Source organism: Scyliorhinus torazame, chromosome 19 (assembly GCF_047496885.1).
Source record: "Scyliorhinus torazame isolate Kashiwa2021f chromosome 19, sScyTor2.1, whole genome shotgun sequence".
NCBI lineage: Eukaryota > Metazoa > Chordata > Chondrichthyes > Carcharhiniformes > Scyliorhinidae > Scyliorhinus > Scyliorhinus torazame.
This window is the reverse complement of record NC_092725.1, coordinates 109,668,564-109,812,742: the sequence shown is the minus strand read 5'-3', so window position 1 is coordinate 109,812,742 and position 144,179 is coordinate 109,668,564.

Here is a 144,179-nt window from a genome sequence, read left to right as displayed (position 1 = left end):
TCTGCGGGCGGGCCTGTGCAGTGGGGGAACTCTTCCCCTCCGTGCCGGCCTCTGTAAGGCTCCGCCATGGCCGGCGCGGCGAAGAACTCCCCAGGCATGCGCAGGAAACACGGCAGCAGTTCCACGCATGTGCCACAACATGGCGGTAGTCCTGCGCAAGCGTCAACTCGCGCCAGCCGGCGGCGATCCTTCGGCGCCGGTTTGCGCGGCACCAACCCCTCCTGCGCCAGCCTAGCCCCAGGAAGTGCGGAGGATTCCGCAACTTCCTGGTGGCCAGACGCCGGAGTGGTTCGCGCCGCTCTTGGCGCCGGTACGGGCCGCCCTGCCAATTGCGGGAGAATCCCGCCCAAGATTCATATTGTATTGCAGAGATAGTTCAGATATAATAGTTATAATTAGTAGAAAGAGATAGTGTTAGTGAGTGTAGTTTAATTCCTCCATGTACTTTAGCTATTCAGAATAAGTGCCAAACTCAAATTTAGTAATGTTAATAAAATTAGTTTAGTTCTTCAAGAGAGCTTTGTGTATCTTTGTGATCATTACGCCTTCCATCCTGGAAACTCCTCACAAAGATCACCACCAGGATGGCAGGTTTTCTTCCCTATAAGGCATTCAGGAATCAGATGGGTTTTTACAGCAATGGTTTCATGGACATCATTAGACTTTTAATTCCAGATTTTTATTGGTTTTCAAATTTTACCATCTGCTTTGACAGAATTCGAACCCAGGTTGCTGGAGTATTACATGGGAGTCTCTGGCTTACTAATCCCTTGACAATACCATTACGCCACCGCCTCCTCAACTACTCCCTGTGGTAGGACACAGTACTTTGCCTGAGTAATGAAGTTTCTCCTGAATTTTTTATTGGATTTATTGGACTTGCTGACAAGTTGAAACATCTTTTCTGTGTCAATGCTGTCAAATCCCTTTTTAAAGGCCTCTCAAGTCATCCCCCTCACCATCTCTTTTCAAGAGAAAAGAGTCCTAGAGTTGAAGATAATGAGGCTGGCTGGTTAAAGTTGTCAACACCTCTTTCTGTAAAGAGGTAGAGCAATATTTAAGTGAGTTCCCAGTGAAAATGCACAACAGGTTAAAATGCAGAGTTGGAACTGATCTGGTTAATTGGTTCAATTATCCCCATGGTTCTATCTCTGGCTCTTTAAAAAAAAGCTCATGCTTGGCATCTTGATCAATATGAAGCTAATTGTATCCCTGCCTGCAACATGTGTAAAATCACTAGTAAAGTAGCTCAGTGCAAGTTAGGAGTGTCGTTTTGCTCCCACCACCCACCCCAAATCCAACAGCTGCTCTTTTCAAGCCCTGGTCAAGTTGTCTTTTGTAACTTTTGTGAATTTTCACTTCCTCTTTTTACATTTTGAGATCTTTGCCTGTGTGGCAGTCCGGTGATTTGGGAATTAATTGTTACTTTATGTCTTTGCTATGAGGTTAAATTTGGCTCAAAGGGGTCCACACCCAGAGAAACGTAAGTTATCCAGGATGTTGATGAAGTCTATTAGCTGGGATATCAGACCGAGTAATTAATTGTACGATATACTCTGGCAATGTCAGTTTGAGACATTGGAGGGAGGGGTCATTACTACATCCAACAAGATTGCAGCTATAACCTTAGATTGGTGCAGCTCGTCTAGTTAAATGAGTAATCAATTGGTGCAAGTGTCTCATTCAAAAGGTTGACTTTGATTGGCTGTTCAGTGGCACAGTCCATAAGACAGTGTTTTGGGAAGGGTCACAGGTCAGTTTGTCTGACCATCTCCCTGGGAGCTAATGCAACTGTGTTTCCTAAGCCCTTTCTCAAATCCTGAGAATGGGTTATATCCATGATCATAGGGGGGCAGTATGCCATAAAAATGTATTGATGGTTGCACTATTGTCTCTGGCCTCAATTAAGACTCGGACATCTCTTCCATTGCTGAGGCATTCTCGATGGAACTCTGTTTCTCTTTCTAGGGAACATTTAAAAAAGTTTATCTTCCCTTCAATAGCTCCCACCTATCCATCAGCCCCGATATTGGGCCGGTGGAGTTTACATCAGGTCATTATGATGAAAGTTGATGAGTTCTGCAATGGTTGGGTGGTCTGCTTGGAAAATTGCTGCCCAAACAATGAAGATAAAAATTATCCCCTTATTCTTTTCCTCTCACAATCATGAGGCTTTTAAAAAAAAATCGAACTTAGTTTCTAGCTCAGTCATACCCTCAACAACAGACCTTCAATGTGATATCTTGATTAACCTCTTTTTTTTTTTCCTAAACTGTGCACATACTTATCTACGTCGGAAAGTTTTTTTCGTTGTTGTGTTGTCTGGATTGGAAGTAGTTAAGTACTAATATTTGAAGACTGCCTCTGTGGGTATGGATTTGGGGAGGTGTCAGTCAGCACTGATGCTAATGTTCCCCATTCTAAGCCTTCGTTCTATACATAGGGTCTACTCCGCTGTGTAAGTGGCACTTTCTGCCATGTAGCTTGATCTGCACTGTTGGGCTACGCATAACACTTAGCAGGGGTTATATACCAGGTGAGATCCTGCAGCTGAGCACAAAGCTGTTGCAGTTTTGAAGTTGACGCCATGTGAAAATTCTCAACATTTTCCTTTTTATTAAAAAAAATCAATATTGCTCACCGGTTTACTTGCTGCAAGTCATAGCTGTTTATAGTTTCTTTCTTGAGCAAATATGCTTTGCATTTTTAGTTATTTAATAAATAACAAATAAAAATCTGTCCCGACCATACTTGGAAGCAAATCTGTGATTTCTTTTTACTTTAATTGGAGTTTTAAATTGCTGTGTTGTTTGAATATGACCTTCACCCACAGCTCTGATGGGTTGTAAATTAGCTTGAGGTTATTTTAGACTATTCAAACTGTCCAGTTCGAGCCATAAGGAGTGATCTCCTGGCCATGTCCCACCGGAATCGGAGCAGGACCCATTTTGTAAATGCTGGAAGCGGCCTTCCCCGAGGTTTCCGGTGACCTTTTACACCTTGTGAGATCTAACCAGATCTCGCGAGACAGCGGAACCCAACCCACATGGTTAAGTGGGTTTAGGAGCCCACTTAACCGTGCTGACGCTGGATCTAACCGGCTTCCGGCATCTATTGGCCTCCCCAAGGAGACCCCAGCTGGGTGCCGTTTAGTACTGGTCCACACAAATATGGACCAGGTGAAACGGCACCGGGAGGGTGGGGGGGTCTCCCAGGCCATTGGAGGCCCTGAGGTGATCAGGGACAGGACAGGGCGGCCTCCTGTCTCTCCCCTGTCACCCGGCCCCTTAGGCACTGCCACGCTAGCAGCCGTGCCTGCCTGAAATGGCACTGAGAAACTTTTCTGTTAAATTGCGCCCTTGGAGTCATAGAGCTTTGCAGCCTGGAAAAAGTCCTAAGGCCCATCATGCCCGTGCTGAGCATCGAGCACCTAACTATTCTCATCCCATTTTCCAGCACTAGGTCCGTAGCTTTGTATGCAATGGCATTTCAAGTGCTCATCTAAACACTTCTTAAAAGTTGCAAAGGTTCACCACCCTTTCAGGCAGTGAGTCCCAGGGTCCAGCCACCCTCTGGATGACAGTTTTTCCTCACATCTCCTCCAAAATTCCTGCCAATTATCTTACATCAACGCCCCATGGTTATTTTACTCTCCACTAAGAAGAAAAGTACTTTCCTGTCCACCCTACCCTGTGTCCCTCATAATTATATACACCTCAATCACGTGCCCCCATCCGCCTCTTTGCTCCCGGGAAAACAACCACAGCCTTTCCAGTCTCTCTTGATAGCTGAAATGCTCCATCCCAGGCAACATCCTGGTGAATCTCCTCAGCACCCTCTCCAGTACAATCACTTCCTTTCTATAGTGTGGTGACCAGAGTTGCACACAGTACTCCAGCTGGGGCCTAACCTTCAGCAAAACCTCCCTGCTCTTGTATTCAGTGCCTTCGTTAATAAAGGCAAGGATCCAATAGGCATTCCTTTTTTTTTAAATAATATTTTATTGAAAATTTTTGGTCAACCAACACAGTACATTGTGCATCCTTTACACAACATTATAACAATACAGATAATAATGACCTTTTTTATTTAAACAAGAACAAAAGAAAACAACAACAAATAAATAAATATTAAATAACAAAAATAAAAACTAGCCCTAATTGGCAACTGCCTTGTCTCAGGCCACACCCCCCCCCCCCCCCCACCCCCCACACCCCAAGTTCTGGGCTGCTGCTGCTGCCTTCTTTGTTCTCCCCTATCTATCTTTCCGCAAGATATTCGACGAACGGTTGCCACCGCCTTGTAAACCCTTGAGCCGACCCCCTTAGGACGAACTTAATCCGCTCTAACTTTATGAACCCCGCCATATCATTTATCCAGGTCTCCACCCCCGGGGGCTTGGCTTCTTTCCACATTAGCAATATTCTGCGCCGGGCTACTAGGGACGCAAAGGCCAAAACATCGGCCTCTTTCGCCTCCTGCACTCCCGGCTCTTGTGCAACCCCAAATATAGCCAACCCCCAGCTTGGTTCGACCCGGACTCCTACTACTTTCGAAAGCACCTTTGTCACCCCCATCCAAAACCCCTGTAGTGCCGGGCATGACCAAAACATATGGGTATGATTCGCTGGGCTTCTCGAGCACCTCGCACACCTATCCTCCACCCCAAAAAATTTACTGAGCCGTGTTCCAGTCATATGTGCCCTGTGTAATACCTTAAACTGAATCAGGCTTAGCCTGGCGCACGAGGACGACGAGTTTACCCTGTTTAGGGCATCTGCCCACATCCCCTCCTCAATCTCCTCCCCTAGCTCTTCTTCCCATTTCCCTTTTAGTTCGTCCATCATAGTCTCCCCTTCGTCTCTCAATTCCCTATATATATCCGACACCTTACCGTCCCCCACCCATTTCTTTGAGATGACTCTGTCCTGCACCTCTTGTGTCGGGAGCTGCGGGAATTCCCTCACCTGCTGCCTCGCAAAAGCCCTCAATTGCATGTACCTGAATGCATTCCCTTGGGGCAACCCATATTTCTCGGTCAGCGCTCCCAGACTCGCAAACTTCCCATCCACAAATAGATCTTTCAATTGCGTTATACCTGCTCTTTGCCACATTCCATATCCCCCATCCATTCCCCCCGGGGCAAACCTATGGTTGTTTCTTATCGGGGACCCCCCCAGTGCTCCGGTCTTTCCCCTATGTCGTCTCCACTGTCCCCAAATCTTCAGTGTAGCTACCACCACCGGACTCGTGGTATAGTTCCTTGGTGAGAACGGCAATGGGGCTGTCACCATAGCCTGCAGGCTGGTCCCCCTACAGGACGCCCTCTCTAATCTCTTCCACGCCGCTCCTTCCTCCTCTCCCATCCACTTACTCACCATTGAAATATTAGCGGCCCAATAATACTCACTTAGGCTCGGTAGTGCCAGCCCCCCCCTATCCCTACTACGCTGTAAGAATCCCTTCCTCACTCTCGGAGTCTTCCCGGCCCAAACAAAACCCATAATACTCTTTTCTATCCTTTTGAAAAAAGCCTTCGTGATCACCACCGGGAGACACTGAAACACAAAAAGGAATCTCGGGAGGACCACCATCTTAACTGCCTGCACCCTCCCTGCCATTGACAATGCTACCATGTCCCATCTCTTGAAATCTTCCTCCATCTGTTCCACCAACCGCGTCAAATTTAGCCTGTGCAATGTGCCCCAATTCTTAGCTATCTGGATCCCCAGGTAACGAAAGTCTCTTGTTACCTTCCTCAACGGTAGGTCTTCTATTTCTCTACTCTGCTCCCCTGGATGCACCACAAACAGCTCACTCTTTCCCATGTTCAATTTATACCCTGAAAAATCCCCAAACTCCCCAAGTATCCGCATTATTTCTGGCATCCCCTCCGCTGGATCCGCCACATATAGTAGCAGATCATCCGCATATAAAGATACCCGGTGTTCTTCTCCTCCCCTAAGTATTCCCCTCCATCCCTTGGAACCTCTCAGCGCTATCGCCAGGGGCTCAATCGCCAGTGCAAACAGTAATGGGGACAGAGGACATCCCTGCCTTGTCCCTCTGTGGAGCCGAAAATATGCCGATCCCCGTCCATTCGTGACCACACTCGCCACTGGGGCCCTATACAACAGCTGCACCCATCTAACATACCCCTCTCCGAACCCAAATCTCCTCAACACCTCCCACAGATAATCCCACTCCACTCTATCAAATGCTTTCTCGGCATCCATCGCCACTACTATCTCCGTTTCACCCTCTGGTGGGGCCATCATCATTACGCCTAACAACCTCCGTATGTTCGTGTTCAGCTGTCTCCCCTTCACAAACCCAGTTTGGTCTTCATGAACCACCCCCGGGACACATTCCTCTATTCTCATTGCCATTACCTTGGCCAAGACCTTGGCATCTACATTGAGGAGGGAGATTGGTCTGTAGGACCCGCATTGTAGCGGATCCTTTTCCTTCTTTAAAAGAAGCGATATCGTTGCTTCTGACATAGTCGGGGGCAGTTGTCCCCTTTCCTTTGCCTCGTTGAAGGTCCTCGTCAGTAGCGGGGCGAGCAAGTCCAAATATTTTCTGTAAAATTCAACTGGGAATCCGTCCGGTCCCGGGGCCTTTCCCGTCTGCATGTTCCTAATTCCTTTCACCACTTCTTCTACCGTGATCTGTGCTCCCAATCCCATCCTTTCCTGCTCTTCCACCTTGGGAATTTCCAGCCGATCCAAAAACTCCATCATTCTCTCCCTCCCATCCGGGGGTTGAGCTTCATACAATTTTTTATAAAATGTCTTGAACACTTCATTCACTCTCTCCGCTCCCCGCTCCGTCTCTCCATCTTCGTCTCTCACCCCCCCTATTTCCCTCGCTGCTCCCCTTTTCCTCAATTAGTGTGCCAGCAATCTGCTCGCCTTCTCTCCATATTCATACTGTACACCCTGCGCCTTCCTCCATTGTGCCTCTGCAGTGCCTGTGGTCAGCAAGTCAAATTCCACATGCAGCCTTTGCCTTTCCCTATACAGTCCCTCCTCCGGTGCTTCCGCATACTGTCTGTCCACCCTCAAAAGTTCTTGCAACAACCGCTCCCGTTCCTTACTCTCCTGCTTCCCTTTATGTGTCCTTATTGATATCAGCTCCCCCCTAACCACCGCCTTCAACGCCTCCCAGACCACTCCCACCTGAACCTCCCCATTGTCATTGAGTTCCAAGTACTTTTCAATGCATCCCCTCACCCTTAAGCACACCCCCTCATCCGCCATTAGTCCCATATCCATTCTCCAGGGTGGACGCCCTCTTGTTTCCTCCCCTATCTCCAAGTCTACCCAGTGTGGGGCATGATCCGAAATGGCTATAGCCGTATATTCCGTTCCCCTCACCCTCGGGATCAATGCCCTACCCAACACAAAAAAGTCTATGCGTGAATAGACTTTATGGACATAGGAGAAAAACGAGAACTCCTTACTCCTAGGTCTACTGAATCTCCACGGGTCCACCCCTCCCATCTGCTCCATAAAATCCTTAAGCACCTTGGCTGCTGCCGGCCTCCTACCAGTCCTGGACTTCGACCTATCCAGCCTTGGTTCCAACACCGTGTTAAAGTCTCCCCCCATTATCAGCTTTCCGGTCTCTAGGTCTGGGATGCGTCCTAGCATTCGCCTCATAAAATTGGCATCGTCCCAATTCGGGGCATACACGTTTACCAACACCACCATCTCTCCCTGTAATTTGCCACTCACCATCACGTATCTGCCCCCGTTATCCGCCACTATAGTCTTTGCCTCGAACATTACCCGCTTCCCCACTAATATAGCCACCCCCCTGTTTTTCGCATCCAGCCCCGAATGGAACACCTGCCCTACCCATCCTTTGCGCAACCTAACCTGATCTATCAGTTTCAGGTGCGTTTCCTGTAACATGACCACATCTGCTTTAAGTTTCTTAAGGTGTGCGAGTACTCGTGCCCTCTTTATCGGCCCGTTAAGCCCCCTCACGTTCCACGTGATCAGCCGAGTTGGGGGGCTTCCCCCCCCCCCCTTGCCGGTTAGCCATCATCTTTTTCCAGCTTCTCGCCCAGTTCCCACGCGGCTGTATTTCTCCCAGACGGTGCCCCCCCGCCCATCCTTTCCCGCACCCACTCCCCCCTTTCCCCAGCAGCAGCAACCCAGTAATTCCCCCCTCCCCCCCCCCCGCTAGACCCCCCGCTAGCGTAATTACTCCCCCCATGTTGCTCCCAGAAGTCAGCAAACTCTGGCTGACCTCGGCTTCCCCCCGTGATCACGGCTCGCCCCGTGCGGTGCCCCCTCCTTCCTGCTTCTCTATTCCCGCCATAATTATCATAGCGCGGGAACCAAGCCCGCGCCTCTCCCTCGGCCCCGCCTCCCATGGCCAACGCCCCATCTCCTCTCCCTCCCCACCTCCCCCCATCACCACCTGTGGGAGAAAGAAAAGTTACCATACCGCAGGATTAATCATACAATACAATCCCTCTTCGCCCCCCCCCCCCCCCCCACTCGTCCCACCACTTTGTCCAAACGTTCATTTTCGTAGTCCAATCATTCCAATTTTTCTTCTACAATAAAAGTCCACGCTTCATCCGCCGTCTCAAAGTAGTGGTGCCTCCCTTGATATGTGACCCACAGTCTTGCCGGTTGCAGCATTCCAAACTTTATCTTTTTTTTGTGAAGTACCGCTTTGGCCCGATTAAAGCTCGCCCTCCTTCTCGCCACCTCCGCACTCCAATCTTGATAGACGCGGATCACCGCGTTCTCCCATTTACTACACCGAGTTTTCTTCGCCCATCTAAGGACCATTTCTCTATCCTTAAAACGGAGAAATCTCACCACTATGGCTCTGGGAGCTTCTCCTGCTCTCGGTCCTCGCACCATAACTCGGTATGCTCCCTCCACCTCCAACGGACCCGTCGGGGCCTCCACTCCCATTAACGAGTGCAGCATCGTGCTCACATATGCCCCGACGTCCGCCCCCTCCACACCTTCAGGAAGGCCAAGAATCCTCAAGTTGTTCCTCCTTGCGTTATTTTCCAGTGCCTCCAACCTCTCCACAGATCGTTTCTGGTGTGCCTCCTGTATCTCCGACTTCACCACCAGGCCCTGTATATCGTTTTCATTCTCAGCTGCTTTCGCCTTCACGACCCGAAGCTCCTGCTCCTGGGTCTTTTGTTCCTCTTTCAGCCCTTCAATCGCCTGTAATATCGGGGCCAACAACTCTTTCTTCATTTCCTTTTTTATCTCCTCCACGCAGCGTTTCAAAAACTCTTGTTGTTCAGGGCCCCATATGAAACTGCCACCTTCCGACACCATCTTGGTTTCTGCTTGCCTTCCTTGCCGTTGTTCCAAAGGATCCGCTGCAATCCGGCCACTTTCCTCTCCTTTTTCCATCCGTGTCCAGGGGGAACACCCTTCTGGTTTACCGCACGGTGTTTTCAGCCGTTAAAATTGCCGTTGGGGCTCCTATCAAGAGCCCAAAAGTCCGTTTCACAGGGAGCTGCCGAAACGTGCGACTCAGCTGGTCATCGCCGCACCCGGAAGTCCCCCAATAGGCATTCCTAACTACCTTATCTACTTGTCCTGCTGCCTTCAAAGATCTCTGAAGCTGCACACCAAGGTCCCTCTGGTCCTCTGTACTTCCTGGGGTCCGTCCATTCAATGCATATTCCTTTGCCTTGTTAGTCCTCCAAAAATGCATTATGTCACACAATTTGCCACTCTTTTGCCCGCCTATATCGTCATGTAATCTAAGGCCTTACTCCTCACAATTACACCATCAATTTTTGTATCATCTGCGAACTTACTTTTCTTAAAATTTAAGTTTTTTTCCAATTAAGGAGCAATTTAGCGTGGCCAATTCACCTACCTTTCACATCTTTGGGTTGTGGGGGTGAGACCCACACAGACACGGGAAAAATGTGCAAACTCCATGCGGACAATGCCCCGGGCCGAGACTGAACCCGGGTCCCCGGTGCTGTGAGGCAGCAGTGCTAACCACTGCACCGCCGTGCTGCCCTGAGGGTGATTCCCCAACACTCACTCCCAGTCTACGCACAAGAGTGAAAGTACGCAGACCTGCTGCTCCCTTTCGGGATACCGACCTGGTCAGGCTTTGCGATGGTGTTGATGAAAGGTAGGCCACCTTGTTCCCCCGAGGTGATCTGAGGGCCAGCAGCAGCTTCAGCAATCCGCCTCGGGGGCAGTGGCAGTGACTGTCAGTGGGGGGGGGGCAACATGATATGAAGGACCACCGTCTAACCTAGGAAAACACAAATTACCTCCACCCGGCTGCAAGGGTAAGTTACCACCTCTGTCCTCTCATCAGTTCCGTCTGCCACCCATCAAATTCCCAAACCCCCCCCAATCCTCTGGCTGTCACCTCGCACTCTACCCATATCCGACCTTTGTGCATTGCTCCTCAGAACCCCTAGCACCCACCAGCACAACGCCTTCATATTCAGGTGCTGTGCCCACGTATGCCACATACTAGAGACCCCCTGACCCATCAAGCCTGTAGCTCACAATGCCCTCACTTTGTCCCCGCAGGAGGAGATAGCCCATAATAAAGAGGAAAGGACAAAATGGGGGAGGAATCTCAGAGATTCGAATCCTCACCCCCTGTGAGGAACGGGCCCTGGAGATCATGGGGTTCCCCGAGGGGACAGCAGTAACCAACTGCAAGATTAGCCTGTGCCAGAGACGTGAGGATCCACTGTCCTTTCACCCAGATGACCTGTCTCAAGTGTCATTCATGTGAGACAAAATGATCTTTCCCACTCATTGACCACATGTCCATTGTCTCGAAGGACCTCTATCTGATGCGGATGGGTCATTGGGATTCGTTCCCCTTCCATCACCCAAGAGACCACCACTGAGGAGAGGTCCGCGGAGACACCATTGAGGTGTCACAGCTTTCACCCGCACCTTACAACGACGCAGAGACACACATCTCGGTGGGTGACATTAGTGGACAGGCTTCGGGGACACGATCGGGTGACCACCACACAGTTGCTGATGCACATCAGGTGGAGCCAGGAACATCCAAAGGAGACAGCAGTCAGAGGTCTGCTGGATCCCAGGACTCAGCTGGGTCCCAGTCAGATGCAAAGCCTCTGGACAAGGTTCTCCCAGAGCTGATGCAGATGATAGGACACAGCCGTGACATTCAGGAGGTGGTGTCAGCACCATTCCGCTGACTGCAAGGCCGATTAGAGGAGTCCCAAAGCCTACAGGTGCAGGAAATGTTGACGACAATCGTGGCATGGAGGCCAACACTGCTAAAGTGGTGACCGCGTCTTGAGTGGTGGTGACCAAGGCATGGCTCAGCCCGTGACGACCTTGGCTGAGGGCCTCAACATCATGTCCCAGTTGCTGAAGGACATGTCCCAGACTCGGGTGGACATTGCCGAGGCAGTCCAGAGCATGGCGCACTCACTGAGGACCATCACTGAGAGCGTAAAGACCATGGTGCAAACAATGGAGAACCTCCAGGACTGGCAGCGCCAGGTGACTCAAGCCCCTGGGGCTCATTCCAGCTGCCCTTTTGTCCTATGGAGTCCCCCAGGGCTCTTCAGGCAGAAGAAAGCGCTGGAGGCCGACCTGGGACCTGCCACCAAAGAGACAACAGTGCTCTCCAGTTCTTCCAAATCCCCTCTCCAGACATTCGTACCCCCAAGCTCCAGGTCCTTCGAAGGACATCGAAGGATACAGAGCCTGGAAAGCAGCAGGCTGCCTCCATCTCTGATGTGCATACAGGGAACACACCAAGACTTAGCAATAGACTATGAAAGTTCAAGAAGAGTGAGGAACACTTAGTGGGCACTGAGTGGGGAGTGGAGGGGGGGTTGTGGTCACTATCTGTAGCTAGGGGAAATGGAAATCTGTCACAGTAACATATTAAAACAGGTCACGATTGATACATGTGAAGCTTCTGTCACGTTGATCTTCACAGCGGGCCAGCCTGCACTCCGACCCCCTGTTGCCCTCCGCTCCCCCACTTCCCCGTCCCCAGGGCACTGTGGTCCAAGATCGCAAGCTCCTGATGCAGACCCTGCTGGATGGGTGTGAGTGTGCTATCAGTAGAAAGACAGGAGTCAAACTTTTGCAGAAACTGAGGAGCACCAGAGCTGTCCTCACAGCGAGTTATCAACACTCTCCTGTCTTGTATGGTGATCCGCTAACAGTGCCTGTAGTGGTGTTGCACAGACCATCGGAGGGGGAAACAGGGTGGTCGGGGAGGGGAGCAGTGTGATGGGGAGGTGGGCAACAGGGGGGAGGGGGGATTGAAAGGGAGGGGGGATTGGGGGTGGGGGAGGGGGAATTGGGGGAAGGAGGGAAATGGGGGAGGGGGGGTTAGGGAGGAAGAGAAATGGGGGAGGAGGGGATTGGTGGGTTTGGAAGGGCATGGGGGTGAGCTGACAGACACATATCTCATCCTGGAAGAATCTTGAGACAATGTGGCCTCCCTGGTCCTTCTCGCATGTCAGATCCTTGCTACCACCTGTCCTCCATCGTCAGGCTCCTGTTCAGGCGGATTCTCCAGCACCTTTTGGACTGCCTCCTCCTCAGATGAGACCACATGTCCCTCCTCCTCCTCCTCATCCTCCTCCAGCACATCACTCCCTGCTGTGCCAGATTGTAGAGGGCACAGCAGACCATCAAAATGCGGGAGTACCCTCTCAGGGGTGTCTGCAAGCACCACCAGAGCTGTCCAAGCATAAGAACCATATTTTCAGCAGGCCGATGCACTGCTCAATGAGAATATGAATGGCAACGTGGGCCTCATTATAACGAGTCTCCACCTCGGTCTCAGGCCTCCACACCAGTGTCATCAACTATGTTCTCAGCATGTATCCCTTGTCCCCCAAGAGCCAACCCGTCATCCTGGGATGGTCCTCAAGGACACCGAGGATCTCTGGGTGCCCCAGGATGTAGCTGTCACACATGCTGCCTGGATAGCGGGCAAACACCTGCATGATTCTGAGGCGGTGGTCACGCACGGCTGAACATTCAGGGAGTTGAACCCCTTCCTGTTAAGGTGGGGCACTCCCTGGTGCCCCGGTGCTCGCAGGGCAACATGCGTGGCATTGATTGCTCCTTGGACCTGCCGCACCCTGGCAATGGCAGCTAATCCTGTAACCTGAGCATCTTGGTGAGGCTCAAAGGTGATGTAGTTGGATGCCAGGGCATACAGAACATCTGTCATCTCCTGGATGCACCTGTGGGCAGATGACTGATATGCCACACAAGTCCCCGATTGACCCAATGGCATTAAGGTTAAGGGCTGCAGTGATCCTCACAGGCACTGGGAGCGGGTGCCCTACTCCTCCACGGGATGCCAAGTCCATGAGACCATGGTACAGGTGCTGCACTGTCTCTCTGCTGAGACACAGTCTTCTGCAGCACATGGTGACCGGCAGCTCATTGAATGACCAACGATACCAGTCCACCTTGGGCATCACTGGCCTCCCCTTCCGGTTCCCTCCTCAATCTGACGGGCGGCCGGATCTGCACACGGGGTGCTGCCTCCAACCTGTGTTGGCATTGCTTCTATCTCCAGCGTCTCCACCTTGGCTGCCACAAGTAATGCGAAGGCAGTTGCCACAGGACCGATTCCTGCAGACATCATTATATCTATAAGGAATTGGAGAAGGGGATAGACCGACAATAAGTTAGGACTTATGCCCTGGGACCGTCAAATCCCCCAAGCTCTCCCAAGATCCCCCACCCTTCCGTGTCCGGCCTACTCTCAGTGCCATCTAGTGAGCCAGTCGTGTTGGCAAATCTTGCTCTGCACACCACTCCTGGCCAAATCAGGAGCCCCTAGACCCCTGACACCAAAAGTCTGCCGGGAACTTTAGGGAGAACATGCTCAGCTGTCCTCTGCTCATCCACGCACTTACCCTTTGGTCGCGGGAAATCCACGTGCTAAAGCCCTGCTCGTTAGAGTTCGATTGTTGCAGCTGCTTCTATGGTGCTGACGCTCCTAGAGTTCAAGCACACTGTTCAGGCAACAAAGTTTGCTGGACATGCCATGCACTAATCATCCTCTGAGACATGGCGCGTGATCTCTCTTGATCACTTGAGAGTTGAGGAGAGTGAAGTGCTATCACAACTAACAAGGCTAATTCCTCTTTTCAAATAGCCTTTAGCTGTCAAACTAGAGGCTGCTCACAGTCAAAGGGAGTGAAATTAAATTTCAGGTCAGAAGCTGCAGCAGGGCTCTGTTCTGGAAGAGTCTGGTAGGACAGGCAGGCTACAGTTGTGGTTACCCTGTTATGGGTCTCCATAATATTTAAAGAATGCTTGAAGGCCTCAAAGATGCACTCACCCTTCAGCCCAGGGTGACCCCAGATGTGGAATGCTCCAGCCCCCGACCAAGCCCAACCACCGTGAGGGCTCCCCCCTGCACTCGGGCTCCGTTCCCCCCCCCCCCCCCCCCCCCCACACCCGCCGCCAACCCTGTGCACTGGGGCAGCAGTTTTGGTGCTGTTGAGCTGCATACCGACAAATGGAAATGGCTACTCACCCCCTCACTTCCCCTCCGCAGCCATTGCGTCGGCTTCCTGTTTTTGAAAAGGAGTACAAAACGACGCCCGCGTGAGTTCCCGCTGGGGAGTCTGGTAATTCCTGGGAGGTCGCTGCACTCGACTTCAATCTCATTAATTAGATTGAAATGAATGCAACTGAGGGTTGATTATATTCTCATCATTTTGGGGCGTGATCTGGAACTCGCCATTGGGAGCGAGTCAGGTGAATCGCAAAATGGTTTTCCCCGGCGCAAATCTCGATGTTGGTCTTTCCCGCTATTCACCCAGCATGCAGGGACGGGCGCCAGGCACAACGCGGTAGTTGAATTGCGCACATAGAGAGCTGGCACAGACACAGTCGACCAATTAGCGCCCAATTGTGCGGCATCCATTCAATGATTCAACAAATATTGATTGGTCAGTATTTGCAAATGGACATTTGAATATTCATTTATTAGTTTTAATGTAGGGCCTGAACCCAAAAGAGCAAACGTTCCTTTCCCTTTTCAGATGCTGATGTGCTTGATCTACACTCCATTTTCTGCTTTTAATGTCGGCGCCGCAGGATTTGCAGATTTTCTTTCCCACAGCCTTTGTTGCTAAAGCCATTTATTTTTCCAGTCCTGTGCTGCTTTCAGTGCCTGTGGGGGGCTAAACAGGAGCAGAGAACTTTCAATTGCTGCTGATATTCCAAAGGGGGTGTTTGGTTGCCCACTCTGTCATCTGCTGGAATGTCTTGTGAGGTTATTTTCAATTGAGCTTCAGTGTCCTCAATCTGACTTGAAGGTTTTTGCATTCAACCGATTGAGACACTGAATACACCATCCAGTATAGAGGGAACATTTGGATCAAACCTGGCTGAGACAGCTCTTAAACTGAAGAAAATGGATTGCCAGTTTTATTTGGTTGCTCAGCCTAGTTATTGCTGAAAGATTTCCTTTGTGGAGATTTGTGTTCCACGTCCAGCTGACACAGGGTGTCAAACTCAACTGGTTCGAGCTGGGCTGACCTTGTTGCATTTCTTGAATTGAGCTTCATTGAGGAAGCGTGAAAAGAAGCAGCCCTGGTTCAAGCTCACCAGATAAATCTCCCAATCAGCACGGGAGGGGGGGGGGGGGGGGGGGGGGGGGAGGGTAGGGCATGGCTCCGGTTGGCAACAAGGTCATTCTGACTTTGTAGACAAGTGTAAAATGCACCCTAGCTAATCAGCAGCCCATTTTACACCTCACAACATTTTTATTTCCATTGTCAAGAGACAGGCATAAAATAGTCTGCCGACTTGCATTTGACTGTTTCTGTAGGTAGGTGGATGGACCTGTACCTGCCCTCTTCTACTCTGAAACTCAAACGTCTGACCCAGGGAGAGAAAATGGTCAAGGCTCCCATCTCAGCACACTTAGGTGTTCTTTTAACAGTTTGTTGTGCCAGCATTTACTTACAAACATCGACACAAATGCTGCTCCTTTGATTCCTGAACTGCATCCACCCATTCAATCCTTCAGATGCATAATGTTCTCAATTTGTACGGATGATCAATTCCACCAATGGCTCTCTTGCAAGTCGCTGGCCTTGTCCCTAAACACTCCAGCTTGAAGTAGTAGCAGGTGGGAGGATGTTTCTCCTGACTGGGGAGTCGGGGGCTACAATCTCAGAATAAGGCATCAGTCATTTAGGACACAGATGAGAAAAATAAATCTTCACTCTAAAGGATATGAACCTTTGGAACTCTCTATCCCAGTGGGATGCGGAGTCTTAGCCTTTGAGTTTACTGAGGAAATCAATGGATATAGAGGGATAGTGCATGATGGTGCAACTGAGGTTAAAGATCAGTGTTGACTTCATTGATTGGTGGAGCAGGCTTGAGCAGCCAAATGACCAGCTCTGTCTTTATGCTCTTATGTTCCAGAAGTGAGGCACAATTATAAAGTCACAAAAATAAGGAGGTGTGTTTTCTCTCATAAACGTTCAGAGGATCTGCTACTCAGTTGCACCTCTTCATATGGCTGAGGCCCAGAAAACACAAGGCTGTGGACCAAGTGCTGGAAAGTGCTGGAAAATGGGATCAGAATTGATTGATGCTTGTGGGCTGGTGCAGACACGATGGGCTGAAGGGCCTCTTTTTTGTGCTGTAAAACTCTAAATATACCAGCTTCATAAGTGAACATCTCCATAGCAACCGGAGTGTGCAGATGTATCAATAATGCACCCTGTCCCACTGTTACTCTGCATGTGACTAATTAAATTCTCATGAGGTAAAGTAATGGGTTAGTGTTTCATCAATAAGAGTTTCCCTTATCTTGTTAATTCCATCACTTTTCAATTACTAACTACTAATCCAGTGTATTCCACTTAACTGAATGGCTGATGGCTCAATATCTTTATTAAATGAAAGTGTAAGATCCTGCACCATGTCAATCTGTAGCTGTGGGATTCATTTGTGTTTAGCTGGAGATTATTCACAGCAGATTCTGGTGAATAACTCTCTGGGTAGATTATACAACAGCCACAATTACACCCCAAATTAAAGGCACTAACCAGCTGTCTGTGAATGTAATGCACAAATCTGATCATTGTGGCACCACACAACATGAAATGCACTGAAAATGACCCCACTACTTAAAGAATACCTCTTCTTTTGAAAACAGTAATTTTCAAACTCAGGGTCGCGAACTACAGGTGGGTTGTGGACGGTTGTCGGGAAGGTCGCCGAGCCATAGATCGCAGCGTTCCCGATTGCGGGAAGAAGTGCCCAAGGGCCGTGACTAGCTTTTACAAATGTTGGCCGTGACCGGCTTTCAGAATGCTGGCTGTCCCATGCATGCGTGCCCCTGTTTGCACTGTTGCTTCAGAGCGCCAGGGTCCCAGGTTCGATTCCCGCTTGGGTCACTGTCTGTGCGGATTCTGCACGTTCTCCCCGTGTCTGCATGGGTTCCCTCCGGGTGCCCCGGTTTCTTCCCATAAGTCCAGAAAGACATGCTTGTTAGGTGAATTGGACATTCTGAATTCTCCCTCTGTGTACCCGAACAGACGACTTGGGGGATTTTCACAGTAACTTCATTGCAGTGTTAATATAAGCCTACTTGTGACAATAATAAAGATTATTATTATCCTCCAGAGGTACTGCGTTAACATGGCAGCGAGAATCTTTGACCCGATTGAGGAAATAGCAGAACATTGTAAATTCGGCCCATCCCTGACCGAAATGTTGCAAGACAGATTGGTGTGCGGAATAAACAATATGATAACTCAAAAAAAGTTACTGCCAGTGCCCAATCTGGATCTAAAAAAAGCCACAGAGATAGCCCCATGCCTGGAGAATGCAGAAAAAGAGACTCAGGAGCGACAATGGGCACCAGGCAGCAATGCCCTCCAGTTAGCCTTGTGCAAAAGTGAACATTCCTCAACTGAAGGTGCCTGTGTAAATAGTCCATCACCAAATCAGAGCTCAGCTCGCATTACCCGGCACACAAGGAAATATTGTGACTGCCCTAAGCATGCGAAGGAACCCACTCCAGAAGGTTGCAGATGTCAGGCGAGAGACTATTGTAAGCACTGCCAATGGGCACAGCCAAGGCAAAGCTATAGGAATAGACAATATGTGTGCTACTTAGGGAAGAAGCCAAGGCCAACACAGGACTGTAATATGCAGTATAAACACTCCTAGAAGCAGAGACAATGCAACTAAATTGTATCATCATGACCAAGGGCACCCCAATAATGCGAGAACTTCTGGTAAATGGTCACTCATTGGAAATGGGGGTATACATGGGGGATGCCCCCTTTGTCATTGGAGAGCAGACATTTGATCACCTCCAAACTGCTATCCAACCCTTGAGTCTAGAAGACACCAGGGCCAAACTAGCCAAATCCATGGGGGAGCCTTTGTGGATCAAGGGTACCACAGCAGCTCCGGTGACCTACAGGTAGCAATCAGTCTGACTCCCATTCATCATTGTGCGGGAACAGGGACCAACTCTTATGGGGAGAGATTGGCTTCAGCGGATCAGCCTGAACTGACTAGAGATTTTCAGGCTGGACATGAGAGGACTACATGAAGTCACCAGCAAATACCTTGAAGTCTTCCAGAAGAGCCTTTGAAAAATAGAATTAATGTCGACCATGATGCTATGCCCAAATATTTTAAAGCAAGACTAGTTACATATTCACTGTTGGAAGGTAAAGGCCGGGATTGGGTGCCTGGAAAATTTAGGCTTAAAATAGACCTGTGCAATTTGCAAAGTGGGAAGCACCTATCGTCCCCGTCCTCAAGCCAGACAAATCGGTTCACCTCTGTGGGGATTATAAGATTATGATCAATCAGAATTTCCAAACTGGATAGATACCTCATGTCACAAATAGAAGACCTATATACCAAGCTAGCAGGCAGCTATGAGCCTACTGGCTCATTTAAATATGTGCACCTGGATCTCGCTCTCTCTGGGCGAGATCATAACTCCTCACAAGACGTTTCGAGTGTCATGAAACTCTTGCGAGATTCAATGGCCTCGACCTGACACCAAGACTGCTGAATTGCGCCCCTAATCTCTTCAACCTTTCCTCATAAAATAATCTGCTCATTCCTGGTATTAGTCTCATAAACCTTCTCCGAGCTGTTTTTAACACATTTACATCTTTTCTTAGACAAGGAGACCAAAACTGTACACAGTATTCTAGATGTGATCTCGCCAATATCCTGTACCTCTGAAGCATAACCTCCCTACTTTTGTAATCAATTCCTCTCATAATAAATGATAACATTATATTTGCACTGCCACGCCCTATCCACGCAATCCCAGCTGGGACAATTTAGCTGCCAATCTACCTAATCTGCACATCTTTGGACTGTGGGAGGAAACCGGAGCACCCGGAGGAAACTCACGCAGGCACGAGAAGAATGTACAAACTCCACATGGACAGCCACCTGAGGTCGGAATCGAACCCGAGTTCCTGGTGCTGTGAGGCAGCAGTGCTAACCACAGTGCCACCGTGCTGCTCCCATGTCCTCTACTGCTTTTATTTTGTATGGCCATATGTTCTTATGGATGGATCAGGTCAAAAAGCTTTTAATCCTCTTGAATCAAGCCTGACTCTGCAATAAAGAAACCAGGAAGCCCAAAGAAAGTTTGCCTGAGGTTGTGCATAATCTATGTACATGTAGTTGTGATATTTTTGTGGAGAACTTATGAATATTTTTGCACCACCTGCTGTTGCATTTTAGAACAATTAGAAATACATTTTACAATACAGATCTCAAGTATACTGCATTTTGCAGCTGAATTTGATTTGTAGCTACACTTGTTTCAGTAAAACTGCTAAAATTATTTCAGCTGCATCTCAAATTGTATTTATCCCCATTGCACCACCACGAACTGATTAGGAGCCAACCTGTGCAATGCTAACTCTTCCTCTGGGATCTGAGTTCAAGCACCGACTCAGACTGATGTGATAAAAGCTTCCTCTGTCTGCTGGCTCGTATTGATCTGAAATGAAATGAGCTTGTGTTGGCTCTACCCCGTTATTAGGGGAAGTGAGTGCACAGCACTAATTGGCAATCTCAATCACAGAAACTCAGCAATGGGTGATTGGTGGAAAGAATAAAAATGTCACACTGGAGCAGTCAGATGTTGTCTTAGGCAGCAGGACTGGCAACATCTATGGAGACAGAGAAACAGAGTGAAGCCAGAGCTTTCTCAACAAAGTAGCAGTTTCACTGTCAGGACCGTGTGGACACATAGGTCCCAAGGCAAACTGACCAGTGGTGGGCAGTTAAGAAGCCAGCACAGGCCTCCAATCTAAGTGAAGATGATAGCCTTCCTCCAAAAGCTCAATCGGATCAGGCCGACGCAGCCTCAGCAATGCCATCAGTAGAGGTGACTGCTGCTCACACGGGGGGTAGAAGACAAGGTAACCTTTTTATTCCCCCGCCTGATTAGGCCAGGCAGGCAAACCACAGCAATTGTGGGGGGGGAGGGGGCTGCGGGGATATGTGGGGTGCACCCTCCACCGTGCCATCATAGCCTTGAGGGTAGACATTGCTGGCAGAGGTGCCTCTCTGTAGGTCTTGGCGTCTCGCCAAGAACATGTTAGCAGGCCACCTTAGTTCACCAGAGAGATGTTGTCTGTTACGGTGGTCACAAAGGACATGGGGGAATCAGCAATAGATCTCCCTGTATGCTTTATGCACTATGTACTTCCCGATTGAGTAGGCGGAAGCTCGGCCAATGGGAAGCAAGCAGGGTAAGTTTAAAACCCGCAACTTCAACCCACGCCGGTATTCTATAGGTCCCCAGGCTTGGACTTGTGCACTGTAAGCTGCGGCTGCAGCCTTTTCCGTTTCGTAAAGAAAAGGGTATGGTGTCGGAAGACTGGCCTTGGCGAGATTGTTACGTTGGCGATGAGGGGTAAACAAGTTTTTTTCTCCAAGCAACATTCATTGTAGAGGACAAGCGGCTTCTCCAGTAAGAAAAAAAATAATGCCTCTCTTCAGTAATCTTGAACTCTATGATGTAAGTGGAGGAGGTCCAATACACAGAGCACATGCATTACATCTTTCATAGAAATTACAGTGCAGAAGGAGGCCATTCGGCCCATCGAGTCTGCACCGGCTCTTGGAAAGAGCACCCTACCAAGGTCCACACCTCCATCCTATCCCCATAACCCAGTAACCCCACCCAACACTAAGGGAAATTTTGGACACTAAGGGCAATTTAGCATGGCCAATCCACCTACCCTGCACATCTTTGGACTGTGGGAGGAAACCGGAGCACCCGGAGGAAACCCACGCAGACACGGGGAGAATGTGCAGACTCCACACAGACAGTGACCCAAGCCGGGAATCGAACCTGGGACCCTGGAGCTGTGAAGCAATTGTGCTATCCACAATGCTACCGTGCTGCCCCAAAGGTGCTAGTAATATTGAAAGACGGAAAATGATTTTTCTGACAGCATACGGGGCCCCGACATTTATCATGATAAAAAGTCAGACCTATCCGGATGCCCCTGACTCGAATACTTTTAAAGTGATCCAAAGCCCTCTGTTTTACTCTAGAAATAGCATTTTTATAGTAGAGAGAATCTGCCACCGAATCTTTAGCAACATTACGAAAATTGGCAAAAAATTGTTAATTCGGGCCATCCCTGAATGAAATGCTGCGAGACAGATTGGTATGCGGAATAAACAACTTGTCAACCCAAAAATAATTATTGGTAGAACTCAACTTGGATTTTAAAAAAGAAATTGAAATAGCTTAACACTGGAAATGCAGAAAAAAGAGCTCAGGAGCTACAAGGGACATCAGACAGCATGTCTCCCAGTTAAGGGGAGGGGCCTTGTGCACTACAGTAACCATTGCTTTCCTGAGGACACTATGTAATGTCAGATAGTTCATTACAATATTAGATCTCAACTCGCATCACATGGCAGTCAAAGAAATGTAATGATAGCCCCGCGAATTCGAGGGAACCTGCTCCGGAAATGTTCAGGTGCCAGACAATGGATTATTGCAAGCACTTCCAAAGGGCATAGCCAAGACAAAATAGTAAGAATAGGCAAAATGCGTGCTGTTCCGAGAAGAAGTCATGTCCATTACTGACCCGCACAATACAGGTATACCCAGCACCAGAAACAGGGACAATGCAACTAAACCATATCACCTCAATAATAGTGGAAGTGCTGGTAAATGGGTTTCCATTGAAAATGGAGGTGGTCATGGGTGCTGTAGTCTCCATCGTCGGGGAGCTGACATATGATCACCTCCAAACTGGTATTCAACTCTTGAGCTTAGAGGACACAAAGGCCAGACTAGCCTTGACTAGCCAGATTAGCCTTTACAATACATGCGATGTATGTCTAGCCATTTGGATAGGGTGGGGGCATGGGCCTAGGTATGGTGCTCTTTTGGATGGTCGGTGCAGACTCGAAGAGCTGAATGGCCTCCTTTTGCACTGTAGGGATTCCATGATTCTATGATTCTAGTCCTAGTATTCCCAAACCTGGCAGGTAGTCTGGAGTCCCAACAAGGGAACCTGAAACAAAATTATGGCTCTGCAAGAACAGAAAGAATATTCAAACCAGGCAATCAGATTTATGTGAGGAACTTTGGAGATGGTCTCAGATGGATCCATGGGATCATAATGGAGAAAACGGGACCAGTGTCATACAAAGTAAAGGCCCAGAGTAGGTAGTAAAGAAACAGCTGGACCACCTCAGGAGCAGGGAGCCCACCGCCGAGCAAGCCTCCTTACCGGCCATGGAGGTGTACCGAGGTACTGCCACCAGTACCGGGCAACAGCTCAAAGCCGGCCCAGCACTCATCCCTCCGGATAACGGGGACAAGGACACTGTGATGGAAGCAGAGGACATTGGTGCCTCCTGAAACGAAGGTCCCCAAATTGGTTCACACCACCAGACCCGGTCCCACCCTCAACTGACCTCAGACTGATCGCCATGTGGCGAAAGGACTTTCCCGCAGTGAGGGTACGGGGGAGAAATGGGCTTATGGGAGGGAGGGATGTTACGGTGGCCACAAAGGGCACGGTGAATCATCAATAAATCTTCTTGCGGGATTTGTGGAGTATGAACGTACCTATTGAGCGGACAGGAGCTCATCCAATGGAAAATTAGCAGCGGAGGTTAGAACCCACTGCTTTAACCTGTAGGTCCCCGGGTTGGACATGTGCGCTGTAAGTCACAGCTGCGGCCTTTTTCATTATGTAAATAAACTAATATGGTGTCGGCAGACTGGCCTTGGCAGGATTATTACAATGATGTAGTAGTAATATCACTGGATTAGTAAACCAGAGGCCCAGACTAATGCTCTGGGGACATTAGCTCAAATCCCACCACGACAGCTGATGGAATTTAAATGCAGTTAATAAATCTGAAATAGAAAAATTGTTTCCGTAATGTTGACTGGAGAAGTGCTGGGTTCCCAAAGGCAGGCGACCAAGGACTTTCAATAAACAATATTTTATTTACGAGCAGCTTGTACCCTTGAACCCAAAGAGAAAATGCTGGAAAATCTCAGCAGGTCTGGCAGCATCTGTAGGCAGAGAAAAGCTAACGTTTCGAGTCCAGATGACCCTTTGTCCCTTAGAAACATCCTTTATGAGGATAGATTGTGGAGAGGTTGGGACTGTACTCCCTGCAGAGAAGGCTGAGAGGAAATTTGACAGAGAAGTTTAAAATCATAAGGGGGCTGGAGAGAATAAATAGATAAAAGGATCAAGAACGAGAGGGCACAGATTTAAGGTGATTTGCAAAAGAAGCAAATGTGATGTGAGCAAAACATTTTCACACTGATTGGTTAGGGTCTAGAATGCTCTGCCTAGAAGTGTGGTGGAAGCAGGTTCAATCGAGGCATTCAAGAGGGAATGAGATGATCATTTGAATGGAAACAATGTGCAGGAGTAGAGGGAAAAGGCAGGGGAATGACACAAAGTCACAATGCTTATTTGGAGAGCCTGTACAGACATGATGGGCCTTATGGCCTCCTTCTGCACCATAACAATTCTGAGATTCTGTCAGTTCTCAACTTTTAAGCTTGTCCTTAAATATCTTGTTAAGGGGGCAGCACGTTGGCCCAGTGATTAGCACTGCTGCCTCATGACGCCGAGATCCCAGGTTCGATCCCGGCTCTGGGTCACTCTCCGTGTGGGGTTTGCACATTCTCCCCGTGGTTGTGTGTTTTTCGCCCCCACAACCCAAAGATTTGCAGGCTAGGTGGATTGGCCATGCTAAATTGCCCCTTACTCGGAAAAAATGAATTGGGTACTCTAAATTTATATTTTAAAAATTGGTAGAAAGTAGCAATTTCTAAAACAAAAGAGAAGAATTTGCATATATCTAACACTCAACCGGTTTTAAATGGACAACCACTTACTCTGAGATTATGCCCTCTGGTCCTAGACTCTCCCACAAGAGGAAACATCTACCCTGTTGAGCCCGCTAAGAATCCTATATGTCTCAATAAGGTTGCTTCCCATTCCGCTAAACTCCAATGAGTACAGGTCCAACTTACTCAACCTCTCCTTATAAGAAAATCCCTCCATATCCAAGATCAACCTCATGAATCTTCCCTGGACTGCCTCCAATGCCAGCACATCTTTACTTAGATAAGGGGACCAAAACTGATCACGGTGTTCCAGATGTGGTCTAGTTAATGCCTTGCATAGTATTAGGAAGACGTCCCTATTTTTATGCTCCATTCCCTTCGAAATAAATCGCATTTTAAAAAATTCTACAGAATGTTCTTAAGTGTTTTTTCTGTGCAATTCTCCAAAGTGCTCATTTTGGATGACTGTGTGCAAATTATGGTGAGTGACTAAGCCACCGACAGGAGAGCATTCATATAGAGTTATACAACCTTTAATAAAATACTTTTTCTTCATGTCACAGACTATTCCCCTTGAAGCTTGGTAGGCAGAAGTACACCATCTGGTAAATTCAATTTCCATTGTCAGAAGAAATTTGGCTAGCTTGGCAGCAAGAGTGAACATATCTCCCTTTCGGGTGTGCAATGGATGTATGTGCTTTCTTGTGGAAGGAGAATATCAGATTCACCGGCAAGAAATGCAGGTGCGTTCTGCTCTTACAGCTTTCTGCTGCTTGGTACCAAACAGCATAACTGAGATTGACATGTACATCTTCCGATTGGCTTCTTGTGTTATGGGTCCGGGTTTACAGAACCCCAAAGAGTTTCATGGAGTTCAACCGATCCACAGCTTTTAATAGATTGTGGTGTGGGAAGCACACGGCGTACTCTCCAGGTGTGATACAGCAGAAATGGACAAGTGGTTTTTAAAACAAAACAATGTTTTTTCTATGAACTCAAGTTAACCTTTTTAAAACAAACATTGAATATCTTAACACCCATTACTTCAAAGATAACCCCAAAAGACTACAACACTAAATAATCCTTCAAACTGTTACTTTAAACATCCAAAAGGCTTCAAACTTGCAAAAACAGACATGAGGGGCGGGATTCTCCCCTACCCAGCGGGGCGGGGGGTCCCGGCGTGATGGAGTGGCACAAACCACTCCGGCGCGGGCCGCCCCAAAGGTGCGGCAGTCACCGCACCTTTAGGGGCCAAGCCCTCACCTTGAGGGGCTAGGCCCGCGCCGGAGCGGTTTCCGCTCCATCGGCTGGCGGGAAAGGCCTTTGGCACCACGCCAGCCGGGGCCGAAAGGTCTTCGCCGGGCGACGCGGGTCCGCGCATGCGCGGGAGCACCAGCGGCCACTGACATCATCCCCGCGCATGCTCAGGGGAGGTGGTCTCTTCCACCTCTGCCATAGTGAAGACCATGGTGAAGGCGGAAGAAAAAGTGTGCCCCCACGGCGCAGGCCTGCCCGCCGATCGGTGGGCCCCGATCGCGGGCCAGGCCACTGTGGGGGCACCCCCCCCGGGGCCAGATCGCCCCACGCCGTCCCCAGGTCCCCGGAACCCGCCCGCGCCGCCTTGTCCCGCCATTCAAAGGGTGGTTTAATCCACGCTGGCGGGACAGGCATTCTAGCAGCGGGACTTCGGTCCATCGCGGGCCGGAGAATCGGCGGGGGTGGGCCCGCCAACCGGCGCGGCGCGATTCCCGCCCCCGCTGACCCACGCGGTGCGATTGCCGCCCCCGCTGAATCTCTGGTGGCAGAGACTTCGGGACACGGCAGGGGCGGGATTCACGCCAGCTCCCAGCGATTCTCCGACCTGGCGGGGGGTCGGAGAATCCTGCCCTGGGGTGGGATTTTCCCCTACCCGATGGGACGGGGGGTCCCGGCAGGATGGAGTGGCGTGAACCACTCTGGCGTCGGGCCGCCCCAAAGGTGCAGATTTCTCCGCATCTTTAAGGGCCAAGCCCTCACCCCGTGCCAGAGTGGTTGGCGCGCCGCCAGCGGCGGGAAAGGCCTTTGGCGCTATGCCAGTCAGGGCCGAAAGGTCTTCGTTGGCCGGCGGAATTTGGCGCCTGCACGGGAGCGTCAGTGGCTGCTGACATCATCCTCGCGCATGCGCACGGGGGGGGGATCTCTTCTGCATCGGCCATGGTGAAAACTGTGGCCGAGGTGGAGGGAGAAGAGTGCCCCCATGGCACAGTCCCGCCCGCGGATCGATGGGCCCCGATCGCGGGCCAGGCCACCGTGGGGGCACCCCCCGGGATCAGAGCACCCCGTGCCCGCCCCAGGACCCCGGAGCCCCCTCCCACTGCCTTGTCCCGCCAGTAAAAAAGGTGGTTTAATCCACGCTGGTGGGACAGGCATTCCAGCAGCGGGACTTCGGCCCATCACAGGCCGGAGAATCGCGGGGAGGGGGCCCGCCGACTGGCGCGGCGCGATTTCCGCCCCCGCCGAATATCCGGTGCCGGAGAATTTGGCTACCAGCGGGGGCGGGATTCACGCCAGCCCCCGGTGATTCTCCGACCTGGCGGGGGGTGGGAGAATCCCGTCTGAGGTTACATTCAATATATTTATAGTCTTTGGATTTGCAGACAGCAACAGACCGGCTATGTGTTTTAATCCTGCAGCTCTCAGCAAAACACACAGACACTCCCAGCTTTCTCCTCAAACTGAAACCAAAAGCAGAAATGAGCTCAGCTCCACCCACCCTCTGACATCACTTCAGTAATATAATCAGCTCCATTTCTTAAAGGTACATTGCTTAAACATCCATTTCTTAAAGGTACTCTGACATGACACTTGAAATGGTTACGGAAGATTCAAGCATGCTTCAGGTGGCATGTACGATGCAGGGAACTCCTCAACCTCAAAAAGACTGCATTTCAACAGATGTTATCGATATGAACACTGCACAAAGCAAGATTTAACATCTGGTTCTCATTGATACGGGTTAACTCAGAACAAAAAGTTGAAAGCTTTCATTATTTATATAACTTTTAATTTCTGTAATGAATATTCCATTTGGAAAACTGTTAAACATATTATTGCTTATTTATATGTTTATATATATATAGTGTTGTTATGATACCCTGGGCAAGTGCACAGTCACTTCCAGCCCCACTCGTCCGGGAGATACAAAACAACTTAATTAAGCAATAATTCTTATAAAAATTCCCAAAGTCTTTGGCCGTTAGCCGCCCAATGATTACGCTCACCAGGATTGTAAGTTGAAAACTCAATTACTGTTTAATTATAACAAGAATGATGATTAAATATGCAGTCGGTATAACAGAAAACAACAAGCTAACCTACTCCCTCTTTCACTGTTCCACCCACTACCCACACACACACGACAGACAAACACAGAGGAGGGTAGGTGTAAAAATTAAAAGGGTAAAGGTCTAAAGAAAAGAGTCCTTGCTTCAAATGGTGGTTGATTAGCATGCTTTCCCCACAGCATGCTGGTTGATTAAAGTCCTTGGTTTACAGCTGGTAATGGTGGTCTTTTCAGAGTCATTCATTCAGGATCCCAGCAGGTTAGAAAATGTCATACTTGCTGGCAGTGGCATTCTGGGGAGGCGCTTTATTCCTTTTCATCAGAGCATAATACCATAAGACATAGGAGCAGAATTAGGCCATTCGACCCATCGAGTCTGCTCCGTCATTCAATCATGGCTGATGTGTTTCTTATCCCCATTCTCCTGCCTTCTCCCCATAACCCTATCCCCTTATTAATCAAGAACCTAACTATCTCGGTCTTGAAGACACTCAGTGATTTGACCTCCACAGCCTTCTGAGGCACAGATTTCCACAGATTCACCACCCTCTCGCTGAAGTAATTCCTCCTCATCTCAGTTTTAAAGGATCGTCCCTTTAGTCTGAGGCTGAGCCCTCAGGTTCTAGTTTTTCCTACTTGTGGAAACATCCTCTCCATGCCCACTCTATCCAGGCCTTGCAGTATCTTGTAAGTTTCAATAAGATCCCCCCTCATCCTTCTAAACTCCAATGAGTACAGACCCAGAGTCCTCAAGCACTCCTCATACGACAAGTTCTTCATTCCAGGGATCGTTCTTGTGAACCTCCTCTGCACCCTTTCCATGGCCAGCACATCCTTCCTTAGATAGGGGGCCCAAAACTGCTCACAATACTCCAAATGGGGTCTGACCAGAGCCTTATACAGCCTCAGAAGTACATCCCTGGTCCTGTATTCTAGCCCTCTCGACATGAATACTAACATTCATGAATGCTAAGAGAATCTTGAACAAGGACTCCTCAGTCCCTTTGTGCTTCTGCTTTTTGAAGTCTTTTCCATTTAGGAAATAGTCTATGCCTCCATTCTTCCTAATAAACTGCATCACCTCACACTTTTCCACATTGTATTCCATCTGCCACTTATTTGCCTTTTCTCCTAGCCTGTACAAGTCCTTCTGCAGCCCCCCTGCTTCCTCAAAACTACCTGTTAATTTGCATATATTTGTAACATCTGCAAACTTAGCAACAGTGCCCTCAGTTCCTTCTTTCAGATCATTAATGTATATTACGAAAAGTTGTGGACCTAAAACCGACCCCTGAGGCACACCAGTAGTCATCAGCTGCCATCCTAAAAAGACCCCTTTGTCCCCACTCTCTGCCTTCTGCCAGTCAGCCAATCCTCTATACATGCCATTATCTTACCCTGAACACCATGGGATCTTAACTTAACTTATTTAACAGCCTCCTCGACAGCACCTTGTCAAAGGCCTTCAGGAAATCTAAATAGATCATGTCCACTGGTTCTCCTTTGTAAGGCATGACCTCCCCTTGACGAAGCTGTGCTGACTCAGTCCTTTTTTATCATGCACTTCCAAGTACTCCGCAATCTCACCTTTAATAATGGACTCTAAAATTTTACCAATGACCAAAGTCAGGCTAACCAGCCTATAATATCCTGTCTTCTGCCTCCCTCCCTTCTTAAACAGGGGTGTTACATTAGCCATTTTCTTGTCCTCTGAGACCCTTCCTGCCTCCAGTGATTCCTGAAAAATCACTACAAATCACCACAATCTCCTCAGCTATCTCCTTTAGAATTATGGGGTGTAGTCCATCTGGTCCAGGTGATTTATCCGCCTTCAGACCTTTCAGTTTCTCCAGAACCTTCTCCTTAGTGATGGCGACTACACTCACCTCTGCCTCCTGATTCTCCTGAAGTTCTGGCATCCCACTGGTGTCTTCCACTGTAAAGACTAATATTGCCTTTCTTGTATGTCTTTTCTATCACTTGATTTATTTTCTGCCCTGTATCCTGACTATGACTAGGGGCTGGATATAATAAATAATAATAATCTTTATTATTGTCACAAATAGGCTTTTATTAACACTGCAATGAAGTTACTGTGAAAAACCCCTGGTTGCCGCACTCCGGCGCCTGTTTGGGTGCATTGAGGGAGAATTCAGAATTTCCAATTCACCTAACAAGCGCATCTTTTGGGACTTGTGGGAGGAAACTGGAGCACCCGGAGGAAACCCACGCAGACATGGGGAGAACGTGCAGACTCCGCACAGACTGACCCAAGGTGGAATCAAAACTGGGACCCTGGACCCACACAGATTCTATGCCTTCCGATCCTATGTCGCTTCTTGCTATCGATTTAATTTCATTCTTTACTAACAATGCAACCTTGCCCCATCTGACTGTCCTTTCGATAGGACACATAACCATGGGTATTTGGATCCCAGCCTTGCTCGCCTTGCAGCCACATCTCTCAAGCGATATAGGATCGGAAGGCATACATTCAGTGTGCGTAGAGTTGAAGAATCGCAAAGAAAAAATGCCCATGATGGGAGTTAGGATGGCATGGTCGCACACTGGTTAGAACTGTTGCTTCACAGCACCAGGGTCCCAGGTTCGAGGCGCCAGGTCTGTGCGGAGTTTGCATGTTCTCCCCGGGTCTGCGTGGGTTTCCTCCAGGTGCTCCGGTTTCCTCCCACAAGTCCCAAAAGTCATGCTTGTTTGGGGAATTGGACATTTGAATACTCCCTCTGTATTCAAACAACGAACAGGCACTGAGTGTGGGACTAGGGGCTTTTCACAGTAACTTCATTGCAGTGTTAATGTAAGCCTACTTGTGTGACAATAATAAAGATTATTATTATGTATTATGTACAGCCCCTTGTAGTAGTCAGGATGCTATCTTCTGTGAGGACACATATTTCAGCCCAATTTTCATTGAGCCAGACCTGGTGATGCTGATGCTCAAACACAACGCTTTGGACATAGGAGCCGAGTACAGCTGACTTTATTTGATACCAATATTCTAGAATTAAGTTGGATGTGTGAAGAATTTCCTGATTAGTTGTAAGTTGCCCTTGGAATTCCTCTCTTGGGCAGGCTGCTTTTTGGCTGGAACATTGATCTTCTTCCTCCTCGACCTTTGGATCTTGTGATGTCTTGGTGCGAGGTGGATGTTCGCCACCAATCGAACAAGTCGATTATCTGACCAGCAGGCAACAGTCTTCCATATGGATCCATTAAAACAGACACCACTTAGTTCTTTGACTTGAAGAATTGAACAATCCAGGAGGTCCAGTGTTTTTGTTCAGGATGTCTCCATGTGGGTTTGGATTCGTCCTTCTGGTGGAAGAGGGTGCTTCTTAGAATGAGGCCATGCTGAGCAGTTTATCAGCAGGTGCATACCATTTTCATTTACTTTCTCCACCCTATTTTTCCCAATTGTTTCTCTCCAGACACCTCCAGTCATGGGCAACCTGGCATAAAACTTCCCCACGAGGAAGGTCTACTCTTCTTCATCAAGAACAACAAGGCCAGAATATAACTTTTCATTAACACCTTTATCAGAGTAAAGAGTGGGGGCATAAACATTGATGATGGCAGCATAATGATTACGGCTGAAAGGTGATGCTCATTGATGCTTGTACTTCAAAGTTGGGTTTCCCCCCAATGTGCTTCTAGGCCAGAGGATCCAGAAGGGAAGAGTGGAAACCAGGGTTTGTACTGAACAAAATATCACAATGAAACAGTTGTGAATCATCAGTATGTCCTCCTGCCTAATTTGATCAATGGATATTCGCCTATGGAACATTCCGGATGGTAAAACCAAATCCATGGATGCAGACGTCACTGTCAGCCTTTCCGTTAATCAGTAGAAGGTGTATCTCCTGCTTGTTCCTTTTGGCTTTCCCTCCCTAGAAAGGCGGGTTTCATTGAGGGCAATGATATTCATTTGGAGCCTTGCTAGCTCAGGTGATACGATTACAGTTCTTCTTTCCGGACAGTTACTCTTGAGCTTGTCCATGATTGTTCTAACATTCTAAATTGCAAAGTTTAAAGTTTTATTTCTTTGACCACAAGAATGGTGTTCCTGCAGAGGGTGGCTCCCCAACAGGGAGAAGGTGGGCCAGATTTTTAGGGCATTCTTTCTAGCCCCCATCCCCACTTGGGGTGAGCAGAGGGGATCCTGATGTGCTCAAAGTGGGAGTTCAGGGACGCTGCCGATGCCCCTGACTCCTTCATGTGCGGGAAGTGTGTCCAGCTGCAGCTCCTGTTAGACCGCATGACGGCTCTGGAGCTGCGGATGGACTCACTTTAGAGCATCCGCGATGCTGAGGAGGTCGTGGATAGCATGTTCAGTGAGTTGGTCACACCGCAGATTAGGATTGGTGAGGGAGGCAGGGAATGGGTGACCAAAAGGCAAGAGAAAGAGCAGGAAGGCAGTGCAGGTGTCCCCTGCGGTCATCTCCCTCCAAAACAGGTATACCGTTTTGGATACTGTTGAGGGAGATGACTCACCAGGGGAAGGCAGTAGTAGCCAGGCTCATGGCACCGTGGCTGGCTCTGCTGCACAGAAGGGCGGGAAAAAGACTGGCAGGGCTATAGTCATTGGGGATTCAATCGTAAGGGGAGTAGACAGGCGTTTCTGTGGTCGGAAACGAGACTCCCGAATGGTATGTTGCCACCCGGGTGCACGGGTCAGGGATGTCTCACATCGGCTGCAGGACATTCTGAAGGGGAGGGTGAACAGCCAGTTGTTGTGGTGCATATAGGCACCAACGATATAGGTAAAAAATGGGATGAGGTCCTACAATCAGAATTTAGGGAGTTAGGAGATAAGTTAAAAAGTAGGACCTCAAAGGTAGTAATCTCAGGATTGCGACCAGTGCCACAAGACAGTCAGAGTAGAAATTCAAGAATAGTCAGAATGAATACGTGGCTTGAGAGATGGTGCAGGAGGGAGGGGTTCAGATTTGTGGGACATTGGAACCGGTTCTGGGGGCGGTGGGACAATCGGATGGTCTGCACCTGGGCAGGACTGGAACCAATGTCCTAGGGGGTGCTTTTGCTCACACTGTTGGGGAGGTTTTAAACTAATGTGGCAGGGGGATGGGAACCAGATTAGGAAGTTAGAGGTCAGTAAAGAGGCAGCAACTAAAGCCAGTAAGGTACTAGATAATAAACTCAATGTGACTAAGGGGAAGAGTAGACAGGGAAGAGATGATGAACGCCAAGGGACAGGTGGTCTGAGGTGCATTTGTTTTAATGCGAGAAGTGTAGCAGGTAAGGCAGATGAACTTAGGGCTTGCATTAGTACCTGGAAATATGATGTCCTTAGTATTACTGAGACTTGGTTGAGGGAAGGGCAAGACAGGCAACTAAATATCTCAGGGTATAGATGCTTCAGGAGGAGTAGAGAGGGAGGTAAAAGGGGTGGAGGAGTTGCGTCACTGGTCAGAGATGATATCACAGCTGTGATTAAGGAGGGCACGATGGAGGATTCGAGCACTGAGGCAATATGGGTAGAGCTAAGAAATAGGAAGGGTAGGGCAGCACGGTGGTGCAGTGGGTTAGCCCTGCTGCCTCATGGCGCCGAGGTCCCAGGTTCGATCCCGGCTCTGGGTCACTGTCTGTGTGGAGTTTGCACATTCTCCCCATGTTTGCGTGGGTTTTGCCCCCACAACCCAAAGATGTGCAAAGTAGGTGGATTGAACACGCTAAATTGCCCCTTAATTGGAGAAAAAACAAATTGGGTACACTAAATTTATTTTTAAAAAAGAAATAGGAAGGGTGCAGTAACATTGTTGGGACTTTACTACAGGCCTCCTAAAAGCAAGCGTGAAGTAGAGGTACAAATATGTAGACAGATTATAGAAAAATGTAGGAGCAATAGGGTGGTCGTGATGGGAGATTTTAACTTCCCCAACATTGAATGGGACTCATGTGTGTTGGAGGCATAGATGGAGCAGAATTTGTAACGAGCATCCAGGAGAGTTTTTTAGAGCAGTATGTAAATAGTCCAACTCGGGAAGGGGCCTTACTGGACCTGGTATTGGGGAATGATCCTGGCCAGGTGGTTGAAGTTTCAGTTGGTGATTACTTTGGGAATAGTAATCACAATTCCGTAAGTTTTAGAATACTCATGGACAAAGACGAGAGTGGTCCTAAAGGAAGAGTGCTAAATTGGGGAAAGGCCAAGTATAACAAAATTCGTCAGGAGCGAGGGAATGTGGATGGGGAGCAGCTGTTTGAGGGTAAATCCACATTTGAAATGTGGGAGTCTTTTAAGGAAAGATTGATTAGCAGGACAGACATGTCCCTGTGAAAATGAGGGATAGAAATGGCAAGATTAGAGAACCATGGATGACGGGTGGAATTGTGAGACTAGCTAAGATGAAGAAGGAAGCATACATAAGATCTAGGTGACTTAAAACTGATGAAGCTTTGTCGGAATATCGGGAAAGTAGGACAAATCTCAAACGCGCAATAAAGAGGGCTCAAAGGGGTCATGAAATATCTTTGGCTAACAGGGTTAAGGAAAATCCCAAAGCCTTTTATTCGTATATAAGGGGCAAGAGGGTAACTAGAGAAAGGATTGGCCCACTCAAAGACAAAAGAGGGAATTTATGTGTGGAGTCAGAGGAAACGGGTGAGATTCTTAATGAGTACTTTGCATCGGTACATGAGTACATTCACCAAGGAGAGGGACATGACGGATGTTGAGGCTAGGGATGGATGTTTAAATACTCTAGATCAAGGCAGCATAAGGAAGGGGGAGGTTTTGGGTACTCTAAAAGGCATTAAGGTGGTCAAGTCCCCAGGTCCGGATGGCATCTATCCCAGGTTACTGAGGGAAGCGAGGGACAAAATAGCTGGGGCCTTAACAGATATCTTTGCAGCATCCTTGCGCACGGGTGAGGTCCCGGAGGACTGGAGAATTGCTAATGCTGTCCCTTTGTTTAAGAAGGGTAGCAGGGATAATCCAGGGAATTATAGACCTGTGAGCTGGACGTCAGTGGTAGGCAAACTGTTGGAGAAGATACTGAGGGATAGGATCTATTCACATTTGGAAGAAAATAGACTTATCAGTGTTAGGCAGCATGGTTTTGTGCAGGGAAGGTCATGTCTTACAAAGCTAATAGAATTCTTTGAGGAAGTGACAAAGGTAATTGATGAGGGAAGGGCTGTAGATGTCATATACATGGACTTCAGTAAGGTGTTTGATAAAGTTTCCCATGGCAGGTATGGGGTTCAGGGTGTACTAGCTAGGTGGATAAAGAACTGGCTGGGCAACAGGAGACAGAGAGTAGAGGTGGAAGGGAGTGTCTCAAAATGGAGAAAGGTGACTAGTGGTGTTCCACAGGGATCCGTGCTCGGACCACTGTTGTTTGTGATATACATCAATGATCTGGACGAAGGTATAGGTGGTCTGATTAGCAAGTTTGCAGATGATACTAAGATTGGTGGAGTGGCAGATAGCGAGTAGGACTGTCAGAGAATACAGCAAAATATAGATAGATTGGAGAGTTGGGCAGAGAAATGGCAGATGGAGTTCAATCCAGGCAAATGCGAGGTGATGCATTTTGGAAGATCTAATTCAAGAGCGGACTATACGGTCAATGGAAGGGTCCTGGGGAAATTTGATGTACAGAGAGATCTGGGAGTTCAGGTCCATTGTACCCTGAAGGTGGCAACGCAGGTCGATAGAGTGGTCAAGAAGGCATACAGCATGCTTGCCTTCATCGGATGGGGTATTGAGTACAAGAGTCAGCAGGTCATGTTACAGTTGTATAGGACTTTGGTTGGGCCATATTCGGAATACTGCATGTAGTTCTGGTCGCCACATTACCAGAAGGATGTGGATGCTTTCGAGAGGGTGCAGAGGAGGTTCACCAGGATGTTGCCTGGTATGGAGGGTGCTAGCTATGAAGAAAGGTTAAGTAGATTAGGATTGTTTTCGTTGGAAAGACGGAGATTGAGGGGGGAGCTGATTGAGGTCTACAAAATTATGAGAAGTATGGACAGGGTGGATAGCAACAAGCTTTTTCCAAGAGTGGGGGTGTCAGTTACAAGGGGTCACAATTTCAAGGTGAGAGGGGTAAAGTTTAAGGGAGATGTGCGTGGAAAGTTTTTTACGCAGAGGGTGGTGGGTGCCTGGAACGCTTTGCCAGCGGAGGTGGTCGAGGAGGGCACGATAGCATCATTTAAGATGCATCTAGACAGATCTATGAACGGGCAGGGAACAGAGGGAAGTAGATCCTTGGAAAATAGAAGACAGGTTTAGATAAAGGATCTGGATCGGCGCAGGCTGGGAGGGCCGAAGGGCCTGTTTCTGTGCTGTAATTTTCTTTGTTCTTTGTTCTTGTTCTGAAGAGGATATTGCTGCCCAATGACACCTCTATCCCAACACAGGTGTCCACTGACCTTCATGCATCTGTTGCCTGTGTGCAGGTACTTGATTAGAGACTCTGAGGTTCACAGCTTTGTCCAGGTAACTACATATTCATTGCCACAGGACTTGGCAAATGGGCCCTCGCAGAAGCCTACATGTGACTTTGTTTAATGTGGGGGCCTTGGGACGCAGTCATTGGCCATACAATTTGATGGTTGGAGTTTAGTGACACCTTGAGCCGCAATGACCACGACCAACTTGCCGCTACAATCTTCTTCTACCTTTGCAGCCGGAGAAACGCATGGTCTTCCTTTGTTGTTCTGCTGTTGAGGACTTAGTTTTGGACTGCGCTTTGTCTGTTACTTCCCCCTGACCTTGATGCCATGGGTGGCCTAATCAGGAGCAAACAAGGAATTGTAGGAGTGCACAAAAGCCCTCCACTGCATCAAGATGGCAATCCAAGGAGGTGGAAGGGAAACATCAGGAGAATATCACAAGTCCAACAGTTTCTGTGTGTCACTGACTTGACCACAGAGGCTTTAGATCAATGTTGAGGATACTTCAAGCTCTGAACTTTCAATAATTTTTTTCTTCAGTAGCACAACTTTCTGAATACCCCGTTAACTGACCTTTGCCATCCATCACTTTCGATCTCTCTTCCCCCATTTTGAAAACAAAAAACTGCTACAGTCAGAACTGTTCGGGGAGAAACTTAGCATCAACAGCCGTTTGCTAATCAGGAGAGCTTTTCTCGCTGCATCTTTAATCACTAACAGGTCTGACTCTGAATAGCCTAGCAGCAATTTACACTACATCAAAACAGTTTAACAGGGAACATACTCGCATTGTCTATTTTCCACAAAATGGTAAACATTACATTCTACACAGGGTGTCCTTAAAGGAGAATTCTATTGGAGAGCTGGAGCAAAAAGATATACATTTATATAGCACCTTTCGTAACCTCAGGTCGTCCCTGAGTGTTTTACAACTAATTAATTGCTTTTGATCTATAGGCACTATTGTAATGTAGAAATTGTGACAACCAATATCTTACAAACAGCGATGTGAAATAACCAGACATTCTAATGTTTAACTGATGTTAGTTCAGGGATAAATGTTGGTCAGGACAAGAGGGATAATTCTCCTGTCCTTCATCAAAATCGTGGCATGGTGCCTATGGTATTGGAGGTAGTATATTGATATGGATAGAGAATTGGCTAATGGGCAGGAAACAGCGAGTGGGATAAGGGGGTCTTTTTCAGGTGGGCGAACTATAATCACTCGCATTCCATGGGGATCAGTGCGGGGATCGCAACTGTTTACAATATATATTCGTGACTTGGAGGAAGGAAGCGAATGTACTGTAGCCAAATTTGCAGACGACGCAAAAATAGGTGGAAAGGTAAGTTGCGAGAGAGACACAAATAGTTTACAAAGACATATTGATAAGTTAAGTAAGTGGGCAAAAAGTTGGCAAATGGAGGATAATGTGGGAAAATGTGAATTTATTCATTTTGGAAGGGAGAACAAAAGAGCAGAGTATTATTTAAATGGATAAAAACTGCAGAAAGCTGGAATACAACGAGATTTGGAGGTACTTGTGCACGGTACACAGAAAACTAGCATACAGGTGCATCATGTAATCAGGACGTCTAATGGAATGTTGGCCCTTATTTCAAGGGGGTTGGTGTGTAAGAGGAGGGAAGTCTTGCTGCAACTGTACAAGGTACTGGTGAGACCACATCTGGAGTACTGTGAGCAGCTTTGAGACCTTTGTTTTAGGAAAGATTGGAGGTGGTTCAGAGAAGGTTCACTAGGACGATCCCAGTATGGAGGGATTTTCTTATGAGCAAAGGTTAAATAGGTTGGGGCTCTACTCATTGGAATTTAGAAGAGTGAGAGGTGATCTCATTGAAACATAAAGGATTCTTAAGGGTCTTGACACGGTAAATGCTGAGAGGATGTTTCCCCTCAAGGGAGCGTCTCGGACCAGACAGCATAGTCTCAGAATAAACGCATGCCCATTAAAGACTGAGATGAGGAGGAATTTCTTCTCTCAGAGGGTTGTGAGTCTTTGGAACTCCTGGCCACAGAGACTTTTGGCGGCAGATACTTGTGTATATTTAAGGCTGAGATGGATAGATTCTTGATCTGTAAGGGAACCAAGGGTTACGAGGATAGGACATAGATTAACATAGAATTTACAGTGCAGAAGGAGACCATTCGGTCCATCGAGTCTGCACCGGCTCTTGGAAAGAGCACCCTACCCAAGGTCAACACCTCCACCCGATCCCCATAACCCAGTAACCCCACCCAACACTAAGGGCAATTTTGGACACTAAGGGCAATTTATCATGGCCAATCCACCTAACCTGCACATCTTTGGACTGTGGGAGGAAACCGGAGCACCCGGAGGAAACCCACGCACACACGGGGAGGATGTGCAGACTCCGCACAGACAGTGACCCAAGCCGGAATCGAACTTGGGACCCTGGAGCTGTGAAGCAATTGTGCTATCCACAATGCTACGTGCTGCCCTCAAGAGGATAGGAAAGTGGAGGGGAGGAATTTTGGATTAGCCATGACCGTAGTGAATGGTGGGGCAGGCTGGAGGGGCCGAATGGCCTACTCCTGTTCTTATTTCTTCCGGTCTTATGGAATCTTTTATGTTCACATGAGAGGCCGGTCAGGGCTTCTGTTAAATGTTTCATCTAAAAGGTGGCATCTCCAACAGTGCAGCACTCCCTCAGTCCTGCACTGGGCCTGGGTTTTGTGCTCAAGTTTCTGGAATTGGCCCTGAATTCTCAACCTTCTGACTCAAGAGGCAAGAGTTCAGCTGATGACCAAAATAAAGTTTCAACAGCTTCGCTAAAAGTTAGATCCCTAACGTATGATCCAAACACATACTGATGAGAAATATATTGTGCCCATATATAGTTTATTGTTGGCTCCAAACAGGATTGGTAGTTGTGATTTAATCCCTGCCTCTCCCAATAGTTCAATTTGCTTCTTTTGCAATTCATTTCAGGTATACGGGCTACAGGCCAACATTTATTGCCCTTGAGAAGGTGGTAATGAGCTGCCTTCTTGAACCGCTGTAGGTACACTAACAAGTTCTGTGAGGGAGGGAGTTCAGGAATTTAACTCCGTGACAGTGAAGGAATGGCAATATATTTCCAAGCCAAGATGGTGAGTGACTTGGAGGATAACTTTCAGCTGGTGGTGTTCCCAGGTGATTGCTGCCCTTGTCGTTCTAGATGGTAATGGCCGTGAGTTTGGAAGGTGCTGCTGAAGGAGCTTTGATGAGTTCCTGCAGTGCATCTTGTAGATGGCATACACTGCCACTACTGTCCGTCGATGGTGGAGGGAGTGAATGTTTGTGGAAAGGGTGCAAATCAAGTAGTCTGCCCTGTCCTGGATGGTTTCAAGCCTCTTGAGTGTTGTTCGAGCTGCACTCATCCAGACAAGGGGAGAGTATTCCATCACACTCCTAACTTGTGCCTTGCAGATGGTGGACAAGCTTTGGGAAGTCAGGAGGTGAGTTAGTCACCACAGGATTCCAGGCATTTAACCTGCTCATGTAGCCACGGAATTTATATGGCTAGTCCAGTTCAGTTTCTGGTCAATGTTAATGTTGCTTTGGGGCAGTAATTACTATCACTCGCCAACTTTTGCAAAATCTAACTTAAGCAACTAGCCCAAGTACTATATAATAACTGAGCACAGTATTTCAGGAACAAAAGTCACTTATCCTGACCTCTGGGGCGGGATTCTCCGCGAACCTGCGGGGCGGGCAACTCCGGCGCGAAGGAATGGCGTGAACCACTCCGGCATCAGGCCGCCCCGAAGGTGCGGAATCCTTCAGGGGCGAGGCTGGCGCCGGAGTGGTTTGCGCCCCGCCAGCCGGCGCAGAAGGGGCTTAGCGCCACGCCAACCGGCACTGAAGGGCCTCCACCGGCCAGCGCGAGTTGGCGCATGCGCGGGAGCGCCAGCCTGTGCTGGCGTCATTCCAGCGATTGCGCAGGGGGGATCATCTCCGATTCGGCCATCGCAGAGAACAACAGCAGCTGACGCGGAGGAATAGAGTGCCCCCACGGCACAGGCCCGCCCGCGGATCGGTGGGCCCTGATCGCGGGCCAGGCCACCGTGGGGGTACCAGATCCCCCCGCACCCCCCCAAGGACCCCGGATACCGCACGCGCAGCCAGGTCCCGCCAGCAAGTACCTACTCTAATTTATGCAGGCAGGACCAGCCGAAAACGGGCGGCCACTTGGCCCATCGCGGGCCGGACAATTGCCAGGGGAGGCCGCTGCTAGCGGCCGCCGACCGGCGCTGCGCGATTCCAGCCCCCGCCAAATCCCCGGCGCCGGAGAATTCGGCAGCCGGCGGGGGTGGGATTCACGCCGCCCCACGGCAATTCTCCGACCCGGCGGGGGGGGGGGGGGGGTCAGAGAATCTAGCCCATTATATCTAACATTCTAGAGTAATTTAGCAATTTAGGATGTTCAAAGGAAAATATCCACATTTAGCTCATGAAATTCAATTTTTAACATTCAATTTTCTAGTAACCAATCCTTTTTCAATGCACTTAAAAAAGTGAGCTTGCATTACCAATAACAAGCCAGTTTGGGATTCTTTAAAGAGGAGATAGTCAGTAAATTGCCGCATCTATGGCAATTATTGAAGGGACTTTTGATTGAATCCATTTAGATAAATAGCTAACCTTCTTGGCTGGAGCCGTTCTGTCTGCAGGCGTTAAGACAACCATGCATACTGAATGCTGAATTATTAGTGAGGCATTATTTTTGCATGGCAATGTACTGCCACCAGTGAGTTAAGTCATTCAATGGAACATAGCACGTAATAATGTCAATTAAATAACTGTTTAATCAGAAACTAGCAACTTGATCTTTGCTAGCGAGTGTGATTTAGGTTCCGCTAAGGGAGTACAGCATGCAAAACAACACTAATGACTGAAGTATGTTTCAGGGATCAGCCATTCTCATTTTGAATAAACAGTTCATTAAAAAAGGACATGGTGCTGTCTAATGATAATAGGAGCTTTTGCACAGGCTCAAATATTCCCAGAAATTGGTACCGATTGCAACGTTTCAAGAACCACCACCTTCTGAGTTCAACGAGGGTGGCAAACTTCACTCATATCCTATGAACAAATTAAAATAAATGGCCATTGAACATTGAAGTTGAAAGTGATTCCTCACATTCTCTTAGAGAGACAAAATGGGTGTTATCAGTCCCGCAAACAATTGGACCATCTTGAAGGCTATAGGTTACAGGATGGAAGAGAGTGGTAAGAATTTAAAATGGGATTGGATTGTGTTGTAACACAATGGCAGCTGAAAAACAGCAAGGCCTCGGGCCTTCGAATCCCCACAGAAGCATTAAAATGTGGCGGAGAGGCACTCTAGACACAAATCCACAATCACATCAGCCTTGTCTGGAAAGGAGAGAGCATGCCTGGTGATCTCAGAGACGCCTTAATTGTGACCATCTTCAAGAAAGGAGTCAGGTCCGACTGCAGAAATTACAGAGGAATATCCCAACTCTCGGCCACAGGAAAGGTCATTGTGAAAATCTTCCTCAACTGCCTCCTCCCAGTGGCTGAAGAGCTCCTCCCTGAGTCTCAGTGCGACTTCCGCCCATCAAGAGGCTCAATGGACATGATCTTCAGTGCGTGACAAATCCAGGAAAAGTGCAAGAAGCAGCATCACCCTCTGTACTTGGCCTTCTTCGACCTTGCAAAGGCCTTTGACTCTGTCGACCATGAGGGATTGTGGAACATCCTCCTCAAATTCATCACCATTCTCTGTCTGCACCATAATGACATGCAAGCCATGATCATCACCAACGGAACTATCACAGACCCAATATGTGTGCAAACTAGGGTCAAACAGGGCTGTGTCATCGATCTATAAGTTTGCAGATGATACGACTGTGGGGGTTGTATCTCAAACAACGACGAATCAGACTACAGAAGGGAGACAGATCACTTGGCTGCATGGTGTACCGAAAACAACCTCTCTCTAAATGCTGGAAAGATCAAGGAACTGATCATCGACTTCAGGAAGCGTAGCGCGACATACACCCCCATCTACATCAATGGCTCTGAAGTGGAGATGATTGATAGCTTTAAGTTCCTGGAGGTCACCATCACCAACAGTCTGTCCTGGCCCACTTACTTTGATGCAACAGTCAAGGAAGCCCAACAACGTCTCTACTTCCTACGGAAGCTAAAGAAATTCGGCATGTCTGCATCGACTCTCACAAATGTCTACAGATGTGCCACAGAGAGCATCATATCTGGCTGCATCACTTCTTAGTATGGCAACTGCTCGGCCCAAGATCGCAAGAAACTGCAGAGTGTGGTGAACTTAGCCCAACGCATCACACAAACACACCATTGATTCTGTCTACACCTCCCGCTGCCTCAGAAAGGCAGACAGCATTGTCAGAGACCCCTCACCCCCAGAATTTGACCTCTTCTAGACCCTTCCATCAGGCAGAAGATACAGACGTCTGAAGACCCGCACATCCAGACATAAGAACAACCCAGGCCAATATCCCCAGTTTAGAGGTCATGCTCAACCAGCTGCGATGAGTGGGCTCCATTTTTTGCATGCCTGACACAAGACTCCTGAAACAAGTGCTTTACTCCTAGCACCTCAATGGCAAGTGATCTCTAGGCAGGCAGAGGAAATGCTACAAAGACAATCCGAAAGCCTTCTTAAAGAAATGCAACATCCCCATCGACACGTGGGGATCGCTTGCCTTAGAATGCACAAACTGGAGAAGAAGCATCCGCGAAGATGACGATCGCATCGAGTGTCGCAGGGTGGAGACTATGGAGACCAAGCGTAATCAGCGGAGAGGTAGCACAGAATCTAGAGCATCCCACCTACCCACCTCATCAAACACCACCTGCCAAAGCTGTGACAGTGTATATAGCTCCAGGATCGGACTCTTCAGCCATCACAGATCCCACCTCCCCAGAGTGGAAGCAAGACATCCTTGACCCCAAGAACAAGTTTTAGGTAAGAGGGAAAATCTATAATACAATAAAATTTCAAACCTGTGTATTGTGGGCAACTAGGAGGCTAGTATCAGTTGTTTGTATTTTAAGAAGTTGACTCCTGGGCAGGATGATGGCGCAGTGAGGAGAGTTCTAGGTAATTCTGTTTTACTTTGTGCTTACGATGGTTGTGTTTTGGTATGGAATCTCAGAACAATTGATATAATCAGCCACTTTACCCCTTCTTCTGGACCATAGCATGAGCCATATTGATGGAAGTCCTGTGAGAGCCTCATATCTCGATAAGAGTTTCAACTCAATTCTGGGATCCCTACAAGTTAGCTAGACATTAAATATGTCAAAAGTGAAGCTCACAGAGGATGCGAGAGGAAAGTATCGAGATAGGCAGCACGGTGGTACAGTGGTTAGCATTGCTGCATCACAGTGCCAGGGACCTGGGTTGAATTCCTGCTATGTTATTCTCTAAGTCTGAATAAAGATTGTAGACTTCCAGTTAACACAAATAATTTATTCAGTAGGTTTGTTCTGTTTCCAGAGCTTAACTAGATATATTGTCAAGAGGTATGACCAGTGAAGCTAAGGTAAGCTGTCTATGCTGAGCTGTCTCTGTGTGCTGCTGCTCCCTAGCCCTGTGCTTCAGAAAGAGGCGGATTCTACCTTGGACTGGACCCTTTATACCCGTCTCTGATTCTGCCCTCTAGTGATGCTGTGGCTGTTACATCTGTCTGCAGTCCCTCGTGTATGTGCAGATGTATGTACAGATGTAGAGATCACTATATCCCCCCCCCCCCTTTTATTGGACATGTTTTCTAGACTGGCCTCAAGAAAACTGTACATAACAAGTGGTGAGAATATGCAAATCTGCACACTGTGAAAATGATAAAAGTAATACAGAAACAATTGACTGTGTTGTGAGTCCATCGTGAGAAATGTCCATATTTGTCTTGTGCGTGTGTTGAAGTGTCATTACATATCTACCAGTCGGGTGCCTTACGGCTTCTGCTGGAGCATCTTAACGGTGGAAGTAGGGATGATGGTTTGATGTCATCAAGATTACTGTCTGGCGTTGTGTGGCGAGGAACGTCCTGTGGACAAATGAACTCGGTCAAGTCAAGTGTGGGAAATACTTGCGTTGTAGGTCGAATCTCTAATAGATCCCAGCGGTTACGCCGAAAAAGTACTCCCGCAGACGATTTGACAATGTAGGACCGCGGTGCATCCTGCCTGATCACCGTGGTTGACTCAGACCATCCGCCTTCTGGGTCCCTGATTCTGATGGTGTCACCTATTGTCAGTGGCTTGAGTGGGATTGCATGTTGATCGGAGTATAGTTTTTGTTTGGAGCATAGTGCCCGCATGTCATCGAGAACCGGTGCGTTGCCGGGGTCTCGGAATTGCTTTGCCGGTAGGGTTGTCCTGATGTCTCTGCCGAAGAGCATTTGCGCTGGCGACAGTCCTGAGCTCAATGGGGTTGCTCGGTACGATATCAGAGCTAGGTTGATGTCGGAACGTGACTCGGCTGCTTTGCTGATGAGTCGTTTAATTATGTGGACACATTTTTCCTCTGTTTCATTTGATTGCGGGTAGCGATTCTGTGTCGCACCGTTGTCTGACCTCGACTGTTTCCTGTGTTTGTGGTATTGATTCTGTATGTCATCGTTCGTGAAAGCTGTTTTGTTTGTTTGTTCTGGAGCAGATGTGAATTTGTGAGATTCTTTATCATGCCATGGCATGTTTGTAGTCTTGTCATTGTTTTGCAGTGTGCTGTGGCAGACTCTTCACGTGCAGAGTCGTACGATGTTGTACAGGTCGTTGTTTCGTTGTTGTTGTTTCTGTCGTTTCTGTCTTTGTTGTTTTCGTTGTCGTTCTTGTTGTTGTTTTTGTCGTTTCTGTCTTAGTTGTTTTCGTTGGCGTTCTTGTTGTTGTCATTCTTGTTGTTCTTTTTCTCGTGCTTGTTGATTCTGTTTTTGTTGTTTTTGCTTTTATTCTTGTTCTTTTTCTTGTCATGCTTATTGTTTCTGGGATGCTTCTTGTTGCTTTTGTCATTCTTGTTGCGCTGCATGTTGTTTTTGTTGTTGTTCTTGTTTCTGCTGTGCTTCCTGCGGTTTTTGTTGTTCCTGTTGCGCTCAATGAGTGTGCCATGTGGATGATTTGAGTCATTGTCACAGTTATTGGTGTCAGTGTCCTTTGTGGTATCTGCTACATTGAGCTTCTTGAGAATTGTGAGAATGATCTGATGTTGCATTGATGTTGGTGACATCAGTCATTTGTGGTGGATTTGATTCCTCTTCTTTGCTTACTTGGTACGCCTCTTCTAGAGTAATTTCTGTTTCACTTGAATCATCATTGATTTCTTGGTGCTCCTCTTTTGGAGTCATTTCAGGTTCACTTGAATCATCATTGATTTCTTGGTGCTCCTTTTTTGCAGTCATTTCAGGCTCACTTGAATTATCATTGAGTTCTTGGTGCTCCTCTTTTGGAGTCATTTCAGGTTCACTTGAATCATCATTGATTTCTTGGTGCTTCTTTTTTGCAGTCATTTCAGGTTCACTTGAATTATCATTGAGTTCTTTGTGCTCCGCTTTTGGAGTCATTTCAGGTTCATTTGAATCATCTGTGAACTCTTTGTGCTCCTTTTCTGGAGTCAAAATCATCACAATTTCATTTTGTTGTGGGTTGTGGTGCTCCTTATCTGGAATCAAAATCTTCAGGATTTCTATTGACGTGGTCTCTCTGGATTCATGAGTGGCCGTCCTCTGATTATTGAGTGCTTCTGTGCAGATGAGCTGCGATATGTCAGTCTCGCTGTGATCCTGCACATCCTGTATGGGAACTGTGATTTCTTCATTACTTGTCTCACATACAGTGGGTAGCATTGAGTGTCTTCTTCTGGTGGCTCAAATAAGCTTGATAGATCTTCATGGTCTTGTACATGCATGGCGTTCGCTATGGAGTATTTGCTTGCTTCCATTTTTGAGTCTGTCACCGAGCTGTCTGTGGAGGCTTGCGTCACTCTCTTTGTGGAGGCTTGCGTCGCTCTCTTTGTGGACTCCTTCATCGCGCTCTCATTGGAGTCCTTCATCGCTCTCTCTGTGGAGTCCTTCATTGCTCTCTCTGTGGAGTTTGTCATCGCTCTCTCTGTGGAGTCTATCATCGCTCTCTTTGTGGAGTCGTGCAGTATTCTCACTGTAGAGTCGATCTGTGCTCTCTCAACGGAGTCGTTCTGTGCTCTCTGTGTGGCGTCGCCTTCGTCTTGGGTATTGCTGTCATCCCATGCATTGACGATCTGCCATGGCACCATGGTATTGGATTCATCTACCATGAGAAGAGTCGTATTGAGCTTTTCAACCATGTTGCTGATGCTGTGATCAGGATCTCCAAATAACTCAGCTATGTCTGAGCAGTATTGTGTGTATTGTTCGATAGACAAATCATCGCTTTCTGTTTCGGAGTTGTGATCGTTCTCTTCATGTTCAATGAACAAATCATCTTCTTGCGTGTAGGCTGGGACCCTTTGTGGTGCGTGGACCACTCTCGGTTTCTTGGCATCAGACCGCAGCATAATCCTGCACTCACGAGTCGGGATGTCATATATGCTGGGCTGAAGATTCCCCAATCCGAAGAACTCATCGTCGGGGTCTTCATGGTACAACACCTCTAGTTGCGGTTCGGATTTGGTACTGGGGTAGCCATCTCCCAAGATGAAATCTCCGTCTGAGTCGTAGTCTACAAGGATCATATCATCTTCTAGGGCGGTGCTAATTGCTTGTTCCAGGGTGTTGTGAAAGTTATTTTCAACTGCTGGTGTAAGTTTGGGCATTGTTCTGTCTTTTGAGGCAAGAAACTTGGGTTTTGCAGCTTTAAATTTATTTTTGTTCATTTTCGTGCATTTCCCTTTTAAGTGGCCGTGGTCCTGGTCCTCTGATGTCATGACGCTCGTGACATCATGCGTAGGACTCGATTGCCCATGCGCACTCCGCGTTTCCTGTACTGTGCGCTCTTTTCGCAACTGTGCATGTGCGGCTCCCTTCTCAAGATGGCTGCTGCTCAGAACCTCCGTCTTCCTCCGATTCAACCCTGCCTCCGCATCGTGGTGAGTGTTCGCGCCATTTTTACCGATTTTGTTTTCTAACTGATGATTCTGTGTTTGTACAGACTCAAAGTATTGATTTTGTTTTTGTTCATAAGCAAAGCATTTTTGTATAGCGATTTCTAGAGTTAGATACTTATTTTGTGAAAGTTCTTCCCTCAATTTTTTATCAGCTAGTCCAGAAATTAATTGATGCATTATCAGTGTTTCTGAAATCAGCATAATCACAGCATTGTGGTATTAACTTGAGATTTGTAATAAAATCCAGAGATGGGCCCTCCGTTTCTCTGACAAGAGTTAAATCTTTCCAGCATCTCACCAGACGGACTGTTACAGCGTTCATCAAACTTTTTGAGTATAACTTCTACTTTGGTGTTGTCCTCACCTTCTAAGTAATTAAAGCAATTATAGATTTCTCTCGCTTCATGCCCTCCTGTTGAGAGTAGTAGGGCTATTTTCATTGCGTCTGAGTCAGTGCTTAAATCATTAGCTGTAATAAATATTTGGAACAGCTGTTCAAACATTTTTCAGTTATAACTTAAATTACCGGCTGTTTCCAGCTGCCATGGAGTTCCAACAAGTTCCATTGAATCAGTTAGTCATCGAGGATCCATTTGCTGCAAAGTCTTCCACAGTCGAATATCTGGTTTAACTTTTTCTTCTCTTGCTGGTGTCTAGCTAGCTTTCCGAAATCACTCCTGGTGTCATATGTTATTCTCTAAGTCTGAATAAAGATTGTAGACTTCCAGTTAACACAAATACTGTATTCAGTAGGTTCGTTCTGTTTCCAGAGCTTAACTAGATATAATACAGTCAAGAGGTATGACCAGTGAAGCTAAGGTAAGCTGCCTATGCTGAGCTGTCTCTGTGTGCTGCTGCTCACTAGCCCTGTGCTTCTGAAAGAGGTGGGTCCTACCTTGGATCCATACACGTCTCTGATGCCCTCGGGTGATGCTGTGGCTGTTACATCTGTCTGCAGTCCCTGGTGTATGTGCAGATGTATGTACAGATGTACAGATCACTACACCTGCCTTGGGTGGCTGTGAGGAATTTGTATGTTCTCCCCTTGTCTGTGTGGGTTTCCTCCACGTACTTCGGTTTCCTTCCAACAGTCCAAAGATGTGCACGTTAGGTGGATTGCCATGCTAAATTGCCCCTTAGTGTCCAAAGATGTGCAGGTTCGGTGGGGTTACGGGAATAGAGTTGGTGAGTGGGAGTGTGCTCTTTCAGGGGGCTGTGCAGACCCGATAGGTTGAATGGCATCCTTCTGCACTGCAGGCATTCTATGAAAAGTGCAAAATGTAGCATTGAAAGTACATTATGAGGTCAAAGAAAGAATAATGAATAAGGGGGGTGCGAATTGAAATGGACAAAAGTCCTGAAAAACTTTGACAAAAAGCCATCCAGACTCAAAACGTCAGCTCCATTCTCTCCACAGATACTGTCAGACCTGCTGAGATTGTCCAGGATGTCCTGTTTTCGTTTCAGATTCCAGCATCCACACTAGTTTGCTTTTATCATGAAAAACTTGTTTACTTTTCAAAAAGTAACAAAAAAGGCTACCCAGACATTGTGCTGTGTGACAATAAAAAGTCATTTCAAATATCAAGGTTAAAAAGCTGTCAGTAGTCACACAGATCACTGATCATTTGGAACACTATGGTCACTTCACCTTGGGAAAGGTACACTGCCTGATGTTTTGAGCTGTGAAGTACTGTGAAGTAAATAGGACTTGGTACATTGAAATCTGACTGTACTCCATCATTTGAGAATGCCCATCATTGCAATGTACCATTTTTATAGTGTAGGATATTTGGGACGTTCATGAATTTCCCTTATCTTATGCTGTCTGTGATATGCAAGTGTCCATAAGTCCGCATTTCACTGTAGGTGGGATGTAAGCTTGTGCACTCAGTGGTGTGTCGCTACACTGTTTTTCTCCTTAACCATGGATACGCTTCCATGACCAACTTCTGAATAGTGATCAGTTCACAGTTGAATAAACACATCATTTGAGTAGAAATAAAGTTGATGGACCCTGAAATTATTAGTCACAATTGTAGAAATAATTAAGCACCATAAGGCAGTGTAATTATTACAATTACCACAAAAGTACCCAATTAACACCTCTTTGAATAATATGCTGATCATTGCTTCTATTTCTGGCTAGTTATCTCCATTATAATTGTACCTACGTTTCCTCTGTGGTTTGTATGTGGTCTGAGATGTTGCCCAACTGGTTTGAACAAGGATGAGCAACATGAATAATTTCACAAGTCATGTGCGGAGGAGTGACATATATTGTAACAACCTACTTCTTCTGTTGCATGTCAAAATATGGAAAAAGAAGCTGCCAATTCTTAACCAGATTGCTTAAGATTTGGAGCACTGGTTAGAGGTGGCAGAAATTAATGTAGTTTCATCTGTTAACTGGGCGTAAACCTAGTGCAAGGTTTACCACTTTGACATGAGAATGCTTGATATTTCTGCAAAGAAGGGCCCAGTTCCTGTGGCATGTCCCTTTGGCCATATTGGGCACTCAGGATTAAAGCTATTAACAGGGAAAGACGGAGTAGATAAAAATAAACCATTTCCACCGATTGGAGATTCTAAAATGAGGGGGCATAGCCTACAAATTAGGGCTAGACCGTTCAGGAGAGATGCGAGGAGAAATTCTTCACTCAAAGGGTTTATATGTCTGGAACTCTCTCCCACAAACAGCAGTTGAAGCTAGATCAGTTGTTCATTTTAAATCTGAGATAAATAGATTTTTGCTGAGCAAAGATATCAAGGGCTTTGGGCCAAAGACAGGTATATGGAGTTAGGTCACAGATCAGCCATGATCTCATTGAATAGTGTGACAGGCTCGAGGTGCTGAAAGGTCGACTCCTGTTTCTATGTTAGTTCTTTCATTCTTCAGATGGTGCAACAACAGTTCTTAAAAGCCGTGGAAGAAACGCAAAGGTTAATTTGTAAAAGCTATCAGGATGAAAACCGCGGGCTTTTTCCGGTTGCACCACTCTCTCCTCACCACCCTCCCGATCACCTTCCCCACCCTCTAACTCACTCAGCTTGCTTACCCACTGCCTGACTCACTCATCCAGTCAGTCTTACCCCATCCATTGACCAGTGAGCTGACCCTTGGAGTAAGGCCAGTGGCCACAGAATGTCGATCACATCCTGACGATGTGAGATGATGAAAATAGTTTAAAGATGGTTGGAGATTCTAAAACTAGGGGGCTGTTGCTGTTTGGTTGGTGTATGAAAACAGATGAAAACAAATTCCTAGGCACAGAAGTTGGTTATTAAATTTTTTTTTTTTTTTAAATGTTTTTAATAATCTTTGTCACAAGTAGGTTTACATTAACATTGCAATGAAGTTACTGTGAAAAGTCCCTGGTTGCCACGTTCCGGCGCCTGTTCGGGTACACATTGGAGAATTCAGAATGTCCAATTGACCTAACAGCACGTCTTTCGGGACTTGTGGGAGGAAACCGGAGCACCCGGAGGAAACCCACGCAGACACGGGGAGAGCGTGCAGACTCCACACAGACAGTGACCCAAGCTGGGAATCGAACCTGGGACCCTGGCGCTGTGAAGCAACAATGTTAACCACTGTGCTACCGTGCCGCCCAAAATAAATCTTTTGGTAGGAACAATTCTATTACAGTTTAGTGCAATATTTATTCCTAGTTTTTCGTCTCTCCCCGCAGATGGTATCATTTTGAATGGGGGGAGGATATCCACCTCATGGGCGGGATTCTCAATTTCTCCCAGCCACGTGTTTCTCGGCGACGCACCGTACGCTGGCGATGGGATTCTATGCTCCCGCCTATTATCAATGGGATTTGCCATTGAAACCACCCCCACGCCACTGGGAAACCCATGTAAGGGGATGCGCTTCCGGGAGGAACAGAAAATCTCAACGGCTGGAGAATTCTGGTCAATAGATATTATGCTGTACAATGTATCATAGTTGTGTGAGGCAGGCTGAATGGAGCACAGTGTCTTTTCCTGTCCATCATTATTTTTGCTCTTATGTTTGCAAAATTAAAGATGGGAGCCTTGATGATTCCATGATGAAACAGAGGGCCATTTCCAAACCTCAGGCCTTTTATTCTTTAGTTGCTCCGATTACTGCACCAATCTTCTTGCTATTGTTTGGACCCTACTGATCATATTATTGCCCCGCAGACTGCATCCATTTCCATTAGCATTGCTGCCGTTCCCAGTGTTGCTCATGCGCTGTCTGAACTGAACATCATCCCAAGAGAAATAAAAGATTCAAGTTGCAAAACTCTCTGCCACAAACGTTCAGCACAGAGATGAATCATTAGTTGCGATTCATGTATATTCCTGTTGGCTGGGCTAGCCATACATTACCTAATTAACTGAGTTGATGTATACAACATTTTCTTTGATCTACAGCATGAGTGATTTTTTTTCCTCCCTCGCCCTGTCCCCCTCCCCGCTCCAGTCCCACAACCCCACAGGTCCACAGTTATCTAACTCGAATTGCAGTGACATTTGTGGAGTAAATACAAAGAGGTGACATCTCTTAGAGGATTTGCTACAAGTAATAAAGGTCTCTCAGCACCAGTCTATTTAACTGGACTAATTGTTTGGGGAGGGATTAGATGAATAAATGCTCAACAAACCACCCGAACAAAGGGACATCTCGATTACTCTGGTGGCAGAATGGATTTGGATTTGTGATTAATTTCCCCCCCCCCGGTGCCTCTGTGTTGTTTGTGTGTGTTCGAGTCTTCCTGAGACTATCTGCAATAACAAATCAACGCACAAACAATCTAATTGAACCAGTTCCTCCAATTCTGACATGGATGGTGTCTTTCTCCTGTAATTTACTTCTACAATACTGGACATTACTCACTTATGATTCCATTGCTGATTATTTAATATATAAGGTTGTCTCACATGTGCGTGTGAGGGCGGGTGTTGTTAATCTTCCTGCTTTCTCAAAGTCATGTTGAGTCAATTATGTGAAATGTAATCTGAGCACAGTTTTTCTCTGTTTTTGTTATATGTCTTATAATTGTGGAAATGGTAGGAGTGTTTTGTTTATGTCACCCCCTACCTTGTTTACAAGGAGGATGAGGGGAGGTGGAACGGGGTGAAGATGGTTGACTGGGGGTGGGAGGGTTATTTCAGTTCTCGCTGAGATTGAGGATAACCCCCCCAGTTAGAAGTAATCCACATCCGTCTGTTTTTGGATTCATCTAGTACTTTTTGTTTCTCAGGTGTGGGTATTTAAATTTTAAAATTCCAGCCTTTATCCTGTCATGTGAGAGTACCTTTAAGAAATGGGTGGTTATAAATGGGTGTGTATATAAATATCTGTAGTGAGAGTATCTTTAAGAAATGGGTGTTTATTACTGCAGTGATGTCAGAGAGTGGGTGGAGCTGTGCTGTCTGTCAGCTTTTTACTTTCGTTTTTGAGCAGGCTGCAGGGTGTGTTTTAGTTTTGTTTTCAGTGTTCACTGAAGCCAGACCAAGCAGATGTACTGCTGCTCTCTCTGCCATCAAAAGACTATCTCTTAATCATTTGGTGAATTCAGAATTATAAATGTTCTCAGTAGTGAATGTCAACCTAATGTGCTTCTGTTGAAAGGTGTTTTAAGTCTTATGGATGTGAAAAGGAAAGTTTAAAGGATTACAAGTGTTTTATTCTTTGGGGGTTGTATTTGAATTAATGGTTGCTAAGATGTTCACTGTATGTTTTAAAAAGGTTAACTTGAGTTCATAGAATAAACATTGTTTTGCTTTTTCAAAATACTTTTCCATTTCTGCTGTACCACACCTGTAGAGTGGGCCGTGTGCTCCCCAAACCACAATCTATTAAAAGTTGTGGGTCAGGGGAACTCCATGATACACTTTGGGGTTCTCTAAACCCTGGCCCCTAACAATCCTTTGATGGCGTGGGCAAATATTGGGGGGGATTGGGTGTTCCTTCTGACTCCTGAGATTGAGCCTTCCTTCATATGGGTGTTTCTCTGTGGTCCTCTTTTTATCTATTAGAACAAGAATATTAAATATTGGGGCACACAGAGGTGCGACTGGTGAATCATGGTTGGGTTGTTGAGGAGAGTGATCACTCTTGGTATCCTTTTTGTGATGAAGTGATTCTGAATTATTTTGGGTGTCTCTTCCCTGGGGGGCTTCTTTCCTTCTCTCATCTGGCTGAGCAGGGTGCTGTTCTTAATTCTGGCCTGGTCTGTTGGTCTGGGGGAGGTTCCCCTGGTTGTACCGGGGTGGAGAGAATTGGCACTCCCTCCCAGGATGCCCAATTATTGGGGGTCCTGATGGTTCTTATTCTTCTCGGGTTGTGGTTCCCCCCAACTGGGGCAGGAATGATCATCCTTCTCTTTTGAGTATTGGGGGGCCGTTGCTTTGCTCTGGATGAGGTGGGAGGTGTATGGATTCCGATGGGAGGCACGTTTTGGGATGCGCTGGAGGCTCTGGGAGCACAGTATCTGGTGTGTCAGTATGTGCTGGGCCAGACCAGGTTCTGCACAATGGCTAGTATGCTGTTGCCTCTGGGGAGTTTAGGATGTCCCTTTTCTAGGGTGCCTGTTTGGGGAATCCTGGGAATTTAGGTTTTGCTTCCCCAGTGCATGGGGCCTGGGGATAAGCTGAGTTCTATGCTGGATAAATATCTTGGTGTTCCCAGTTAGGAAAGAGTTCATAGATCATAGAATTTACAGTGCAGAAGGAAGCCATTTGGCCCATCGAGCCTGCACAGGCCTTTACAAAGAGCACCCTACTCAAGCCCACGTATCTACCCTATCCCCGTAACCCAGTAACCCCCACTTAACGTTTTTGGACACGAAGGGCAATTTAGCATGGCCTAACCCGCACATCTTTGGACTGTGGGAGGAAGCCGGAGCACCCGGAGGAAACCCACACAGACACGAGGAGAACGTGCAAACTCCACATGGACAGTGACCCAGAGCCGGGATCGAACCTGGGACCTCAAAACCCTGAGGCAGCAGTGCTAATCACTGCGCCACCGTGCTGCCAGTTTTTTTGCTAGGTTAAAGTTTTATTTTATTCATGATTCAGTGTTTATAAATATGTTTAAAATGAAAGGTTAATATATATTTTTTTAAAGTTTGGTTTGACATGAAGCTGTTAATTCCATTAAAAGGATACTTTACTGCACAAAGTGAGTTTGAAGTCACAAAAGGTGAAAGAATTATTTTTTGAAAACGTTGGTTTGTCATGAGAATGTTAATTCCATTAAAGGAACTATAATGGATAGAATATGGTGATCACTCGCTATAGGGTATGATGGTCCACCGAAACATTCTCCCCGTGTCTGTGTGGGTCTCACCCCACAACCCAAAAATGTGTAGGGTAGGTGGATTGGCCACACTAAATTGCCCCTTAATTGGAAAAAAGTAATCGGGTACTCTAAATTACAAAAAAAACGATTGTTCACAGCTACTGGACAGGGGTTCTGTGGGTCCTGATGAGCCCGATCCTGGAGCCTTATCTTCAATCACTCACTTGGCAGGAGTTTCCAAAAGGTGGGATCTGTCCTTGGCTGCTGCGTCACAGGCATTCCTTTCTCAGGCTCCTTTTCTGGGCCTCCTCTTGTCGTCAGGTGTTTTCGAAGAATTGTGATCCTTCAATCAGGAGGGTCCTCCAAGGAGGTCTCTTCTGAGCAAAGGTTTCCCGGGCATTCGCGTCTCTGTTCCATTTCTTGAGGTAAGTCTGCAAGGTGACTTTGAAGAGCTTCCTTTGTCCTCTTCTTATTCTGGATCCAGCCTTGAGCTGGGTGAAGAAGACGTGCTTTGGCAGTCGGGACTTTGACGTCTTAAGCATATGGGCAGCTCAGCGGAGTTAGTTTTGGATGATCATGGCCACCATAGTGGTGTTATTGGCTACTTAAAGGATACTAATGTTAGGATGCCTATCCTCACAGCTGATTCAGAGGTAAAGTACATTTGCATTTTGCAATTTATTTTATGCTGAGTTGTTTACGAGTCTGCCTGATGTAATGTTCATCCTTAGAAGCCTCCGTGATTACTTCAAATGGTTTAATAAAGTTTAATGCCTTTGTTAATGTATGCAAACCTCCTGAACTATCTGTCTGACAGGTATTGCAGCGAATCAATCGCCCAGCTCTAAGAGTGTACGGCCAAAGGACATCCCAAAATGATGTCAGAGGAGATGTGCGCCAGGACAATGGCTGTGATTCAGCGGCCTCATCGCGCCTAATTTGGTGTCAAGACGACGTTGCGAGATTCAATAGAATCTTGCGAGGTGTAGTGATCTGGATCAGCAGATTTAACAGAGCCATAAATATACATCTGCCGGATTCAGCCAGAGCCCAGGATTCACCAGCCGCGCTTGGGAGACCTCGCCAAGGCGCCGTTTAGTACTGCTCCACACAAACGTGGACCAGTCATAATAGCACCTGGGTGGATCTCCCAGGCCATTAGAGAGCCCGGGATGGTTGGGAACAGGGAAGAGTGACACATTTGCGCTCCCACTGGAACCTGGGCAACTTGGCACTGCCAGCCTGGCACCCTGGCAGTCAAAATGGCCCCCTGATCTTCGAGGAGCCCTTGCTGATGGTGAACTTCAGCTCTGCAGCTGGAAGTCCCCCAAAGTGCAGCCTCAGCGGAGAGAATTTCTCCGAGGTAAAAAAAAGCAGGCTCTTTTTGGTACCACAGGCACTGAGCAACACCCTGTTAAATGTGCCGTTCAGCAGACTTTAATGCAAGTCTACTAAATCGCACCCGATAGATTGCTTTGGGAGAATGCCAACGCTACAAAATGCATCAATGACAAGAGACTATGAATTGACATAGCAAGCCTCATACACATGCTAGAGATCCAAGACATTCATGAGATCAAGTGGGTAGATAGCAGTTACCAATTGTCTGATAGTTTGGCAAAAGAGGGTCTAGTTCGAGGGTCTAGTTCGAAGAAGTTATCAGAAATTATTGAAGAGGGGTGTTTTCCGATAAGGAAGAGATATGTGAATGAAAAAAAACACAGGGTTAGAAGAAAATATAAATGTACATTTGCATTATGGTATATTGTGACTCATCTGCTCTAAACGTTAGCTCTTTTCTCTCCCTACAGCCACTGCCAGACCTGCTGAGATTTTCCAGCATTTTCTCTTTGGAATATAGAAAGATGATACAGGTTGCAGTGTTTTGTTGTTGGAGAAATGATTACTGAACACAATAAATTTGGAGTTGAAGAAGTCAAGACTTCTTATTATAGAGTTACCATTGGAACTTAACATTCCCCTAGGGACACCCTTTTGGTTGATAGGGCAACCTATTCTCTTCATTGGTAATTGATTGGCATGCGCCGGAGTAGTGTGGAGCCTGGATTGGGTCCTGGTCCCTTTATATGCTGTGGGTTAGTTCTGGTAGTTCCAGCCTTTCATTTCTTTTTCTTCTTCTTCCTTCTTGGGAGGCTCTGATGGTTTGATCATAATCCGAGCATGCTGTTGCTGGTCCTCTCTGGATAATCGTGTGGAATGATGTTGGTTTGGTGCTGAACCTTAGTTTAGGATTAGGTTGCATTGTGTGGTATATGTAACTCCCTTGGAGCTGGGCTTTTCATGTGATTTTTTTATTTTTGTGACGGTGGGTGTGAAGGATCTGTGCATGGCTCTCTCATGAGTGCTGATGGGTCTGGTGTCCGAGGTTAAGAAGCTTTAGAGGAACGCTGGTGCCTTTGACCCTTCTGGAGATGAAGGGAGGGGGTTTGTGTTGGTGCGTACCTGAGCATGGCGCAGAAGGTTTCTGCTGATTTCTCGTGGTGGTTGGGGGCTGGTTCAGCGTGGGTTTTTGTTCCCATGATTTTCATCGACTTAACCTGTTTCTCCCTTGGTTTCAAAAAACAAAGAAAAGTTCCGCACAGGAACAGACCCTTCAGCCCTCCAAGCCTGTGCCGATAATGCAGGCCTAACTAGAAACAAAACCTTCTGCCCTTACTTGGTAAAGAACTCTGGTGGAGTTGTACAGGTACCCATTTGTATTTGCCGATTATGTCGAGCCAGTTAAGAAGTTGTTCTCCAGTCTCCCTTTCTGTACTCATGTGTGCTGAGCCATTTTGTTTTCCTTGGTCCTTGTTGATGGGATGTATTACTTGAGATTTTGTTGCATTGTTCTTTGAAACGTAGAGCCTTGATAAATACACTTTAAAGAAGAAAATTTTCTCTCATCCTTCTCCATGGAAAACCATCCCAACTTCTTCAAACTATTCACTTGACTGAAATTCCCCGTCCTTGGAACCATTTTCTGAAAATCTTCTGCGCTCTCTGCAATGACTTCACATCTTTCCTCGAATGTTGTGCCCAGAACTAGATGCAAAACTCCAGTTGAGGCTGAACCAGTGTTTTACACAAGTTTAACAGAGCCTCCTTGCTCTTGTACTCTATCTCCCTATTAATAAAGCCGAGTATATTGTACGTTGTATTAACTGCTTTCTCAACCTGTCCTACCTTCAATGACTTGTGCATCTAGATCTCTCTAGTCCTGCACCTCCTTTAGAATTTTGCCCTTTACTTTATATTGTTTCTCTGGGTTCTTCCTATCAAACTGATATTTGACAGAATAGTCCGCATGAAGTAGTCTCTTACTGCTTAAAAGTTGGGAGAGAAATTGCGTTCTTTGACTCTTGAATCAGATTTGCTTCCAATGCTAGGTAAGAGTTACAGTGGTGTTTAATTTTGAAGTTTTCGAGAAGTTTACTCTGCTTCCTCAAAGTGGAAGCAGAGTAAATTCACTTGGACTCCTATTTAGGGCATTAAGCAAGTGCATGAGGGAGAAACGAAATAGAAGGGGAGGCTGATAGCTGCTGGGTGGAGGAGGTGGGGAGGAAGGCGTGGAGCGTAAATGCTGTCACAGACCAAATGGGCCGAATGGCTTGTTTCTGTAGTGCAGATTTTATATAATTCGATGCAACATAGTTAATCATGGAATTCAGATTTGATTAGGTATTTAAGTTCAAGGCCATGCGGTATTAACATAAAATGGGCCATGTTGGTGCTTCATTATCACAATGAAGATTTGCAGCAGATTTGCCAGACCAATACCATTAAACAGGAAAACCGAGAACTATAAAAATAGCATTTCTTGTACATTAATAGGAAGAGAAATATTGTTTTCCATTGTTGATCTCCATTATCTCCTCAAGATACACTTACAGATTTACCATGGAAGACGTAGTAGCCACTTATCCTTCACATCTTGTATCAACACAGTGTTGCCTTGCTTCTGGATCGACATCAATTTGTATCTTATATTTCAGAAGCAAGGCCACTCAAACATACTTTGCCAAATAGAGGGGGCTGAACATCGTGACCCGATGTTCAAAAGCACCATCAGGGCGTCATCTCTCTCTGCTGCTGTAGAGCAACAGGTGAACAGCAATGCTTAAAACACTCCCAAGATGAAACATATTTGAACAATAAAGCTTTACATTAATAGAGTGCCTTTCACAACTTTTGGACATCCCCAAAATGCTTTCCAGCCAACTAAGTGCTTTTCAAGCATTGTCACTGTTCTAATGTAAGGAAATTGGCAGCCAATATGTGCACAGGAAGGTCCCACAATCAACAATCAGACAATGGTCAGATAATCTTATTTTCGGTGTTGGTTGAAGGATAAACATTGGCCAGGCTGCAAGGGCTTTTCTTTGAGAAAGAACTGGGTGTGCTGTCAGCATTTTATTGACATTGTAACGTGGCCAGCATTGCGACTGAGTGGAACTCAATATTCCCTTACCTTGGAGCAACGTGGAAACAGCTTGAGATGTTACAGGTTTTATGGCCTTGCATAAGTTCAAGCAAGTACCATCTCAAATTGATCCTCACAATAATACAATGTCATTGGAGAATAGTTCCATAAATTTCCAAACAGCAATATTGCAAATTTGAATTGTTGGAACAGATGGAAACATCCCTTTGCCATATCAGAAACCTGTTACATTTTACATTTAGCAAACTTTTTGTAAGGCTTATTTATATGATTAGCAGGTGTATGATTTGGCGTGTGAATGTGTGTGGGAAGACCAGTTCTTGTTAACATAGTATTGGGAAACCAGATGGCCTGGAAATTTAGAATGTTAAACAGATATGGTGAGATGTTGATATGCTCAGTTTTGTGCCATTGGAATTTTTTTCTAGATGGGAAAAGCAGAGCTCCCGGCAGGAGTTGGCATTGCACAAGTGAGGTTCCATAAATGTCCATCATAAACTTTGTACGTTCTCTGGTGGTGGTTTGCAAGCCACATCGGGAAGTGTGAGTGAGAAGGTAATTGCCATCAAATTTCAGAAACCTTAGCTGCGTCGCTCCCAGGTGAGTTTGTGTCATACAGTGTTATGCAGGTAAATCCAGGAAAGTCATGTAAGCTAGTCTTTGGCACAGGAAAGGTTGCTGTATAAATGAGCAGCAGACGTTTTTCAGAAGTGGCACGCGCGATGATTGAAATTCACACGTCGGAATGTCTCAGAGTAAAGCAGGGATTCCCCTCAGCAAAACAGCAATACGATTCGACTTGTGTCAATTACACTGAAACCTTCCAGGAAATTCTGGGACCATATTCTTTCCAATTTGAGAGCTGCTTACTCCCACCTCCTTGATATTTTTCACCTTTGAAACATATTTTACCACCCTTAGCATCCAAAATGCTCCCAGCTTGCCATTCATTGTCCTCCATCCATTCTTCATAATGACTCAGGTTGGGGCTAGGTTTACATGCTTCATTGTCCTCCAGCACATCTCGTTCCATGCACATTTTGCCAATGCCATACGCCATCCTCCAAACTCTCATCTGATTCTAAACTTTTGCGTACTCCCCTTCTCCACAATTGGCAGCAGAACCTTCAGTTGGCTGGAACGTGCCCTGGAATCTTCCAACCCACTCCATTCATGGCACCATCTGCTTTAGAAGTTTCTTCAAAATCCATCTCCTTGATGGTCACTTTTGGCTGCTCCATCCATTGGCTTTCCGTGCAATCACCAGGGAAGCACCTTGAGAAGCTCTTTATATGAAAGGCCCTATATAAATAAGAATTGTTATTGATGACAGATTCTTTATGTTTAATTCAAAAATATGCCAACTACTCCAGCGCTTGTTAACATAGAATGCCACATTAGGTTACCTTATCAGTCGAAAGAAAACTCATGTAAACTCTAATGCCGAGTGAACATATTCATAGCACATTCTTTTCAAAAGCATTAATTATTCATATATGATTAGTCTATGTAGACATAGCAGCCTTTGTTAAATCACAGAAATATTCAACTAATTAGCATCTTTATTCATGTCCATTTCTGCTTATTTCATTTTCATAACATAACCTAACCACAGGCTTCTAGACAGAAGACTAAACATATTGTAGGAAGCTGCAGGAACGTTAGTCAGTCATCATACAGCAAGTAAAAGCCTTAACAATCACAAACCCATTCGTATATTAAAAAAACTCCTTTTAACCAGACAAAAGAAAATTGCTGTCTAATGAACAAAGGCTCTTACTCAAAAGATGCCCATTCAGCTGTCTATTGTTACTAAGATTTATTGAAGAATGTAAAACTCTCACACGTTCACATGAACCAGCTATTTAATTGATACCTTCTTTGAAAGTCATGTTAATAATACAATATCATTTAGTCACTTCAGTGGTGAAATTCATTCATGAATCATTCCACCACATACCCAGGTGTTTACATGGCATCAATCTGGTGGGGCAACACCTGATTTTCTTGGGCAGGTTCCACAAAGGGGGGGTGATCCACACTGCCAGGCAACTTGTGCGTTTAAGCTGAAAATTGCCCCGCCGCCATTAATTGCACCAGCAATGCTGGAACAGAGCTGTTTGCACTGGCACACTTGCAACACAACATCTTGCAGTTCATCAGTGGCCTCCTCGCACATTATGCTGCCTCTGCACGAAAAACAGAGAGAAAGGACAGAAAGGCAGAAGAAGGACGAAAAAAGGAAAAGCAGTCAGCCTGAAGCCTGGATTAATAGGACAAGTCAGGAGGCTATTGAAAGCAGGGAGAGAGAGCTGCCAGGGTTGTCAGGTTTGAGGAGAGAGTTCCGAGGGACAGGCAGGGGAATCGCACAAGGTGCGTCGCTTATTCAGAGAGCTGACACTCTCTGGGCCAAATGGCCTCCTTCTATGATGTAACAATTCTCAGATTCTGAGTTGTGGTAAATTGGGGGAAAGAGTTTGGCTGCAATAAAATACGTTGAAGGACTTTGGAGGTGGAAGGGTGATTAGAGATTGTTGCATATTTTTTAAGCAGGGAATGTGTTGATTTTTAGAGGGAGGGGGCAGTACCATACAGGGACCATTGGCCAAGAAAAGAAATTGGGTGAACAACAGTTTAGTAGGACTGGGCCAAAGGAGCAGGAGATGGATCTTATCATGAGATCAGCTTGGGGAAGTCATGAGGGGAGATGGAAGGAAAACTGCAATGGTTTGTCGGGTCAGTGAAACCCTGACGCTGGCTTTGTGGGACCCATGGTGGTTCCTGCAGGGCAGAATCTATGATTCGATGATTCGAATATTCGATGATTCGATGATTGGATGATTCGCGAGGACTAGAATACAAGAGAAGGGATGTACATTTGAGGCTGAATAAGGCTCTGGTCAGACCCCATTTGTAGTACTGTGAGCAGTTTTGGGCCCCGTACCTAAGGAAGGATGTACTGACCTTGGAAAGGGTCCAGAGGAGGTCACAAGAATGATCCCTGAAATGAAGAGCTTGTCATATGAGGGACAGTTGAGGACTCTGGGCCTGTACTCTTTGGAGTTTAGAAGGATAAGGGGGATCTTATTTAAACTTACAGGATATTGCGAGGCTTGGATAGAGTGGACATGGATAGGATGTTTCCACTTGTAGGAAAAACCAGAGGACACAATCTGAAAGTAAAGGGACAATCCTTTGAAACAGCCAGAGGGTGGTGAATCTGTGGAATTATTTGCCGCAGAACGTTGTGGAGGTCAAATCACTGAGTGTCTTTAAGACAGAGATAGATAGGTTCTTGATTAATAACGGGATCATAGTAAGACATCTTACAACACCAGGTTAAAGTCCAACAGGTTTGTTTCAAACACTAGCTTTCGGAGCACTGCTCCTTCCTCAGGTGAATGAAGAGGTATGTTCCAGAAACATATATGTAGACAAATTCAAAGATGCAAGACAATGCTTAGAATGTGAGCATTTGCAGGTAATTAAGTCTTTACAGATCCAGAGATAGGGGTAATCCCAGGTTAAAAAAGTGTGAATTGTCTCAAGCCAGGACAGTTGGTAGGATTCCGCAAGCCCATAGTCAATTTATAGCCAAGTTCCGCATACATGAGTGCGGCCTCAACCGGGACCTGGGATTCATGTTGCATTACATTCACCCCCCCACCATCTGGCCTGGGCTTGCGAAATCCTACCAACTGTCCTGGCTTGAGACAATTCAGACCTCTTTAACCTGGGTTTACCCCTATCTCTGGAGCTGTAAAGACTTAATTAACTGCAAATGCTCACATTCTAAGCATTGTCTTGCATCTTTGAATCTGTCTATATATATGTTTCTGGAACCTACCTCTTCATTCACCTGAGGAAGGAGCAGTGCTCCGAAAGCTAGTGTTTGAAACAAACCTGTTGGACTTTAACCTGGTGTTGCAAGACTTCTTACTGTGCTCACCCGAGTCCAACGCCGGCATCTCCAGAATAAGGGGATCAGGAGTTATAGGAGGAAGGCAGGAGAATGGGGATGAGAAAAATATCCGCCATGATTGAATGGCGGAGCAGACTCGATGGGCCGAGTGGCCTAATTCTGCTCTATGTCATATGGTCTTATTCTATGATTCTGCAGGTTCAATATTAGCCCTGACACATCCCACTAATTCATGAAGACTTGCTACAACGACATGATGCTTGCATTTCACTGACATTTTTTTTCTTCAATGCAACCAAACATGGAATATAAAGTTCTGGAAGGCGAGGAATAATAAAGCTCTGACACTTCAAATCTAGTGTAGATTGACAGATTAGTTTTCAATAATAGCATTTTCCTGTCAAGCCGTCAGTGAATGCTCCGCCTAATGATGCGCCTGGATGCTGCTTCTCGGCTTCGATATCTCGGTTCTGAGGTACCAAGGAGCTGGAGGTTTAAGTGCTTGATTTTTTAACAATGTCAAGAAGATTTTCATCACCACTTAACAAGCCAATATCACAATAAAATGTGGACCAGCTGTTAAATTATTTCAAAATTGCACAACAACAGAAAAGTTACAATGTACTTTTTGACATGCCACTCGAAAGGATGGTTTGGGATTTACAGACCAGAGAGTCATAAAAGCGACAGCAAAGGAGGAGGCCAGCTTTTAAGTGAAGCTTGCTTCTCTAATCTGATTCCCCTACCCATTCTCCAAAACAACCTTACAATCGATCATGGAAGGCCTGGGGCTCCTAAAAGATAGACCCCAAAAATTTAGCAGTGGGGCCGAGATGTAGGGGAGACTATGCTTTCGATTTAGGTTCCCCCGGGAGCACAAATCAGGCAGCCAATTTATGCATGGCGAGCAATAGGAGGAATTCTCGAGGGAATCACGCTATCAGGCCACCATTTTGAGTGGGTGGCCCGATAGCTAAGTGTTCCCCTCCCCACCCACCGCACCGCAAATCAGCTTCACACCCCTATCCCCCGCATCACAAATCAGCCCCTGACCTACCCCCACCGCACCGCAAATCAGCCTCATACCCCTTATCCCCCGGCATCGCAAAAGAGCCCCAACCCCCAGAATTTCTGGCTGCCCCCCTTTCCGAGAAGTACAGGGGATGACCTGACCCGCCCCACTCTCAGGGACTCACTAACTAAGGAGGCACCCCCACAGGGACCCCCTAACTATAATAATAATGATGTGGAGATGCCGGCATTGGATTGGGGTGAGCACAGTAAGAAGTCTTACATCACCAGGTTAAAGTCCAACAGGTTTGTTTCGAATCACTAGCATTCAGAGCACTGCTCCTTCCTCAGGTGAATCCTGAGGAACATTCCTAAGTGACATTCACAAGTAGGCTGACATTGACACTGCAATAAAGTTACTGTGAAAATTCCCTCGTCGCCACATTCCGGCACCTTTTCGAGTGCACAGAGGGAGAATTCAGAATGTCCAATTCACTAACAAGCACGTCTTTCAGGACTTGTGGGAGGAAACTGGAGGAAACCCACGCAGACACAAAGAGAACGTGCAGATTCAGGCACCCCTAAATAGAGAATGCCCCAAGGGACCCCAGTAATAGGGAGATCCTTCCCAGGGACTCCCTTAATAGGGAGTTTCCCCCCAGGGACTCCCTTAATAGGGAGAATCCCTCAGGGTACCCTAACTAAAGGAATCCCACAGAGACCCCCTAAGTAGAGAGCCCTCTCCCCCTATAACAGACCTTCCAGAAAAATAGACCCCTGTCTGGAAGCTGGAGAGCAGTGCAGGGGCATGGCAGAAATTACAGTTGTAACATGTACCTGGAAGCTCCATGTGTCCATTTTTGGAATGAAAACAGCTGTGACCTGTGTTTAAATCCCTCAAATCCTGCAGCTGCAAGCCATTCATTAATTTCTAGTAGTGAGCTGGGACTGACAGCTTCTACAAAACAGTTGCAGCCTTGATTCATTCATCTCCCTTCATCTGTGAGCGACTCTAAGTGCTGAAACCCCAATGTTTACAAACATGAACTACATCGAAGAGAGGTATGTGCATGCCAATTACTAAGTGCACTCCAATCACTCAAGCGAGTGCCCCTATTTAGGGGGTCCATCTGGAGGTTCTTGAGGTTTTGGGGGTTTCCAGAGGGGTGGGGAATGACGGACCTGTTTGGGGGGGGGGGGCAGGTAGTGCATTGTAAGTGGAGGGATGGCTCTAGGATGGACTTTGGGAGAAACCCCCTTAAGGAGTAACCCCCTTGGCCCATTGTCCAGCATGTCAGGTACATGTTTGGTGATACATATAGTGATCCGCACCGACGTGATTCCAGGTCCAGAGGACCGGAGAATTGTGGGGGCCCAGATAATCTGGCTCCGCTAAGTGGATGTAAATGGGTCATTAGCTCACACTATTATCATCCACCCGTTGGTGTGTGGGCGCAAACCCCAAACCCACTGCCAACAAGGGCCAGAGCATAGAGGTCAGTTCGGCGCCTGGCGCCAACCTCGATTTTGGTCGGAATCCAATTCTCCACCAGATTGTGATCTACTTTGCTGGCGTCGTTGCGAGGCAGCAAGTCTCTGATGTATCACCTTGTCAAACGCTGACTACAAACCCATGTAAATAACATCCAACATATCCTTTATCCATGCATTCTGAGATTCCCTTGCGAAAAATCAATCAAACTAAATCAATATAATTTTAAAATTGCAAGCATTCAGCTGCAATGGAGCCTTTAAGGTGGTGTCTAATTTTGGCTGTTGGTCCAACAGCAAGATTTATACCCCTGATTTGTTGCTTGACCATTTAAAAGTATTCTTTGTTTCCAACTTTAACACTATCTGTGATGGATGGCTGTGTTGGTGAGATCGCAGCCCATATTTAACGCCATTTCGTGCTGAAAATTAGCCTCCATTTGCTTCTTGCCATTGCTGGCTGTTTTGCCATCTGAGTCCTCGACTCGTGCCTCAGCCTACCTGCACCGACCCTCCGAAAGGGCACCCTAACTTGACCCATGCCCCCAACCTATCCCAGTAACCCCACTTAACCATTTGGGCACTAGGGGACAATTTAGCATGGGCAAAATGAAAATCGCTTATTGTCACAAGTAGGCTTCAAATGAAGTTACTGTGAAAAGCCCCTAGTCGCCACATTCTGGCGCCTGTTCGGGGAGGCTGGTACGGGAATCAAACCGTGCTGCTGGTCTGCCTTTGTCTGCTTTCAAAGCCAGCAATTTATCCCTGTGCTAAACAGGTGATCCACCTAACCAGCACATCTTTGGACTGTGGGAGAAAACCGGAACACCTGGAGGAAGACATGGGGAGAACATGCAAACTCCGCACAGACAGTCTCTCAAAGCCAGAATTGAACCCGGGTCCCTGGCACTGTCAGGCAGTAGTGCAAACGATCTCTTTCCTCACATAATACCAAATTGGCCAACTTGTCAATATCCCTCAGCATTATCCTTACAATTCACCATTCTCCCTAGCTCAGTATCATCTGCAAATTTAAAGATTTTGCCTTCAACACCCACCTCTAAATCATTTATATAAATCAGAAAAAGCAAGGATCCCAACACTGAGCCCTGGAGAACACCACTTTCAATTCGTCTCCAGTCTGAGAAATGACCATCTATACCTACCCTCTGTTTCCTATGTCTTAGCCAACTTTTAATCCATGCAGCCAAGGACCCATCAATCACAAACATTTTTAATTTGCTAACCAACCTGCCATGTGGCATTCTATCAAATGCTTTCTCCTGGTTTGAGAAAGTCTTAGTGTTGAACTACAGCCTTCAGATTCCTTCCTCTCTTAGCTGTGTCCCTTGAATCCCGTTCTCAGGTGGTTCATTGTTGCTGCCAACATTCACCATGAGCACCAGCTCTGTAGTTATTCCAAAACATATCATTCAGAATGTTAACTGAACTGGCTATTGCTGACCCTGACATACTTCTTGACTCCCAATTTTAGACTATTGACTTAATTACTCACAATGCCTTTCTCTCCAGCCTGATGTTTTAAAAATTTGTTTTGGAATGTGGGCATCGCTGGCTGTGGCATTTATTGCCCATTTGTTATTGCCTATGAGGGTGCAGTTAAGAGTTAACCACATTGCTGTGGATCTGGGGTCACATGGAAGCCAGACCAGGCAAGGATGACAGATTTCCTTCCTTAAAGGACATGAGTGAACCAGATGTTTTTTTTAACATCAATCGACGATGGTTTCATGGTCATTGTCATGTGAGAGTACTTTTAAGAAATGGGTGTTTATAAATGGGTGTGTATATAAATATCTGCAGTGAGAGTACCTTTAAGAAATGGGTGTTTATTACTGCAGTGATGTCAGAGAGTGGGTGGAGCTGGGCAGTCTGTCAGCTTTTACTTTTGTTTTTGAACAGGCTGTAGGGTGTGTTTTAGTTTCGTTTTCAGTGTTGGAGCTGAAGCCAGACCAAGCAGGTGTACTGCTGTTCTCTCTGCCATCAAAAGACTATCTCTTGATCATTTGATGAATTCGGAATTATAAATGTTCTGAGTAGTGAATGTAAACCTAATGTGCTTCTGTTGAAAGGTGTTTCTGCTGTCTTCTGGATGTTGTTTGGGAAGTTATTAAGGATTACTTAGCGTTGTATTCTTTGAGGGTTGTATTTGAATTGATGGTTGCTAAGATATTCACTGTATGTTTTAAAAAGGTTAACCTGAGTTCATAGAATAAAAATTGTTTTGCTTTTAAAAATACTTTTCCCATTCTGCTGTACCACACCTGTAGAGTGGGCCGTGTGCTCCCCACGCCACAATCAATTACAAGTTGTGGGTCAGGTGAACTCCATGATACACTTTGTGGTTCTCTAAACCCTGGCCCATAACATCATCCTTAATATTTTTATTGAATTGAAATTTCACCATTTGCCATGGTGGTATTCGAACCTGGTGCCCACACCAATACCCTTGGTCTCTAGATTATGAGACCAGTGACAATACCACTAGGCCACTGCCTCAGCTGTCTCCCAGATTTTGATCAAAGCAAATTACTGCAGATGCTGGAATCTGAAACAAAATCAGAAAATATTGGATCAGACTCCATTCAGCGGCCACGTCGCATCTGACTTGGCGATGTGACAAGGCCATTGAATCCATGACGCTCAAAGCTCCTCGCAAGATTTACAAGATCTCGTGAGATCATGAACATATTTAAATGAGCCGTTAGTGAACCATGTGTAATGGCACCTGGGGGAGGGAAGTCCCCCAGGCCATTAGAGACTCGTGGGTGGTCGGGTCCTGGGCAGGGTGGTAGCAAGGCACTTCTGCTGGCATCCAGGCACCTTGGCACTGCCAGCCTGGGGACTCTGTTTTTATCCCGTTGAATCATGCCCAAAGTTTTGCTCCGCTTTAAGTTGGGATATATCAGCAAATGGTACAGAACACTTTGTAAATGGTATTTACATCCCGTGTTCTTACTCCCTATTGTTTAGTTTCCATAGTTACTCCATCGTCATGACAGTCATTAGTGGTTTGGGTACATTACCACCACTCCTCCTCCCGTTTGTTCAGATTCCAGTCTGTTATATGTTCAGCATGTATCACTGTTTAATCAAACCAATTATTTTTTAGTTGGACTATGAGAATCTTGGAGGAGGTATTGTTACGGTCCTGTTAAGGACCATTAACGTTAAAGAGAAATGCAAATAGCTGACAGAATCACATCACGTTTTTAACTGAAAACAAATATTATTGTATACATTTTAAAAACTAGGCAAAGTGCGCGCTATTAATTTAACTCTTTAGAAAGAGTTCTGCTGAAAATTCAGTTCTACTTTGGCCTCCCTGCCCCTCCAAAGGGTTCCCTTATCTTACAGAATCTTGACGTTTTGTTCATTCTTTCTTGGACCAACACAAAAGTATGCCACAGCCCTACAAAATAGCGTTTTATTTAAATGGAATCTATCATTTAATGTCCATCCCTAATTGCCCCTGATTTTGGCTAGGCCATTTTAGAGGGCATTTAAGAGTCAACCAGTTTGCTGTGGATCTAGAGTCAAGCCTGACCTCCTTCTCTAAAGGACATGAGTAAACCAGATGTTTTTTTTTAATGACAATCGTCGATAGTTTCATGGTCACCCTGAGATTTTTATTGAATTTAAATTTCACCATCTGCCGTGGTGGGATTTGAACCCGGGTCCCCAGAGCATTACGCTAGGTCTGTGGATAATTACTGTGACATTATTACTTTGCTGCCACCGCCTTCCCTATGCTAAATATGATACATAAGGTAACTCTGGAGAATTAAGCAATGTTAACCCGCAACTGTAAGGCAATGGGCCATTAATACAAACCAAAAAAGTGCTTTAGTGATCAATACTCGGAATGGTTACTAGTGGAAGCTGCTGCCCTTGAATCATCCCAAGAGCCAGTTGGATACCGAGGAGGTGAAACTATTGTGTTTCCTGAGAAGGAAGAGCTTGATGGGAATAATGGTTACCCTAACATTGTGATATCTGTAATGTATGGCATCAAAAGCATTTTAACAGGGTCAGGAACTGAATAATCCTATCTATTGATGCTGGACAGACTGCACTAACCTGAAGATAAATCACATTGATTTTCTTGTGTCATTTATAATTTAAAGTGACTTTAATAGTCAGCACTGTTTCAATGCTTTGTCACTTGTGCTTAATTTTATTTTTTTGTTAAGTAACTGGAGAAACATTATGAGAAAAAGTCTTGTTAAACTGGACTCACACTGCAATCTTTCATAATTTGCACTCTTTTGCAGACAAATGTATTATTTTTCTGACCCAATTAAACTGAATGGAGGAATATCAAATCTGACACATTTTTCTTTCACCTATCAGCTATGATAACGAGATGAAACAGCTAGACGTGGCTGTAATTTGAACAGAATCTCACAAATGGCCGCAGAATTTGGGGTATAAATTCATCTGGCTGAGACAATGCCTCCATTTTAATAGTCTCATCCATGTTTTCAGGCCCCTTCATGGCTTCACCCTTTCCTGTCTGTGAAATCTCATCCAGGCCGGCAATCCTCCAAGATATCTGTGCTCCTGTAATTCTGGCCCTTTAAACAAGTCTCACTTTAAATACTCTACTATTGGTTGCCAGGCCTTCAGCGCCAAAACCCTCAGCTCTAGTATTCCCTCCCTAAACCTCGCTGCCTCTCTACCCTCCTCTAAGATGCAGCTTAAAACCTACCTATTTGACCAAACCTTTGGCCATCTACTCTAATGTCTCCTTATGTGGATTTGTGTCAAATATTATTTGATAATATGAAGCACCTTGGATGTTTAATTGCATTAAAAGTGCTATTTAAATGCAAGCTGTTGTTGACACTGCAACATAGATGACAGTGAATGGGTAGCGTTCCACCTTCTTCTCTTATCTACTTACTTCAAAGGGAGAGAAAGGTATCAAAGACACTGCTGATTTGCTATTCCTCACTTTGCACTGCCAGACAAGACAGTTATATTCCTTTCTGTCAAGTCTGGAGCCACCATGAAGTAGTGTGTAAGGATCCAGTGGTGTTCTGCATGGGCACATATGCTGGGTCAGCATTTATTGCCCATCCCTAATTGCTCTTGCTAAGCCAGGCCATTTCAGAGTCAACCATATTGCTGTAGATCTGGAGTCACATGTAGATCGGGCCAGATAAGGACTAATCCCTAAAGGGGATTAGCGAATTGAGCATTAACTTCTAAATCTTTCCAACATATGGCGATGGCAAGTGGTGAGACTGGGAGAGTTCCCGAGTCGTCATGTGATGAAAAGAATATTGGAGCCTCTACCATCACTATCCATAGCTCTAAGCTATAGCAGGCATGTAAATGTATCGCAGCAATGCAAATTCCTTGGGAGGTGGGTTGCAGGGTTGGTTGGTTGGCTCAGTTGCCAGGATGGTCAATGTGAACCTGATTGGTGCTAATAATATGGAGTTCGATTCTTGCTCTGGCTGGAGCGGATTCAGGACTTGCCTCTTTGTGCTACCTATGGTGGAGGTCATGGTGGAAGCAGCTAATATTTGTACGGTGCGGGCGGGAGAACCTCTGATACTTGTGCAGTGGGCGGGGGTGATCTCCTGATGGTGGGGGGCTACTAAGGGGAGATTTACCCCTGCTGATCTGGGCACCTTTTAAAGATGGCGCCCCGATCACTGTAGAGCTGACCTTCCTGACTATAACGGGCCGACCCCACCAGACCAACACGATAAACCATGCACCCACTGATTTTTTTTCCTGACTGAGTGTCTCAAGATCTGGTCTGAAAAGTCGGCTGTGCAAATGGAGAGTTGCACGACGTTTTTCAGTCACACCCTGATAGATGATGGGAAAATTGCGCCTAATATCTCCGTTCCTTCAAATAACGGTAATGGTGGTATCACCATTGAGAATTTGCTTGATACCAGTGGTCAGATAACGGCAGCTCATTAACAGAAAAGAAGGCAACTCCTATTCATCAAGGTTCTGTGCCTTGATGGGGAGGGTTCGCTGGCCAACAATGCACCATCTATGGTGCTGTTCACTTACAGCATTCTCGTCCAAAGGTAAAAGTACTGTTGTCACTTGTCTTGCTTTTCTGGACAAACAGCCGCTCCTCTGGTAAATCTGGCTTCTGTCTCTCATTTACTGCATTGGTGGACAGAAGATGGCTGATTTTGACATGGTGTGAGAGAATGCCAGAGCAAAGGTATTTACCCCCGTGCTGACTTCCTTAGCCACCCTGTTATGGAGGACATTCTGCAGCATTGGCTTGACAACACTGCAGAACTTGGTGATCGCTTCCTCCGTGTAGCATAGTAAGTGGCAACGAGTGTCTCTGACATGCCAAGGTAGCTGTGCCTCGGCACCATGGGCCGCAAAGCTTCAAGTATAATCTGCACTGACCTTCCTTGCTTGATGAACTCCTCATCCAAACTTGGCAGTGCCAGTTAAATCCCTTAGGAATTCTTACGAACGACTTAGCTGCTGCAAGTTAAATCGCATCTGACAGCCAAAGCTGCCATGCAGGGAACAGTCGTATTGCAGTTCAAAGACGTAACCTGAATCAGCAGCAGGAACTATCGCAGTAAGGTAAATGCAAAAAAAGCAGCGTAGAATGTGTCTTTACAAACTGAATTCTCAAGCGTCAAATTGCAAGAGCTTGTTTTAAATGGAAGAGTAACCATTAGGAGAGAGGAAAATTCCCCAAACTCATGAAACAGTGCCTGGCCCCTACTAATTAGCATGCATTTGCATAGATTTGCATTCAATAATGAGACTTGCTCACTCTGCATGAGGCCTCTCGAAAGGTAAAACTCTAATGGCTCTGGAACATTAGGAGCAGGGCTTATCAGAGCAGCACAGATCCTCACACCCATTCTCCAAATCACAATGCCAGCAACATTCCATGCCAACAACAGAGCCTTGGAAAATTGGCCTTTCAAATTGAGAGGTGCATAGTAAAGTTGAAACAGTTAAAATATTTTTAAAATGCGACATTCTCCGACCCCCCGCCGGGTCGGAGAATCGCCGGGGGCTGGCGTGAATCCCGCCCCCGTCGGTTGCCAAAGTCTCCGGCACCGGATATTCGTCGGGGGTGGGAATCGCGCCGCGCCGGTTGGCGGGCCCCCCGCTCAATTCTCCGGCCCGGATGGGCCGAAGTCCCGCCGATAAATTGCCTGTCCCGTCGGCGTAAATTAAATCATCTACCTTACCGGCGGGCCAAGGCAGCGTGGGCGTGCTCCGGGGTCCTGGGGGGGGCGCGGGGCGATCTGACCCCGGGGGGTGCCCCCACGGTGGCCTGGCCCGCGATCGGGGCCCACCGATCCGCGGGCGGGCCTGTGCCGTGGGGGCACTCTTTCCCTTCCGCCTCCGCCACGGTCTCCACCGTGGCGGAGGCAGAAGAGACTCCCTCCACTGCGCATGCGTGGGAAACTGACAGCGGCCGCTGACGCTCCCGCGCATGCGCCGCCCGGAGATGTAATTTCAGCGCCAGCTGGCGGGGCAACAAAGGCCGTTTCCGCCAGCTGCCCTTTTGGCAGGGTGGTACCCTGGTACCCTGGTACTGCTGGTGCCACCTGGATGCCAGCCTGGTATTGCCAAGGTGCCCAGGTGGCACTGCCAGCTGACAAGGGCACTGCCAAGGTGCCACATTGGCACTGCTAAGGTGCCAAGAAGGCATTTTTTATGCGCACGCAATAATATCGGACCAGTGGTGCCCTGCATGTGCGTTTGGGAGGGTGCGGTGGGGCGGGATGAGGTGGGTGACCCTCCCATAGTGCTGGGGGAGGGGGTCACTTTGGGGTCTCTCTTACTACACTCTGGAGTATAAAACGTGTACAAAACGGGGCTGTGTGCGGCCTCAGCCGGGTGTTCCCCAGTGAGGCCCCATTTACAATATGAGTTGTGATTGTGCGGGAAACACGCAGTTAAATGCACTCGCTATGGGATTTTGTTCCCAATCAGTTGTATTGGGCCCTTCATTGTCCTACATAAACGGAGCCATTTCCTGCCTAAATTCTCTTTTCCAGTGCAGATTGCAACATTACATCTTTTTATCTCAGGAATTATTTTCGGACCGTATGACTGTTTATTCCACAACCAACTGATTCCAAACAAACTCATCTCTAAAATTTCTAAACCTGCATAATGGGCCAGGGTTTAGAGAACCCCAAAGTGTATCATGGAGTTCACCTGACCCACAACTTTTAATAGATTGTGGTATGGGGAGCACACAGCCCACTCTACAGGTGTGGTACAGCAGAAATGGGAAAGTATTTTTTAAAGCAAAACAATGTTTATTCTATGAACTCAGGTTAACCTTTTTAAAACATACAGTGAACAGCTTAGCAACCATCAATTCAAGTACAACCCCCAAAGAATACAACGCTAAGTAATCCTTAATAACTTCCCAAACAACATCCAGAAGACAGCAGAAACACCTTTCAACAGAAGCACATTAGGTTTACATTCACTACTGAGAACATTTATAATTCCGAATTCATCAAATGATCAAGAGATAGTCTTTTGATGGCAGAGAGAACAGCAGTACCCCTGCTTGGTCTGGCTTCAGCTCCAACACTGAAAACGAAACTAAAACACACCCTGCAGCCAGTTCAAAAACGAAAATAAAAAGCTGGCAGACAGCCCAGCTCCACCCACTCTCTGACATCACTGCAGTAGTAAACACCCATTTCTAAAAGGTACTCTCACTACAGATATTTATATACACACCCATTTATAAACACCCAGTTCTTAAAGGTACTCCCACATGACAGTCACTTACTCATTCATTTTTGGTTGTGTCGTGATATGCTTACGGGCAATATCATAGATGGATGGTATTCAACCTGCAACCAGCAGGTGGCGGTGCAGACACCCAGTGCGGTATCAAGACCATGGTCAGGTGACCAACTACTCCCATAGAAGTGGGGACACATCTGGCCATCATCAGATGGTTGCAGATGGTAGCAAGACATACAAGTGAATGGTCAGTGCTCGGTTTAGTTCCAGAGGAGTAATAAGGAGACTCCATAATAACGTGCTCTGTAACCGATTGCTATCTTACCACACGAGACTCAATAAAGATACTGTTTTGGACAAGTCAAGGTGTTTGGTGGATTACTTTGCAAGGTACAGAAGACCAAACACAACAGGTTGGAGAAATGAAAAATAAAGCAATCAAGAATCATGTTCTTAATTGGAAGGTTTATGGCTTTGAGTTTTGTCAGGGTATTGTTTCTTCTCGTCAGATTGGAAGGTGAATGATTGAAATTTTGCCACCGCTTCGGGACCCGTTAACTTCAGTAAAGTGTATGCCGGTATCATTTTTGCCTTGTCGTAGGCGCTGCACCACAGTAAATGTGCCACTTCCGTTCAAACCTCTCCCAGTTGTCTGCCAAGGTTTCATCGAAGATTCGTGGGTCAAAAGTTCAAAGCCCTTGCGCCATGCTCCTTTCCCTGCCAGCATGTAGCTTTCTGGGGTTACACTGACTGCAACAAGGACTGTAGTAACAGTAAGTTTATCTAACTAACTCTGCAGCTGCAAGAAGCATTTGTGCCCCGCCCGAGGTCCAGGGGAAATCTGTCACACTCCCACCACGTGACGCTGGAGGTGACCGCGCCTTCACGTAGTCACGTGACGACACAGTCTACAACCCTCCGGACCGTCACCATGCGAGCACCTATTGCAAATGGACAAAGACAGAACTCAGGAGAGGTTACGATAGTCCCCATCCCACAAAATATGACACAGTGTATGGAAAGGCTCAGTAAACCAAGGTCCACCACACTAAGAAAACAAAAAGGGACGGTCAATAGAGAATTAAAGGTGCTATATTTAAATGCGCGCAGTGTACGGAACAAGGTAGATGAGCTTGTGGCCCAGATTGTGACTGGCAGGTATGATGTGGTAGGCATCACAGAGACGTGGTTGCAGGGGGTTCAGGACTGGCATTTAAACATCCAGGGATTCACAACCTATCGAAAAGACAGAGGTGGGCAGAGGGGGCGGGGTTGCCTTGTTAATTAGGAATGAAATTAAATCAATAGCACTAAACGACATAGAGTCAGATGAGGTGGAGTCTGCGTGGGTAGAGTTGAAGAACCACAAAGGCAAAAAACCATAATGGGAGTTATGTACAGGCCTCCTAACAGTGGTCAGGACCAGGGGCACAAAATGCACCACGAAATAGAAAGTGCATGTCAGAAAGGCAAGGTCACAGTGATCATGGGGGACTTCAATATGCAGGTGGACTGGATAAATAATGCTGCCAGTGGACCCAAGGAAAGGGAATTCATTGAATGTTTACAGGAGGGCTTTTTGGAACAGCTTGTGATGGAGCCCACGAGGGAACAGGCCATTCTGGACTTAGTGTTATGTAATGAGCCAGACTTGATTAAAGATCGTAAAGTAAGGGAACACTTAGGAGGCAGTGATCATAATATGGTAGAATTCAATCTGCAATTTGAAAGAAAGAAGGTAGAATCAGATGTAAAGGTGTTACAGTTAAATAAAGGTAACTACAGGGGCATGAGGGAGGAACTGACGAAAATCGACTGGGAGCAGAGCCTAGTGGGAAAGACAGTGGAACAGCAATGGCAGGAGTTTCTGGGAGTAATTGAGGACACAGTACAGAGGTTCATCCCAAAGAAAAGAAAGGTTATCAGAGGGGGGATTAGGCAGCCATGGCTGACAAAGGAAGTTAGGGAATGCATCAAAGCAAAAGAGAAAGCCTATAATGTGGCAAAGAGTAGTGGGAAGTCAGAAGATTGGGAAGGCTACAAAAACAAACAGAGGATAACAAAGAGAGAAATAAGGAAAGAGAGGATCAAATATGAAGGTAGGCTAGCCAGTAACATTAGAAATGATAGTAAAAGTTTCCTTAAATACATTAAAAACAAACGGGAGGCAAAAGTAGACATTGGGCTGCTCCAAAATGACGCTGGTAATCTAGTGATGGGAGACAAGGAAATAGCTGAGGAACTAAATAAGTACTTTGCGTCAGTCTTCACAGTAGAAGACATGAGTAATATCCCAACAATTCAGGAGAGTCCGGGGGCAGAGTTGAATATGGTAGCCATCACAAAGGAGTAAGTGCTAGAGAAACTAAGAGGTTTCTAACACTATCTTGGAGTGGCACTCAGCACATGGTGGGATGTCTGAGTGGCTTGCTGTGAGCTCTGTGCCCTGAGCTGTCTCCTGCTGGAATGAGCCGGAAGTGTTGTTTTCCCTGTTTTGTAGTGTGTATGCTCTTGCCTGTGATTGGCTGTGGTGTTGTGTGTGTTGATTGGTCCGTTGATCTGTCCATCAGTGTGTTTGTATCTTTGTACCATGATGTTTACCTGAATATCATGACATCCACTACCATCTCAAGAACGGGTCGGTATGGACAACAAATGCTGTCCTTTCCAGTAATGCTTACACCCTATGAACAAACAACAAAAAAAGCTGAAAATGTTATCAGGAATGAATGGTAAGCTATCAGTTCTAAAAAAAACTTCAGTTGGGTAAGATCACTTGTAGAGCTGGATGAAGCTTTTCATTTTTGTAATATTGATTGAGTTACCTGCTCCGAAATACAAGGTTAAAAGTGTTCTGAATGTTTCTGACAGTGTGTCAATATTTGAGCATGAGTTACACTTGACAGTCCAAGAGCTAACCGACAACCTGAGCAGCGATATGTAAGCAGAGATGAATTAAAGTGATAAATGCCTGTGTAATGCCACATTATTCTCTTTTATTTTCTGTAGGAAGCAAAACCGTACTTATTGTTTGTATTTGTCAGGAAAGAGTACGATTTTGCCACCAGCTGTATTATTTATGAGCAGAGAGTTGGGAAAGGTCTGTTGAACAGGGAGGTGAAATAAAAGCCCACGTTCCAAAAACGTAAAAAGCTGTGAAAAATGATTCGACAGCATGTGGATTTGGGTTTTAAATGGACACACAAGGCTGACAGGGATCATTCCAACAATGCACACAACAGGCACACCACATTATAATGGCAGGACAGGGAGACTCCACCATTGATGCTTACTTGTCACCTTCAGTAATTAATCATGTGCTGCATAGGAATATAGAAAGCTAATTTCAAACAAAACTGTGTCTGTGAATACGCCACTGTACCCTGTCCTTTTGCAGAAGTGCAGCTGAATTCAGATGAGAAGCAAACGTTCCTGGCAAGATCCTGATGGTTTGACATAAAATAATTTCACATCAATGCTCTTTCAATTAGGTTGGAGAATTAAAAATAATAAATTTTTGTGCATAAATTAATTTTCCATTAAATTAATAGCCCAGAGTTTGTTGTACAAAACGTTTGCTGATGTAAACCTTTATGGTTGAAATAAATCCATGCTGGGTGGCCCTTTATGAATGAAGCAGTATTAATGTCACTGATGTGCATTTACTATTGTTGCTGAGTGCATGTTTAACTCAAGGAGTTAAACTATACAAGTTTAACTCCTTGTAGGAGCAGTGGTACAAACAGGCTGTCATATGCAAATCTGACAGCTTTGTTGCCGATCTCAACTTGTTCATGAAAGGATCCCCTTGTAATTAGTATTATCTTGCAGCTAATAAGACAGCAGGGAAATAAATTCCTCTGAGTGTTACATACAGCAGAAAAACCATTTACCAAGAACACCGTAATTATTTTTGCTACATGGCGCGTGGAGTAAATTTCCCCCCAGCATTCTTTCTCGAAGAGCTGAACTCCAATAATTTAGACTATTCAACAGCATGGTAAAACAGCCCACAGAGTGCTGCAACTATGCTTCTGCATGCTGGTGTACTTTTGGTGTCGGTGGTGGCTGAGTTGCTACCTCTCTGCCCTGTGGATCAGTGGGTCGAAGAACAGGGATTTAAGCACTAAATCTAGGACAATGCCTCAGTGCAGTAAAGAGGCCATGCTGAACTGTATCCTAGAGACATTAAAGTGTTATCCTGATTATCTCCTCAGGTCAATGTTAATGATCAAATGCCACTTTTCAATCAGGAGCAGAGAAGCTCTCTGGAGACTGTATAAGAACACACAAGAATTAGGAACAGGAGTAGATTGTTTGGCACTTGTACTCGCTCCACCATTCAATAAGATCGGGGCAGATCTGACTGTGGTCTCCACTCCACTTTATATCTCCCCCCCCCCCCCCCCCCCCCCTCCGCATCCCACACACATACCATGACACTCTTGACTCTTTTGTTCATCGGATATCTAACTTAGTCTTGAGTATATTCAATGACCCAAACTCCACTGCTCCCTGAGGAAGATAATTCCATCAGACTAATCTTTGTTTTATTCCTTTACGTGATTTGGGCACCACTGGCTCGGCCAGCATTTATTGCCGATCCCTAATTGCCCTTGAGAAAGTGGACCTTCTTGCTCCGTCTTAAATATGAGACCAGTTAATTTTTTAACTCTGTCCCCTAGTTCGAGTCTCCCCCACAAGGGGAAACATACTTTCAGCATCCACCCTGTCAAGTCCCCTCAGAGCCTTACGTTTCAGTAAGATGACCTCACATTTAGGGCAGCACGGTGGCGCAGTGGCCCTGTTGCTTCACGGCGCCGAGGTCCCAGGTTCGATCCCAGCTCTGGGTCACTGTCTGTGTGGAGTTTGCACATTCTCTGTGGGTTTTGCCCCCACAACCCCAAGATGTGCAGGGTAGGTGGATTGGCCACACTAAATTGCCCCTTAATTGGAAAAAATTAATTGGGTACTCTAAATTTATTTTTAAAAAAAGATTACCTCACATTCTTCTGAACTCCATTAGATACAGGCCCAACCTTTCCTCATAATATAGCTGCCTAACCCCAGGTATCAGTCACGTGAAATCTCTCTGAATTGCTTTGCACGCATTTATATGCTTTTGTAAATAATGAGACCAAAACCCTAGATGTGGTCTCACCAACACCCTGGACTATTGTAGCAAAAAAAAAAAACTTTTGTATTCCATTCCCCTTGCAATAAACAACAATATTCAATTTGCCCTCCTGATCACTTGTTATTCCTGCATACTGGCTTTCTGTGATTCATGTACCAGGACACCCAGATCCCTCTGTCCCTCTGAATTCTGAAATCTCTTCCCATTTAAATAATGTGCTGTTTTTCTATTCTTCTTGCAAAAGTGCTGGACAAATTCACATTCTCCCACATTATACTCAAATTTTTGTCCGATCACTTAACCTACCTATGTCCCTTTTCTGACTCCAAATGTCCTTTTCACAACTTACTTTCCTCTCTTTGTGTCATCGGGAAATTGAGCAGCCAGACATTTGGTCCCTTCATCCAAGTCATTGATAAAAATTGTAAATAGCTGAGGTCCCAGCACTGATCCCTGTGGCACTCCACTCACTTTCAGTTTAAATAGTGAATACAAAATAAGTTCTATACACCAGGTTAAAGTCCAAGAGGTTTATTTGGAATCACTAGCTTTCGGAACGTAGCTCTGCACTCCGAAAGCTAGTGATTCCAAATTAACCTGTTGGACTTTAACCTGGTGTTGTGAGACTTCTTACTGTGCCCACCCCAGTCCAATGCTGGCATCTCCACATCATGACAAAATAAGTTACTAGTGCTTGTTTCGTTCAACTGTTACACAGTGATAGTTTAAACATGAACTCTCGTGGCATAGCACTCTCAGTTAATAATCAGGTTTAAAATGCCTTTTTTGAAATTTACCAGTCTCTACCGAGATGGTAACAAACACAACAATGACCATGGGTGGGATTTCCAGGCATTTCCACAGACGGGACCTCCCACCCTATATTCCAAAGTACTTAAAAGCAAATGACTGCGGATGCTGAAATCTGAAACAAAAACAGAAAATGTTGGACAATCTCAGCAGGTCTGATAGCATAAGATTGTCATCCAGACTCGATACGTTAGCTCCCTTCTCCCTCCACAGATGTTGTCAGACCTGCTGAGATTGTCCAGTATTTTCTTTATTTTATTTCAATGTATTTCATTGGCTGTGTAGCACTTTGGAACATCATGAGGTTACATTCACAAGGATAGCAATTCAATTGACCCCATTCCAAAATAAACGTTTGACATATCATATCCATGTCGTATATTTTAACATATTATAAGGGAATTTAACAGCAGTTCGAACACATTAAATTTATGTTATTGCATTAATGTCTGCTTTGCTCACAAACGAACAGTAAGCATGCATATATTCCGGTAATAAAATATTATGTTGCAAAATAATTATGTTAAATGCTTCGTAATTAGTGTGCAAATGAAAAACAGCAAAAATTATTTTTCCCCAAGCTCAATTGAAATTAAATAATTTGAAGAGGAGGTTGGTACATTGATGGAGGTAATATCAGGGAAAGAGATATCCTTCTTTGACAGGGCTTCAAGAAGATTCATGTTAGTGTCATTAATTCTCAATGTAATGCTAGGTATTCATATCCTATTGACAAAGAGAACAGCACTGGAATGCTCATAGAAAATATGAATGGTTGATATGATACTCAAATGTTATTCATTGAATTTTAAATATTAACTTGAGGTAAGATTATAATTACCTTGAATTAGTTAACCTCCCATGGGACTATAGATAATTGAGGCCAATGCTAACTGCAGCCCTCCTGTCCCATCACGCTCCTTAATGTAAAGGGACAATAATGGTCTGACATTGGCCCTTAATTCCTTGCTGCTTTGTGAGCCGGGTTGTTTAATTCAGATGGGTGGTCAGTCTGTCTCTCGTTCAGTTGACAGGTCACTTTTAATATGCAAATCAGGGTCTCATGAGATGTAGGCGAGTTGATTGCAATTTTGAGATACAAACACTATATTTACTCTCTGCCCATTAGTATCAATGTTGAACCTGTCTTCTCTAAACGATCCCTGGGAGGCCGCTTGAGAGATGGCCCAAAGCCCTTTTTCAGCTTTTACCGAAATGAGTAAATTAATACTCTTCTTGGCCCCACAAAAATGTCCCATTCTGCCATTGGCTTGTGCATGCCCTCCTCAGGATCGGATCCCATCTCTCCCTCTGCCCCAGCTAACCCACACTGTTGATGGGATCCACATAGGATCCTACCAGTTGCCTGCTTTCCCTAACGTGGAGAGCCCCACTCCATTAGAGTGCATGTTCAGCACAAACAGCTCACTAGATCCATAGAAATGAGCCTTGGTCTCAAATTGTCTTGAACTTCACAGCAACAGTAGAAAGAAGTTGATTTATTCCACCCACTTTGTGACTCCACTATAATTACCCTCAAGGAGTCAAGGCCAAGTGTCATATTCAGGTGAAGGAAGATTACAGAGGAATGGAACAACTGGATTAGGGTGCACAGATGTAATTCACCCCCTATATTAAAGCTATTCATCTGCCCTTATTATTAGGTATTGATTTGACATTATTATTTACAGTTAAGTAGAAAATCCTATTGAAGTTTTATAAGAAGTTGAATTGGTTGGAGCAAAGAAGTTTCTCTCCAGTACAGTGTATAGAGATGGAACTGAGAATCCACCGTCCATGGTGAGGAATATTGCAGTGTGAAAAGTTTACATAAGCAGTCAGGAAGTCATGTGGTGGAATTCTCCAAGTCAGAAATTAAGTGGTGACACCAGGATTAAATTGGTGATGTTCCATGACAGCAAGATCAGGGCCATTCCCAGATCAATCCAGCGGGCAATGTGGAGCACTACCAATTCCAATGAAAAACGGTTTCTGATTCGATGGATTCGGGATTGGCACTCCTGAGGCTGACAAGCTGCAGCCGCATATAAGCACTCCACTCCCCACACACGCCATCCCAGCCAACAAGGAGAGCAGCACCCCAGATCACTGATGCTCAACTGGAGACCCTTCTAGACACAGTAAAGGAGAGGCGGGCCATCCTGTACCATGGGGATGGGGAGGCGGTTGCCACCCCCCCAGTACCGGGTCTGGGCGTAGGTGGGAAAGGTTGTGAGCGGGCAACATAGCTAGGACCGGCCGCTAGAAACTGCACAACCTCCTCAGGGTGGCCAGGGTGAGTAGGCAGCACTGTGCCCCTGGCACTAACCCAGGAGAAAGTGCGCACAAACGCCAAGAGCGGGAGAAAACCGAGGGGGGGTCACTGGACTGCAGCCCATCACGCAGCAGAGCAAAATGTGCAGAGGATGTCTGCTCAAGTAAGAACAGATTGTGTTGCAAGGCATATGTTTCAGGAATTGCAAAGGTAAATGCATTGTTTTCCAGAAGCTGAGCTTTGGCCTATTCCATCTCTTTGTGCTTGCGGATCTACATTGATTTCCAGTCTGCTACACCTCAATTAAAAAATTTGCATACTCATTTTTAAATCCCATCTTGTGTTGCCTCTCACTATCTTTGTAAAGTCCTCCACACTTACAACCCTCCGAGATCTCTGTGTTCCTCCAATTCTGGCCTTTTGCACATTTCCAATTTCAAAAAGTTCACCATTGTTGGCTGTGCCTTCCATATTGTGACCCCGAGTTCCAGAACCTCCTCCTAAACCGCTATGCTTTTCTATCTCCGTCTCTCCCTCGACACTAGCTAGACCTCAGCTGAAATATTAGATACAGTTCTGGGTGCCACACTATAGGACGGATGTGAACACATTGGAGAGAGTGCAGAAGAAGATTAGAAGAATAGTACCGGGGTGAGAAACTTCAGTTATTAGGATTGATTGGAGAGGTTGGGACTGTTCTCTTCCGAGAGATGAAGGCTAAGAGGAGATTTGACAGAGATGTTCAAACTCATGAGGGGGCTGGACGGAGTATCTAGGGAGAAACTGTTCCCACTCGTAAAAGGGTCAAGAACAGGAGGATCTAGAGATAAAGTGATTTGTAAAAGAAGCAAATATAGGGCGTGAGTCAGCCACTGTGTTTCATCTAACGCGGAGCTGGGTGAATAGTGCGAGAGCCACATATCTGGCTTCGCATTGGGTCTGAAACCCCATGCGAGTCACTCGACTTGCTGGGCGTGATCCAGATAATGGTATGTAAATGAGCTATCAGGCCCGTCTGTCAACGACCGCGCCTGAGAGACCTTGACAGAACATCCTTTAGCATTGGTTTCCACAAAGGTGGGCCAGGTGCAATGGTGGGTTTCGCAGGCCATTAGAGATAACCTGATGGTTGGGGGCTGGGTAGTACAATGGCACCCGGGCAACTTGCCGGCAGTGCCACCCTGACACTGCCAGGGTACCCAGGTGGCACTGCCATAGTTCCAGGCTGGCATTGCCAAGTTGCCCAGGTTCCAAGTTGACACTGCCAGGGGTCAAGCCCAGGGGGGCCTCGCCCAGTAGAGGGGGATTCCAGGCCCCCCCCCGCGAATGTTGGAGGGTGAAGAGGGGTGGGGTTAATAAAGCCGGGGGGGGGAGGGGAGGGGTGGCCTGAAAGGGGGGGGGGCACATGTAGAGATCGGGGCAGCCCAATCCACAAGGAACAGGAATGTGATATCTCCAGCAAGCGACCACTAGGAAGCGATGTCGCATGCCGGAGATATCAGGTTTCTATGCACTCCTCCTACTCCCCAATGTGCCTACCCACGCCGGCCCACAGCAAGGCCAGGATATTTATACCCCAGCAGTCCTACGAAAAGAGAGGTTAGCCCCGCCTCCTCATCTGGGTAGATCATATTCAGGTGAGGCCACAGGAACTCTGAAGTTGTAGAGCCCTGGGCCTCCTGTAGGGTTACAGCCTCGGTGGGGAGAAACTCCCTGAGGCCCAGAAAAACGGGAATGTGCCGGTGATTAGCGGGGTGAATCTCGGCGCTACAGCACCGGGAAACACCCTGCCAAACGCGCCCAAAAGCAGACTTTGAATTATTTCCGCTGAATCGCGCCTGTAATGTGAGAAAAAGCTATTTCATACAACAAGTGGTTTGGGTCTGGAATGCACTGCCTGAAATGTGGTGGAGGCAGGTTCAATTGAGGCATTCGAGAGGGCATTGGATCATTATTTGAATGTAAATAATGTGTAGAGGTGTGGGGATTGATTTAAGTCATGATGCTCGTTTGGAGAGCTGGTAGAGACACGATGGGTCACATGGCTTCCTTCTGCACCGTAACTATTCTGTGATTCTTTATGATGCTCCTCAGGATGGCACGGTAGCACACTGGTTAGCACTATTGCTTCACAGCTCCAGGGCTCCAGGTACGATTCCTGGCTTGGGTCACGGAGACTGCACTTTCTCTCCCCGTGTCTGTGGGTTTCCTCCGGGTGTTCCAGTTTTCCTCCTACAGTCCAAAGATGTGCAGTTTAGGTGGATTGGCCATGCTAATTTGCCCTTAGTGTCCAAAAAGGTTAGGTGGGGTTATTGGGTTACGGTGATAGGGTGTGGGCGTAAGTAGGGAGCTCTTTCAAAGGGCCGGTGCAGACTTGATGGGCCAAATGGACTCCTTCTGCACTGTAAATTCTATGATCTGTGATCCTTGTAACCTACTTCGTTGATCAAACTTTTGGCCACCTTCTTTCACTCAATGTGGAATTTTGTCTGACATCACTGCTGTAAATTGTCTTGGGACATTTTTGCTACATTAAAGACACAAGGCAAGGGCATGGAGTCGGTACAGTTGATCTTAGGCTGTACACTCAGTTTGAGTGTCATTCGGTGCCTGCAGCATTGCAATCAGGAATAATGGGGTGATGCAGATTTGCACCCCTAATTTTACATAGTGGAACCTGGAACCTTAATTTGAATCCATCTATTCCATCGAACATTATGAAAAATAATACAACTCCAGATGAGATTTGTGTTCAGGGCTGACACTGGGGGATGTGGGGTGATCAAAGGGGAATTATTAGGAAGGCATGCCTTGAACTTCATACAAAAATGTGCGTAGATCTCAGCTAGATTGTGTGGGGAAGGTAATCGACACTCATGGTGCACCCACAGCCGAGCCATCAGTTCGAGAATGACATTAGCAGGGTTTGCTCTCCGTGAGGATAATGATGCTTGAAGCAGGAGATAGAGGGTGTGGAAAATACAAACATTTTATTTTAAGCCTAATTAATAACTCTGCAATTGCACATTAATGCTGTAACAATTATAGCACAATTTCATATCAATGGCATTGTAATTATGTAATATTTCAGTATGATTAAGCATGTTATAAGCATGGTAATTAATATAAGGAAACAACCATGTTATTACGCTATAAATTAATTATAATTGAATGAATTGTAACACATTATTATGCAACAATATAAAAGCAAATTACAGTAATACATTTGTTGATCATTCTAAATTGTTGATATAATGGTAGAAAAACACGTTAAGTCATGTCCTTTCATTCTGTGCAATTATGCATTAATAACACTAACACTAAAGTAGATTTCCAAAGTACCAGAATCACATGCATTAAACGTCTCCATTTCTTGAGTTTGCAGTACTGTTATCTCAGTTTTCAAGCTACTCCGGTCAAAGTAAAATATCTTCTGTTATCTCCTTGCTACCCCAAGTGCCTCAGTGTTTAATCCTGGGTCGATTTTCATCATGATTGAAAGTGTTCAGCTTCCTCGTGTAGGCGAAGCCCATGAGAGTTCTGTGAAAAGATAATATCAGTCCGTTGTTATCACTTTGGGGCATACAGGCATTGATCGCGATATACAATCAGAAATCTGTGCATGGAAGCCAGTGGCTGTGAAGGGGTTCCCCTCCATTGAAACATATACCTTGGCAGAGTATTCGGGGGTGGAAATTTGTCGTTGATGGCACAGGTAGCGTTATCCAATAGATGGCCTGTTATACTCCCTGCTTGATATCCTATTCAACTGAAGTCAACTTGAATGAATAATTGGTGAACCAACATGATCTTGCCCATTTGCATGGCCACACATGATGAATTCCAAACCATTATTGCCATCCGCTAACCAGGCTAGGGGCTGAATTTTCCCTTGGGCTATAGGAACCCCATCGGGACCATTTCTTGTCTCCAAGCCCACTCATTTTGGCAGTGCACTTACTAGTTTACTTTTCCAGGAGACGGCTAATTAGTCAGCAGCTTCGACATTCACCACCCGATTTCCGGGACGGCGGGCAGCACACATACATAGGAGCACCTATTGGAGGGGATGAAGGGAAGGCTGGCCAACAGTCCCAGTGTGAAAGGTGACTGCTCCTCAGACAGAGAGCAAAGAGGCTGCCACAAGATGAGGTCATTGATGTAAAGGTGCCAGAGACATCCTATAAATAGAGGCCTGATCCTTCTCTGAGATTGGTGTGCAAGGGAAACAGTTCCAAATGCCTTTGGAAGAGCTACATACAACCTTTCTACTTCCTTACACATGAATCCACAAGATCGTATGATAATGCTCTTGAGCTCCCAATGAATCTCCAATCCATTGCCAGGCTGCTGATACAATGGGGAACCCATGCAACTTCAGCAAACTTGCCTGTCTATCTGAAAATTGCCTGTAATTGACACCTTAACCACCCTAATTAGCCTCCCACTGGGGACAATCGGGTTACTGACATTGGCTCCGCCCAGCCTGATGCATTGTTTCCCCCACAGTTTTTCACAATATTTTCCCCCATTCCCCAGCCTCCAAGCATAGGAATGTTGTCCCCGAGGAGAGCACAAAACATCTTTTGATGGTTATGGTAAGTTTATTGGCAGGATATGAGGCATATTGCTCAACTTGTCACACGATCTCCACACTACTTTAGGATGTGGGAGAGCCCAGCGAGGGTGGGCTTGCCTTTGGAAGTGACTCTTTAGACCAGGCCATGAGAGAAAGTATCTGAAGTTCAAATCGTACACAGAGGAAGTGAATCTTAAGAAGAATATTATTCATAGCCCTTAATACTTTTTACTGATCATCTTAAATTTCCACCTTCTTATTATCATCTTGCTGATCAGCGGAAATAATCTAGAACGATTTAGCCTATGAAGGGTTATAATTGGATAAATAGTGACAGATTGTTTTCAATGGTTGCAGGAACATTAATGAGAGCACAATTAAAATTTAATGATCACGGGAAGAATTAAAAAGCTGATTGGAAAAAAACTTCTTTACACAGAGGGTGACTAGAATGTAAAATCCACTGTCAGATGGCCATTGTTGTCGACGGGTTCATCAATTCTTTTGTAAAGGAATTAAGTTGTGCGTTGGAAATGACGAATGTGAGAGGATGTGGGAGAGTTGCATTCAGGTTCATAGTAATATAAGGCTAGATAGTGTGCGTGATTCAGCGACCCCGTTGCGCCTGGTGTGGAGCCGGGTGCAACGGGTGGATCGCGCGATGAGCTTCAAATCGGGCTCCATGCCGGGCGCTGACTCACTCTGCCTGGCATGATCTGAATCTTACCCTCACTAGGTGAGATCCAGATCTGCATATTTAAATGAGCCTCATGGATCATGTAAATACCCGGGCAGCGGATTCACCCGGCACCGGGATTCAACGGGCGCGTCTGCGAGACCCCTCGCAAGGGTGGCATTTACTACTGGTCGACATAAATGTGGACCACGTGTAACGGCACATTGGGGGGAGAGTCTTGCTGGCCATTGGAGGCCTCCGGGTGGTCTGGGACAAGGCAGGGTGATGCCCTGGCAGTGCCAGGGGTTAGGCCCGGGGGGAGGAGACCTTGTCAGTTGGAGGGGGGGGTTTTGTCGGGGCATAACGAGATGGGGGGTGGTGGAGCCAGAAAGCAGGGCAGCCCTGAAAGGGGGGTGGGGAAAACAGGGCTGCCAATCAAAATGGTGGCCCGATCTGTTCACCAGCAGGAAATCACTCTAAGTGCGGCCTCGGAGGGGCGAAACACCCCAAGGGCAAACAAAACGGCAAAGTGCCGAGAAATACTCCGCTAAACATACCCAAAAGCTGACTTAATCGTTTGTCTGCTGAATCGCACCCGTGATATCTTAAAGAGGATGTAGGCAATAAAATGGCGAAGCAGCCGAGAATTCCAAAGGCTCAGGAAGCATGCCAAGTGTATCAATGCCTATTATAATCAAGACTTTCAGGGAAAGTGTATTATTGAAAGTTTTTTGAAACTTATGGGGCGGGATTCTCCATCCCCCCGCCGGGGTCGGAGAATCCCCAGGGGCGGCGTGAATCCCGCCCTGCCGCTCCGACGCCGGATGACGTATTCTCCGGCGGCAGTTTTCGGGGGGAGCCATTGGCAGCGGCCACGCCGGCAATTCTCCGGCCCCCGATGGGCAGAGCGGCCACCTGTTGGATTGGACATGGTCCCACACGGCGGACCTGGCAGGTAAGTTGGCTGGTGCAGTCCTAGTTGGGGATCCGACCCCGGGGGGGGCCCCATGGTGGCCTGGCCCGCGAGCGGGGCCCACCGAACTGCGGGCGGGCCTGTGCCGTGGGGGCACTTCTTCCTTCCGCGCCAGCTCCTGTAGGGCTCTGCCATGGTCGGCGCAGAGAAGACACCACCCTGCACATGCACCAGAATACGCCATCCGTCTGCGCATGCGCGGAACCACGGCAGCAGCTCTGCGCATGAGCTAACTCGCGTCGTCCCTTCGGCACCGGCTGGTGCGGCGCCAACCTTTCCGGCGCCGGCCTAGCCCCCGGAAGTGCGGAGAATTCCGCTACGTCCGGTCGGCCCGACGCCGCAATGGTTTGTGCCATTTTTTACACCAGCGTTGGGCCATCGCGCCGATTCGGAAGAATCCCGCCTCTGATTTCATAGGGTCGTCATTGTGGCAGAGGAGTGGGAAATATTGAAATAGTGGGAAGGAGTCACCTGTGGGATGGTTATCAACCATGTGGAGATTTTGGGGATAGTGTAACAGTCAAAGAGGGCACATTGAAACAGTTCACAGGGACTCTGTCCTTGAGGGGTGACATTGCTTTTGACCACGCACAGGGTTGGCCATGTAAGGAGTAACCAATCCCTGATATTTTGAACACATGTACAGAGAAGTATAAGAAAGTGATACCTTCCCTATGTTTCTGCTATTATTCCTACGAAACTCATCTCCAAACTCCGTTGTCTGGGCCTCGGCTCCTCCCTCTGCGACTGGATCCTGAACTTCCTAACCCATGGACCACAATCAGTGAGGATAGGAACAACACATCCTCCCCTGACACCCAAGTGACCACGTCACAGGAGTGCTCCAAGGAGACCACCATTGAGGTGCCACAGCTATTTCCCCCACCTTCCGCCAGTGCAGAGACACACACCTCTGTGGACAGGCTTCTGGGGCGCAATCTGCTGAGCACCACACAGATGCTTATGCACATCAGGTGGCGGCAGGAACATCCAAGGTAGTCAGCTGACAGAGGTTTAATAAGGGCACGGGGAGTCCACACCAAGTAAAGAACTTTGATATATTTACAATAACGATATGTACTCTTCCCAGTAGATCCCTGTGGGTCTCTCTCTATCGGGGCCTTACTTGCCGACTGTTTCTGCAATGCTTAATGGAGTTCCCCCGCCCCTCAGTGGGGGAGCTCGTACTCTGCGAGAACCACAGTGAAAAAATCATTCCCACCCCATAAAACCCGTGCGGGATATTACATTCCTCCCCCTGAAAGTCCGAAGACCCCCTCGACGACCGAGGAGGAGGAGAAGGAAGAGCAGGTAGAGGACGTTGGAGTCTCTTCGATTCCGGTAAGTCATCATGTAGTTGGTGCGCCGGATCAGTCGGCATATACCTCGAGGTAAACGTCATCTGCGGCATGAATGCCTTGGTGTATAATCAGCAGGGGGCGGCTGAACTGTTCAATCGGCGTCCGAGGCCTCAGACGATTGTGTCTCCATTTCCGAATCGGAAGATACAACGTCGAGCATGTCGACAGGCTGGAGGCGTCTCAGCAGGCCCGTTCGGCAATGGAGTTGGAGAATCCAGGACAGGGTTCTCCCTCACAAAACGCCAACCTCTGTAAGTGACTATGATCCAAATGCCACCTCATCTGTTGCCCCTTGGAGCCGAACTTGGCAAACGATTGGTCCCATTTGACGAACGGCAATCCCAGAGAGCCAGCGAGCACCGGCGTTGAAGTTGCGGATGAACATCGCGACGCTAGGTGTGAAGAGTTGGAGAGGCCGATGTTGAACCAAGCAATGCCCTTGCAAATCCTGGTGATGGCGCATCTTTGTGCCGATGTCCGGGAGAATCAAACTAAGTCGGGTACGAGGCCTACGACTCATTAGCATCTCAGTGGGGACACCTTATCTATTACGTGCGTCGTGGTCCTGTATGAGATTAAAAAACCATGCAGCCCGGTGTCTATCGAGCTCCAAGTCTTTTTCTTAACCCCAGTTTAACCGTCTGCAAGGACCTCGCTGCCAAGCCATTTGATGCCGGATGGTATGTGACAGTGCGGACCAGTCGAATCACATTGCTTTTCATGAACATGCTTTTCATGACTGTGGCAAATTCTTCACTTGTAAAGGAGGCCTCATTATCCTTGGCTGCCTTGGATGGTGTTCTCTGCACCAAACGTGGTGGCTCTGCCCATCATGTATCCCCCGACCACAAATTTGGCAATGTGGTCGGCTCTCCCCTTCGCCCTCAGGAGCAGTATCCCTTGGTCCGTAAGTGGTTCCCGGGTGCTTGGCCCGGCTGTGGAATTGCCTCTGGAGTTTCCCTTTGAGAGGTGATCTGGCCTGACTGGCCTTGCCCCATGATGCAGTGGGAGTTCAAAACGGAGGGCGGGGCTAACTATGGCCGCCACAGTCCATGGACCTCTGCTGCTCCTACAATCCTTTCTCTGCGTGCTCACGGGGCAGTGACAGCGCAATGGCCCATTTTAAATCTAAGGTGGGCTCCACCTACATCTTCCTCTGAGTGGCCATGTTTATTCCACAAACCAGCCGATCCCTCAACATTTTGCAGAGGAATGGCCCAAACTCGTAATATTATGCCAGTCGCCTAAGGCAGGTCAAGAAGTCAGTGACCGATGCACCTAGAGACTGCACCGCCATGTTAAAATTATACCGCTGCATGATAACGGAAGGTTTAGGGTCATAATGTTCAGCTACCAACGCGACCAGCTCATCAAACAATTTGCAGTCTGGTGCAGCGGGTAAGTGAGACTCTTTATAATTCCAAAAGTTGGAACCCTGCAGGCGGTCAGGAGGCTGACTTTCTGATGGTCTTCATCAAATTAACCTTGAAGAAGTACCTCATGCATTGAACATACTAGTTGCAGTCTTCCAGGCCTGCATTGAAGGCTCCTAGCTTACCGAGCAATGCCACCTTGAACTTTTATGTCCACATGTTCTGCGATAGTAATCATTTGGAGCATTGAGTCCGAAGTCTTCTTCGCCAGTTTAGCAACTAATGAAGCCAGCAATAATGGAAAATGGATTTATTGGTCTATATATAATACTTTGCCCATGGCAGTAGCTCTCTCCCAATCGAGTCCCTGTTGGAACAACAAACAGCTTTGGGCCCTGCTTGGGCCGGTTTGATATATAGGTCTAATGATCTCCAGCTGGGTGGCTTCCGCCCCCTACCTGGGTAGCTCGTACTTCATGCGTCCCATGGGGAGATCAGCAATGGTTTAACCGTGGTCCTCATGGGGTCTATGCCAATGTCCTAAGGTGCTTCACAACCAATGAAGAACGTTTTGAAGTATAATCCTATTATAATGTTGGAAATGCAACAGCCATTTTACACACAGCAAACTCTCACAAACAACAAATCGCCAGATAATCTATTTTTGTTATTTTGAATGAGTGATAAATATTGACAGCGCATAATGGGGCCTTGGTTTAATATCTCATCTGAAAGGCTTCACCTTGGACATTGCAGCACTCCCTCAGCACCACACTGAAATATCTGCCAGGAGTTTTGTACTCAAACTGTGCTGAGAAATACAATGGGAAATCAGGCTATTGTAATGGCTCTCAGGCAAATAAGGCTGCAGGGAGTCAGGGGTGGACTGGGGTGGAATTTGCTCCCAAAGATGGAGAGGTAATGGTGATTAGAGATGAGAAGTAGGTGGGTTTTTGATGATTGGGGGAAGGGATAACCCAGCAACCACCTGCACCCTATTCCTGTGAGGTCAGGAGGAGCATACCTGTACATTTTATAAACCTATTGATAGTGGCCTCAAAGATGAACTCTTCACAGACTATTAGTTCGAGGTTGGCTTTGTTGACCCGAGTGTGTCAAGGCAAGCTAATCCTATGGTGTGGTCCTCAAATTAGTCTTAGGCCCTTTAATATGAATATTCAAAGGACTTCAGGTGTGGGCAACCAAGCAGATGATTTAGATTTTACCAATAAGATGAATCGTGCCTTTCCAGCTCTTAATAAACATGCAAGTTCTACCTGCCATGGTGGAGGCTTAGGAGTCCATTTATTGCCTGTAAAATGAGCATTGCCAGGATGAATTTCTAGGCCAACAAAGTCACAAAATCGGACCTACAAAACCCCCATCAGGGATATGACATCTTCATAAACTTAGCAACAAATTCCCAAGTTTAGTGAGAATTCCTTAATACTTTGGACAAATTGGCTGAGGTTGCGCACATTAATTGAGTGAAATAGTTTGAATAGACCCTAGATGAGCGGCACGGTAGCATAGTGGTTAGCATTGTTGCTTCACAGATCCAGGGTCCCAGGTTCGATTCCTGGCTTAGGTCACTGTCTGTGCGGAGTCTGTACGTTCTCCCTGTGTCTGTATGGGTTTCCTCCGGGTGCTCCGGTTTCCTCCCGCAAGTCTCGAAAGACGTGCTTGTTAGGTGAATTGGACATTCTGAATTCTCCCTCCGTGTACCCGAACAGGCGCCGGAGTGTGGTGACAAGGGGATTTTCACAGTAGCTTCATTGGAGTGTTAATGTAAGCCAACTTGTGACAATAAAGATTATTATTATTATAGGTTATCAGTAAGAAACCATATGATTCACACTAACACATTACACTGCATGATTCATACTGCAGTGCTATGTGACTTCATTCTCACAGCCTGTTTCAAGGATCTAGCTTAATATATACGGTGTAAGATTTTCGCACTATCTCAGATATTCTGAAATTCTAATATATTTTTCAAATGTAAAAATCACATTGCCAAATAATAGACATATTTAAGAATTAAACTCATGTTCTTTGCTACTCACCTACATCTTCATCAGCTTGTTAAATTAGAAGATTTAAAACAAGTTTTTTTCCCATCCCCTCCTACATAACTCCTACTTCAATTCTGTTGTTAATTACAACTATTTTCAACAGTTATTAAATCCACATCATCACAAACATGCATATAATCATCTCCTTATGATTAAAGGCAACTTCTTCATTCAGTTAGGCAGTTGGAAATTAATGTCATTTGATTAAAGGATGAGGTTTATAATGTTGCCAAAAAAGAGTAAGTAAGTCTGGTGATTGCGAGGATCTTAGAATTTGGCAAAGGATCACCAAGAATCAACAAAGCGACAGAACATAGAATGAGAGTAAACTCGCAAGATACACAAAGTTCAGGCAGAATCAACATAATAACAATAATAATGATCTTTCTTGTCACAAGTAGGTTTACATTAACACTGCAATGAAGTTGCTGTGAAAAGCGCCTAGTCGCTACATTCCGGCGCCTGTTGGAAAATGAAATGAAAATGAAAATTGCTTATTGTCACAAGTAGGCTTCAAATGAAGTTACTGTGAAAAGCCCCTCGTCGCCACATTCCGGCGCCTGTTCGGGTAGGCTGGTACGGGAATTGAACCGCGCTGCTGGCCTGCCTTGGTCTGCTTTAAAAGCCAGCTATTTAGCCCAGTGTGCTAAACCAGCTCCTGGGTGCATGGAGGGAGAATTCAGAATGTCCAAATTATCTAACATAGATTTAAGGAAGGAAATCATGGTTAACGAATCAATTAGAGTTTTTTTTACATCTACAGGCTAGATAAGGGGAAACCATTGAGTGCAATGTTCATAGAATCCCGACAGTGTAGAAGGAGGCTATGCAGCTCATCAAGTTTGCACTAACCCTCTGAAAGTGGACCGTACCAAGGCCCACTCCCCCACCCTATCCACGCAACCCCACCTAACCTGCATATCCTTGGACACTAAGGGGCATTTTATCATGGCCAATTTACCTAACCGGCACATCTTTGGACCATGGGAGGAAACTGAAGCACCCGAAGGAAATCCATGCAGACACGGGGAGAAAGTGCAAACTCGTCACAGTCACCGAGGCTGTAAGTGAACCCGGACCCCTGGAGCTGTGAGGCAGCAGAGCTAACCACCGTGCCACCGTGGCGGTTTGGATTTTCAAAGTGTGCCACAAACATCAAGAGCTGATTACACAAAACAATGGATTTGGGCGTAATATATTAGCGTGGATTGAGGATTGGTTAAAGGACAGAGATCAGAGAGTAGGAACAAATGGTCCATTTTCCAATTGGCAGGCTGGAACTAGTGGGACACTGCAAGGATCAGAGCTGGGATTTCACCTATACACAACCTATCAATGGTTCAGATGAGGAGACCAAGTGTAATGTATTTGCGAATGGGACAAAGCCAGTGGGAAGGTAAGGGGTGTGGAGGATACTTGTAAACCTGCAATAGGGATGTAAACAGATTAAGTGAGGCAACAGGAAAAATTAAAAACTGGAATATTTTTGAAATTATGAAAGACTGGAAAACATTGGTATTAAGAGGGATCTGTATCTCCTTGGATATGAATCATAGAAAGTTAACACAAAGGGAAGTCAAACCAATACATTTTGTCTAAAATAAACAATTAAAGAAGCAAATGACACATAGTTTTCTTACAAAGGAATTGGAGTATGAGAGGAAATAAGGCTTATTGTGATTACATAAATCACATCTGGAGTACTCAGTGCAGTGAAGATTTATGACACTTATTCTTGGGATATGAGAGGATTGTCCTGCGAGGAAGATCAAGTAAATTGGGCATACATTTGCTAGAGTTTAGAAGGATGGCGGTCATCTCATTGAAACATAAAATTCTTAAGATGTTTGACAGGGTAGTGTCATGTGAGAGTGCCTTTAAGAAATGGGTGTTTATAAATGGGTGTGTATATAAATATCTGTAGTGAGAGTACCTTTAAGAAATGGGTGTTTATTACTGCAGTGATGTCAGAGAGTGGGTGGAGCAGGGCGGTCTGTCAGCTTTTTACTTTCGTTTTTGAGCAGGCTGCAGGGTGTGTTTTAGTTTCGTTTTTAGTGTTGGAGCTGAAGCCAGACCAAGCATGTGTACTGCTGTTCTCTCTGCCATCAAAAGACTATCTCTTGATCATTTGGTGAATTCAGAATTATAAATGTTCTCAGTCGTGAATGTAAACCTAATGTGCTTCTGTTAAAAGGTGTTTCTTTTGGCTTCTGGATGTTGTTTGGGAAGTTATTAAGGATTACTTAATGTTGTATTCTTTGGGGGTTGTATTTGAATTGATGGTTGCTAAGATGTTCACTGTACGTTTTAAAAAGGTTAACTTGAGTTCATAGAATAAACATTGTTTTGCTTTAAAAAATATTTTTCGATTTCTGCTGTACCACACCTGTAGAGTGGGCCGTGTGCTCCCCACACCACAATCTATTAAAAATTGTGAATCAGGAGAACTCCATGATACACTTTGGGGTTCTCTAAACCCTGGCCCATAACAGTAGATGTTGGAAGGTTGCCTCCCCTTGTTGGAGAGTCCAGACCATCGGGTCACAGCTTCAGGAGAACGAGTTGGCAATTTTGGACTGAGATTAGGAGCTAGTTCTTTGCAGAGAGGTCAGGGGTCTTTGGAGTACTTTACCACAGAGGGTTGTGGATGCTCAGACCTTGAGTATATTCAAGACAGAGATCTTTAGATTCTTAGGTACTCCCTTGTGTACTTTAGTAGCTTCCCCCGAATTCACCTCAATTATTCCATATGGTAGCCAATTCCACATTCGATCAACAGTAACTCCACAGAACTGCTTTGTGAGTGTGGTGTGTAAGAATAAAAACAGACAGTAACACCATCCTGAAAACTGTTACCTTATCGCAGCAATTACTAGTGTCTTATTTCAAGGCTTCACTTGATAACTTGTTTCATTTGATGGTTTTTCATTCTAATTTCAGGAAATGAAAAGTTGCCCTGGCTGGCATCCTGCGCATGTGAACATCCCAACGACAACTAATTCTCAACAATTCCCTTAATAATGGAATGCCAGTGACAAGAAATTAGGCCCACGTGGTATAACTCTCTGATCAGACCACGTCTTGAGGCAGTTCTACTCACTGACAAACAGGGGAGATATAAACTTGAAGGCTGATCCTTTAAAGGTGCAGAATGATGAGGGAAGCGAAAGGCCTCTTCAATTTTGAAAGGAGGTGACTGACTCAAGGCTTTGCTGAGGTTTATAAGATAACAAACAGCATTGAAAAGATAGATCTGGAGCACTGACCCCATTGATTTCAGTTAAGTGGAAAACCCAAGTGGGGTGAATAACAGCTTCCTGCTCAATTTGCAGTTCTACTCAGCTTCAATTTCCACCCCACCCACAGCCTCACACCACCCCATCACTACCTCAAACTAATCTCCTTTAGACACAGACCAAAACTAGTAAAGAGAAATGTCAAGATCAATGTTAGGAAGTTATTGCTCAAAGAGTGATCAAGAACAACTTGCATATACTGCACCTTTTCCGATCCAGAAGAACAAAAACAGTAAAACTTGGAAAGGACTGCTACTGATTCGAACTGGTTCCATTTTACGGCTTACAACGCCATTTCAGACCAGAACCAATCTTTTACCAAGTTTTACCTCATTTCCCTTCTCGGAAGGTGTTTTGCAAAAGAGATATCAAAGAAAATCCGACAGAGCTATCAAAGAAAATGTGAAATAATCCCTTATTGTCACGAGTAGGCTTCAAATGAAGTTACTGTGAAAAGCCCCTAGTCGCCACATTCCAGCACTTGTTCGGGGAGGCTGATACGGGAATTGAACCGTGCTGCTGGCCTGCCTTGGTCCGCTTTAAAAGCCAGCGATTTAGCCCAGTGTGCTAAACCAGCCCCATGTGACAGAGTGATTTAGGATAGATTGTCTAAATCTTGGTTTTAAGTAGTGACTCACGGGAGGAAAGAGAGGTGTAGTTGTGGAGAGGTTTAAGAAGGAATTTCACGAGGGCACAGCCATCAATAACAGGGCAAAGGAGATGGAATGGACCCGTTGATGGAATATAGAAGTAGTAGACTCAAGCCAGTTTTTGGTCCCTCTCCAAACTCTATTCCATAGCTACAACGTCATTCCTCTCCCTGGTCCAGTCTGTTCACAACTTTGGTGTCACTTTTGATCCTGAGATGATCTTTCAACTTTACATTGCTAACACCATCTATTTCCACCTCTGTAACATCACTCAGCTTTGTCGTGTCAGTTCAATTGCTGTTGAACCCTTTATTCATGACTTCAGTACCTCCAGACCCAACTATTCCAATACATGTCTGGCTGGCCTCCCACATTCTACCTTCTGAAGCTTGAGGTCATCCAAAATTCTGCTGCCATGTCCCAATTTGTGGCAAGTCCCGTTCCATGTATCTCTCTGGCCTAAATCAACACCCTGTCAAGCAACATCTTGATTTTAAAATTCTCACCCTCGTTTTCAACCCCATTCCACAGTTTATTGCCTCCCAATCTCTGTAATCTCCTCCAATTCTCTGACAACCCTTCGAGGTTTCTATGCCCCTCAAATTCTGGCCTTTCCTGCATTCCCAGTCACAATCGCTCCACCATTGGTGATCGCGCCTTCAGTTTCCCAGACCCCATTTCCCTGGAATTACCTCCCTCCATCTCTCCACCTCTCTACTTTGCATCCCACCTCTAAGACACTTCTTAAAAACTACTTTTTTGACCAAGGTTTTAGTCACCTGACCTGACATTGCCTTATGCAATCAGTGTCATAGTTTTAGAACGCTGCAGTGAAGCATATTGAAACATTTCATTATGTTGAAGGTGCTACATAAACATACATTGTTTTAGTAGCTTAGAAACATTTGGACGTTGCAGTCAGAAGGCTGAGGAGGGGATGTTGACAGATTGGGGCATGGTGTGTGGACATTATAATATGTACCTTGTACTTTACAAATAATTAGACAGCTAATTAACCGATCATACACTGAAAACATCTACAATCAATTACAACAACTTATCCTTGGATAACGAGAGATATTGTAGGCCTCGTCAAAAAAGAAAAAGGAGGCATTTGTCAGGGCTAAAAGGCTGGGAACAGACAAAGCCTGTGTGGAATATAAGGAAAGTAGGAAGGAACTTAAGCAAGGAGTCAGGAGGGCTAGAAGGGGTCACGAAAAGTCATTGGTAAATAGGGTTAAGGAAAATCCCAAGGCTTTTTACACGTACATAAAAAGCAAGAGGGTAGCCAGTGAAAGGGTTCACCCACTGAAGGATAGGCAGGGAATCTATGTGTGGAGCCAGAGGAAATGGGCGAGGTACTAAATGAATACTTTGCATCAGTATTCACCAAAGAGAAGGAATTGGTAGATGTTGAGTCTGGAGAAGGGTGTGTAGATAGCCTGGGTCACATTGAGATCCAAAAAGACGAGGTGTTGGGCGTCTTAAAAAATATTAAGGGAGATAAGTCCCCAGGGCTTGATGGGATCAACCCTAGAATACTGAAGGAGGCTGGAGAGGAAATTGCTGAGTCCTTGACAGAAATCTTTGGATCCTCACTGTCTTCAGGTGATGTCCCGGAGGACTGGAGAATAGCCAATGTTGTTCCTCTGTTTAAGAAGGGTAGCAAGGATAATCCAGGGAACTACAGGCCAGTGAGCCTTACTTCAGTGGTAGGGAAATTACTGGAGAGAATTCTTCGAGATAGGATCTACTCCCATTTGGAAGCAAATGGACGTATTAGTGAAAGGCAGCATGGTTTTGTGAAGGGGAGGTCGTGTCTCACTAACTTGATAGAGTTTTTCGAGGAGGTCACAAAGATGATTGATGCAGGTAGGGCAGTGGATGTTGTCTATATGGACTTCAGTAAGGCCTTTGACAAGGTCCCTCATGGTAGACTAGTACAAAAGGTGAAGTCACACGGGATCAGGGGTGAACTGGCAAGGTGGATACAGAACTGGCTAGGTCATAGAAGGCAGAGAGTAGCAATAGAAGGATGCTTTTCTAATTGGAGGGCGTGACCAGTGGTGTTCCGCAGGGATCAGTGCTGGGACCTTTGCTGTTTGTATTATATATAAACGATTTGGAGGAAAATGTAACTGGTCTGATTAGTAAGTTTGCAGACGACACAAAGGTTGGTGGAATTGTGGATAGCGATGAGGCCTGTCAGAGGATACAGCAGGATTTAGATTGTTTGGAGACTTGGGCGGAGAGATGGCAGATGGAGTTTAATCCGGACAAATGTGAGGTAATGCATTTTGGAAGGTCTAATGCAGGTAGGGAATATACAGTGAATGGTAGAATCCTCAAGAGTATTGAAAGTCAGAGAGATCTAGGAGTACAGGTCCACAGGTCACTGAAAGGGGCACACAGGTGGAGAAGGTAGTCAAGAAGGCATACGGCATGCTTGCCTTCATTGGCCGGGGCATTGAGTAGAAGAATTGGCAAGTCATGTTGCAGCTGTATAGAACCTTAGTTAGGCCACACTTGGAGTATAGTGTTCAATTCTGGTCGCCACACTACCCGAAGGATGTGGAGGCTTTAGAGAGGGTGCAGAAGAGATTTACCAGAATGTTGCTTGGTATGGAGGGCATTAGCTATGAGGAGCGGTTGAATAAACTCGGTTTGTTCTCACTGGAACGACGGAGGTTGAGGGGCAACCTGATAGAGGTCTACAAAATTATGAGGGGCATAGAGAGAGTGGATAGTCAGAGGCTTTTCTCCAGGGTAGAGGGGTCAATTACTAGGGGGCATAGGTTTAAGATGAGAGGGGCAAGGTTTAGAGTAGATGTACGAGGCAAGTTTTTTACACAGAGGGTAGTGGGTGCCTGGAACTCGCTACCGGAGGGGGTGGTGGAAGCAGGGACGATCGTGACATTTAAGGGGCATCTTGACAAATACATGAATAGGATGGGAATAGAGGGATACAGACCCAGGAAGTGTAGAAGATTGTAGTTTAGTCGGGCAGCATGGTAGGCACGGGCTTGGAGGGCCGAAGGGCCTGTTCCTGTGCTGTACATTTCTTTGTTCTTGTTCTTTGTTCTACCATGGTGCAATGAAAATTCCCAAAAGTGAAAACTATTAACAATTAGATGATTCCAGATATAAAATATGCAAGCTTTGTGATTTTGAAACACTGCATAATTGGACCTCCAAAGAGGACCTTTTCATCATCTTGGGGACACCCATATGACCCGTGGCCCTAAGTTCACAGTGGGCTGACAGTTGTGACTTTCAGAGTTGGGTTGGAAAGCAGCTATCAATAGCAGTATGATACACAACCCACCACAAGGTAATTTGTGCCACTGATATTTCTCAATAATTATGGAGTACACTGGGACAAATCATACTGAAGTTTTATCGGGATAAGCAAACTGTAAAGTTTGGATCTTATAAGGCCCCGAAAGCATGAAATATTTCTTACAATTTCTTACAGGATATTGGAAGCACACGTTGCAATTGTTTTGCACACGCGGTGCAGAATGATTTCCTATGAAACTTGCTCTATGTCTTGATTGTTTACTTAGTGAATAGGATCCGCACAAAAAGGTTCCATTGATTGCTGTCCTTTCCCTTTACTGTAAGGTTCACGACAAAGATCATTTCAATAGCCATCAATCTCTTTTCCTGCTGTGTTTAGTATACAGGGTCAGAAGAGCACTATTTCCTTCTGACTCCCTTGCTCGTGCTTCCCATTCCGCTGGCTCAGTGTACATGATTGATTGCATAGGGTCAGTGCACAATCTTATATGGAGCCACAGCCCTCACACCTTATTGATTATATGAATCCTGAACCTCTTCTCCTTCGACTTTAGTCAGTAAAGAAGATCAGCACAAAGGATTCTCATGAACCATGCCTGTTTCTTCCACCAGTTTGGAACAGAAGTAGAAGTTACTGTGACTGACCTGAACATTAACTCTGCTCAGCTGCCATTAGCTTTTGCTTTGGTTGTGTTGTCACCCCATTTTAGTATCCGCATTTCGCCAACATCTACATGGGTAATGCTGACAAAACCAGGCCTGACCTGCTGAAATGGTAATCCCGATCGTGAAAATTTACCAATAATCTAAAGATGGGTCTTCAAGATTTCAAGTGATGGGCTGTGACTATTTCAATTGGCAGCTTGTTCCATTTCTTAAAATATATTTGTTCACGGGAGATGGGCATTGCTAGATACATACCCTTCCCTAATTGCCCTTGGCAAGGTGGGGGGTGCGCCAATTTCTTGAACCGCTGCAATCCATGTGGCGTAGGTACACCCACAGCGCTGTTAGAGAGTGAGTTCCTGGATTTTGATCCCGCAACAGTGAAGGGACGGCTGATATATTTCCAAGTCAGGATGGTGAGAGACTTGGAGGGGAGCTTACAGGTCATGGCATTTCCCTGCATCTGCAACCCTAGTCCTTCTAGGTTTCAGACGTTGTAGGTTTGGAACATGCTGTCAAAGGAGCCTGGTGAATTGCTACAGTGTATCTTGTAGATGACATACATTGCTGCCATTGTGCATCAGTGTGAGTGGAAGTCAATATTTAGCAGGCAGGATTCGCTGTTGGCTGACGCCGAAATTGGGAAACGCGAATGGGCAGAGAATAGGTTCCGATGCCAAAATCACGGCAGTTGCCAATTTGATGCCAAATCGCAATTCTCCGTCACCTCGACAGCAGTTTCAATGCGGTCCAGAACACACATACAGTAAACACTGTTTGCATATCATTAGCAGGCCTGACCCAGTATTCTCCGGGACCTCTGCGATTCTCCGCCTCCAATGGGATGAGTTCCTAACAGCGAGGCTCACTTGTGCTTTTAAAAATCGTGAACCCGACATCGTGGCTGCTGAGGGAAAGAGAGGTGGTATTGAAAGAGTTGAACATCGCCATAGTTTGCTGACAGTCGTGCTGCTGGCCGGGGGGCTTTTGCCAGGGCTGGGGTAGTAGCAGGGAGTGGCCAGGAGGTGGGCTGTGGGGTCGGCGTGGCCGGCACAGAAACACCATTGCCGCAGTCGGCAAGGCGGCCATGCAGCTGCGCACGCCGCTGACAGCCACTGTGAACTTAGGGCCACGGGTCATATGGGTGTCCCCAAATGTGTTGTTTACAATCAGGATTTTCTTTTTTGAAATTTAGAGTACCCAATTAAGGGGCAATTTAGCTTGGCCGATCCACCTACCCTGCACATCTTTGGGTTGCAGGGGTGAGACCCAGAATACAAGGGGAGAGTTCACAAACTCCACACGGACAGTGACCCGGGACCAGGATCGAACCCGGGTCCTCAGCGCCATGAGGCAGCAGTGCTGACCACTGCCCCACCATGCCACCCTTACAATCAGAATTTTGGTTGTTTAATGTTTGAAGCTTGATTCGTAAAGCAAGGAGTTAAGATTCCTTCTTGGACAAATTCTGTTTTAACTGATCAATTTTACTTTATGAACTTTGAATGACTCTTGTAGCAGATGATACAGGATGTTCCACATGAATGCCATGGATCAGATCTTTGATTTGTTTCACTCTGAGCAGCAGTTCTCTCACTCATCACGCCTGATAGCTCCCATTACAATGGGATTTCCTTCACTCTACTCGAGTTCCATTCTCTGACATCTGTTGTTGGGTTCTGCTAGTGCTTTTTCTTTTAATCCTTTTTTACCTTCTGGCTCGAACTCTGGTTCCCCTTCTGCTGGCTGGCGAATGGGCTATTTATGACAGACTTTGATAGATTTCCTAGCCACTTCCACCTTTAGCTTAGTGGCTTTCTTTTTTCTCTTCTGGACTTGACGTAGCTGGGCTAATTCTCGATTAGACCAGGGTCACAAACCATTAACCCTTTGCCTTCTTGCTGTAGATTCCGGGTAAGTTTCCCCAACTCATCGCTCTTCTGCTGTGGCATGTCTTACCTTCAGGCTGATTACAGCTTCATAGTGTGCTTGTAGTTCTTTGCCAAAACTTCCAAGGAACTTCTCATTATGATCCAAAGGGACGGAATGCAACTGAGTCGCGTTGTCTTCAGCTCTTCATTTAATCTTTTGAGTCTTCTGTTGCCCACTTCATGGGTTCGACCCGCCCCCCTCCCCCTCCGAGGTTGAGGTCTTCCACTGCTCCACCCTCTCCGAGGTTTCTTTGACTGGCGACTTGGAGTCTGCCGTTGTTTCTCTCTTGAGAATATATCTCCTCTGAATCCCAGCGTTGCCTCTTCCTCGAGGTCTTCACTACCTTCTCGGAATTAATTCTTTGCTTACTGTTCTAAAACGAGGCATTATCAGAACCCCAAAATGTATCATGGAGTTCAACCAACCTCTCCCTTTAATGGATTTTTTGCTTTTCCTAGCACACGGCTTTTTCCCTAGGTGTGGGATTACAATTATGGACACATGGGTTTTTAAACACAAAACACTGTTTATTCCATGAACTCAACTTAACCTCTTAAAAAACATTGGATCTCTTAACACCCCTTACTTCAAAGATAACTCAGAAAATATTGCAACAGTAAATAATTCCTTAAAATGTTCCTTCAAACTTCCAAGAGACTTAACACCTTTAAACAAAATCACATCAGGTTAAAGGTTTTACAATTATGAGTTTAAATCACCCAAATGATCCAGAGATGGTCTTTTATGGCAGAGATCCAGCTCACTGCAAAACACAGACATACACCCAGCTCTTTTCCTCCAAACTGCAAAACTAAACTGCAAAATAGTTGACCTGAGCTCAGCCCCACCCACTCTCTGACATCACTGTTTTCGTAAAGGTACATTGCTTAAACATCCATGTCTTAAAGGTACCCTCACATGTCATTACGGACATTTTAAAGCTGCCCTCTATCAGGGGTCTTCTCTGATTTTCCTATCCCTGGCCCTTTGTTCGTTCAGGTGGTTGTTTCATTAATGTTGTCCAACTTTAAATGCCTTATCGCTTTAAGATTGTCAAAACCATTTTTAAAAGCTCACTCACAGCTGCTATTTCTCTCTCTCTCGGTCTGTGCTTTCCCGCACTTCTGGAGATTTGGTGGGATCCTGCAGCTCCTCCTTATGGACACCCTTCTAAACTGTTTCACTTCTGTTCCACTTTTCGTTTAGATGGAAAACTTTCTCAATGATTTCCACAGCTCTCTTCTGAGCCTCTCAGCTACCTGAACAAAACGTCTGTTTTCTCCCGATGTGCTGTTTTATTTCTTGGCAGTTACACCAGTGGCTCCAACATTCACAAAATCCACAGGGCTGTCATAAAAACTTTTTTTTTTCTTTGTTCCTGAACAGATGGAGTTCTTCTCTGCTATAAACCTCAGACCCCGCTGCCTGCAGTCCACCAGTGCAGGGATCGTACCCAGACCGTCTCCCCAGACCGTCTCCCCCACACAGGCACCTCTCAGATTGCAAGCTTGAAGCCTCAGCCTCTTCGCTTTCCAGTAATTTTGTGGCACATTCCGCAGTTCCTTGGGGCATTTTCCCTTTTTATTCTGACACTGCTCACTGTGTTCTCCTCCCTTTGGTTTTCTCTTTTAACTTCGGTTCCTTTTTTCTTAAACTCAGGATCACAGCTCTTGCTTCTGAGAGTTGTTTTCTCTTAATTCGCTTTCTTTTTTACATTTTCCCAAACTTCTGACTGTCCTAGTCTATTCACGTTTGCACGTATCTGTCCCTTAGGGTCCGACACTATCTATTCGCCCAACAGCATTCAGGTGAGATTTTCCTTCCATCAGGCTTCAATTTAACCAAATACTCACAGGTTGGTTGTGTCCCCGTGATCGACTTCATCCCTGTCGCCAATGTGGTGGCCTGGCAGCGATGAAACAGAGGCTCTTCATATGAACAAACAGAGTTCATTGATAACAAGAAATAATGGTACACAGGCCACCGGCCTTGCTGCCCGAGAGCAGCACAGTGCTGCTACTCCAGCCTTTATATCCTTACTCTGCCCGGGAGGGGACTCCACCTCTGGGGTGATCAGCCCCCATTGGTCCTCGGGACTAGGTGACCCTCCTCTGCTGTGCTGTCTTAAAGAGACGGGCACCAAAATCCACTACATTAATTTAGTAGACCCCAAAGCGGTTAGGAAGATTGAATCTTTCTATTTTCCAAATCGAGGAGGAGAAGGAGGACCCCGAGATACTGTTAAAAAGTTTGAGAACATTTTCTTGCTAATGAAGAACATAATACTCAACAGGCATGAATTTAACACTACAAACCAAAGATCTGGCTAGCTGATGCAGTAATTTAAAGCAACTTTCAAGACTTTAACAAAAAATGTGCATTAGCGATGAGTTAGTCACGGATTGCATAGTCTGTGGGGCTATCTATTCGCAAGCAGTTGCTGCAAGAGAAAGATTCAACATTGCAATCAGTCATCAGCACCTGCATGCTAAACGAGCAGGGTTGAAAAAAACAGCAAGGAGTTAAGGCAGGAAAAAGAAGCTTTCACGGCACAGGGCACAGTCTGCCCCAACTGCGGTGGCCATTGTCATGATATCCATATTAACATATCATGGTGCAATCACACACACACACTGATGGACAGGTAGACGGACCAATCAACACACACGCAACATCACAGCCAATCACCAGTGAGAGCACACGCACTATAAAACAGGGAACACCACAGCTCCCGCTCATTCCACCAGGAGATAGCTCAGAGCACAGAGCTCACAGCGTGCCACTCAGACATACACCATGTGCTGAGTGCCTCTCTAAGATAGTGCTAGGGCTGGGTCCACAGGTTAACTGGTGAAGTATGAACCACAGCCAGAAGTTAACAGTTATTATTATACAGAATAATAAAACAGAGTTGTACCATCTACAACCGTGTTGGTTCGTTTGTATATCGGAACACCCAACACGACAGCCATCACACTCAGAGCGGAGCATCGTGTTTGACATTTGGTAAACACTGCAACAAATGTGGTAAATGGAACCATTTTGCAAAATGCTGTTGATCTAAGCCATAACAGCCTTCCTGTGCTACCAGCCACATTGCAACCAGTTATTCTTGCAGTATTTGACACACAAGCAAGGTAAACAAATGAGAGCTAAGTCAGAGCAACCAAACTACTGAGCCTCCAACATCACTTTACTGTCGTCACCATCATAGAGAAGGCTGAGAACTTCACCACCCTGAACATTGTTTGCCGGAATGCAAAACTAAAGGTAAAGATTGACACTGCAGCAAAGTATAAGATACTGCACGGGCAATTGCTGTAGAAACTAGACCCAGATGCAGCACCAAACACCAGGTAGACCTATGGGGGACAAACCATCCACACAGAAGGTCTGGTCACTCTCCGTTGCACGCAGGCAGCTTCAAGTTTCATGTCGTCAACCAGAATGTAAGGCCACTCTAAGGTCTTGGGGACAGTATCACACTGGGGCTCTCCAACTTGCTCCAGAGATACATAGAGACATAGAGTTATACAGCACAGAAACAGGCCGTTCGGTATATGCTGACCATCAAATACAAATATATACTAATCCAATTTACCAGCACTTGGTCCATACCCTACAATTCCTTGGTGATGTGAGAGTACCTGCCTCCACTACCCTCTCAGGAAGCGCGTTCCATATTTCCACCATCCCCTGGGTAAAAAGATGCTTCCTCAGGGTCTCTCTAAACCACTTACTCCTCATCTTAAACCTATGCCCTCTGATCTTAGACACTGCCATGGGGAAAAGATTCTTATGATCTATCCTGTATATGCCTCTCATAATTTTTTATACCTTTATCAGATCCCTCCTCAGCATCCTCTGCTCCAGGGAAAACAAACCCAGTCTATCCAGTCTCTCCTCATAGCTGAAACTTTCCATCCCCGGCAACATCCTGGTGAATCTCCTCGGCATCCCCTCCAGCACAGTGATGTCCTTCCAATGGTGTGGTGGCTAGAACTGCACACACCATTCCAGCTGCGGCCTAACTAATGTTTTATAAAGTTGTACCAAGAACACCCTGCTCCTATATTCTATGCTACGAAGAATGATGGCAAGCATTCCGTATGACTTCTTCACCACCCTACTAATCTGTGCTGACATCTTCAGGGATCCATGGACTTGTACTCCAAGGTTCCTCTGTTATTCAATACTCCCTAGGGACCGGCCATTCAGTGTGTATATCCTACCCTTATTAGACCAAACAAAATGCATCACCTCACACTTATCAGGATTCATTTCCATCTGCCATTGAAAGTCTTCAATATACTCAATGGATGAGTATCAGAGCCCTTGACTGTTTATAATCGATGTTCCTGTGGACAATGCGGTTGGTTGTGGTTGTATATAGCTTTGAATACACTCTTTTACTCCAAGCTTTTGATTATCTCTGGATCTGTAAAGACTTAATTACTTCCAAATGCTCGCATTCAAAGCATCGTCTTGCATCTTTGACTTTATATATATGTTTCTGGAACCTATCTCTTCATTCGCCTGAGGAAGGAGCAGTACTCTGAAAGCTAGTGTTTGAAACAAACCTGTTGGACTTTAACCTGGTGTTGTAAGACTTCTTACTGTGCTCACCCCAGTCCAACACCGGCATCTCCACATCTTGATGATTAATATCAGTGGATCCAGTCTCTTTAGCTTTAGAAGCCAAAATGGCAACTTACCAGCTGATCAATATCATTCTGAAGCCTAAGACTATCCTCCTCACTATCAACAACAATTTTTGTGCATTCTATAAACTTAGTAATTATACCTTCTACATTCACATCCAAGTCATTATGTGTATAACAAACAGCAAGGGGCTCAGCACCGATCCCTGTGGTACACAGCTGGTCACAGGCTTCCAATCACAAAAGCAACCCTCCACCATCACCCTTTGCCTCCTATTAACAAACCAGTTTTGGATCCAATCAGCCAACTTGCCTTCTATCGCATGGGCTCTAACCTTTTGGACCAGCCTTCCATGTGAGACCTTGTCAAAGGCCTTAATGAAGTCTATGTAAAGCACATCAACTGCCACCCCCATCAATCCAGTCAGTAACCTTTTGAAAAAATTAAATTAAATTAATTTGACAGGACCTCCCACCAACCAATCCATGCCGGCTTTCCCTGATCAATCCCTGTCTTAACAAGTGTTGATTAATCCTGTCCATCAGAATCTTGTTCAATAATTTCCCTACCACTGATATTAGACTAACTGGCCTGTAATTTCCTGGCTTATCCCTGCTGCCCTTCTTGAAGAAAGGTACTACATTTACTATCCTCCAGTCATCTGGAACTTCACCTGTGGACAGCGAAGATTTAAATGTCTCTAGGCCCTAGCAATTTCCTCCCTTGCCTCTCATAGCAACCTGGGATACATCGTATCAGAACCCTGGGGATTTAAGCACCTTTATGTCGACTAAAAAACCTAATATTAATATTTTTAAAAATAAATTTAAAGTAGCCAATTCATTTTTTTCTCCAATTAAGGGGCAATTTAGCGTGGCCAATCCACCTACCCAGCACATCTTTGGGTTGTGGGAGTGAGACCCACGTAGACACGGGGAGAATGTGAAAACTACAACGGACAATGACCCAGGGCCAGGATCGAATCCAGGTCCTCAGCGCCATGAGGAAGGAATGCTAACCACTGCATCACCGTGCCGCCCAACATTATTAATCTTAAAGTGCTCCAGAACTTCACCATCCCAACTGAAATCTCCAGCTATTATGCCTTTCTCCTTCGTGAATACGGATGAAGAATGTTAATTTAAGACCTCGGCCACATCCTCTGGCCCCACAGATAGATTGCCCCTTTGATCCTTAATGGGCCCCACTGTTTCCCTGATCATCCTCTTGCTCTTAACATTCTTGTAAAATGCCTTGGAATTTTCCTTAATTCTATCTACCAATGCTATTATGTAGCCCCACTTGGCCCTCCCAATTTTTTTTTAAGCACTGCTCTGCAATACCAGGCCCTGGAAGTGATAGCGTACAAATATCTCTTCAACTGCGACATCCTTGGTAAACTACCTGTAATATAACACATGAGGCTAGATGACTCCATACCACCAACAGTCTGTGCTGTGAGGAGAGTATCAATAGCGATGAAGCAGAAAGTAGTAAATGAGATGCATCTGATGACGACACTGGGTGTCGTAACTCCCATATATGAGACCACAGAATGGGTTGCAGTAATGGTGGCTGCAGTAAAGAAAGATAGCACATTCAGGATTTGCATTGATTCAGTGCACTTAAACAAGGCATTGCTCAGACCTCATCACCCTATGAAGAACAGTAATGTGCCCGAGATCACACAGATTACTATGCTATACTCCTCTGCCTGCAAAATCTTCCGAGATGGGATTTGCCCTCGTTAGCGCAACAACTATTCTTAAGATGCACCAGGACGATAATTCTTACTGCCAAGACCCCCTTGTAGCCCGATATTCTAAACCAATGTGATTGGTGCCCTCATAAAATGCTGAGTAAGAGGGGACATGTACCATGATCGTCATTGCCACAGACTCGGCCCTTTGACACATGGTCAAACTGTTAGGATCCAGACCCCACACAGCGACGACAGGTTGGTGGTGGTACACAGGCATGCCTCATAGTCAAACAGTTATGTGGTAGCCTCAGAAAGTGCCCACTATGTACAAAATTGCATCGCCTACAACAGGTATCGGAACCGCACCAGCAAATGACACAGTTCCCCAGCCATCCAGCCTGCAATAAAGGCTCCCTACATCAGTGGAAATGAAGGCTCCTCCAGAGGCCTACACAGCAAGTACTGCACGCACCGGGTACACCAAAGGAACACCGTTGGTCATCTGCACTGAGGACACCAGCCCGACAACATCTCCAGTACAACCCACTGGCATAATTACATGCTCATGGTGTATGACCAAATCAAATACAAGGTTCCAGGACTACTTAACAATCTAGTCTACAACTGGCCTTAATCTTTTAAATAACTTAATAAGGGATGGGGAAAGGAGATGCAATGGGCTATGCCCCAGCTTCAGCAGCTTAATCCATGTTTCACCCCATGTAAATAGTTTTTTTAAAAAAAATTAAAAAAAATATTTTATTGAAAATTTTTGGACAACCATCACAGTACATTGTGTATCCTTTACACAGTAATATCACAATATAAATAACAATGGCCAGTTTTATAAACAAGAAATAAATAAAATATAAACAAAAACAAAACTAAATGGCAACTGCCTTGTCCCAGATAAATATTCTCCAAAAATATGTTTTAACCGTCCAATATACAATTATCTATAACAACAACCTATACATATTATACTTGTATACTTATATATTGACATCCCTGAGAATCCCTCTGGTTCCTCCCCTCCCCTCCCCCCCTCCCCCCCCCTGGGTTGCTGCTGCTGTCTTCTTCTTTTCCATTCCCTCTATCTTTCTGTGAGGTATTCGACGAACGGTTGCCACCGCCTGGTGAACCCTTGAGCCGATCCCGTTAGGACAAACTTAATCCGTTCCAGCTTTATAAACCCTGCCATGTCATTTATCCAGGTCTCCACACCCGGGGGCTTGGCTTCCTTCCACATCAACAGTATCCTGCGCCGGGCAACTAGGGACGCAAAGGCCAAAACATCAGCCTCTTTCGCCTCCTGCACTCGCGGCTCTTCTGCAACCCCGAATATAGCCAACCCCCAGCTTGGTTCGACCTGGACCCCCACCACCTTCGAAAGCACCTTTGTCACCCCCACCCAAAACCCCTGTAGTGCTGGACATGACCAGAACGTGTGGGTGTGATTCGCTAGGCTTTTCGAGCATCTCGCACACCTATCCTCTACTCCAAAAAATTTGCTAAGCCGTGTTCCAGTCATATGCGCCCTGTGTAACACCTTAAATTGTATCAGGCTTAGCCTGGCACATGAGGACGATGAGTTTACCCTACTTAGGGCATCAGCCCACAGCCCCTCCTCAATCTCCTCCCCCAGCTCTTCTTCCCATTTCCCTTTCAGCTCGTCTACCATAATCTCTCCCTCATAGAACATAGAACATAGAACAATACAGCGCAGTACAGGCCCTTCGGCCCACGATGTTGCACCGAAACAAAAGCCATCTAACCTACACTATACCATTATCATCCATTTGTTTATCCAATAAACTTTTAAATGCCCTCAATGTTGGCGAGTTCACTACTGTAGCAGGTAGGGCATTCCACGGCCTCACTACTCTTTGCGTAAAGAACCTACCCCTGACCTCTGTCCTATATCTATTACCCCTCAGTTTAAGGCTATGTCCCCTCGTGCTAGCCATTTCCATCCGCGGGAGAAGGCTCTCACTGTCCACCCTATCTAACCCTCTGATCATTTTGTATGCCTCTATTAAGTCTCCTCTTAACCTTCTTCTCTCTAACGAAAACAACCTCAAGTCCATCAGCCTTTCCTCATAAGATTTTCCCTCCATACCAGGCAACATCCTGGTAAATCTCCTCTGCACCCGTTCCAAAGCCTCCACGTCCTTCCTATAATGCGGTGACCAGAACTGTACGCAATACTCCAAATGCGGCCGTACCAGAGTTCTGTACAGCTGCAACATGACCTCCTGACTCCGGAACTCAATCCCTCTACCAATAAAGGCCAACACTCCATAGGCCTTCTTCACCACCCTATCAACCTGGGTGGCAACTTTCAGGGATCTATGTACATGGACGCCTAGATCCCTCTGCTCATCCACACTTCCAAGAACTTTTCCATTAGCCAAATATTCCACATTCCTGTTTTTCCTTCCAAAGTGAATCACCTCACACTTCTCTACATTAAACTCATCGTCTCTCATCTCCCTATATATGTCTGACACCTTACCGTCCCCCACCCATGTCTTTGAGATCACTCTGTCCTGAACCTCCTGCGTCGGGAGCTGCGGGAATTCCCTCACCTGTTGCCTCGTAAAAGCCCTCAGTTGCATATACCGGAATGCATTCCCTTGGGGCAACCCATATTTTTCGGTCAGCGCTCCCAGACTTGCAAACGTCCCATCTACAAACAGATCTCTCAATTGTGTTACTCCTGCTCTTTGCCATGTTCCAAATCCCCCATCCATTCTCCCCGGAGTAAACCTATGATTATTTCTTATCGGGGAACACACCGAGGCTCCCGTCTTTCCCCTATGCCGTCTCCATTGCCCCCAAATTTTCAGAGTAGCCACCACCACCGGGCTTGTGGTGTATTTCTTCGGTGAGAATGGCAACGGCGCCGTCACCATGGCTTGTAGGCAAACCCCCCTACAGGACGCCTTCTCCAATCTCTTCCACGCCGCTCCCTCCTCTTCTCCCATCCACTTACATACCATTGAGATGTTGGCGGCCCAGTAGTACTCACTCAGGCTCGGTAGCGCCAGCCCCCCCCCCTTATCCCTACTACGCTGCAAAAATCCCTTCCTCACTCTCGGGGTCTCCCGGCCCACACAAAACTCATGATACTCTTCTCAATCCTTTTGAAAAAAGCCTTCGTGATCACCACCGGGAGGCACTGAAACACAAAGAGGAATCTCGGGAGGACCACCATTTTAACCGCTTGTACCCTCCCTGCCAGTGACAGGGATACCATGTCCCATCTCTTGAAGTCCTCCTCCATCTGTTCCACCAACCGCGTTAAGTTTAACCTATGCAATGTACCCCAATTCTTGGCTATCTGGATCCCCAAGTAGCGAAAGTCCCTTGTTACCTTCCTCAGCGGTAAGTCCTCTATTTCTCTGCTCTGCTCCCCTGGATGCACCACAAACAGCTCACTTTTCCCCATGTTCAGCTTATATCCTGAAAATTCTCCAAACTCCCCAAGTATCCGCATTATCTCTGGCATCCCCTCCGCCGGGTCCGCCACATACACCAATAAATCGTCCGCGTAAAGAGATACCCGGTGTTCCTCTCCTCCCCTGAGTACTCCCCTCCACTTCCTGGAACCCCTCAATGCTATTGCCAGGGGCTCAATCGCCAGTGCAAACAATAATGGGGACAGAGGACATCCCTGCCTCGTCCCTCTATGGAGCCGAAAATACGCAGACCCCCGTCCATTTGTGACCACGCTCGCCATCGGGGCCCTATACAGCAGCTGTACCCATCTAATATACTCATCTCCAAAGCCAAATCTCCTCAACACCTCCCACAAATAATCCCACTCCACTCTATCAAATGCTTTCTCGGCATCCATCGCCACCACTATCTCCGCTTCCCCCTCTGGTGGGGGCATCATCATTACCCCTAGCAGCCTCCGTATATTCGTATTCAGCTGTCTCCCTTTCACAAACCCAGTTTGGTCCTCATGGACGAGCCCCGGGACACAATCCTCTATCCTCATTGCCATTACCTTGGCCAGAATCTTGGCGTCTACATTTAGGAGGGAAATAGGTCTATAGGACCCGCATTGCAGCGGGTCTTTTTCCTTCTTTAGGAGAAGCGATATCGTTGCCTCCGACATAGTCGGGGGCAGCTGTCCCCCTTCCTTCGCCTCATTAAAGGTTCTCATCAGTATCGGGGCAAGCAAGTCCACATATTTCCTATAAAATTCGACTGGAAATCCATCCGGTCCCGGAGCCTTCCCCGCCTGCATACTCCTAATTCCTTTCACTACTTCCTCTATCTCGATCTGTGCTCCCAGTCCCACCCTCTCCTGCTCCTCCACCTTAGGAAATTCCAGCCGGTCCAGGAAGCACATCATTCTCTCCTTCCCATCCGGGGGTCGAGCTTTGTATAATCTTTTATAGAATGCCTTGAACACTCCATTCACTCTCTCCGCTCCCCGCTCTATCTCTCCTTCCTCATCCCTCACTCCCCCTATTTCCCTCGCTGCTCCCCTTTTCCTCAATTGATGAGCCAGCAACCTGCTCGCCTTCTCCCCATACTCACACTGTACACCCTGTGCCTTCCTCCACTGTGCTTCTGCAGTACCCGTTGTCAGCAAGTCAAATTCTACGTGTAACCTTTGCCTTTCCCTGTACAGTCCCTCCTCCGGTGCCTCCGCATATTGCCTGTCCACCCGCAGAAGTTCTTGCAGCAACCGCTCCCGTTCCCTACTTTCCTGCTTTCCTTTATGTGCCCTTATTGATATCAGCTCCCCTCTAACCACTGCCTTCAGCGCCTCCCAGACCACTCCCACCTGGACCTCCCCGTTATCATTGAGTTCCAAGTATTTTTCAATGCACCCCCTCATCCTTAGACACACCCCTTCATCTGCCATTAGTCCCATGTCCATTCTCCAGGGTGGAAGCCCTTCTGTTTCCTCCCCTATCTCCAAGTCTACCCAATGTGGAGCGTGATCCGAAATGGCTATAGCCGTATATTCCGTCCCCCTCACCTTCGGGATCAACGCCCTTCCCAAGACAAAAAAGTCTATTCGCGAATAAACTTTGTGGACATGGGAGAAAAACGAAAACTCCTTACTCCTAGGTCTGCTAAATCTCCACGGGTCCACTCCTCCCATCTGCTCCATAAAATCTTTAAGCACCTTGGCTACAGCCGGCCTCCTTCCAGTCCTGGATCTCGACCTGTCCAGCCCTGGCTCCAGCACCGTATTAAAATCTCCCCCCATTACCAACTTTCCCACCTCGAGGTCCGGGATGCGTCCTAGCATGCGCCTCATAAAATTGGCATCATCCCAGTTCGGGGCATATACGTTTACCAAGACCACCGCCTCCCCCTGTAATTTGCCACTCACCATCACGTATCTGCCCCCGCTATCCGCCACTATGGCCTTTGCCTCAAACATAACCCGCTTCCCCACTAGTATTGCCACCCCCCTGTTTTTCGCATCTAGCCCCCCCCTTGTTGATTAGCCATCCCCTTTTTCCAGCTCCTCACCCGGTTCCCACGCAGCTGTGTCCCCCCCAGGCGGCGCCCCCCCCCCGCCCACCCCACCCCATTCCGGCTCCCCCCTCTCCCCAGCAGCAGCAACCCAGTAACTCCCCCCTCCCACCCCCCCCCCCCGCTAGATCCCCCACTAGCGTAGTTACACCCCCCATGTTGCTCCCAGAAGTCAGCAAACTCTGGCCGACCTCGGCTTCCCCCCGTGACCTCGGCTCACACCGTGCGACGCCGCCTCCTTCCTGCTTCCCTATTCCCGCCATGATTATCATAGCGCGGGAACAAAGCCCGCGCTTCCCTTTTGGCCCCGCCCCCCCATGGCCAACGCCCCATATCCTCCACCTCCCTTCCTCCCTCCACCACCACCTGTGGAAGAGAGAAAAGTTACCGCATCGCAGGATTAATAACATAAGACTCATCTTTCCCCCCCCTTTTCCCCCCCCTCTTCGCCCCCCATACTCGCCCCACCACTTTGTTTCAAACGTTCTTTTTTAGTAACCCGCTTATTCCAGTTTTTCTTCCACAATAAAATTCCACGCCTCATCCGCCGTCTCAAAGTAGTGGTGCCTCCCTTGATATGTGACCCACAGTCTTGCCGGTTGTAGCATTCCAAATTTTATCTTCTTTTTGTGAAGCACCGCCTTGGCCCGATTAAAGCTCGCCCTCCTCGCCACCTCCGCACTCCAGTCTTGATATACGCGGATCACTGCGTTCTCCCACCTACTGCTCCGAGTTTTCTTTGCCCATCTAAGGACCATCTCTTTGTCCTTAAAACGGAGGAATCTCACCACTATGGCTCTATGAATTTCTCCTGCTCTCGGTCCTCGCGCCATCACTCGGTATGCTCCCTCCACCTCCAGCGGACCCGCCGGGGCCTCCGCTCCCATTAACGAGTGCAGCATCGTGCTCACATATGCCCCGACGTCTGCTCCTTCTACACCTTCAGGAAGACCAAGAATCCTTAAATTCTTCCTCCTCGCGTTATTCTCCAGCACCTCCAATCTTTCCACACATCGTTTATGGTGTGCCTCATGCATCTCCGTCTTCACCATCAGGCCCTGTATATCGTCCTCGTTCTCGGCAGCCTTTGCCTTCACGACCCGAAGCTCCCGCTCCTGGGTCTTTTGCTCATCCTTTAGCCCTTTGATCGCCTGTAATATCGGGGCCAACAGCTCCTTCTTCATCTCCTTTTTAAGCTCTTCCACGCAGCGTTTCAAAAACTCGTATTGTTCAGGGCCCCATATTAAACTGCCACCTTCCGATGCCATCTTGGTTTTTGCTTGCCTTCCTTGCCGCTGCTCTAAAGGATCCACCGCAATCCGGCCACTTTCCTCTCCTTTTTCCATCCGTATCCAGGGGGGATTCCCTTCTGGTTTACCGCACAGTGCTTTTAGCCGTTAAAATTGCCGTTGGGGCTCTTATTAAGAGCCCAAAAGTCCGTTCCACCGGGAGCTGCCGAAACGTGCGACTTAGCTGGTCATCGCCGCACCCGGAAGTCCCCCATGTAAATAGTTAAGTGTTGTTTGCATGTTCAATCTTTATGTTATAAAACGGTTTGCAAACAGTTAAGGTTCGCACACATTGTTATATCTCAGTACCACCGATTGTGCCAACGTAAATGGGGAAAATGTAGACTGAGTGACCAGGTGATGAAGGTTTGATATGGCTACTAAAAGGGTCACATGTCAGGAGCATGTGAGTTCTCCCTGGAGAACAGGCAGGGTAGAAGCATGTAAGAACCGCTCATAGTACTGAATAAACTATTGCTGTTATAAGTCCTTAGTCCCCAGTCATTAGAACTCAACACTTATATACTGCCCTTTACACTGTGCTCTATGGCAGGCTAATATGGTGCAGTGCTCCATTCACGTGTTGTAAATCCTGAAAATATTTTGTGGCACTCTCTATGGGGAGAGAAAGCTCTTGAGTACGTTTTAAATCAATATCCAGTTTAGCAGGCAAAGGGTGCTGCATAATGTTGTCATTCACCACGCATACCAGCCTGTCATACAGCATATCATTCAGGAAATCCCCAAACTCACAATATTCAGTGAGCTGTTTCAGACTCACCACAAAGGTAATAGATTATCCTGGGGCACAAACTCTCATGTTGATCTTGAAGGTCTGCATAATTACAGATGGTTTTGACTGAAAATGGGACTACACGTTCTCCTCTTACTCATTGGATGACTTAATTCTGGGTGCATTCGGGTCAGTTAGGATTCTGACACAATTATACATTTTACTTCCACACGTGCTTAACAGAATAGTTCTACATTTATTTTGTCAGTAATTTGATTCACGATGAAATAGCAACTGAGCCTCTCGACATACTAGCTCCAGTCCTCAGCATCTACATCACATGGCATGATCAGTAAGTCTTCCTTTTTCTATTTGCTTCTGCAGGTGCTGTCTATTTATCATAGATTATCATAGAATTTACAGTGCAGAAGGAGGCCATTGGGCCCATCGAGTCTGCACCGGCTCTTGGAAAGAGCACCCTACCCAAGGTCAACACCTCCACCCTATCCCCATAACCCAGTAACCCCACCCAATACTAAGGGCAATTTTGGACACTAAGGGCAATTTTATCACAGCCAATCCACTTAACCTGCACATCTTTGGACTGTGGGAGGAAACCGGAGCACCCGGAGGAAACCCACGCACACACGGGGAGGATGTACAGACTCCGCACAGACAGTGACCCAAGCCGGAATCGAACCTGGGACCCTGGAGCTGTGAAGCAATTGTGCTATCCACAATGCGACCGTGCTGCCCGACTTTGGCATGTTCACCAATTATTTTACCACAGTCAGATTTATCCTTCTAGCCAGTGTGGTTCTCGAGGCTGGAGCAGGTCTGGTGCCAACAAATGTAAAATTTATTGGGAACACACATCGAGAGGCTTATTGCCATTTTATTACCCGTGGGCACAGTACTGGCTCTGCCCACTGGTTGATTGGCAGGATGGAGGTGCAACCACCCCCATCTCTTCATTTCAGCACTCTTATCCCTGTGCAAGATATGTTGGTGAAAGCCTCACATTGGTATCTGGTTCGACATTGGCTTTGCAGTGAGAGTACTGCAGTGTAGACTACAGTGTAGAAGATTGTAGTTTAGTCGGGCAGTATGGTCGGCACGGGCTTGGAGGGCCGAAGGGCCTGTTCCTGTGCTGTACATTTCTTTGTTCTTTGTTCTTTTGTACTGTAATCATTGACATGCTCGCCTTCGAATGAGACTTTAACCTGAGGCCTTATCCACCTGGTGGTTTTGTTCAATATTAGCGATCCCAGGCATGACTGAAATCATATCCCTTCCACATCCAACATGGACAGAAATTGTTGGTAATGAGAATTTGCTGTGTGCAAAGTGGTTGCTGTTGTTACCAAACATAATAGCAGTCATTGCATGGCAGAATTAGTTTGAAACAAAGTTTTTGAGATGTTGCAGAGAATTACAAAATATTTTTCTTTTTGTTAGGCACAGCTGGTGCAATTTTGTCTCTTCTAGTACAATTTTTTCTCCACCCTGTTTGCAAAGGAAGGGGAAAAGTGCATTTAAAATCGACCATTTCATAGCTTTCATCTCCTTGGCACCAACTCTTTTTCAGTCTTGAAGGTGGAAGAGGTGCCAATCAAGCTCGCTGCTTTGTCCTGGATGCTGTTGAGCTTCTTGAGTGTTCTTGGAGCTGCACTCATCCAGGCAAGTGGGGACTATTCCCTCACACTCCTGAAATGTGTCTTGGAGATGGTGGACAATCTTTGGGATGTCTGGAGGTGAGTTCTTTGCAGAATTTCCAATGAAATTGCCCAGTACTAGATGAACAGAAATTTCCTCCAATTAAATATCAGGAAACATAAATAAAAAATAGAAGCAGGAGCTGGCCATTCGGCCCTTCAAGCCTGCTCTGCCAGATTAGAAGCCATTGTCATGAGCCCAACTCTGTTCCCTCGCTACCAACTCCCAACTCTGTTCCCTCGCTACCAACTTCCAACTCTGTTCCCTCGATACCAACTCCCAACTCTGTTCCCTCGCTACCAACTCCTAACTCTGTTCCCTCGCTACCAACTCCCAACTCTGTTCCCTCGCTACCAACTCCTAACTCTGTTCCCTAGCTACCAACCCCATCCTTCACCCTGGCAACTTTCTGAGACTGAACCAGAATGTTTGCAACATTGGTAACGTGTTTGACTCTGAAATAAACTTCCGACTGCAAATCTGAACCATCATTAAGACAGCCTCTTTCTACCTCAATGATTTCAACTACCTTCGCCCCGCCTCATCTGCTGCTGAAAGCTTTATGGATGTCTGTTACCTCTAGACTTGACTATTCCCATACACTCCTGACTGACCTCCCACAGTCTACTCTCATCCTAAACTTGAGCTCATTCTAAACCCTGCAACCTATGCCTTTGTTCTTCAAGTCCCATTCACCCATCCCCTCATGCTCATTGACCTATACTGTTTAAGCAATGTTTTTTAAAATTCTAATTCCTATTGTCAAATCTCTCCAGTCTCGCACCCCACGCCACTTCCCTTCCTTCCCTTACTATCTTTGTTATCTCCCCAAGCTCTACAACCCTCCAAGGTATCTGCAATCTTGTAATTCTGGTCTCTTGAGCATCCCGAATTTGAATCACTCCATCATTGATGGCTGGGCCTTCCACTGCTAAGGCCCTTAGCTCTGGAATTCATGCACAAAGATATCCTCCTCTCCACCTATCTATCCTCCTTAAAACTCACCTCTTTGACTAAGACTTCGGAGACCTGACCTTAAATCTCTTTACATGGCTTGGTATCAAATTTTGCATATTCATTCTCTTGCATTGTGAATTTTTATTGTGTTAAAGTTGCTATACAAATACTATATATTGTAGTTGTTAACATGTTCCCATTTATCTCTCCTGAGGTTCTATTTTCAACCACAAACCTTCCCCATCTGAACTATGCACAACCTCCACACAATTTGTGTGGCAGAACGGTAGCATTGTGGATAGCACAATTGCTTCACAGCTCCAGGGTCCCAGGTTCGATTCCCGGCTTGGGTCACTGTCTGTTCGGAGTCTGCACATCCTCCCCATGTGTGCGTGGGTTTCCTCCGGGTGCTACGGTTTCCTCCCACAGTCCAAAGATGTGCAGGTTAGGTGGATTGGCCATGACAAATTGCCCTTAGTGTCCAAAATTGCCCTTAGTGTTGGGTGGGGTTGCTGGGTTATGGGGATAGGGTGGAGGTGTTGACCTTGGATGGGGTGCTCTTTCCAAGAGCCGGTACAGGCTGGATGGCCTCCTTCTGCACTGTAAATACTATGAAAAAATTCTATGATAATTTAATGATGAAGATTCCTGATCTTGCAGTGCCTGGGCAGTTGAAGATGATGCCAACTAAAGTTCAATAATCCCACTCTAGCCTTCTCTCTCTAGTGATAATCTTGGAGGCGGAAGGGCATTTATTTAGGCATGATGGTGGTGTTCCAGACTCCGACTTCCTTCCTGCTTTGGCCAGAGGTACATTCTGGAGAGGATGATCCATGGTCAACTTTCCCACCACCAATTAAGGCCCTTACGTGGCCAATTGATGATTACTTAAGGGCCTCAGCCTGCTACCTTCTGAAGGCGGGCCTGTAACCATGTGGTGAACAAAGGCCAAGTCCTGGGTAAATGAAATAGTCCACCAGACTCAAAGGTCATAATCTTATTGAGATATTGGGGGTCTTTATGGAGAGCTGGTAGAGATTTGTGCAGCTAGCTTGTCACCTCTTAGAGTGGGGATCCTCAATCAAAGCCAGAGTGTTTGATCATCAGGAAGCGGCAGGGGGGAGGGGGGCTGCTCAAAGATAGAAATGTGGCCTTTCTGCAAATCCCCTGCACCCCACTCCTCATGACACCCACCTCATGAAATAACCCCCCCCCCCACCCCGGGTTGCTCTGTGATTCTGGGACTCTGGTGCCTGTCCTTCCAGCAGCAGCTACGGCCTCCCCAGTGGCACTGTTGAGCACAAGAGCTTCTGGCCTCATATAGGCCGGCAACTCTCGGTAGAGGTAAGATTTTTACCTCCGGGTCTTGTCCCAGGGGAAGGCCCACCACTGGCCTCACCACTTTGCTTGGAGTTCAGCAGGCCTTCTCGAAACGAGGCAGCATGGGTCTTCAAAATGGTAAACAGCTGACCACCATACATGCAGGATCTTCTGTTCTGTCAGTAAGAAACGTCTTTTTGTTTTGTTCGATACTTGATGATCCGAGAAATCTTATAACAAGCACCTTCAGACAGTCATACATGAGAGGAAATTAAATTGCTTTGCATGGAATGCAGAACAATCAGCAGCAATCAGCAGAAAATAGACAACAAGAACTTGTATTTACATAGCCCATTGTAAAACTATACACTGTCCCAATAGCCCTTTTATCTAGTACATTCCCTATCTAAACCTATCTGTCTCTCTTTGACCAAACCTTTGGTTACTATCTCGTTATCTGGATCAATGATAAAACACCCGTGATGTTACCTGTGACATTTTACTGTGCCGAAGTAATTCTGTGAAGCCATCTAGTACTCCTGCTTCTCGAGTTATTGTAAAACATCCCATGGCACCTTTAAAACATAGTCAAATATCCCAAGTCAGCTCTGTGGCTCCAAAACATTGCATCCATCGAATATAAACAAAAGGAACTCGAGGACGCTCATACTAATAATGTAAATTTCTGATAAGCTGACAGGACAGAGCAGCTTCAGCACTTGCAAGTTAGTCTGAAGGAGATCTGAGGCATGTTAATGCGATTGCAGGGATGTCTACCTTTAGACAGCTCTGCCTAATTTCAGATTCGTATACAATGTGTTCTAGATCCAAATATTGCAGTCTCAGCATTTGACAGTGTTGCAATAGTGACATATCAAACAAATGAGGGTGAAGATAGTGAGGTGCTTGTTGTACCTTACATTTCAGTTGCAGCAGGAGACAGTGGAGTAAATCTTTCTTTGCCCACCTCCTTACTCGGAGCTGGATGCAATGCAGAGAAAAGCATTGGCACTAATCCTTTTGTCGTATTGTGTGCCTGGGGCACTCAACTTTCTCCATGATTTGGCTGCTGGTTGCGTCTGAGAGGACAAAGCAGTGTAAATTACAGGCCAATTGACGTCACATACATTTCCATTAACAACATCAGGTGATCAGAGTGCACCTACTTCTCCCACCAAAATATCTGGTACCCCTGCTTCTTGAGTTATCGTGCAGACATTTTCAGTCTCCATGCCAGGATGTTGAAACATAAGTTACTTACCAGCAAGGGCAAAAATTAATGGGTCTGAAGATATATGAAGCTGCTCATGTTGCTTTAATACCAATGGGGCGGAAATCCTGCTTGCAGTGAAGGGCTCCATTGACCTAGTCAGAATTTGTAGGTTCTGCTTTTAGCATACTCTTGTCCAGTATGGTAATAAATCACTGCATGAGAGGAAATGGAAGCTTGCTGCCGCAGAATGGAAATAAACCAGCAATGATGAGTTAAAGTGGCAGTCGGTTTCTGAAGACATTGGCGAGGTGAAGTGAACTGTTTGCTTCTTGAAAGCTTGAAAAGGATGTTTAACTTCAGCGATTTCTAATTGCGAATCGATTTACTTTTCTGCTTTCTCAAGATTTCGTCATGACATCTGCACCAGGTATTAGTTGGCACAAGGAAAGACTTGGCATGTGACATTTGAATCTTTCCAGGTGTGGGTTTACAGGTACGCCGGGATGAGATCCACTCGATGAGAGACAATGCTACGAGGGAGGTGGCAATGGCAATAGCGTCTCTTGTCTCGACCCCAGGACAAAAGGCCAATGCCCGAGAACATTTAATGATTTATTGAGGGGAGGAGGCACAACACAGAGGCCTTCACCTTTTTACTTTAACCGTGGATGCTCCTCCACTATTATCTTCACTTCTAAAATGGAATGTCAACTCTCTCTCTCTCTCTCCAACATTCCCCATTCCTAAAATCCTCCATCATCTCTGCACTCTTCCAGTTCAGGGCTTGCGATTGCAACTCTTCACCATTGAAGGCCATACCTTTAGCTGACGAGGACCGACCTCTTGAATTTCCTCCACAATGCTTTCAAGATGCTTTCCCTCTGTGCTTCCTTTGTTAACATTGCTATGTTTTTTGGAATCAATGTCTCTGCTGCCACCACCGTGCTCTGAGATTGGTCCTTCTGTCTCCTACACTGAGGCCAACATTTTCTGGCTTTTCCCTCCGGCAGGATCTTCCGTTCCCACGGATGGCGACCTTCCACACTGAGCTGCCTGGCAGCAGAGGGTGTGTGGCGCACAAAGGCCCATAGAAATCATAGAAGGCAGCACGGTAGCCTTGTGGATAGCACAATTGCTTCACAGCTCCAGGGTCCCAGGTTCGATTCCGGCTTGGGTCACTGTCTGTGCGGAGTCTGCACATCCTCCCCGTGTGTGCGTGGGTTTCCTCCGGGTGCTCCGGTTTCCTCCCACAGTCCAAAGATGTGCAGGTTAGGTGGATTGGCCATGATAAATTGCCCTTAGTGTCCAAAATTGCCCTTAGTGTTGGGTGGGGTTACTGGGTTATGGGGATAGGGTGGAGGTGTTGACCTTGGGTAGGGTGCTCTTTCCAAGAGCCGGTGCAGACCCGATGGGCCGAATGGCCTCCTTCTGCACTGTAAATTCTATGAAAAAAATCTATGAAATCGGCAGAACGGAAGATCCTGCCACCAGCCAATGGAGGGTGACCAATGCCACCAGAAAATTCACCGCAGAGGGATCAGAGAATCCCGCCCTATATGTGGGACTTGGTTTTTCGACAGGCTGTGGACATATTCTGGTATCTGCTTAACACTTGTTTATTATAGTACTGAACCTAAACATTTACAGAATAGGTATGTTGCTCCTAGGCATGGTGTTCCAACTCCTTTACCCCTCTCTCTCTCCATCAAGGGACAGAGAGAGAGAGAGAATTTAACACATGGTTGATTGGTATCAGTCATACGTCAATATCTACGTCATGCATGATTCGTATATCCCATGTGTTAACCCTTTATACTACATTCTCTTCCTCTCCACCTCTCTCTTCTCCTTTAAGATGCTCACCATAACCGATCTCTTTGATCAAACCTTTGATTATCTATCCTGATAACCTACTTTGGAGCTTAGAGTCAAATCTTGTTTGATAATACTCCTGCAAAGTATCTTGGGATGTTTTACCATTTTAAAGATGTTTCTAAATGCTATTTGCGACTGTTTGAGTTCACATTCTACTTGTTTAAAATGACCATCTTTCACTTCTGATATTTGAAATTCTAATTATAAAGCCTTTTCCTACATATAATCACTTAGAATCTTGGCCTCTCCATTGAGTGGATTGTTCATGCCTTCCTACTATGTCACCTGTCTGCTGCCACGTCAGAGATATCCTTCAGATGATTATCTTCACCTAATGCTATTGACGTTCGAGGAAAAGCGCGACACGATTTTCAGGCTACTAAGATGCTTCGGAAGTAAGGGGCAGAGGCAGTCACTGCTGGAAATGTTGATGGGCCAGTGTTCACTCTTACAACCTTTAACAAAAACAGTAAATGCTGGAAATGTCAAGCGACATCTGTGGAGAGTAACAGAGCTAACGGGCGGGATTCTCCGTGAACCGGCGAGGCGGCCGACTCCGGAATCCTCCGCACATTCAGGGGCCAGGCCGGCGCCGGAGTGTTTGGCGCCATGCCAGGTGGTGCGGAAGGGCTTGGCATCACGCCACCCGGCGCCGAAGGGCCTTCGCCGACCGACGCGAGTTGGCGCATGCGTGGGAGCACATGCGCAGGGGGGTCCTTCTCTGCACCGGCCATGGCGGAGGTTGACAGCGGCCGTTGCAGAGGGAAAGAGTGCCCCCACGGCACAGGCATGCCCGCGGATTGGTGGGCCCAGATTGCGGGCACCCCCCGGGGCCAGATCCCCCCCCCCCCCCCCCACCCCGAGGACTCTGCAGGCCGCCATGGAGCCATCTCCCGCCGGTAAGGACCTGTTGTGATTTACGGCGGCGGGACCAGACAAAAACGGGTGACAATCGGCCCATCGCGGGCCGGAGAATCGCCGGGGGGGGGGGGGGCGCTGCCAGCAGCCGCCAACCGGTGCACCGCGATTCCCGCCCCTGCCAAAACCCCGGCGCCGGAGAATTCGGCAGCCGGCGGGACGGGATTCACGCCGCCACCCCCCCCCCCCCCGCGATTCTCCGACCCGGCGGGGGGGTCGGTGAATCCTGCCCAACATTTCAGGTCAAAGACCTTTCATCAGAACAATTCTGAAAGGTTAGCTCTGTTGCCCTCCACAGATGCTCCCTGATCTGCTGAGTATTTCCAGCATTTCCTGTTTTTATTCTGGATTTCCCGCATCTGCAGCATTTTGTTTCTGTACCATTGTCAGCTCATCCTCCCATTCCCCAATCCTGTCTGCAATCTACAAGGCACAAGGCAGGAGTTTGATGGAATACTTACCTGGATAAGCACAACTCCAAGAGCTTGAGAAGCTCAGTACCATCATGGCCAAAGAGGTCAATTTGATTAGCTCCCCCGCCACCATTTTAACATTCATTCCCTCTATTATCGATGAACTATAGTTTCAGTGTGCAATATATAAAAGATATCTCTCAGCAACTTACCAAGGCGTTTTGGCAGCATCTCCCAAACCTGTGACCTCTGCCACCTGGAAGATCAAGAGCAGCAGGAGAACGGAACAGCACCATCTCTAAGCTCCCTCCAAGTCACACACCATCATAACAGGGAACAATATTGCCATTCCTTCATTATAGCCGAGTCAAAATCCAGAAACACCCTCCCTAACAGCACAGTGGGTGGACCTACAATAAGTGGACTGCAGCAGTTGAAGAAGGCGATATGCCACCACCCCTTCTAGGGCAATTAGGGATGGCCTTGCCAAGAAAGCCCACACCTCTTCAATTCAAAGATTTAAAAAAGCAAAGTGATTGCAATAGTTGCAACGCTACAACATCTGAAGAAGCAAGCTGCCATTGGATTCTAGAGCAGCTTGTGGCATTAATTCTGTCTTCCTTCGTGACCTTAATTTGCCAGTAATCCGTTCATACTCCAAGGACAGCCCTTCCTCATCATTCATGCCTCTGTTGAAACTGCCTGCAACTAACATCCAACTCGCCTCGCCACCACGTGCCGGGCGACATTAGTGACATGTTGCCACAATGCTTGCTGTTTGTGTGAACAGCTGGCAGTCATTTCTACCTGACAGGGGCTGTGCCGCTGTGCAGTTTTTCAAACATATGGCACAGGAAGGGAGAACAGGTCCGAGAGATTTCAAATAACAAGGAATTATTTATTCCATTTCAATGCCTTTGATGTTTTGCAATGCATTATTTAGACCAGTTAATCCTCAAACTCGTGATCAAAACCCCACATTTATAACAAAAGCAAAACAAACAAAAGCAAAATAAATAAAATATGAGAATGGCAGGGTGAATATTACCGGCGTCGCACTGTATTTTGGGGACTGATTGTGCATTGGGATTAAGCGATTGAAATCCCTCAAATAACATCAGATCATTTTTAACTTTAATGTTTTCATTTTTAAAACTGATCTCGGGCACATGTGGTGAGAGGTCAATGTTCGGATACCAGTGCAGACCTTAAATTGTGTTAAGATTCCGGACCAGACCCTAACTTTTGTTAGGATGCCAGATGAGAACCTCAAACAATTTTTCTATTTGTAAAACTGTGAGGAAAGGATACTTCACCCCAGGAGTGATGGGGAGACAGATTCAAAAACAACTTCTTCCCCACTGTTACCAGACGTCTAAATGACCCTGTTAGGGACTGATCTTATCTCTTCACACATCTTCACCTGATGCCTGTGTCTATGTATTTACATTGTGTAATTTATGTTTGCCCAATATGTATTTACTTTTCATGTACGGGATGATCTGTTTGAGCTGCACGCAGAACAATACTTTTCACTGTACCTCGGTGTATGTGACAATAAACCAATCCAATCCAATCAAATCCAATGATTCTGACCAATGGATATATTTTATGTTAAACATACTTTAATTTAAACACAGAATTAACCACATTAATATCAAAGAAATAGCTTTATAATTATCAGTCAAACAGTTCTTAAATGAAAGGAAAAACCTTAACTTACTATCTACACCTGCCACTAATTCCGATTGAGCAATCCAATACAGTTCAAGTGCCACTTATAAATCAAGTTAGCAAAACAGATTACATGCTTATCTGTGCAGACCTTTGGAGAGAGAGACTATTTTCAGGAACAATCTGAAAATCGTTCTGTCTTGTCAGACCCTTCTGCTCAACCTAACACCATTTGGCAAAATTAAAAACTGCAGATAGACCTGGCTCCACCCATTAATTACATCATCTATATCCTACTCAGGTGTCCCATTACCTGCTTAGCTAGGGCTAAATACAATCACTCATAAATTATCTTCTCTTTCTCCAGGGAATCTCTGGCAATCAAAACAATATCCCATTAGCCATCTCTCTGTAAATAGTAAGTAAACAGTGAAAATCAATAATTACCTCACATTTTACAACACCTTAATTACAGGATTAGTAGACACACTGCTTGTGTGTGTTTTAAACCAGCATTTTTAACAACATTACTGCCACAAAAATGAAATATAATATATAACAATTTTTACATTCATCTCTGTACAGGGTAGGATTTCTCAAGTCAGCAGCTATTCATAAGATGCCGCAAAGACAGTGACCCAAGCGGGAATCGAACCTGGGACTCTGGAGCTGTGAAGCAACAGTGCTAATCACTGTACTACCGTGCCGCTCTTTTGAAGATCTCTTGTAAAGAGATCGGAACTAATTGATATGAGAATGTATATTCAGGGCGCCACAATTTATTGCTGTACTTCAGTCTGGAGTAATCAACAATGTATTAGTCTAGCAGTCACATGGAGAGCTGTAGGAAATGAAGATCCAGCATTTTGAGTCCAAAGTGTGATTATTTCAAACTTACAGGAACCATAAGACTGAGGACTCTGTTATTACAGGAAACCAAGGTGAACACTCTGATATTGAGGACTCACTGTCAGCTCCCAGCATGCTCCTTCACAAGTCTTCCAGACTTAGCTGTAATGTTCATCGACCTGAAATGTCAGCCCTTATTATTTTCTCTCCACAGATGTTGCCTGGCCTGCTGAGTGTTTCCATCATTTTCATTTTCTATTTTGGAATTCCAGTTGTATTTTGCTTTTGCAATATTCTGTTGGATGTCAATCAGGGTACAAGTGGTGGGCTTTGCGACCCCGGACAACAGGTAGGATCAAAAATGCAAGAAACGACCAGCCTTGCTTTGGTGGTAATCCTCCCCCCATTGAGCCTTGGAGTTGTGGGTTTAAGCCCTGCTCTCGACTCAAATGCATAATCTAAACTGACAGTTCAGTGCAATTGCAGTGTAAGGAATGCTGGAATGCTGTTGGAAATGTTGCCATTTACAAGAGATGTTACACTGATTTATTGTCTACCTCCTAAGATGGACTTTTAAAGTTTCATTGCACTTTTTGATGAAGAACATGAATTCTTCTGCGATCCACCAGCCAACATTTATCTTCCAACAACACTATCGTAAAATAGATTACCTGATTGCTCACTCATTATTACACAAATAATGTACTAATTTGCATATTAGTTACAAATGTAACTAACCTTTCTTTCACAGCAGAATTTATCCATTATAAATTCCGCTCCTGAGCAATCTTTCCAGTGCTTTGCCCTGTAAAATACTTTTAAATGGATGTGGATTTTGCTGCCACAAGGAATGGTTGAGGTGAAGCCAGCCGTGCATTGAGGGAGAGGTGAAGAGAGGGCTACGTCAATAGATTTAGATTAGGAAAGATGGGAGGAGGCTTGAGTGAAGCATAGACGCCAGCATGGACTGGTTGGGCTGAATGGCCTGTTTCTGTGCCGTGTATCTGAGATAAACTTCTGAAAAATCTTTGCATTATGCCACCAAGTTTTTATCCTGCAATTTACAAACGCAAGCCATGGCCTTTTGCCAGACTGACCTTTGATCTCCAAAGCCCATTTCCTGTCAGCACATGAACAGGGTGATGGTTTCAAGTCACCACTTTGTTTCTTGAGCCCGACATTCAGAAGGCCGTTTCATAGGACCAAGCCTTCCAAAATTGTGAATATTGTACACCTCTGTTCTGAAGTGTCAAATACAAGAGTTTCTTGAAGAGCCAAAAATCAGACTGCCAGTGTTACTTCAAGGCACCGTTTCCGACAGAGCGAATATGTATGAAAGAGCATCATGGTTAACCCACATGCCCTCACTACTTTGAACTGATGCTCGACAAATTGACGGGATCTTTTGCAGAAGGCAATAGAAGCACGAAGTGGTAGATATTGAGGGCGAGCAGATTAAAGGTGTTGCATTTCCCAGTGCTCAGTTAAAATGAAAGAAGTGTCATTACAGAAAAAAGGAGCTAAGTTGAAATGACAGGGCCATTCCAGGTTGCTGTCAACAGCTGACTCTGCTGCACAAGAGGTAATTTCTTATATGCTAATTTCCCAGTATGCAAAACGGCCTTTAATCCGACCTCACTTCAAACAGTGTGAGGCCAGAAACCCGGGGACACCTTATGGCAAACCACGGGATGTAACATTAACGAGAAAAAGAAAACCCTCTGGAGCCCGTTCATCAAATTTATCAAATGGTGAGTGGGTCTTTTCTGACTAGCCATTCGTTGGCTGCTTTGCATGATCCTGGTCTAAGCTTTCCCATTATTTGCAAAGCAAAGACAGCTGCTGTGCTTTCCTTGGCCGCTTTGAGATGTAATTTACTCTGATAGGCATGTGAATTATTAATTCCGTCAGCCTCAATTACAAAGAAGTATAAAGAGAACAGTCTGCACTGTTGGCTGTGACAGTATTGACCGACACTTCTATACGTGTGGTTAAGTAATTCTTCAGTAAATTGAATTTATCTTTTACGAAGGAGCAGCTAGGATTTCACTTAAGTGAGAAAGAGTTTTGTAAACTGCCCATCCAGCTTTCTAACCAGATTGGCTGTGATGATGATGACATTACTGAGCAAACGCTTGGGGCCACAGAAATTAGTTTCTATTTCAAAATTAAATGCAGTGTAATTTTGATCTTTTTATTTTAGTTATTTTTTTCATTGGAGGTGAGTGTCGTTGGCAAGGCCAGCATTTATTCCCATCCTTAATTGCCCATGAATGGAATGTCTTGCTAGGCTGGGAGGAACTAACGTTGCTGTGCTTAGATTTGCAGAAGGCATTTAATAATGTGCCACACCAAAAATCACTACACAAAATAAGGGCTCATTAAGTTGGATAGAGGATTGGTTAGCTGACAAGAAACTGAGAATAGGCATAAACGGGTCATTTTCGGGCTCGCAAGATGTGATGAATGGAATGTCACAGGGATCAGTGCTGGAGCCTCAACTATTTTACAATTTACATTAATGACTTGGATGCAGGGATTGAATGCATAGTTGCTAAATTTGCTGATGACATAAAGATAGACAGGAAAATAGGTTCTGAAGGGGACATAAGGAGAACACAAAGGGATATCGATAAGTTAAATGAGTGGACATAAATTTGGTAGATGGAGTATAATGTTGGAAAATGTGAGCTTATCCACTTTGGCAGGAAGAATAGAAAAGCAGTGTATTAGTTAAATGGGGAGCGATTGAAGAACTCTGAGGTACAGAGGGATCCGGGTGTCCTTGTACAAGAATCACTAAAAGTACACAGGTACAGTAAGTGGAATTGGTCATTTACCGCAAGGAGAATGGACTACAAAAATAAAGATGTTTTGCTGTAGTTGAGCAGGATGTTGGCGAGACCACATCTGTGTACAATTTTGGTTTACTTCTTTAAGAAGAGCTATAAATGTGTTCAGGGAAATTTTACTCAACTGATACCTAGGGTTGGGAAATTATCTTATGAGGAAAGGTTGGCCACATTGGGCCTGTATCCATTGGAGTTTAGAAGAATGTGAGTGCTCTTAGACATAGACGTAGAACATACAGTGCAGAAGGAGGCCATTCGGCCCATCGAGTCTGCACCGACCCACTTAAGCCCTCACTTCCACCCTCTCCCCGTAACCCAATAACCCCATCTAACCATTTTTGGTCACGAAGGGCAATTTCTCATGGCCAATCCACCTAACCTGCACGTCTTTGGACTGTGGGAGGAAACTGGAGCACCTGGAGGAAACCCACGCAGACACGGGGAGAACATGCAGACTCCGCACAGACAGTGACCCAGCAGGGAATCGAACCTGGGACCCTGGCGTTGTGAAGCCACAGTGCTAATCACTTGTGCTACCGTGCTGCCCTAAGGTGCTCTTATTGAAATATATAAGGTCCCGAGGGGAATTGACAGGCTGGATGTTGAAAGGATGTTTCCTCTTGTTGGAGAGACTAGAGCTACAAGACACAGTTTAAAAATAAGCGGTCTCCCATTCAAGATGGAGATTAGCAGAGTTTTGTTCTCTCAGATGATTGTAACTCTCTGGAACTTTCTTTCTCAGAGAGCAGTGGGGCATGGTCATTGAATATTTTTAAGGCAGAGATTGATTCTTGACTAACAAGAGAGTCAAAGGTTATCAAAAATTAGGTGGAATGTGCAGTTAAGGCCACAAATTGATCAACCATGATCACATTGAGTGGTGGAGCAGTCTCGAGGCGTTTAATGGCATACACACGCTCCCAATTAGGATGTTCGTATGAATGTTCGTATGCGAGGCTCTTAACTGGCCAATAATTCCCCTGTGGCCTCAACTTTGAGACAACAGAGGAAGCCAAACAGGTCACCTGCTTAGTCTCCATGTGGGAATGAGTAGAGATATCTCCATCAAGGGTCCCCTTTCCATTTTGGGTGCCTCGGTCTCCAGGTCTGCTCTGCCCCAAGCCTCTCCACCAAGGCCCCCATCCCTGTTTCCCCACACTGGGGGCTCACCTTCCCTCCCTGAAATGAGACCTCCACCCCACCCCTGACCCTCACAGTCACCCGGTTCTGGGATGCTGTACTCAGACTCAGGCGACTGCTTACAGTCTTAGTCCTGGCTACTGCTGTCACTGGCACTGCTGGGACTACAGAGCTGCCAACCAGTTCTATTGGCTGGGGCCTGGAGAAAAGGTTGACCAAATCTTAGCAAGTTCAGGCAACACTGACTCTGAATCACCCAATGCCTTCTTTCATATTATATGGTGTGAAGCAAGACGTGCTGTGATCTGGGATATTCTGATGAACCTTCCAGAATAAGATTAAACAGCCATTCACATCTTACTGCATTGTCACCAAACAATGTTGTTTGGCACATCCATTATCGAGAGGAGTCCTATCCTTCTGACGAATTGTGCTTGCCGATCTCTCTCTCGCAGAACTTTTGGATGTGACCACAGGAGTGACTAGAAAAGCCTTGATACCATCCCTTAAAATGTATAGGACTTCTAGATGCCCTTCATCTGTAGGTCTGTTTGTTGCATTGTCTACTGCCAATTTTCACTGTCATGTGCAAACCAGCATGCCCTAGACTTCAAAGTGACATGAAGCTCTGTCCCACCTCGTGTGCACAGCTCCTGGCCACTTCTTATTATTTATCCAATTATTTTTTGGAATACTACCATTGAATCTGCTTCGACCACTGTTTCAGGCAGTGGATTCCAGAAGACAAGAGACTTCTCTTCATGTCACTTGGTTCTTCTGTCAATTATCAGTGTCCATTGATTCCTGGCCTTTCTGCCATTCTGGAAACAGCTGGATGAAATGTTCACCTGATTTCCTGTTCCGTCCTTTCATTTTCCTGAGGTGACTGGTGAAGTGTTTGAGCCTGAAATGGCTCATCCGATTGGAGCTTTCTCACTCTCTCTGCAACCTGAGCAGAACCCGCCCCTTGTAAACGTGGTCCGCGTAACATCAGCAGCACTCAAAGGATTTTCTAATATTATGCTGTCCCATTCCTGTTCTTTTGAAGCTCAAACTGGGCCCAGGTGATCACATGCATTCCAACTTCGAATGAACTTGCCCTTTAACCTTCAGTGTGCGATGTTATGTGAAATCCTGATCCTTCTGGTTGTCCTGTTTCCCTCAGTGAATGCAGGGGCATGATAAGCAGTGACCCTGAGAAGATGCTGCCGGCAAATTTCTGCAGTTGAACGAATATTGGCAAGGAATGTTTTTCTTCTTTTGTTCTGCAGTTGCTTTTTCTGAGGTGAATTTCATATAGAATTTTATAGAATTTACAGTGCAGAAGGAGGCCATTCGGCCCATCAAGTCTGCACCGGCTCTTGGAAAGAGCACCCTATCCAAGTTCAAACCTCCACCCCATAACCCAGCAACCCCACCCAACACTAAGGGCAATTTTGGACACTAAGGACAATTTAGCATTGCCAATCCACCTAACCTGCACATCTTTGGACTGTGGGAGGAAACCGGAGCACCCGGAGGAAACCCACGCACACACGGGGAGAACGTGCAGACTCCACACAGACAGTGACCCAAGCCGGGAATCGAACCTGGGACCCTGGAGCTGTGAAGCAATTATGCTAACCACTATGCTACCGTGCTGCCCAAAATTGCAAAGGGTCTGAATGAGAACCACCTCCTTTAGGCTGGAGCTTTTCTGTCGCGATGACTTGCGATGCCACGTCATACAAGGCTTTGAGCCAAGTGCTGAAAAATGGGATTAGAATACTTAGGAGGTTGTTTTTGACCGGCGCAGATGTGATTGGCCGAAGGACCTTTTCTGTGCTGTCGACCATGGGATTGGCAATGATCTTGCGCAATTCGGGAAATGTGATAATTGCCAGAGAGATCGCATTTCCCGATTTCCCCCACCCCTCGCCGGTGACGTCACATTGGCGCGAACCTCACATTAATAGATTTGAGTGAATTTAAATACTATTATGTTACCGGGTTAAGGGGGAGAGGGTGGGGGCCTGACCCTAGGTAGGGTGTTCTTTCGGAGGGTTGGTGCAGACTCGATGGGCCAAATGGCCTCCTTCTGCTCTGTGGTGATTCTATGATTAGCCTCCCCCCCACCAAAAGGTCCCCCTCAGTAAATATTCACACATGACATCGACAAGGCTTACAATAAGTTTGGCCAGGTTTGAGGCAGTCAGGGTGGAGGGGGGGGCGAGGGGGGGGGGGGCCATCAGGACGCAGCGGGAAGTATAGAGCCTGGGGGGGGGGCGATGGGTAGAGGGACACAGCCAAGCAATGCCCTGGCACTGGCAGGAAGGGGTGGGAGGTAGAGCGGACACTGACTGGAGCGGAGGATGCCGGCGAGGATTGTCGGTGATAGGGGTGGCAGGTTGCCAGTGATGAATGTCGGGGTATAGGGAGAGCCCCCACCAATACCTCTATGATGTGGGCTGGGAATCTTTAGGCTGTAGAGCTGATCACAACGCCCTTTAAAGATGGTACCCCGACCTCTTTGGAGACGATTCCTGGCTCTATGAGGCTCCGCCAGAGTGATGACATAAACCACGGCCACTCATTTCTTTTGGCAAAGAGGTTCAACGTTGTGTGTGAAAACTGGTCTGTGCAATTGGAGAGTTGTACGCCAGTTTTCTGATTGAACCTGTCACTTTACCAAATTCTGATAAGGTTTTGCCCACTGTAGTTAATTTCTGCTTTGCAAGAAAATCAAATACATATGGACGTAATGTAGCAATGTAAGAAATAGGAGCAGGCATAGACCAGATGGCCCCTCGCATTCTCTGCCATTCACTACAATCATGGCTGATCTTCTGCCTCAACTTTACTTTCCTATTCACTCTTCATATCCCTCCATTCTCGGAAAGACCCAAATATCTGTCTGACTCAGCCTTAAACATAATCATTGGACATCCATAACTCTCTGGGGTAGTGAATTCCAAAGATTCACTACCCTTTGAGTGAAGAAATTTCTCCTCATCTCAGTCCAAAATACTTGATTCCATATCCTGAGACTGGGCCCTCTGTGTTTTAGGTTCCTCAGCCAACAGAAACAACCTCTCAGTGCCTCTTGTCAAGACCTTTCAGAATCCTGTATGTTTCAATGAGATCACCTCTCAATTTTTTAAACTTCAGAGAGCATAGCCCCAATTTACTCAGCCCCTCAGCACTGGACAACCTTGTCATCCCAGCAACCAATCTAGTGAAACTTCGCTGTACCGTCCCCAAGGCCCTTCCTTAAAAACGGCAATCAAAGCTGCTCACAGTACTGTAGGTGTAGTTTCATCAATGACCTGTGCAATTGTAGCAAGGTGTGATGAGAGTAACTGCCTTTGACATCAAGGCAGCATTTGATTGAATGTGGCACTAAGGTGCCAGAACAGATGTTGAGTCAATGGCAATCAGGGGGGAGACTCTCCGCTGGTTGGAGTCGTACATACAGAGGAAGATCTTGTTGAAGGTCGATCATCTCAGTTCCAGGACATCACTGCAGGTGTTTCTCAGGGTAGTGTCCTAGGCCCAACCGTCTTCAGCTGCTTCATCAATGACCTTCCTTCCATCATAAAGTCAGAAGTGAGGATGTTCGCTGATGACTGCACCATTTGTGATTCCTCAGATACTGAAGCAGTACATGTGCAAAGACAGCAAAACCTGACAATATCCAGGCTTGGGCTGACAAGTGGCAAATACTGTGGTAGTATGTATTGGGGGTCATGTGGGACTGGAAGCCCTAATGTCATTGCTGACAGATCCCGGGTCCTGGTTGGCCGTTGACCTCAAGCTCCGCCCTGAAGGCGAAGTATGAGAAGCCGGTGTCTTCCCCCGCATGCCAGTTTACTATCGGGCTGCTGGGGAACAGACACGCTTAATAAAGCCTCATCGACTTCACTATATTCGTCTCATGGAGTCTTTGTGCGCTACAAATACCATTCATGCCACACAAGTGCCCACAATGACCATCTCCAACAAGAGAGAATCTAGCCCTTGCCTTTTGACATTCAATGGGATTTCCCACGATCAACATCCTGGGTGTTACCATTGACCAGAAACTCAATTGGACTGGCCATATAAATATTATGGCTACCAGAGTAGGTCAAAGGCTAGGAATCCTCTGGTGCGTATCTCCTGACTCCCCATAGCTTGCCCACCATCTACAAGGCTCAAGTCAGGAGAATGATGGAATGCTCTGCACTTGCCCGGTTGAGTGCAGCTCCAACACTAAAGAAGCTCAACACCATCCAAGACAAAGCAGCCCACTTGATTGGCAGCCCATCCACAGACATTCACTCCCTCCACCAGCAATGCAGAGTGGCAGCAATGTACCACGTAGAAGATGCAATGCATAGACTCACAAATGGTCTTTAGAAAGCACCTTCCAAACCCACAACTGCTGCCATCTAGAAGAACAATGGCAGCAGATGTGTGGGAACACCACCGGCTGGAAGTTCCGCTCTGAGCCACACACCATCCTGACTTGGAAATATATTACTGTTCCGTCACTTTCGCTGGATCAACGTCCTGGAACACCCTTGCTAACAGCACTGTGGGTTTACCTACATCACATGGACTGCAGCGGTTCAAGATGGGAGCTCACAACCACCTTCTTGATGACAATAAGGGATGGGCAACAAATGCTGTCCTAGCCAGCGATGCCCACATCCCATGAATGAGTAAAAAGACTTCCTTATTCTTGTCGTCCAAATACCTTGGGCGGGATTCTCCGCAATCGGCGCGATGTCCACCGACCGCCGCCAAAAATGGCACGAATCAGTCCGGCATCGCGCCGCCCCAAAGGTGCGGAATTGTCCGCATCTTGAGGGGCCGAGCCCTCACCTTGAGGGGCTAGGCCCGAGCTTGACTGATTTCCGCCCCGCCAGCTGGTGCGGAAATTACTTCGCCGGGCGACGCATGCGCGGGAGCGTCAGCGGCCGCTCATGGCATCCCCGCGCATGCGCAGTGGAGGGGGTCTCTTCCGCCTCCGCCATAGTGAAGACCATGGCGAAGGCGGAAGGAAATGAGTGCCCCCACGGCACAGGCCCGCCCGCGGAACGGTGGGCCCCGATCACGGGCCAGGCCACCCCCCCCGGGGCCAGATCGCCCCGCGCCCCCCCAGGACCCCGGAGCCCGCCCGCGGTGTCTGCTCCCGCCGGTAAGAAAGGTGGTTCAATCCACGCCGGCTGGCGTGGGTTGACAGCGGTGGGACTTCGGCCCATCACGGACCGGAGAATCGCCAGGGGTGGGCCCGTCAACCGGCGCGATTTCCGCCCCCGCCGAATCTCTGGTGGCGGAGAATTCGGGACACGGCGGGGGCGGGATTCACACCAGCTCCCGGCGATTCTCCGACCCGGTGGGGGGTCGGAGAATCGCGCCCCTTATAATAATTGCCAACATTGTATTTGCCTTCCTATTTGCTTGCAGAGGTGGTGTAATTTACGTTTTACAATTTGACTCTCCAAAAGCAGGAAGGGCGAAACCGTTGGCAGCTAAGAGGTTTCCAAACAAATTGCTGCTGGCAGTATAACTCTAGTGTTCAGAGTTCAATTATAGGACAGCAAACCCACTGAATAGTCAATACTGGAACTCAACAACACATTATGTGATCTACAATGCACATCCCTTGAATGTATGATAGATTCTGCACAAGTTTTAGATATTTCTCCAATATATACATTCAAATAGGAGCATCATTTACCTTGGCAAGAGCCTGATTAGTTAATCAATGTTGCATTTGCTTCACTACATTATAGCCAATGTAGTCCAGACCTGGTACAGCCTCTGAGACTGAAGAAAAAAATCATTTACACAAGTACTTCAGGGGCACCATAGAAAAGGGAGTTAGTATGAAGGAAAGCACAGATTCTGCTGTTCATGGGCTGGGAGGTCCAGGGGGATGTCTCGTGGTCAGAAAGAAAGCAACAAAAGCAATCATTCTCAGTGACTGCGGGGTGCAATTTTCGTTCCTCCCAGCCTTCGATAAGTGGAAAGGGAAGTTGGACAAAACAGTCAAATTCCTGATCGCGAGAGAAAAGGAACACAAAGACCTGGGGCTGGATTCTACGATTCTGGGGCTATGTCCCCACGCTGTCGTGGGAACGGTGGCGTTTTATGCCAGGGAAACTGGCGCAAAATGGCCACCGATTCCCCGTTTTGCTGGGGGCTAGCAGGACGGCAGCGTAGAACACCCGCCGCTGTCAATTCAATTTCCCATTGAAGCCACCCCACACTGCCGGAAAACACGCTGCCAGCTAGACCAGGAAACCCTTTGCCAGCGAGTGGCTGGAGTATTCTGGCCTATGCGTTAGATGTGGGGGTTAGGATTGCAATTTTTTGTTTTAATAACTGATTAACAGTACATGAGGGCGTTTAAATATATTGAGTGATTTTTATATTTAGTGAAATCTGCAACAGATTTTTAGAACTTTGTTTTATTTCATCTGAGCATGTCTGCGCATGGTGACCACTGGGTGAGTTGGAATAGAAGGTGTAAGATGATGGGTGGGTCATTGAAATATTACAGCTGTGGAAAGAAGCCTTATGGCTCATCATGTCTGCATCAGCTCTCTGTCAGAGCAATTTACCTATTGCCATTCACCTGCCTACTCCCCCTAGCCCTGTACATTCTTCCTATTCAGATAATAATCCAATTTCCTTTTAAATACCCCGATAGAACCTACCTCCACTCCACTCTCAGGCTGGGCATCCCAGATCTCTACAGTTCAATGCGTGAAAAGGTTTTCCTCCTCTTACCATTGCTTCCTTTGCCAATTACCTTCAATTGTGTAATTGCGTACTGTGTACTAACACAATACAAAACCAAATCAAATAGTTGGACATAGCATGAGATACTCAGTAAGTTGGCATAAATTGACACTAAGTTGGCAAAGGTGCTATATGGGGCCATGGAGGTGGATGGGGGCATTGGGTTGGTTTGTATGGACATGGGGAGTGGGTGAGGCAGTGAGAAGTGAGAAGTTAAGTAAGTGGAGGTTAAGAGCTAGAGGGCCTGATGCTGAACGAAACAACTGGGATGAAGTCCCAGAGAACTGAGGCCGGCCTTTTGAGCAACCTTTGCACCCAATAGCTCCTGTGGCTACCGACTACTTGTGCCCGGGAGCAGCGAGCCACACCGCCCCGCCCCAAAATGAAGATCCCAACATTAAGCAGCTGGTTTCCAAAGCTGGTGTGGTGAGCCTGAGCCTGGCTCAGGAGCAAAGGTCCAGGCCGTAGTTGTTGTCTCACTGTATGAGTCTCGACCAACAAGAGTGCCAAAGATTATGGGAATAGACAAAAAAGTGAAATTAAGGCCACAGTCAGGTCAGCCATGATCTTATTGAATGAGAAAGTAGGCTCGATGGGCCAAGTGGCCTACTCCTGCTCCTAATTCGCACAATCTTATTTCTGTAATATAAAAGGGCGCAAAATTGCCAATGAAAAAGAAAATACTGGCCATGTTATTAAAGTTAGTGAATAATTACATGTCAAACCAGTCCATTAAAGGAACGGTTAATAGATGAGCATTTTCAAAGATGGGAATGATAGGATTTTAGTAATGGTGGGCATGTAGAGCAGAGTAATTAATCTGCCTCCTCAGTGCATATTCTGCATAGAGGCTGCAAACTTGTACAATTAAAAGGAAAATTAATTCTCATTATAAACTTAATCAAACAAGCGTCCATTAGACATTTTGGTAATTCGCACACAGCTGTTTGTGGAGGACTTGCTCTTACCCCAGTGCCGACCTCTCCATGCACAGCGATGAGGAAACAGTAGGGAAGCCAATACTTGAGCACATGGCACAATTCATTGGTGAAGAGGGAGCTGGTAATTGCTTTTCCAGGATCTCAGGCATCTTTACAAATGGTACATATCCATTAATACACGGTACACATTCGCCATGCTTGAGTTATATGTCGCCCAAGGCAGGTGGGCCTAAGCCATGTGGAATAGCTTCTGGATGTAACCCTGTCACATTTGAGGCACATTCAAACCGTCAGTCGTGTCGGTGTGAAAATGGAGGATCAATGGCAGCAATGAAGCTTCTTATCTCTTGTGCACTACATACATCAGTTTGGTTTATTTTCTCTTTGCCAGGATGCCTTTCCTGCTCAGACAGCGAGAGTGTGGACAATTCCCATTTATTTGATAATAAAATGCTTAAATGATGAACTCAGAACCTGGGGCGGGATTCGCTGACTCCCGCCGGGTCGGAGAATCGCCGGGGGGCGGCGTGAATCCCGTCCCGCCGCTCCGATGCCGGCTGCCGAATTCTCCGGCGCCGTTTTTTTGGCGGGGGCGGGGATCACGTTGTGCCGGTCGGGGGCTGTTGGCAGTGCCCCCGGCAGATTCTCCAGGCCTTGATGGGCCTAGCGGCCGCCCGTTTTCAGCCAGTCCCGCCGGCGTGGATTAGACAAGGTCCATACCAGCTGGACCTGGCTCTGAGGGCGGCCTGCAGAGTCCTCGGGGGGGCACGGGGGGGATCCGGCCCCAGGGGGGTCCCACGGTGACCTGGCCCGTGATTGGGGCCCACCGATCTGTGGACGGGCTTGTGCCGTGGGGGCACTCTTTCCCTCCGCGCTGGCCTCTGTAAAGCTCCGCGAAGTCCGATGCAGAGAAGAAAACCCCGCGCATGCGCAGGGATCACGCCAGCGGTTCTGTGCATGTGCCAGAACACACTGGCACTCCCTCGCATGCACCAACTCACGCCGGCTGGCAGAGGCCCTCCGGCGGCGGTTGGCACGGCGCCAACCACTTCAATGCCGGCCTAGCCCCCAGATGTGCAGAGGATTCCGCACCTTCCGGGCAGCCTGCTGCCGGAGTGGTCCTCCGCCATGGCTGACGCGGAGAAGATCCCCCCTGCGCATGCGCTGGGATAACGCCAGCACACGCTGGCGCTATCGCACATGCGCCAACTCGCGCTGACCGGCGGAGACCCTTCGGCGCCAGTTGGAGTGACGCCAAGCCCCTTCCCTGCCGGACAGCATGGCGCAAACCACTCCGGGGCCGGCCTAGCCCCTGAAGGTGCGGCCCGACGCTGGAGTGATCCACGCCACTCCTCAGCGGCGGAAATCCCGCCCCACCAAGTAGGGGAGAATCCCGCCCAAGATCCCTTTTCTGGGGCAGGATTCTCTGACCCCCCCCGCCCGTGAATCCCGCCCCCGCCGGCTGCCGAGTTCTCCGGTGCCGGGGTTTTGGCGGGGGGTGGGAATCGCGCTGCGCCAGTCAGCGGCCGCTGGCAGCGCCCCCCCCCGGCGATTCTCCGGCCTGCGATGGGCCAAGTGGCTGCCCATTTTTTGCCGGTCCCGCCGGCGTAAATTAGAGTAGGTCCTTACAGGCGGGACCTGGCGGCGCGGGTGGCCTCCGATGTTAGAACATAGAACATAGAACATAGAACAATACAGCGCAGTACAGGCCCTTCGGCCCACGATGTTGCACCGAAACAAAAGCCATCTAACCTACACTATGCCATTATCATCCATATTTTTATCCAATAAACTTTTAAATGCCCTCAATGTTGGCGAGTTCACTACTGTAGCAGGTAGGGCATTCCACGGCCTCACTACTCTTTGCGTAAAGAACCTACCTCTGACCTCTGTCCTATATCTATTACCCTTCAGTTTAAAGTTATGTCCCCTCGTGCCAGTCATATCCATCCGCGGGAGAAGGCTCTCACTGTCCACTCTATCCAACCCCCTGATCATTTTGTATGCCTCTATTAAGTCTCCTCTTAACCTTCTTCTCTCCAACGAAAACAACCTCAAGTCCATCAGCCTTTCCTCATAAGATTTTCCCTCCATACCAGGCAACATCCTGGTAAATCTCCTCTGCACCCGCTCCAAAGCCTCCACGTCCTTCCTATAATGCGGTGACCAGAACTGTACGCAATACTCCAAATGCGGCCGTACCAGAGTTCTGTACAGCTGCAACATGACCTCCCGACTCCGGAACTCAATCCCTCTACCAATAAAGGCCAACACTCCATAGGCCTTCTTCACAACCCTATCAACCTGGGTGGCAACTTTCAGGGATCTATGTACATGGACACCTAGATCCCTCTGCTCATCCACACTTTCAAGAACTTTACCATTAGCCAAATATTCCGCATTCCTGTTATTCCTTCCAAAGTGAATCACCTCACACTTCTCTACATTAAACTCCATTTGCCACCTCTCAGCCCAGCTCTGCAGCTTATCTATATCCCTCTGTAACCTGCTACATCCTTCCACACTATCGACAACACCACCGACTTTAGTATCGTCTGCAAATTTACTCACCCACCCTTCTGCGCCTTCCTCTAGGTCATTGATAAAAATGACAAACAGCAACGGCCCCAGAACAGATCCTTGTGGTACTCCACTTGTGACTGTACTCCATTCTGAACATTTCCCATCAACCACCACCCTCTGTCTTCTTTCAGCTAGCCAATTTCTGATCCACATCTCTAAATCACCCTCAATCCCCAGCCTCTGTATTTTTTGCAATAGCCTACCGTGGGGAACCTTATCAAACGCTTTGCTGAAATCCATATACACCACATCAACTGCTCTACCCTCGTCTACCTGTTCAGTCACCTTCTCAAAGAACTCAATAAGGTTTGTGAGGCATGACCTACCCTTCACAAAGCCATGCTGACTATCCCTGATCATATTATTCCTATCTAGATGATTATAAATCTTGTCTCTTATAATCCCCTCCAAGACTTTACCCACTACAGATGTGAGGCTCACCGGTCTATAGTTGCCGGGGTTGTCTCTGCTCCCCTTTTTGAACAAAGGGACCACATTTGCTGTCCTCCAGTCCTCTGGCACTATTTCTGTAGCCAATGATGACATAAAATCAAAGCCAAAGGTCCAGCAATCTGTTCCCTGGCCTCCCAGAGAATCCTAGGATAAATCCCATCAGGTCCCGGGGACTTATCTATTTTCAGCCTGTCCAGGATTGCCAACACCTCTTCCCTACGTACCTCAATGCCATCTATTCTATTAGCCTGGGGCTCAGCATTCTCCTCCACAACATTATCTTTTTCCTGAGTGAATACTGACGAAAAATATTCATTTAGTATCTCGCCTATCTCTTCAGACTCCACACACAATTTCCCATCCCTGTCCTTGACTGGTCCTACTCTTTCCCTAGTCATTCGCTTATTCCTGACATACCTATAGAAAGCTTTTGGGTTTTCCTTGATCCTTCCTGCCAAATACTTCTCATGTCCCCTCCTTGCTCGTCTTAGCTCTCTCTTTAGATCCTTCCTCGCTACCTTGTAACTATCCATCGCCCCAACCGAAACTTCACACTTCATCTTCACATAGGCCTCCTTCTTCCTCTTAACAAGAGATTCCACTTCCTTGGTAAACCACGGTTCCCTTGCTCGACGCCTTCCTCCCTGTCTGACCGGTACATACTTATCAAGAACACGCAGTAGCTGATCCTTGAACAAGCCCCACTTATCCAGTGTGCCCAACACTTGCAGCCTACTTCTCCACCTTATCCCCCCCAAGTCACGTCTAATGGCATCATAATTGCCCTTCCCCCAGCTATAACTCTTGCCCTGCGGTGTATACTTATCCCTTTCCATCATTAACGTAAACGTCACCGAATTGTGGTCACTGTCCCCAAAGTGCTCTCCTACCTCCAAATCCAACACCTGGCCTGGTTCATTACCCAAAACCAAATCCAACGTGGCCTCGCCTCTTGTTGGCCTGTCAACATATTGTTTCAGGAAACCCTCCTGCACACACTGTACAAAAAACGACCCATCTATTGTACTCGAACTATATCTTTTCCAGTCAATATTTGGAAAGTTAAAGTCTCCCATAATAACTACCCTGTAACTTTCTCTCATATCCAGAATCATCTTCGCCATCCTTTCCTCTACATCCCTAGAACTATTAGGAGGCCTATAAAAAACTCCCAACATGGTGACCTCTCCTTTCCTGTTTCTAACTTCAGCCCATACTACCTCGGAAGAAGAGTCCCCATCTAGCATCCTCTCCGCCACCGTAATACTGCTCTTGACTAGCAGCGCCACACCTCCCCCTCTTTTGCCTCCTTCTCTGAGCTTACTAAAACACCTAAACCCCGGAACCTGCAACATCCATTC